Source organism: Haliotis rufescens, unplaced genomic scaffold (genome assembly GCF_023055435.1).
Source record: "Haliotis rufescens isolate VD_foot unplaced genomic scaffold, xgHalRufe1.0.p SCAF_16, whole genome shotgun sequence".
Taxonomy (NCBI): Eukaryota; Metazoa; Mollusca; class Gastropoda; order Lepetellida; family Haliotidae; genus Haliotis; species Haliotis rufescens.
The window spans coordinates 15,831,918-15,955,927 of NW_025963846.1; the positions used below are offsets into that span (position 1 = coordinate 15,831,918).

The 124,010-nt window shown below is 39.6% G+C and overlaps 2 protein-coding genes across 3 annotated transcripts; one reads left to right on the forward strand and one right to left on the reverse strand.

The window, feature by feature from the left end:
- Window positions 1-37,736: 37,736 nt before the first annotated feature.
- Window positions 37,737-82,921, reverse strand: LOC124120869 (serine/threonine-protein kinase PAK 1-like). Of its 2 annotated transcripts, none has more exons than XM_046483771.2 (7): window positions 82,825-82,921; window positions 51,278-51,488; window positions 43,710-43,959; window positions 42,237-42,387; window positions 41,316-41,379; window positions 40,223-40,702; window positions 37,737-39,775 (listed from the first exon to the last, which is right to left on the reverse strand). In XM_046483771.2, exons 2-7 carry the CDS (start codon window positions 51,457-51,459, stop codon window positions 39,457-39,459), a joined length of 1,446 nt encoding a protein of 481 aa, XP_046339727.1. In that variant the 5' UTR covers window positions 51,460-51,488; window positions 82,825-82,921; the 3' UTR covers window positions 37,737-39,456. The 2 variants fall into 2 exon arrangements, with proteins under 2 accessions (XP_046339727.1, XP_046339718.1); XM_046483762.2 differs by lacking the exon at window positions 82,825-82,921 and adding an exon at window positions 59,956-60,055.
- Window positions 82,922-109,607: 26,686 nt separating this feature from the next.
- LOC124122293 (carbohydrate sulfotransferase 14-like) lies at window positions 109,608-121,263 on the forward strand. The gene is made up of 5 exons (XM_046485349.2): window positions 109,608-109,817; window positions 115,020-115,135; window positions 116,668-116,735; window positions 118,716-118,765; window positions 120,426-121,263. The coding sequence occupies exons 2-5, from the start codon at window positions 115,059-115,061 to the stop codon at window positions 121,248-121,250; spliced, it is 1,020 nt and encodes a 339-aa protein (XP_046341305.2). The 5' UTR covers window positions 109,608-109,817; window positions 115,020-115,058; the 3' UTR covers window positions 121,251-121,263.
- Window positions 121,264-124,010: the final 2,747 nt, after the last annotated feature.

Consider the following 124,010-nt stretch of genomic DNA (forward strand, 5'->3'; position numbering starts at 1 on the left):
GGCGAAGAATGTTATCCATGTAACGCTGAGCTGTCAAGTTTCCGTCAACGATTACCAGCGGTGTCCTCTCCTGCCCACAGATCCCTCCCCACACCATGACACTCCCTCCACCATATGGTACGACCTCCTGAACGCAACACGCCGGCGTTCGTTCACCCCTTCGGCGGTAAACACGTTGTCTTCCATCAGCCCTAAACATACAGAATCGATTTTCGTCAGTGAAAACAACCCTCTGCAAGTCACGTCGTTGCCAACGTCGTACAGTCCGGGCCCATCTCAATCGCAGACGACGATGTTGCGCTGTCAATAGCTGCCCTCTGTATGGTCTAAAAGCCCTGACTCCATGAGCCCTGAGTCTCCTGGCCACTGTCTGTCGACTAACCCTGTGACCTAAGGGATTTGTCGCCGATGACGTCACTGTCAGGAAGCGATTTCGGAGGTGCAAGGTACGCAAGTACCGGTCATTATGGGGCGTGGTCACCCTGGGTCTGCCTGTTCTTGGCCTGTCAGCGGTCCGCCCTGTCTGTCTGTAACATTATATCAAGTTGGTAATGGCAACACGGGAGCAACCGATGGTTCGTGCAATATGGGCGTGTGTGGCTCCCATCTGTACCATACCCAAGGCTCGTTCACGTTGTTCGACTGTGAGTCGTGGCATTTCTTTTGTGGTTTTTGTTATCACTGTGGATGTCTGACTTGCCGTTGCAATCGTTTTATACCCTTACCCGCGCGTGCATTTGCAGTTGTCCGTGGTGCACGTATTTTCACTTTTTCGCGTGTTATCTCGCAAACATGTAACAGACGATTAACATTTTCTGCATACACTATTGTTATATTTAGGTTATGTGTTTTAGATAGACTTCATCGAAAAAAATTGTATACTTTGTCTGAAATTTATATTTTCAGTTGGTAAAGTTTCTTTTGGACGTCAGTTTATTAAATACAACTTAAAGGATAGGGCCAATTTGAATGTAGCGTCATCTGAAAGAGATGACTGCTATCATTTGCGTTGTCACTATCTTACCTTTGCTTCAACATGGGTATGTTCTGTACACTGGGGGGTAGAGAAGACAAGGGGAAGAGATTCATACGTTACACTATTCACAATTTCATGTATATTTCTGTGAAATATGTTACCCATTGAATGCAAATTTAGTAAATTTAGACTAATTATATCTTTAATTCAAATTTAGCATATGGAGTTTGGTCGAAGTGGGTCACTCAAAAGAAATATACTTTTTACGTTATACAGGCCAATTTCAGAGGTAAAGAAAAAAATCGTCATGTCTGATTTTGTTTGTTTTAAATCATAAACACCTTACATTTAATGGAATCATTTCAAGGTAACATTTGGTCGTTAGGGGAAATGTCTGGGTTTGTGAGACCCTCTGCTTCACCTTGCAGCTGACTCCTCGCAATCTTTGTCAGATGTAGGTTGTTTGAAAAACAACTCATTTTATATCAGTTCTGAAACCTCGGCCCATTTACTGACATTGTATGATAACCAGCAGTAAATGAAGTCCCAGGAACACCTGCCCTGTCCCATGTCCATGCTTCCCGTGTCCATGTCCGTGTAATGCATACTACGAATGACCATCCCTTTACCCCGAACTTCAATGTGGCTGAACTCGAGTTACTTCCGTTTCCCTTCGCTGACAATGCTGCCAAAATAGCTGCCAGATGGCACAACTATTGATTAACATACTTAAGTATACCGCCGTTTCAGCTGCAGAAAACGATCGAGAGAGACAGCTCATTTTTCGTGAGTGAGTGGATATGGTTTTACGCCGCTTTTAGCAATATTCCAGCAATATCACGACGGGGGACACCAGAAATGGGCTTCACACATTGTACCCATGTCGGGAATCGAACCCGGGTCTTCGGCGTGACGAGCGAACGGTTTAATCACTAGGCTACAGTCAGGCTGGTTAGGCTCATCTTCTGCTCATGGTCCTTGCCCCCTCTACACGCAGCCCAGACAGCGAACGGGACTTCTCATAGAAAGCGCTGCGAACCCACCCATACCTTTTCGGAGAATGTGAAGACTCCCCAACACTGCAGCCTTCTGCATTACCCAGATTGTGAGATGGGCTGTATTCCTGGCAGCAAGCCCGGGTACACTCCCAATGTCAGTCAACAGATTGGGAGGTACCAAACTGAGGCACCAAGAACAATGGGGAGTCGGAAAACTTTGTACTTGGGACGCAAGCGTGACATTTCAAAAGCATATTTGCCATGTTTTTCCTGAATCTTGTAAATTACATTATTGTCAAAAGGGACAGAAAATTCAATAATATAAATAGTAGTCATCTTATAAGCAGTTAAACTACCATTTCATTTCATGAGTAAACTTGTCTACTTGGAGAATGAGAGAGAGAGAGAGGAAAAAAAAGATGGAGTGCGTATGTGTGTGCGTGCCTGCTATAGCTAGCCTGCGTGCCTGCCTGCTTGCGCGTGTGTGTGTGCGGTTACCGATTACCGACAAATTGTGTTATATTTTAACTGGGAACTTCAATCATTTTGTTTATACATACCCCTTAAAAGATTGAGTGGAAGTATTAAACTAGTAGTTATATTCTAAGTACATCCTGTCCATCATCAATGATCTAGACTGTAAGGGTACATATGCCACCGCGTGCACATCAGTATCTAGACAAGGCGGTTGTGTTTTGTACAAGACATTAGGTTAAGCGTATGCAGGGGTCGTATTCTGGAACAGCCCAACACGATGTAATCTTTAACGTATGGTCTTCTGGAAGGGATATTCTGACAATCTCCACACTTGGAAACATAACTAATATGCAAATAGTGCTCAGAAAGTGCGCAAGATTTCCCGTTGTCGTATTTTTAGTTGGTTGGTTTGTTGTTTTACGTCGCACTCAGCAATATTCCAGCTATAGGACGGCGGTCTGTAAATAATCGAGTCATTTTCTCGCGTTCACGCGTTTTAGACGTATGTTAACTGGAGGGCGTTTTAGCTTCAGGTGTTTGCGAGTACAGAAGTATCCCCGTCATCGCCATTTTATCAAAGCTCAAAGTTTTAAATTACCACCATGTATTTCTAGCACAAAAAAAAACATCACTTACAGTCCTTGACAAAAACATTACTTACAGAGCGTGACTAATTCAAGACACCTTCTTAAGAACCATAAATTACCCAGGTATCAGGATTGTACAAGTAAAATTGCAACAGTAACTGGAAATAAATCATGCAATCTTATTTCACAATAACCTCATATATTACCCTTGACCTTTAATAGACATACCACCAACAAATATATGCCTCTTCTCTGCTGTCTTTAAATGATGCGAAACACAAAACGTCTGTATCCCTTACAGTATTCCATAGTAACGCGCTGTCATTTTGACGGCGTTCTGCACTGTCGTGGGTATATAGACATCCTGTGAGAAGTACAGATCAGTTGTGACTAGTTTCAAGCGATAATGCCCAAAGTACTGTTTTTCGTAGGTTTGACTGTGCTGTCGATATCTGTGATGACAGAGGCTCAGTTTGGTGGCAGTAAGTATCTCTCTCTCTCTCTCTCTCTCTCTCTCTCTCTCTCTCTCTCTCATTAAAGCCCTAAACAGTTGACGAGTATGCGCAAAGGCAATATCCTGTAATATTACCGTTATGATAGTTTTTCCTAGAATAAAAATATATAAAGTATAAATATCTAGCTGATCTATCGCCACGTTGTGACATGTCCCTTATTTATCACAGAACCCCATTAATGTTACAATGATTTTGCCGCAGGCTGTCCTCCAAACTGCCGTGAGAGCCAGTGCTCATTCATGGGCTGTGTGGACTGTGACGTGGGTTTCTGTCATTCTTCCGGCGACAGAGGGTGAGAAGAAGACAGAAGCTATCAAGTCCCTACCTGTCGTGAGATATCAGGGCGGGGAACACTAGAAATGGGCTTCACGCATTGTACCATATGGGGAAACGAACTTGGACCTTAGGTGTGACGAGCGAACGCTTTAACCACTAGGCTACCTCCCCGCCCATGCTTGTGAGAAACGACTTGAGTGGTTACAGCGTGTGCCTGGCTGACGGTGTGTCATTAGCCTCGGCAGGCTACAAGGTTGCCCATTCTATCAACCACTGGTTTGCCTGCTCACGCTCGAGTACTTAAGGACATTAATAATTGTAATGGAAGAACGGAGCTAATGTTGTTTTGTTATGCATGTATTCTTAGATTTGATACATAATGTAACATATAAAGCATCATATTAAGCGGTATCAACCTACGATAGCACATCTCTGAATTCACAGCAGCCTACTAAATAGGTTATTTATTTTGTCCAACAGACAAATCATTTGCGTCAAAACGTGCCCGGATGGAATGTACTGTGAACATACCCACCGCATGTGCATCAACGTAAGTCCGCAATGCTTAACATGTACTTTCTTCTCGACACATTGTTTCCAGGACATCTGAGATATCCATCGAACATGTTAGTTGATAGCATCTGAGGCAAACAAAAAAGCAACCCAGCCTTCATCCGGCAAATTAACAATGTACATTTTAAACTGTGGAAAAAATAATGTAACTTGAAAATTCGATTTGACCAAGAAATCACAAACGTTATCAAAACGTTACGAGGCTGACAACAGTCGCCGAAACACTGCAAACTTAAAAGTCCAAAACACAACAATGATATCCGCATCAAATACATCATCATCGAACAACCATTTTTGTTTGTTTTATTTTTAGAAACCATTAAACATGGGTGTTCACTTTCTTTTGCCCGGCAGTTTATATACACAAAGGTTTTCCGAGAGTGAACGTGAAACATGGACATTGTGATGGAAATCAGAGATAGTCGACATCATTCTTTTCTAATTTTTCTTTGAAGAGGGACCTAAAATCATGTTTCCGTATTACAATAAGTCAACCTGTAGTGAAAAGTGAATACTTTTTCACCGCTTCTCTCAATCTGTGACAGTAAAAATGTGTTACCTGGATAAGAATGTGTCGTCGTGCCCTGACGGCGTAGATCGTTGCTCATGCTGTCAGCCACCGGTTTGAATGGAACATAATCCATTAGTTACATGCATTCTGGATACAGTTGGAGTGTTGCTGACCGCCGCATAACACAACATCCACTTGTTTTCGCTCTCAACACCCCTAGGCTTAGGTCTACTGCCACTTCTTTTTCTTTGCAGTGAAGTGAGGCTAACAGGGGAGAGACGGAAGTAAGGAAACCAACGAAATCTCTGAACACTTCATCCGACTTCTGGCATTCGTTATGATTGAGAGGTGATCTGTTTTATCAATGATAAAACCACTGAATAAATTGATGCAATAACTCTTTTCGTTTTGAGAAATGTTTTGACGACAGAGATATAAGGTAAGATGTGTGACTTTGCTGCCCAAACGTGGAGAGCCCGAGATGTTTCCTATTCACCTACCGCCAGTGGAAAGGAAACGGAACTTGAGAGGGGAAATGGGGCCTAGCATCGCCTTCAAAAAAATATTGCACTATTATGTGTGTGGCTGCTTGTAGTAGTTCTAACTCATGTCAGTTGTATCGTGCTAGCCCACTGAGATACCATGTCGCAGTTTAACGTGTTGCCCCACTCGGCATCAGTATAGTATTTGACAAGCCCAAGGGAGGCTACCGAGGCCGCAAAAGAAACCCATTGGTCATCAGTATCCCACCAGGGGGCACTTCGCACCTCATTATGACTAAATCCTGTTGTGTTTTTTTAAGATAATCTTTGTGAAATGGATTTATGTCTTGGCTGCACACCGCATGAACCATTGATCCTTTCCAGGCTGCGATAAGTGGATGCATAATATATGAGAGATCTAAACTACGGTTTCTTGATGTGAGCTTGAAAATAACCATTATACAATGACAGACGGAAATCATGCGTGTGGATTAACGCAAACCGAGTGAATACGTGGGGTTGAAGAAATGCGCTTGACGCAAACCCGAAATGGAGATAACTGTCGCTCCAAGCTGTACATTAACACAGAGAAAACAATTTCCTAAGTACTTTTAGAACATAACCCTTGATGACACTGAAAATGAATCTGATTCTATTTCGATTATATATTTTTATCATTGAGATACATATCAAGGGAATGGTATGGTTGAAGAAATACCTACAGATTAGACTGAATATAAATAGCAAATACATAAGACACAAAATACACACGGGTTATAAACTACTACTGCGCGGAAGTCAGGACTATCTTTACATTCACTGGGGGTTCAAATACGAGGTCACGGTCATTCTTATGTGCTGTGGTTAAATGTTTATGCAGTTTGTTTGTTTGTTGTTTAAAGTCACACTCAGCAATATGCCAGCTATATGACGGCGGTCTGTAAATAATCTAGTCTGGACCAGACAATCCAGTAATTGACATCATGAGCATCGATCCACGCAATTTGGATTGATGACATGCATCAACCAAGAGATCATATTTAAAGGGAGAAAGGGTTAAAAAAAACTTAAAATAGTCGTGCACCATATTAAAGAATATTTTAAACCATTTGACAATGGTCGTCATACAAAGGCAGTCGCATGGTAAGGAATGGAGTCTGTTTAGTATGAAAAGAAGTAGTGGGTGAGTACGTTTCAGCCATTTCAAGACACAGCCAGGTACTACGCAAGATGACATAACAAACAATGTTTTCAAACCGATATTAACTATATTATTTTACCCTACAGAGTTTTCTGGACCAATATTTCCAGTAATCCTCACTTGATGTAAAAGAAAGCTTAAGCTCAGGATCGGGGGTAGCAATGCTTCACCAGACTGATTGCGTGCCATCGTACATCGTTCTTAGGCATGCCTGAACTCTGTGACATTGCCCTTAATGTGGGGATCACTCATTATGTGCTAATTCGTAATGACTCCTGTATTTCCTGCACACATATCAGCTTAAAGATTCATTGATGAAAACGAATGCAGATGCATGGTTTGTCACTGGTTTGCCTGGGCCGTTCCGTGGTTATAATGTTGCCGACTCGTGTTAAGCAATGTTCATTCGCGCACTCGTACATAATCTTTGATGTTGCTCTTTATGAGGGGATCACACACAATATGACTTGAGTCTTTCTTGCACAAATTTCAGCTGAAAGATTCAGTTATTTAAACAGAGTCGGTGTCAATTTTCTAACCTGTATAATTCCACTGAAATATCCAGAGGATTAACTGGATGGAAAACTGACCGTTCTCATAGTGGCAATCCCAGACTCACTTCCGTTCTAATGGCCACCATGCAGGCCATTTCCAGCCAGCGTTTCATATAGTTTTATTGGGGAAAAGGCATATTATGTAAGTGGAATTAAAGGAACCAAACCGAAATTAGATATACTTTTAAAACTCTTTAAAAACATATATTCAATCGAGAAATTTATTGCTATAAAAAAGGATGACAAAAATAACTTAAACAAAAAAATGGTCACCTTTATTCTCAGCATTTGATTCATAGCTCGCTGTTGATACATGATACGTTTGAGTCTGATTGTGTGTTGCAACCGTTTTGGTTTGAAATAGGACAATGTTTGTTTCCAACCCTTTAATTTTTTAAAGAGTGTATTTTGCCATTCTATGCAATCCGAAATATGTCTTCGACGGAATGCTGTATTAATCTACAACTCTGGGAACAATATAAAAAGTTTTAAAAAAACATTTTTTTACAGCCAGCGTCGCAGGTGCAGGTGTTGTCAACAAAAGTACAATTCATTTCAGTTTTGCAAGTTATTGAATTAATATTTCAATGCGTGCGTGCGTGTTTGTATGTATGTCTCTGTGTGTGCATGTGCAAAAAGAGCATCCTCGTGTTTTGGTACATAGTACATTCTCTCTTAAGTCGAGAATGCGACATCTGGACATGATGTCATATCTCGCAATACCGACAAAAGAAAAAGCCACAAGATTTCATTTTCAAAGAAAAGTGCAACAGTACCATGCAATAAATGATGCAATCATATTGCACAATAACCTTAGAGATTACCTTGACCTTTGATAGACATAGCACTAATTTAACAGAGAAAAAAAAATTCCTTAAATGATGCAATGCAGCATAGTATATGTCCCTTACGTCATTCCATAGTAACACGCTGCACAGTAGAGGGGACCCTGCTCTGTCGTTGGTATAAAGATAGCCTGGAAGAAGGACAGGCACATTTGTAACAAGTCTCCAGCGATAATGGCCAAGTTATTGCTTGCTGTAGTTGTGACTGTGCTGTCCATATCTGTCATTACAGAGGCACAGTTAAGTGACAGTAAGTATATATGTGTTTGGTTGTTTGTGTTTCCTCCCTTTTATTAAATCCTTAAACAGTTGACCTATATGCACATGGTATATATACTGTGAAATAAAGTCATCACATTTAAGAAAATGTGATGTGAAGACATCGCAAGTCAAAATACATCGTCATTTGACATCGTATTCTCATCATAATGGCGTAATGTCTCTTTGTACCGAACGACGTAATCCTGTGGCCAGATACTCTTTCAACAGATATACAAAATTAATTAATTACACCTCAAAGATGTTTCAGTTGGACAATCGTACTTTTAAGATGTCACATATTTTAAAACACACTTTGCTTGCCGAGGACATTTTGAGTTACGAACACGATGCTTTGATATAGAACTCTGTATATTAATGTATACTTAAGACAAAACGGTTTGAATCAACCTGAAGTACATGTATTCCCATAACAGTAAAAGAGGAAACATTAATGGTTGAAAGTGTTTCATCCGATACCTAATCATAGAATATTAATATATAAAGTATAACGAATATATAACGACGTTATCCATGACACAATTAGGTAATCTGTCGCCAGACGGCCCGTGGCTTTACGTTATGACAATGTTCGCAGAGAAATGTGGTTATTATGATATCTCAAGTCTCCATCTTGTGACAACATTTGACTAAAATATTACCAGTTCTGAAACAAAAAGGTTTGCGCCACCAATTTATCACCAAGCTTCATTCTGTGGAACGGACAATGTACACTGAAAGGCAACAGCAACGGTTATCGTGTTCTTCTTTTGGTCATACACTTCGTATGATAATTTTTATTGGAAATTAATATTTTTTAGAGAGTTGTATTGAGATGTCTCGTGTCTATTCCCTCTAAGACAAGTTGTGGAGTGACCTCAATTATCACTAAAAAATATTACATCAAGCTTCTCTAATCTGTCTTTAGAAGTCTGTTGTTAGAAGATTGAGCAGTCAGTAATTCCATGTAGTCCTTTCTCTCATAGAGATAACAATATATGCCGCAGGTTGTCCTCCCAACTGCCAACAAACTGTGTGCACGTTCATGGGATGTCAACGCTGTGACCCGGGCTACTGCCATTATTCCGACGATAGAACCAGGTGAGAGGAATACAACAAGTGTCAAGTCGCTGCTTGTTGTCATGTCTCAGGACGATAAAACCAGGTGAGAGGAATACAACAGGTGTCAAGTCGCTGCTTGTCGTCATGTATCAGGACGATAGAACCAGGTGAGAGGAATACAACAGGTGTCAAGTCGCTGCTTGTCGTCATGTATCAGGACGATAGAACCAGGTGAGAGGAATACAACAGGTGTCTAGTCGCTGCTTGTCGTGATGTATCAGGACGATAGAACCAGGTGAGAGGAATACAACAGGTGTCAAGTCGCTGCTTGTCGTGATGTATCAGGACGATAGAACCAGGTGAGAGGAATACAACAGGTGTCAAGTCGCTGCTTGTCGTGATGTATCAGGACGATAGAACCAGGTGAGAGGAATACAACAGGTGTCAAGTCGCTGCTTGTCGTGATGTATCAGGACGATAGAACCAGGTGAGAGGAATACAACAGGTGTCAAGTCGCTGCTTGTCGTCATGTATCAGGACGATAGAACCAGGTGAGAGGAATACAACAGGTATCACGTCGCTGCTTGTCGTGATATATCAGGACGCATTGTACCCATGTGGGGAGTCGAACCCGGGCCGTAGGCTTGTCGAGCAAACGCTTTAACCACTAGGCTTACTCTCCGCCCGACTTGTCCCTGGCCAATAGTGTTCACTACGGCATATAACGTCATTCACTTCGTAACACTCCTGATGAAATGATGGCGGTGATGTGAGTTAAGACAAGGATTAAATCCAAATAGAAAAAACGTAATAATCAAGCAAAGAATGATAAATGTGAAAGTATCAAATAACCACCGTTACAAATGTCATGTTGTTTTTGTTAGTTTGTTGTTTAACGCCGTTCTCAGCAATATTGCAGCTATATGACGGCGGTCTGTATATAAAGATAAATTCGAGAATGGATAAGACAATCCAGTGATTGACATTATGAGCATCGATCCACGCAATTGGGATCGATGACATGCATCAACCAAGTCAGCGAGCCTGACCACCCGATCCCGTTAGTCGCCTCTTACGACAAGCATAGTCGCCCTTCACGGCACAAGCATGGGTACAAATATTATGTGAATTCAATGGTAAATACATTGTATTGACAACACTCGCGAGAGTACATCAACTGAATTATTCACCACTAATAATTGTTATGGTAAAACGGAGATAATGTGACTTTTCATAATATCATTTACATATTAGGTTTCATATTATTGGTATCAAATCTAGCCTGATCTACTGAACGAAATACGTAATCATTTTGTCCCACAGAAAAATCATATGTGTCACAAAGTGCCCGGATGGAATGTACTGTCAAAGTTCTCACCGCATGTGCATCCCTACCATTGGTAAGTTTCCTATCCTCAACCTTGATGAACGTGTACCTTCTTCTCGACACATTATTTGCATCGAACATATGCAGAGATCATTTTTGAAGGCACAACCTGTCAAAATGACTCTTTTCGAGTATTTTCTTCAGGAAAAGAAAGCCCCAGTCTTCACTTGGTATACTTAACACCATAAACTGCAGGGCAAAAAGTATATTAAATTGAAAATTAGATTTGACCCAAAAATCACAAACGTTGTCAAGAGGTTACCAGGCTGAAAACAGTCACAGTAACACTGCAAACTTAAAAGTCCAAAACTTAACTATGATATCCGTATCAAGCCTCGGATTTTTTCCACTTTTATCAACTCGTGTTGATATATTTGATATCAAAAGACACTCGGGTGAGATTCTCTATATCATCCAACATCATTCTTCCCACTTTTTCAATTTGTAGACAGTAATTAGCAGTGACTTCAGTGTAAAAAGTACTGCAAACAGCTTCAGTAGCAGAGCCATTAGTGATGTCATTTGATTGTGACGTCATGGTAACCAGTGACGTCACAATGGTCTGCAAAGCATTGTGATGTAATTTCATTGCAGCGATATCTACAGTGTAGATATCGCTTGATCTAATCCAAACGATATCTCCTGTGGGAGCCAGTTTTGGATGATAAATCCGTATCAAATACATCACCATCGAGAACTCGTTTTTGTTTGTTTTATTTTAGCCTCTATCAAACATGGATGTACACTTTCTTTTGCCCGGTAGTATATTTACAGAGCGTTTTTTCTCAGAGCGAACGTGAAACAATGACATTGTAATGCAAATAAAAAAAGAGTCGACATATTGGTTTTTTTTAAACTTTCTTTTGAGAGGGACCTTAAATCCTGTTTCCGTTTTACAATAAGTCCACCCGTAGTAAAATGTTAATTTTTACAACCGCTTCTCTCAATTTGTGTAACCAATTTTGCATTTTCCTGTTTAGGAGCAAGAAACACATGCCTTTGGGTCTTGCGTGCTTGTCTCTTTGTTTCTGTACCGCTGTGACCGTTGCATTTTCATAGTAGTCGGGATATAATATTTCACACAGGGACACAGCTGGAATATTGCTGACTTCGGCATAAAACAACATTCGTAAATTCACTCTCTGAGCTGCGTTAGACTAAGTTACTTCCACTGCCTTTTCTTTGTAGGCAAGTGAGGCTAGCAGCGGTGTGCTTGAAGTTAGAAACACCAACGGAACCTCTGGAACGCTTCATCGGACTTCTGGCATTCAGTGTGATTGAGGGTTGATTTGTTTAAGTACTGGATAAAATCATTGAATAAATTGATGCAACAAACACTTTTCGTTTTGAGATGTATTATAACGACGGAGATATAAGGTTAGATTTGTTACTTTTTTGCCTAAAAGTGGAGAGGTCTAGATGTTTCCTATTCAACTATCGCCGATGGAAAGGAAACAGAACTTGAGAGACGAGGTGAAATGGGGCTTAGATTTATTGTGCTAGCTCACTGAGATACCATGCTGTAGCTTTGCATGGAAACATCCTCACACACACACACACACACACACACACACACACACACACACACACACACACACACACACACACACACACACACACACAGACCCTTTTGAGTAGCCCAAGGGAGGCTACCGAGGCTGCTCATGAAACCCATTGGTCATCAATATCCCACCAGGGGGCACTCTGCACTTCATTAAGACTAAATCCTTTTGTATTTATTAAATATAACTTTTCAAAATGGATGTATGCCTTGGCTGCACACGGCAAAACCACGAGACCTTATCCAGACAGTTATAATTCGATGCATACTATATATGAGGGATCTTCGGTTCGGTTTCTTGATGTGAGAATAAACGTAACAATTACGCAATGAGAGAGGAAATCATGAAATGTACGGATTGAGAGACGGAAATCATGAAATGTACGGATTGAGAGACGGAAATCATGAAATGTACGGATTGAGAGACGGAAATCATGAAATGTACAGATTGAGACACGGAAATCATGAAATGTACGGATTGAGAGACGGAAATCATGAAATGTACGGATTGAGAGACGGAAATCATGAAATGTACGGATTGAGAGACGGAAATCATGAAATGTACGGATTGAGAGACGGAAATCATGAAATGTACAGATTGAGACACGGAAATCATGAAATGTACAGATTGAGAGACGGAAATCATGAAATGTATGGATTGAGAGACGGAAATCATGAAATGTACGGATTGAGAGACGGAAATCATGAATTGTACGGATTGAGAGACGGAAATCATGAAATGTACGGATTGAGAGACGGAAATCATGAAATGTACGGATTGAGAGACGGAAATCATGAAATGTACGGATTGATGCAAACCAAGTTACTACGTGGGGTTGAAGAAATACTTTCAGATTAGATTAGATATAGATAGAACATACATAGCAGACAAAATACACACGGGTCAAACACGAACACTGTGTGCTGGTTCATATTACCTTGACATTCACTGAGGTTCAAATATGAGGTCAGGGTCATTCCAATGTGTTCTGTCTTTATGTCTCATATTAAAAAATGCTTTAAACCTTTTGACACCGATCGGCATAAAAGGCATTGGTATGTTAAGGAATGAAGCGTGTTAAGCATGAAAGGAAGCAGAGGGTGACGACATTTCAGCCATTTCAAGACACGACAGACACGACTGCGCAAGAGTGTTACGTGTTACGTTTTTAAAAGGATATAAACTACTAGTATATACTTTTGTTTTACCCGACGGTGATTTCTGGGTAGAAAATATTCAAGTAACCCACACCTGATGTTAAAGAAAATCTAAGCTCAGGATCAGATGCAGCACAGTGTGACAGGCTGATTAAGTGACATCGTACCTCTGCGGCGCTAGTTTTTAAGCGTGCTTTGTCTGTCCAGTTGCCCCCTAGTGGTTAAAGCGTTCGCTCGTCACGTCGAAGACCCGGGTTCGATTCCCGACATGGGTACAATGTGCGAAGCCCGTTTTTGTGTCCCCCGCCATGATATTGCTGGAATATTGCTAAAAGCCGCGTAAGGCAAAACTCATTCACTCCCTCATTCATTCCTTTATCCATGGGGCTTTTGTTAGAAAACGTGGTGACGACAGATACAGTTACGTCTCTATATTCAGAGGTTCAGGACAATTTGTCAAAAATGAAAGCAAATGTCATCCGGAGTTAACTGAGAAAACACTATGTGAAATGCTGGACTTCCTCATCGATAACATCTACATAACATTTGGGGGTAAGACAATCAGGCAGAAAGGAGGCATCGCCATGGGCATACATTTGTGCTCCCCTTCTTATTGATCTCTTTCTTTATGCATATGAATCGGAATTTCTGCTCGGATTGGCAAAGTCAAAACAAGGGAATTTGGCCAAGATGTTTTAACTTAAGCTTCAGGTATATCGATGGTCTCATATCGTTCAATAACAATCAAATAACCAATTTCCTTGCACTGATTCACCCATCTGAACTAGAAATAAAGGAGACCAGTGATGTCGCCTCATCCGTTTCAAATTTAGATCTATGCATAACGATTTAGAGTGACAAAACACTCTCCACAAGACTGTATGACAAGAGGGATGACTTCAACTTTCCAATAGACAACTTTCCCTTTGTGTCAAGCAAAATTCCAGCAGCTTCAGCGTTTGGTGTTTACGGTCGAGCAGGCTCTTTCTACCAAGATTTCAAGAGTGTCATACAACTCTTGCTAATAAGTTGTTTGATCATGATTACAACATTCAAGGCCTCAGTAAAGCTATCAATAAAGGTTGACATGTAGAGAAATTTCCAAATCAGTGACAAAAGTGATGTCCGATGCAATCAGGTGAACAACTGACTTGTTTTTGCATGTGTTTGGGACGGATGCCACTGATGGGGCAGGATACGCTCCCATTTTCGGGAACACCTGGTATCATCACTATTTGATAGTGATTCACAAACACAGGCTCATGATACGGTCGGAATCGTACAATCGACTCTGCTTTTGGCAGCGATTTCTGATGAATATGGAACGGTTTTGTCCTTTTGTATATATATACTGAACCGCAAAAGAAACGTCATCACAAGTAACATTGCATGAAAAGTTGTCATTTAAATATCTTGGTAATTTTTGTCAAAGTTTCTAAAATTTAACATTACCTTGTCCGGAAAAATGAAATTGATGATAAAAAAACAAAGCAGATGACATTAAAACCGATCGCCCAAACGCATTTCGGCAACGGCCATGGTAACCCGATGCACGTGAGTTACGTGCACATGCATTCCCCCATTTCTTGCCCTTAAAAAACCCACCCAGATCGGTTTACATTCATTGTTATTGAATTGCTACCACATGCCAGGATTGACAAGAAATCAGCGACACCAAGCCCTCGGACGATTGCAAGCTGGACAAACCGCCCGGCAAGTAGCCAATGCATTTCAAGTCCACGTAAGGACCATATACGGGCGCCAGCAACGGTACCAGACCACCAAATCTACCGATGACCGACAACGTTGTGGAAGACCAAGGGTCACCACCCGACGTCAGGATCTTCAGATTGTGCGACAGCATTTTCGCTTTGTTACTGCTACGGAAACTGCTCGACAGACCATGGGGATACATCAGCGAGACATTAGTGCGGACACCGTGCGTCGACGATTGACGAGCAGACACCTCCACTGTCACAGGCCACACTGAGGACCCCACGTCATCGCCGGGACCGTCTTCAGGGGGCAACACAGCACCAGCATTGGCGCCACCAGCAGTGGAGAAGATTCCTCTTCTCAGACGAGAGGCATAACAGCAGATGGCAGAGAGAGAGGCGACGCTGTGGGGAACGTTATTGTGTTGTTGAGAGAGACTCGTGGGGTGGTCCGAGCATCATGGTGTGGGGTGGAATTGGTCTTGCACAGAGGGTCGGCCCTGTTGTCTCCCAGAACATCGGTCCAGGGAGGGGCAATGGTGTCACAGCAGCTCGGTACATTGATCAAGTCTTGAGACCACACGCCATACCTCATTTGGCACGTCGCCGCAACCATGAGTTTCAGCATGATAACGCCCGTGCCCACACTGCGAGAGCAGCAAGAGACTTCCTCCAGCAGAGTGGTATCAGAACCATGCAGTGGCCTGCCCTCAGTTCCGATTTAAATCCAATTGAGCACCTGTGGGACGAGATTCAACGACGGCTGAATAACGTTCGACCAAAGCCGACAACTGCAGCCGAACTGCGTCAGACTCAACTGAGTGTTGGCTCAAGTGCCTATGGCCTTCATCAACCGCCTCATCCATTCCATGTAACGACGTTGCACGGCAGACACACGAGATATTGACTTGTGATGCCATTTTCTCAGAGACTGATCTTGTGTTACACTTTAAGAACATTTGACACATTAATTTCAACCTTGATGATCAGTTTTGCCAAAATTCATCTTTTTAATACGTCTCAAAGTATGTTTACAGTGTTTGGACGCTGCGGTTTGATGTTCAGTATATATATGTCAGTGTTAGTGTTAGTGTTAGTGTGTGTTAGTGCTAGTGTTAGTGTGTGTTAGTGTTAGTGTGTGTGTGTGTGTGTGTGTGTGTGTGTGTGTGTGTGTGTGTGTGTGTGTGTGTGTGTGTGTGTGTGTGTGTGTGTGTGTGTGTGTGTGTGTGTGTGTGTGTGTTTTGGCTTTACAGGGGACTGGTGTGATGTCATGTTTACATACTCCTTCAGTAAAAGTTTAGAACCCTTATAAGTAGCTGTGCAAATCAGCATCTAGACTTGTTGACAAGGCCGTGGTTGTGTGTACAAAGATTAGGTTTAATGGAACAGCCCAACACGATGTAATCTTTAACGTATGGAATACTGTGAGGATCATTCTAACGATCACGACCTTTGGAAACATAATTTATATGCAAAGGGTGCGTGAACTCACAGTTTCTGATTCTCGTGTTTTTAGACATAATCTAAAATCTCATAATCACAACTTGTCATGTCAAGCAACAAACACACAAAGTCGCGAAAACGCGAGATTTCATTTTTCTGGACATTTATTAGAGGACACAGCTATTTCCACAAAGCTCAAGGTCTCCAATTACCACCATGTATTTCTAGTACAAAAGCATTACTTACAGACCTTGACTTTCATAAATACACCTTCTTAAGAACAATCAATTACCCAAGTCTCAAGATTGCAAAGTAAAAGTACAACAGTAACTGGCAATACATTATGGAATCATATTTGAAAATAACCTCAGACCTTTGATAGACATACCACCAACAGAGAAGCAATATATGTCTCTGTCTGTCTGTCTGTCTGTCTGTATCTCTCTCTCTGTCTCTCTCTCTCTCTCTCTTTCTCTCTCTCTCTCTGTCTCTCTATCTATATAGCTATATATAATCAAAGGTCAAGGTAATATATGAGGTAAGTATCATGTCTATTCTCTACTGTCTTTAAATGATGTAATATACAATACGTATATGCCCCTCAAATCATTCCATAGTTACGTGCTGTCATAGAAGTAGAAGGTGTTCTGTTGTGTCGTGGGTAATTAGATAGCCTGGGAGAAGTACAGACCCATTTGTGACAAGTCTCCAGCGATAATGGCCAAGTTACTGCTTGTCGTAGTTTTGACTGTGCTGTCCATATCTGTGATTACAGAGGCACAGTTAGGTGACAGTAAGTATATGTTTGTTTGCTAGTTTTGTTTGTTTCTCTCTTTTCTAATCTTTAAAACGTTGACGTGTATGCACAAAGTCAATATACTGTGAAACAATGTCATCAAATGTACGAAAATGTGATGTCAAGACGTCGTATTCTCGTCATAATGGCGTAATGTCTATATTCACCAAACGACGTAATCTTTAAAACGTCTTGACGTGTATGCACATGGTCAATATATTGTCATAACAGATTTTCAAGTTTCAGAAAGTGTGATTGCATGATATTTTCACCATAATGGCGAAATGTCTGTATTTATAAAACTACTCCATGAACACTTACACAAATTCAAGCGTACAATTAAACCTCAAAGCTTTATCACTTGGACAATCGTACTGATATGATGTCACATATTTTAAACACACTTTCCATGAAGAGGAGATATTCAGTTTTTTTATTCTCTGATGAGATCTATCGGAAGAACACACTGCTTTACTATTATCAATATATACTTGAAACATGACGGTTAGAAATAACCCTGAAGTACATGTATTCACAGAACAGTAATCTAGGGATGGAAATTAGCATGGAGTACATGCATTCATATAACAGTAATCTAGGGATGGAAATAAACCTGGAGTACATGTTTTCACAGAACAGTAATCTAGGGATGGAAATAAGCCTGGAGTACATGTATTCACAAAACGGTAATCTAGGGATGGAAATAAGCCTGAAGTACATGTATTCATAGAACAGTAATCTAGGGATCTAAACAAGCCTGGAGTACATGCATTAATATAACAGTAATGTAGGGAAAATGAATGGTTGATAGTTAATATTACAATCATTTGCCGCAGATTGTCCTCCCAACTGTCGTGAGAGCGAGTGCACATTCATGGGATGTCTCGACTGTGACGTGGGCTTCTGCCATTATTCCGGTGATATGGGGTGAGAAGAATACAGCAGATATCAAATCGGTGCTTGTCGTGAGATAGAAGGACGGGGAACACCAGAAATGGGCTTCACACGTTGTATCCGTGTGGGGAATCGAACCTGGGCCTTAGGCGTGACGAGCCAACGCTTTAACCACCGAGCTACCTTACCACCCCTGCTTGGGGTGAGAACCGACTTGGGTGGTTACAGTGTGTTCCTGGCCGACTGTGTGTCTAATGCCTCGACTGGCTACCGCGGTGCTCAACCTATCAACCACTGTTATGCCTCCTCATATTCGGGTACTTCAGGCCTCGTTATAGCTGCAGTAATGTTGACTGCGGCGTATTCGGTGATAACACTTTGTAACACTTCTGATGAAATGATGGAGGTGATGCGAGCTAAGACAAGGATTAAATCCAAATAAAAAGTAATAATCACGCAAGAATAATATATGTGAAACTTTCAAATTACCAAGACGGAGATTGAAAGACGATCGTTAGATTCGTTAAACATATATTTATGAATTCAATGCAAATTCCACTGTATTGACAACAGTCGAGAAAGTACAGCTCTCGTAAATTATTCAATATTATTAATTGTTATGGAAATATCGAAATAATGTTTTTGAATTTTGATGCATATATTCGAATATTCGATACGTAATGTAACATATATAGTCTCATATTAAGCGGTATCAAATCTACGGTAACATGTCTCTAAATTCATAGTAGCATGATCGACTGATGGTAATAGATTGTTGCTTTTGTCCGACAGAAAAATCTCATGCGTCAAAAAGTGCCCGAATGGAATGTACTGTGAACATAACTACCGCATGTGTATCAACGTAAGTCCGCAATGCTTAACTTCTCGACACATTGTTTCCAGGACATCTGAGATATCCATCGAACATGTTTGTTGTTAGCATCTGAGGCAAATAAAAAAGCAACCCAGCCTTCATCCGGCATATTAACAATGTACATTTTAAACTGTGGGGCAAAATTATGTAACTTGAAAATTCGATTTGACCAAGAAATCACAAACCTAATCAAAACGTTACGAGACTGACAACAGTCGCCGTAACACTGCAAACTTAAAAGTCCAAAACACATCAATGATATCCGTATCAAATACATCACCATCGAACAACAATGTTTGTTTGTTTTATTTTTAGAAACCATTAAACATGGGTGTTCACTTTCTTTTGCCCAGCAGTTTATATACAAAAAGGTTTTCCGAGAGTTAACGTGAAACATGGACATTGTGATGGAAATCAGAGATAGTCGACATCATTCTTTTCTAATTTTTCGTTAAAGAGAGACCTAAAATTCTGTTCCCGTATTCTGTCCACCTGTTGTGTAAAAGTGAATACTTTATCACCGCTTCTCTCAATCTGTGATAGGAAAAACGTGTAACCTGGATAAGAGTGTGACGTCATGCCCCGACGACGTAGATCGTTGCTCATGCTGTTAGCCACCGGTTCGAATGGAACAGAGTCCATTAGCTGACTGCGGCATAACACAACATCCACTTGTTTTTGCTCTCAACTCCCCTAGGCTAAGGTTAACTGCCAAATCGTTTTCTTTGTAGTGAAGTGAGGCTGACAGCGGGGAGCCGGAAGTAAAGAAATCCAAAGAAATCTCTGAACACTTCATCGGACTTCTGGGGTTCATCATGATTGAGTGTTGATCTTTTTAATTACCATATAAAATCACTGAATAAATTGATGCAATAAACACTTTTCGTTTTGAGACGAGATCTAAGGTAAAATCTGTGACTTTGCTGCCTAAACGTGGAGAGCTCGATATGTTTTCTATTCACCTAACGCCAGTGGAAAGGACACCTGAGAGGTGAGGTGAATTGGGCTTCACACACACCACGTTCAAAGTTATTCCACTTACATAGCAAAGTAAATGCATGTGTGTTGCTGCGTGTACTAGTCCAGACTTATGCCGGATATATGGTGCTTACCCATTGAGATACCATGGCGCAGCTCAACTCGGACACATTATACTATCCTGAGAAGCCCAAGGGAGGCAACCGAGGCTGCTCATGAAACAGTAATGATCAATATTCAACCAGGGCCACTCTGCACCTCATTATGACTAAATCCCTTTGTGTTTAATAATATTAACGTTGTGAAATGGTTTTATGTCTTGGCCGCACACGCCAGCAGCCCAGGACATAATCCAGGCTGTGATAATTTGATAATGTATGATAGATCTTAACTTCGGTTTCTCGGTGTGAGATCACTGACGCCTCGGATTCAAATGACGTGCAGTAAGTGTGTGGGATGACACGTGGACGTCGTGCAGGCAAATGACATATGTGAAGACGATTTCGCCCGTATGCGTACTCTTACATGCCATCGTACTCACTAATCTGACCTGGGCTGGAGTTCTCCTTGGGCGTCTTCGATCATCGACGTTATGTGTTTGTTGGTATCGGGCCCACAGTCTGCTGATCACAGATTGAGAAACATGCAGCGTTTGGGCAACAATATGCTGACGTGTCTACCTGCAACATGCCTATGTCACGTAAACGTTCAGCATGTTTAAACGTCGCATCATAGATGCTGTTGCTTCCTTTATTATTACATGAGTTTAATACAGTGTGATTGAGCCTTTGGTTCCTGGAAAACAATACGCATCTGAGTGACAATAGTCACCTGCGTCTGAGTGACAATAGTCACCTGCGTCTGATTGACAATAGTCACCTGCGTCTGAGTGACAATAGTCACCTGCTGTCCGAAGACACGTTTTTCGTGATTGTCAAAATGTTGTGTTTGGAGGCTTGATTTCTTCGGAAATGTTCAAACCACATAAATCACTTACTGTAATTACCAGACATAGGTGTATTTGTCTGTAGTTTCACCTCACACAAAATATCTCCTGTGATCTTGCATAGTATATGCATAGCAAGGGACTGGGCGTGGTTGAAGAAATACCAACAGATTAGATTAGATGCTCTATCGAATAGACCACAAAGGGGGTCGTATATGATATGGATACTTACAAGTTGAACTCTGCTTCTGTGTGTATGTAGATGTGTAATGGTATATAATTCTACATGCAGTCAGTGATATTCAGTTTCTCATACAATTCCACAATGACAAAATATATTTTATTACCCTGACTTTGAACGAATTCCTGACATAGCAAGGGACAGGGTGGGGTTAAAGAAATACTACAGATTAGATTAGATATAAATAGAAAATACATATCTGACAAAACACACACGGTCAAATACTAACACTGCTGCAGGTGAAGATTAACTTGGCATTCACTGGGGTTCAAATATGAGGTCAGATTCATTCCTGTGTGTTCTGTCTTATTTGTTTATCCAGTCTATAATAAATGATGAATGGGAAATAAAATAAACTTTGAAGTGTATTGTTGTAGTGTCTTATCAAAGTCTATTTAATACCATTTGGCATGGTAAAGAATAAAGTAGTGGGTGACCACACTTCAGCCATGGCAAGATACGATAAAAACGGTGTTCATCCAAACTCTAGCAACCCTTCAGGAAACGTTTGTAGTTGTTCCCACTTCATTAATTATTTGATAAAAAAACTCGGTATAACAAACATATCAAATAATGCCACATATAAGCCTAGTATGTTAACTGAGGAAGAAATCTGTCAAAGCCATGCAATAGTACTATCAACTATTGACTTGACTCTAATACCTGTAGACACGCCCATTCCCCTTTTGTACTACATTCCAAAGTTCCATAAACTGTACCACCAATTCCCCATCTCAACCATTCACCATAATTCTTAATACTATCAAGGAAGGACCTTCTTTATATTCGCAGAAAGTATTTGAGACAAATGGAAATCATACCATGTGGATTTTCAAAAACGCAAAGGATTTTCTTGAGTCTCAGAACAGAGCCAAGTTCAATTTTGTCCAAACATTTGATTTTGTACACAGCTAACCCACATTAACGCAAACTTAAGTAAAAACGTCCATCCTTGATCCATGGGGCTGTTGTTACATTGATACAGTGACATATCTATTGACACATTGTCAAAAATGAAAACCAAAGCCATCCAAGGTTTTCAGAGAAAACAATATGTGACATGCTGGATTTCCTTATAGAACACGTCAATGTATATTTTGGGGGTAAAACGATTAGGCAAGAAGTAGGCATCCTCATGGGCACCAAGTGGGGTCCCCTTCTTGCTGATCTTTTTCTTTATGTCTATGAACTGAAATTTCTGCTCGGGTTGGCAAAGTCAAAACAATGTAGTTTGACCAAGAAGTTTAACCTTAAGCTTTAGGAATATTGATGATCAGGGTGCCCTTGTACAAAACCTTAGCGCTACGACTGTCGTAAGCCTATGTTAAGGTATTGGAGTTACGATCACCTTAGCGCTACGATCGCTTTGTACAACGTCACAGTGATATTCAGTAACAATCAAATACCCAATGCCCTTCCACTGATGTACCCACCTGAACTACAAAAAAAGAAGACCAATGAGACCGCCTCATCTGATTTATAATTAGCTCTATGCATAAAGATCCAGAGTGACAAAACACTCTCTACAAGACTGTATGGCATGGAGGAGGATGTCAACTTTCAAATAGTCAACTTTCCTATATTTCGAGCAATATTAAAGCAGCTCCAGACTTTGGCGTCAACAGTTCACAACTTTTGAGGTACAATCGAGTATGCTCTTTCTTCCAAGATTTCAAGAGCGTATCCTGCTCAGAAGCTGTTTGATAAAGATAATAGTGAGTGAGTCTGGTTTAACACCGTTTTTTGAACAGTATTACAGTTTTATCGCGGCGTGCCATCTTAATATGGGACGAAAGCAAGTGATGCAGGTCTCAGACGTTTACCACTTCGGTGAAACCCACGAGCACGGGTATGGTGCTGACAAAGAAACATAATAGGGGCGAACCGGGATTCGAACTGGCGTGCCCAAGGGACGCAACTCTACACAGCAAATCGCGGCGCCTTAGACGACTGGGCTACCTGTGCCCCCGATCAAGATTACAACCTTCAATGCTTCTGTAAAGCTTTCAAAACGTTTTACCGTAGATATATGGAGGACATTTCCAAATTTGAACGATGTCCGATGCCAATCCCTATTTTGTATCATATGTTCCAATGTTGTTTTCAGGTGAACAATTTACTTTCATTTGCATGTGTTTGTGACGGGTGCCATCGGTTGGGCAGGATACACTCTGCTGTTCGCGAAAACCTGGCATCATCACTATTTGATGGTGATTCATAAACACTTGCTCATGTTATAGTACAATCGTACAATCGAGTCTCCATTCACAGAGATTTCTTATGAATTATATGCAAAGGTTTTGCCTCTTGTATTCTAACGCATTCAGTCGGCAACTGCGCAAGAGTATTACAGCGTACAAAAAACACAATGTTTTTAGATGGATATTAACTACATACTTTTACCCCACGGAGATTTCTGGGCCAAAAGAATTTCCCAGTAACCCTCCCTCCCTCCACCAAACAGAAAACTCACAAAGGCAATTGTCGAGGCAAAACATAGGAATCCGCGCCGTAGGGGTACGATGGCACTCAAACTCAGGACTGGGGGTAGCAAAGTTTGACCTGACTCATTGAGTGTCATCGTACACCTGCGGAGCGGGTTCTTAAGTATACTTTGTCACTGGCTTGCCTGAACTCTGTGATATTGCCTTAATGTGGAGATCACTTATAATGTGTTAATTCGTGATGACTCTTGTTTATTTACCGCACACATATCAGCTTAAAGACTCATTTATAAAAAAAAAAAACGGTGGCGGATCTCCTGGCCCGTTGTTTTTTTATAACCAAGAATATTGCTGACTCCCTCTTAAGCAATCTTCCTTCACAGTGATATTCAGTAACAATCAAATACCCAATGCCCTTCCACTGATGTACCCACCTGAACTACAAAAAAGAAGACCAATGAGACCGCCTCATCTGATTTATAATTAGCTCTATGCATAAAGATCCAGAGTGACAAAACACTCTCTACAAGACTGTATGGCATGGAGGAGGATGTCAACTTTCAAATAGTCAACTTTCCTATATTTCGAGCAATATTAAAGCAGCTCCAGACTTTGGCGTCAACAGTTCACAACTTTTGAGGTACAATCGAGTATGCTCTTTCTTCCAAGATTTCAAGAGCGTATCCTGCTCAGAAGCTGTTTGATAAAGATAATAGTGAGTGAGTCTGGTTTAACACCGTTTTTAACAGTATTACAGTTTTATCGCGGCGTGCCATCTTAATATGGGACGAAAGCAAGTGATGCAGGTCTCAGACGTTTACCACTTCGGTGAAACCCACGAGCACGGGTATGGTGCTGACAAAGAAACATAATAGGGGCGAACCGGGATTCGAACTGGCGTGCCCAAGGGACGCAACTCTACACAGCAAATCGCGGCGCCTTAGACGACTGGGCTACCTGTGCCCCCGATCAAGATTACAACCTTCAATGCTTCTGTAAAGCTTTCAAAACGTTTTACCGTAGATATATGGAGGACATTTCCAAATTTGAACGATGTCCGATGCCAATCCCTATTTTGTATCATATGTTCCAATGTTGTTTTCAGGTGAACAATTTACTTTCATTTGCATGTGTTTGTGACGGGTGCCATCGGTTGGGCAGGATACACTCTGCTGTTCGCGAAAACCTGGCATCATCACTATTTGATGGTGATTCATAAACACTTGCTCATGTTATAGTACAATCGTACAATCGAGTCTCCATTCACAGAGATTTCTTATGAATTATATGCAAAGGTTTTGCCTCTTGTATTCTAACGCATTCAGTCGGCAACTGCGCAAGAGTATTACAGCGTACAAAAAACACAATGTTTTTAGATGGATATTAACTACATACTTTTACCCCACGGAGATTTCTGGGCCAAAAGAATTTCCCAGTAACCCTCCCTCCCTCCACCTAACAGAAAACTCACAAAGGCAATTGTCGAGGCAAAACATAGGAATCCGCGCCGTAGGGGTACGATGGCACTCAAACTCAGGACTGGGGGTAGCAAAGTTTGACCTGACTCATTGAGTGTCATCGTACACCTGCGGAGCGGGTTCTTAAGTATACTTTGTCACTGGCTTGCCTGAACTCTGTGATATTGCCTTAATGTGGAGATCACTTATAATGTGTTAATTCGTGATGACTCTTGTTTATTTACCGCACACATATCAGCTTAAAGACTCATTTATAAAAAAAAAAAACGGTGGCGGATCTCCTGGCCCGTTGTTTTTTTATAACCAAGAATATTGCTGACTCCCTCTTAAGCAATCTTCCTTCACTCACTCATATACAATTTCATTACGAAACTGATATTGTTGTTAATGCGGGGGACGCTTAAAATCATGTGTTTATTCGTAATGGCTCGTGTCTTTCCTGTACAAATATCAGTTTAAAGATTCATTGAAAACAGGGACGGAGTCATTGTTTAAGATGTTCCATTCCAATGAATTGACAGTAACAGGACAACCTGTACAATGAATACTTGGAAGACTTAATTTACATAAACATCAATCCCAGTTATCAATATTGTAACAATGGCTAATACATACTGGCAATATAAACACTGTTGCTCCTTAATGTGAACATATGGGTCACAATAATTGATAATTTTAACAAGGCGTTCTCATCAGTTTGTAGAACCTCACACAATTTATTACCGCCTGTAGGAAATATCCCTTGCAAAATCTGCAAAAGTTTAGTTTTTTGTTTTGTTTTTATTACTTCAGAGTTACAGGTTTATTAGTTCAAATGACGCGACCTCCCGTGAAAGAGGACGGTGGGGTAGCTTAGAGGTTAAAGCGTTCGCTCGTCACGCCGAAAACCTGGGTTCGATTCCAAACATGGGTACTATGTGTAAAGCCCATTTCTGGTTCCCCCCGTCGGAATAGTGCTTGCATATTGCTAAAAGCGGCATAAAACCATACTCACTCACTCCAGTGAGAGGTATCGTAAAGGAGTAAGAGATTTGGTTTGATTGATTACAGATCGAGGGGAAGGAGAGTTGCTTCCCTTTGCCGTGCAAGGATCCATGCCCGTCAGGGATACGGCTAATAGTGATCGGATGGTCACAATTTGTCATCTTGTTTACAGTGAGCAGGGTACACCTATTTATGCAGTCAACCACTGGTGTATCTTGCCCAATATGTTCCTCCTCTCAATCGCTGCTGAACAATGGCTATAGCATGAACATATATACACACGAAGCTTTATCGGTGATATATTCAAGTACTGGACAGTTTTGCTGTTCTTTATTTGTATTTCACTACGTGTCTTGAAGTCTTGTGGCTTTGTTTGGTGTCTTCTTGTGTCCATACGACATGCCACCGAAACCAGACCACTGGTCAAACATTATAATGATCAGCATGATTTTAGATCTATTTGAAGTCCACAGTGCTCTAATATGTGAAAAACATACACTTTTGCTGCCCCGATTTACCACAGAGCACCAGACAGACACACAAAAACACACACACTCACACACACACAGAGACACACACAGACACACACACAGAGACACACACACAGACACACACACACACACACACACTCACACACACACACACACAGACACACACACACAAAAAAAAAAAAACACAGAGACACACACACACAGACAGACACACAGACAGACAGACACACACAAAAAACAACACACACACACACACAAAAACACACACACACAGACAGACAGACAGACAGACACACGCAAAAAACAACACACACACACACACACAAAAAAAAACACAGACACACACACACACACACACACACACACACACACACATACACTTCGATAACATGTCTACAAGTTTACAGAAGCCTGATCTCCTGAAGGTAACACGTTATTTGTCTTGTCCGACAGATTCATATGCATCAAAACGTGCCCGGTTAGAATGTATTGCCAACACAGTGTTCTCGCCATGGGGAGAAGGTGGCAATAAGTGGTGCACTTGTGCCCAATCCCTTTGTCTTTTGGATAACAAAATATGTTTAAAACAATCACGTGGTAAACACGTTCCTTCTTCTCAACACATTGTTTTCAGGACATCCAACATAGCCAGCGAACATTTTTGTTGGTAGAACCTCTTTTCGAGTTTTTTCTTCAACAGAAAAAAACAGCCTTTACCCGACACAGTAACACAACACACACCAAAACATTTTCCCAGAGTGAACGTGAAACAAGGATATTGTTATCGAAATCATGGCTAGTCGACATTATTTATTTCCAAATGTTCCTTTGAGAAGGACATAAACCCATGCTCCCGTATTACAAAAAGTCCACCTAGAGTTATAGCTAATATTTGTGTGCAGTAGATTACTAAATGAACGGCATTGTCAGCGGAAGGCAAGGGAATATTGTATAAGCGCTTCGCTCAATCTATGCAACGGATTCAGTTGTTTTCCTGTTTGCTAGCAGGAAAACGCGTGCGTTTGGATCTCGAGGCAGCAAAGTTGTTTTAGCAACACCGCTCTTTGTCTTTGTGACAAATGCATTTTGCTATGGGTCGGGATATACATACTTCAGTCGGGCGGTTGCTATTGTTTTTTTTCTTAATTCTGACACATATACTAATAGAGTCGGGTGCTGACTAAATTAGACGTTTACTGTCCCTGCCTTTTCAATAGAGACGATCGGAACGAACAACTGTGTGCCGAAGTGAGGAAAGCCAAGGGAACTTCTGAACACTTCATGGGACCCGTGAAGAATAGGTCTTCAGTAACCCATGCTTGCCGTAAAATGCGACTATGCTTGTCGTAAAAGGCGACTAACGGGATCGGTGGTCAGGCTTGCTGACTTGGTTGATGCATGTCATCGTATCCCAACTGCGTGGATCGATGCTCACGATGTCAATCACTGGATTGTCAGGTCCAGACTCGATTATTTACAGACCGCCGCCCTATAGCTGGAATATTGCTGTATGCGGCGTTAAACAACAAACAAACTTCATGGGACTTCTTGCATTCATTATAATTGAGATTTGATCTGTGCAAGTACTGGATAAACTCACTGAATAAATTGATGCAATTAATAGTTTTCGTTTTGATTTATTTTATAACGACATAGATCTTAGGTAAGATTTTTTACATTGCTGCCTAAAAGTTTCCTATTCACCTGTCGCCAAGAGAAAGGAAACGCATCTTGAGCGGTGAGGTGAAATGGGGCGTCAGATGATTGTCATCGCATTTGCATTTTAGTCCAGTGGTCTGTTTCGTTGGATAATCAAGTCTGATTATTATCTGGCTTTGACGTTTTATATTAACATCGCGTTCATTGTTGCACTTACATACCGACATGCATGTGTGTGTGTGTGTGGCTGCTTGTACTAGACGTGCATGTGCGTGTGTGTGTGGCTGCTTGTACTAGACGTGCATGTGTGTGTGTGTGGCTGCTTGTACTAGACGTGCATGTGTGTGTGTGTGTGGCTGCTTGTACTAGACGTGCATGTGTGTGTGTGGCTGCTTGTACTAGACGTGCATGTGTGTGTGTGGCTGATTTACTCACCAATTTCTAGAATGCCAATCAAACAATTACGACTCAGTACTTGTGACCATCTGGTGAAACATACAATGTTCTTGTACAAAGGTTTCAGCGGGTGTCAGTGGTATCCTAGCCATTTATAAAAATGAGGTCAATGTCTCAAGTACATATTTCCAAAAGAGTGAGTGACTTGGGGTTAACGCCGCTTTTAACAGTATTCCAGTTATATCACGGCGTGTCAGCTTAATGTGGGGGGAAAGCCCGAAGTGATGCAGGTCTCAGACGTTTACCACTTCGGTGAAACCCGCAAGCACGGGTATGGTGCTGACGAACCTAGAAACACGATAGGGGCGAACCGGGATTCGAACTGGCGTGCCCAAGGGACGCAACTCTGCACAGTGAATCGCGGCGCCTGAGACGACTGGGCTACCTGTGACCCCGATCAAGATTACAACCTTCAATGCTTCTGTAAAGCTTTCAAAACGTTTAACCGTAGATATATGGAGGACATTTCCAAATTTGGACCTAATCGGGGCAACGGGGATTCGAACCCACAATCATAGGTTTCTGGTGTGACCAAGGGACGCAACTCTGCACAGCGAATTGCAGCGCCTTAGACGACTGGGCCATCCGTGCCCCCTATTTCCAAAAGACACATGGAAGTTAGGTATATGTTTAGGATAAAGCACGTCTGGGGGCTTTTTATGATATTTAAAACCCGCATCCGTAAGGATAAAGGTTTTAGATATCATAAAACCCGAGGGGAAGTGCTTCTTACTTATAAAACGAAAAAGGAAACTTAAAACAACATCATCAACATTTTTTGTTTCAAAATACTTTCCATGAACCTTAGGAAACGGGCATAAAATATCTGTTGCTGGCGTACAGAACTTGAAAAAGACATTCGTAAAAGCTTTGTGATTTATCAGTGCCTGTGTAGCCTTGTGGTACACTCACTGGGCTACAGATACGAAGGTTGCGTGTTTGATCCTCGGGAATATAAAGAAAAACATTTTTTCTCGTTTGATTTTGCATTTTATCACATTGTGTTAAAATGCAAAATAAATTACTACCGAGAAACATTAATATGTTACAATCTAAATGGAAATTGTATAAACAAAATCCCCTGGATAGTATAACATCGATGTTTATGAGATTTAACCCAAATGGAGAACAATAGGATGACGTCATCGGAGGTTTATACGTGAAATTACAGAAGGGGTGTTGCGCAACTTTTCACCAGGTGTTTGATATATAATATATGAAATGGATCTCTACAAATGTACAATATTCACACAAGAACACATCTAACAACGTAACATGTTTTATTGGAAAGCATTATGTGATTAATGGTTGAAGATAGTGTAATATTAATGACAGAACTTATGATGTGCTGCACAGATAAGGCAAGACAATAAAGGGAACATGACGTCTTCATTGTGGTAACACACAATCCGCTGGCCCGCTCACCACAAGATAGTTGATGGAACAAAGATGACGTCTTTCATACACAACCAACTGGCCCGCTCACCAACTCTTGAGGGGAGTGAGGGGAGGACAGTTGATGGAAGAATGATGACGTCTTCCCTGTGGTAATACCCGCCCAACTGGCCCGCTCACCAACTCAATAGAGGAGATAGGGCAAGCCAGTTGATGGAACAAACATGACGTCTTTCATACACAACCAACTGTCCAGCTCACCAAGTCATCAGGGAGTTAGGGCAAAACAGTTGATGGAAGAAAGATTACGTCTTTCATACACAACCAACTGTCCAGCTCACCAAGTCATCAGGGGAGTTAGGGCAAGACAGTTGATGGAAGAAAGATTACGTCTTTCATACACAACCAACTGTCCTGCTCACCAAGTCATCAGGGAGCTAGTGCAAGACAGTTGATGGAAGAAAGATCACGTCTTCCACGTGGTAATACACGACCAACTGTCCTGCTCATAATTCAAGGACATCAGCAGAGTTAGGGCAAGACAAATTATGGAACATACATGACTTCTTCCAAGTGGTAACACACGATAAACTGGCCTGTTCTCCAAACTGATGGTTATAGTTTCAGTTTCATATTGTTTAACGCCGCACTCAGCAATATTCCAGCTATATGACTGTCTGTAAATAATCAAGTCTTGACCAGACAATCCAGTGATTGCAATCATAAGCATCGATCCATGCAATTGAGATACGATGACATGCATCAACCAAGTCAGCAAGTTTGACCACCCGATCCTGTTTGTCGCCTTTTACGGCAAGCAGTCGCCTTTTACGGCAAGCATGTGTTACTGAAGACCTTATGGTTATAGGTGGAGTTAGGACATGACAGTTGATTGAACAAGATCAACATCATCATCATCAGTTAAGATTCTCATCACTGGCAGCTGAGTCAAATATTTCAAGCATAAAAAAGTTTACTATGGTTGTTGTGTCAATTAAACATGATATCCAGGTGATGGCAGGTCTAAACACTAATGCTGTTGTCCACCTTTTGATAACCTTTTATAACAGACAGATATTTGTATAAATATAACTTGATCTTCATGCCTGAATTTCAACAATATGGTAATTTGGAATGGTTTTCCTTAATTAATACAAGAAAATGAATTCAATATTTGTTTGATTTGAACTTTTATTCATCTTTGGAATATCTCTCAAAATAACAAATTCATAACAGCTATAAGCACCAGACCAACTACAAGTTGGTTGGTGATAAATCAAAGATGTTTTCCACATTGTTTTACCAAGCTCAAAATTTCTTTTAAATTGTGAATGATAAAAAAATACAGTTTGGAGGATAACAAAACATTCAAAAATGAAACACTAAACATTTTATTTTTATTCTTGGATGCTTATTTGAGCTGGGGTGCTCAATACAATTTAGAGGGGAAAACTTTAAAGAGAAAGATTACAAATAATTGAGGAATACACATAATTATTATTAAATACACTGCAGCAGTGATATTGCATAGAAGGTAACAGTATATCAGTCAGTGGTGAGTTACTGTGTACATTGTTCCTATCATTAACAGTATTAACAGCAGCAGCTAAACTGTTGACAATTGAAGGCACATTGTGAAAAGGCACATAGTGAAACTGGACAAGTTTAACAAAATATATAACACACTTTATAGAAAAAGTACTGCATTTCAAAGTTCATCAAAATAAGGCACTACACATTTACCTCCATGGTCAAGAAACTGGTGTCAACTAGAATTCTTTTTCCTCTAGGAAACAAGAACAAGCATTTGATCGTTTCATTCTTTTTCCTGATAATACTTCAAATCGGTGTTGCATTCATGAGAACTACTTTCATCAAGAAAACATTTACTGATCCTTGCATATTTTCAAAAGTTAACACAACCATTTCCGTTGCTGAGGAATTGCCTCCCCATGGTGACTATTTCATAATGATTTTGGTTCAGCAAGTTGTTCATATTTCCAAGGTCATCGTCTGTCCGAATGTGACTGTTACAAACTCGCAACATACGCCACATTATTAATTGAGTTTCAATAATTTTGTCCCATCTGGAATGCTGCATGTTATGAAAAGAAATAACATATCAATAAATATCCTCATGAATTTATCATCAGTACTAGGTTTAATACAAATTTAACCAAACTGATCAATACATAGACAATTACGTATGGAATGACTTCAATTATACTATTTGAAAATTATATTTTAAAAATATACAAAGATTTATAAAAAAAAATTATTCAAAAAGTCCTAGTGTGTGTTTTGTGCCTCCTAGTGAGTGAGTGAGTGAATGAGTTGGGATTAACACCCCTTTGTAATCAGTTTTCCATTTATATCTCGGCCTGTCAGCTTCATGTGGGAGGAAAGCCCGAAGTGATGCAGGTCTAGACAAATTAGACTTGACCCATGATCAAAGGTTTCTGGCATGCCCAAAGGACGCAAGTCAGCATTGCAAATAGAGGCCCCTTAGATGACCGGGGGCCACCTGACCCCCCTTACCTTTGGTAATTATATGACCATGGGTATGATGCTGACAGGACAAGGATTGTAAAGAGGGAGGTCTTGGATTTGAACCCACAATCAGGACAACCAGCAATGCTAGATCCTGCACACTGTGGCAACATACACCACTGGACCGTCCACCTTACAAATACCTTCAGCAAAGTTTCAAATAAACTACTTTTTCAAAATGAAATGTCTGCTCAAATTGATATGAGAAATTCATCTAGATTTCTCTGTCATCTGTTAATATAATGTTGATAAGTTCACACAAATACGAAACACAGTTATCTAAAGCTAGACACAAAAGGAGCTGATACCAATGAGCAACCGCAATTGAGGAGGTTGTGCTTGTCGATTGTCATGATTGGATGTTTAAAGCATCGTTTGATTGGAACTTCCTTAAGTCTTATTGACTTATCATATTGATTTGTCATATGTCAATGTGTAAAAACAATATTCATATAAACAAACAATGCTGAAATAAAAAAGACAGGTAATGTTTTTGGGGTAAACTATGCGACACGGCTACAAATAGGGACAAATGTGTTCCACTAAGCCAGCTATGTCACCTCTACATCAATACAGCATGCTTCAGGTGATAAGTCAAGGTAACTGACTTCTCATTTAGCTAAGAAAGGCCGTCACCCAGAACATCTGAGCTATGCATTTCCCACCTTTCACCAACAGCTGACCTGTACTAGATGACATTCAGGCAACACATAAACATGTTACATCAACCTGTACAGGCTGAATCACCATCATTTCATTTACGGCTCTGAATGTTTTTGAAGAATATTTGAAAATTATTTTTAACTTTTAGTCAAGAAATGGCCTCCAAATTTATTCCAAAGACATTTCTACCTTCCTTTATAGTCATATATATAAAGAGAATACTGACACAAACACTATTTATCAACTACAACAATCTGTCGCCTAGATTACAGAATTCTAAACAACAAATAGCTACCAGCCTTGATGTAATTAAACTTTGCAAAAAATACTTTTTAGAAATGCTCAACATTCAATGGACCAAACAATTACAAAGCTCTTACAGCTGTACCGGTAGGAGAAATATCTGTACTCAATACAAAGGAACTGTACACCAGAGCAATATACAAAAAGGTGTACCTACTCGCATCAGGAAATAATATGCATACAATACAGCTGTTAAGGAAGGGTAGATAAGATACACAATGATATATACAGCCAGGAGGATGTACATAACGAAAATCAATCAAATGATTGACACACACAGAGTGATAATAATACTATAATTCACTGGAACACAAGCATTTGTTTACATAATTCGTACAGCATCTTGTGCCTCGCACATATTTAAGACCATGCCAAAATTAATAAAATTATGACATCTGATTTCTGTTCATATTGATAAATTGATCAACAATTCTCTCTGCCAAGAACTCAACCACATATACTCATGGAAACAAATAAGGTAACATATAGCAATGCAACAGTTTGCAAGAAATAAGCTTAATCAGCAATAACAAGAGCTTATTCTCAGGATCAAGTCCATTATTTCAGTGTTAGCAACCTCCATTCATCCTTGGGACAACACACTCAAACCTTCACACATGTTCCCTTATTTCTTTGCATGAGTATATTCCTACATATTCACATTCACAGGGCTTTAATGATACGTTAAAGCATAACGTATCATTTTTAGCGGAATGTCAAATAATTATGTTAGTACTGACACATCAGATGGCCACACCTTGCATCAGGGATGTAACTAGGTCACCCCACTGCTGCCATCTTCCCGAGGCAAGTGAGTTAACTGACTATAAAAGTCCAGTTTCCACCCATGCCGAACTAGGCTGGTATTATGGAGTTACATTTTGGCTGGACTAACGAGTACATGCATAGTCCAATCAAAATCGTGCAACGAAATCGAAATCCGGTTTGTAAACTGTCATGCAGATATCGGTCGACGGCAGCATTGCAATGCATGGTCACCGCTAACTCGTTGTCAACAGATATTTTCTAAAAAAAATTCATGTTTTTAATCAAGGTGCTCACGTGATTTGATGCACTTCACGATGTAAGACTCGTTTTATCACAATATAGATCTTGATTATCGATCAGATCGTCTTGACTGGGCGCCAATGTTTTGTTTGAAGCAAATGCAAGTGATTAGAGAGGTTGAATCTGATTGGTCAGTAGGAGAGGCATAGAAAGGACATACCGGTAACTCGCAATAGCCACTGGTGGCGCTACGATCGAGCCCAGAAATTCCAGCCTAATTCGGCAAGGGTGGAAGCTTGACTTTAAAAGTCAGTTAACTCTCTTGCCTCGGGAAGATGAACTGCTGCAAACTTGTCCACAACATATCAGCTGCACCCGTGTTCGAAATAGACCCAAGGCCGACAGATTTGTTCTTGGGGGTGAGAGTTCAGCAGGCTCTTATGGCCTGCAGTTTATTAAAGTAATTATTTGTCAGGCATAATTTAACTAATGTGACAAACATAACTTTCATATTTATAAACAGTAGGATTCGACCTTCAAATGGTGTATGACATTTAGTCGCAAAGATGTTTTACAAGCTAATAATTTCCTGATAAATGTAGGCTGCATCTATCACCACTGAGTCTGGGATTTCTGTGTGACAGCAGTAAATGTTTCGGGTTGACTGGTTGTGTTATGTAATTAATATTCCAAGAGTATGTCTCTCAGCTTCAGCTAAAATGTTTGGGCCTAAAGTTTTTCCACTGGGCCTACAGTTTTTCCACTGGGCCTACAGTTTTTCCACTGGGCCTACGTTTTTTCCTTGGGGCCTACACTGAGCTGAACCAGTACAGATCTGTCAGTATCAACAGCTGGTGAATTTCCTTCACCAGGACGGCTCTTCATAAAGAAATCAGTTTACCTTCTTATTTCCTTAATGGACTCAAATCTCAAAAGGCATTCAAGCTATTTCTTACCATCAAAATACATATTCATTTCCTGTTTGTTAGACAAGTTAAATGCACAACAGTTGAAGAGGTGAGTGTATAAATAACAGCAACTATCCAGGAAGATGACAAAGTCGTGGGGGAGTAAAATATGATACTGTCGTATGAGAAGACAAATACACTGGAACCTTGACCTTAAACATGTCCACTACTCACACACATTCCATACAATGCCTTCCTCCAAACAGGTGCTTTAAGTAACAAAGTATCTATGTAGATAACTTCTATATGTTGTACCCACAGCTGGTCGTTCTTATTACAAAACTGAGTTTCATGTCTAATCACGATTAGTTATTGATTAGTGATGGGGTGGATGTTGAAATTACAAACTACAATTACCTAAACATGCCAAATGTATGTCACATATTTTTGTATGTCATTTTAGGGGAACCTTTCACTAGTGCTTGTCAATATCCTAATGGCTCTCCCACAGGATTTCACAAACAATGTCTATTTTCCTTCCCCACCTTCTTCCCTCCCCACCCCTTGTAAAGTGTTTATATTTTTCACATCCTTCCCCAATCCCTCACAAATGCACGTGAAAATGAACAAGGTGGAATACAGGGTAAGGATGTACCAGTTAACTCTGAAAAGAACAGGACTTTCATTACAATACAAATATTACACTATGACTGTTACAGCAGGCACACATTGCCCACCTTGGTTATAAGGACGACAGATCTCCTCAGTCAACTTAAACACATTTCCACCACGATCTCTACCTAGGTACATGTACTACTCAAAAGAAATTAAAGAACAAGTGAATATACGGCTGATGGGTATTGCTACACAGCCTTCCAATTGTGGGCGTTCTTTAACCTTTTTTGAGTAGTATATATACTACTCAGCTTATGTAAGGTTGCATAAAAAGAAAAATATTTCTCAGGCACATTTGCTCAGATTCTTTTTAATGAAAACAAAACTGATTAGGAACTAACAGTTCATAATTTCTTTCAACCAAGAATACCAACAAACAAGACTGCACTCATTGAACTGTATTTTATGATAATAGCATCTCATTCATATATGAGGGAAATTTGTAAATAACTTTTAGCAGCAATAAAGATGACAGTTGCACAGGATTTAAACTGATGCACTTATGCCCGAGAAACATTTCCTTTTTTTCGCAGCCTTAGGGGTACCAGGCTATTTCACACTGTAACAATAAAACAGGGAATAACAAAATACAGACATGTGCACTTACGTTTGTTTGTTTGTTTTGAAATGAAGCTTGTCAAGTTATGTTAGTTGCAATACAACATACAATATAATATATTCATATCTTGCATAAATGTCTAATGGAGTCCCCAGGGGAATATCCCTACCACAAGTTGAGCAGTATACACACTGCTACGTTTCTCCCCAGCATCTGTTGTCCTCAATGGCAAGTTAGCAGCAGTCCTGTGTGCGATGTGATCCCAACTTATCAGTGAACAAACATAACAAGCAAATATCAACATGAAATATTTCCTGTCCTGGTTCAATCTCAAAGTTTACTTCCCTTTCACAGTCAAAGGGTTGATACTTTTTATCACATTTCCCACACAACTGCCTGGACTTGAGGAGACCCTTCCCAGAGTAATCTGTACTTCAAATACACAACTTCAGTATATATATATATATATCCGACATAGTCATTTCCTATAACATAACAGTTCCAATCCTTCTGAAGGATGAAACAATACCTCAAGGCAGTTTTGTTCTGACAGAGCTCGTTATGACTGAATACAGTAAAGTAGCACTACTCATACTCTGATACAATGTGTGTGTACATCTACATGGGCTTGGCATACCATTACCAGATGTTCCACAATGCTCAACCACTACAATGACTAAGATCAGCTTTTTGTAAAAAACACTTTGATGAAGCATAATTTTATGCATTATTTCAAGTCAATATTTTGCCTCTATGAATGTATAAACATATGAGCCTCTCCAAAGTTAGTCAATGAAAAAATGTTACATAAAAATGGGATGTGTGGGTTTTTCTTATTTTTTAATATTTTTTTGGGGGGGGGCAGCAAATAAGGACACTTCAAAGATCAATCTAAGCACCCCCTGCACCACACTCCCTATAATAAATGGCTTGACCCTTATTGTGATCCTTACACATTTTTTTCCATTTGTTTACAGAAACATGTTACCCAAACTTTTAACTCTCCAAGTCTCCTGAACGTCACTCAACAATATCAAGACGTTTAACAACAAAAGGGTGTCCGTATTTTTACAAAAAGTTTAAGTTTTTAAGTAATGAAATTAGTTTTCACAGGGTAATTTTGTTGCAACATCTCTTAAAATCTCTTAAGCATAATAAAAAGTGAGTGAAAGATGCCCAACATCTACTTAATTCATGACCTGTTGCCTGTCACTGGCCACTGATGTTATTCTGTCAATCTACTTAATTCTTAACCCTATTGAACTGGAGGTAACATGCCTAGTTCTGTCTATTGATGTTGTTCTGTCTGAATGTTAACAAACGGCACAGAGTTGAAGCATATCCCTAAGCCTTGGGGACATAAGGAGTCCAGGTGTTCACTTCCTCCACACCCCAACTCCAGGACCACGTGTGGCTTGACAGTTTATTAAACTTCCCTCTGCGTCACACCGTGACACAAGCACGGATCAATGATAATAACTGGTGTGAATCTGAGATTCGAACCCATGACCAGCAGATCCCAGCAGACACAACTCAAAGAGCACCCTAAACCACTGAGACATTGATGCCTCCCAGACAACTATAACCTTGGTTATATTTATACACCACAGAGCATATTGAATATTGCAATAAGTCTATAAAAGACTTGTATTCATAACCTATTGTACGAGTCTTGTATTTATAACCTATTGAACAGGTCTTGTATTCATAACCTATTGTACGAGTCTTGTATTTATAACTTATTGAACAGGTCTTGTATTCATTACCTATGGTACGAGTCTCGTATTCATAACCTATTGTACGAGTCTTGTATTCATAACCTATTGTATGAGTCTTGTATCCATAACCTAATGAATAAGTCTTGTATCTATAACCTATTGAACAGGTCTTGTATTCATAACCTATTGTACAAGTTTTGTATTTATAACCTTCTGAACTAGTCTTGGTAATCTGTGATCTCAGTTCTCAAGTATAGTCTACATGAACATTAACTCTCTGGATGACATCACATTGGGGTCCTTAGATAAAGCCATGATTGAAACATCTCAAAATTCTCAGGGATGCTCAGCCTGACTTATTGACAAAGGTAAAAAAACCCGATATGTTTATCCTACAGATATTGTGTTTATTGAAGTATAGGAGTTACCATGGTAATGACAGTCAAAGCACCAAAGAACAAGCCATGGAACAAGGCTGTGAGTGCTCTATCCACAGACACTAATAGGAGGGATGGCCCTTACACCTGTTCGTTTTAGGTTTTTGCTAGAGTGCCACGTAAATTACCATTTCAGTTTAGTGTTAAGACATTTTCCAAGCATGAACTAAAAATGAAGATTAAGGGACACAATTTTGTGAGGATAGTGATGCATATTGAAGAGTGAACGATGTGCAATAGTGTCAGCTGTCTCTAAATAATGGTATGGTCACTTCAAAACGTGATGACAATATGTACATGAGATGTGTCACGTCATCACACCGTTAGTGATGAAGCAAATATCGCAACTTGCGGCTGCAAAATTCATCCTATGCTCAAGCCCATGAAGATATATACACTGACCAATGAGAATCAATCAACTCAATGACCTGTCGACTGCCTGGCTGCAATGATTAGTGGTTTTAGTGTAGTGAGCGGCATGGCTTTCTTCAGGAAAGCGTGTTCGAGCAGGTCTGAGGCATTTGCCCTCTTCTCGACATCCACCTCCAGACAGGCGTGCAGGAAGGAACGCAGCTCCTCGGACAGTTTGCCTTCATTTTTTATCTCTGGTTTGCCGATGGTGGCAATCCTGAAGATGGCTTTCAGCGGAGTTTCATTGAGGTACGGTGGCTCCCCCTCCAGCATCTCAATGATCATGATACCCATACTCCAGATGTCCACCTTGTTGCCATACTGCTTCCTGGAAGACACAGACAGTACAGTGGGAGCGAAGCATACTTTGTTTATTTCTTGTTTTACGTCACACTCATTAAGGCTAGAAAAAATAACAGTCTTGGTTCTCAGGTACTGCCTGCATTATCATAAAGTTCCCTGCACATTTCCTTACATATATCAAGTCCAAATATGATGGCATGCAATCAAACAAGTGACCAAACTTGACCAGTAAGTTGGCTCGAACGACAAGCATAGGACGCTGGGATCAATTTTGATATGGAATCCCCACACTTTGCGAAGCATAATGCTTCCTGGAAGACACAAGGACAGATATCTCACCCATCATTTAATGAAAGATAAGACAATTTCTCCCAAACATTACCTAGAAATTCTTATCATAAATGTTAAATGAATGAAGAATATCAATATGCAGTTTATCAATCACTGAGACATAAATCCTAGAGAAGCTTACCTGGAGACAACTTCTGGCGCCATCCAATACGGCGTTCCCACCATAGTGTCACGCTTACTCTTCTCTCCACTAAGTTGAGCACAGAAACCGAAGTCAGTCAGCTTGACAGCACCAGTCATTCCAAGCAGTACATTATCACTCTTAATATCCCTGTGAATAATATTCCTCTCATGAAGAAACTTAAGCCCAACGAGGCACTCGCGACATACAGCTGCAATCTGGCCCTCTTTCATGATGGTTTCTGTGACAACATCAGTCAAGGCGCCACCGTCCAGGTACTCCATGATCACCCAAAGTTCAGTATCTAGCATGTAACAGTCCAGGAAGTTTACAATGTTGTCATGGCGATATGTTTTCATGACTTCGATCTCAGTAACAATGAGCTCCTTCTTGGGTTGGTTATTCAAGTCCATCATTTTAATCGCCACGACAACATCCTCATTGGCCTTCTCTCGGGCGAGACACACCGTCCCAGATGCACTGAAGACACAACATGTTGAAGTGAGTTAGTTAGTTGGTGAGTTTAACACAAGTCTGAACCATGTTGTTACAGTCTTATCATGGGCAACAGTTTTCAAATGTCCACCTGACTTGACCTGGGTGCCGTTTCACAAAACAACCTTGGCACTATGACTGTCGTAAGTCTATGTTAAGGTATGAAGTTACAATCACCTTAGCGCTAAGACCGCTTTGTATAACGGCATCCAGAAGTCTTACATGAAGAATATCTTGTTTGTGTGTCATACCAGTGAGCACATGTTAACTGTACATAGTTGTGACACAGGTGTTTGTTATACCATTGTGCATCTGTTAAACTACACTTGAGAAGCTATGCATTACATAAGACAGAGGTGATTAAATAGTATGACATAAGAAAGAAAAACTCTGAACAGTATCCTGGATTATCAAGTGCATTATATCTCAAATCTATTTTGCTTCCTTGACTCAATCGCATGTAGAGATCTTAGCTCAAAGACCATCTTAACTCCCATACATAGGCTTACATCAGTCTTAGCACTAAGACAGCTTGGTGCAAGTGGGCCCAGGACCCTTTACGACACAGGAAAGATCAGGAAACTTTTTTGGGTCTTACCCTGATCCTAACTTTTTCTTGATCTCAAACTTCTGCTGTGGGTCCCCTGCACTGGCAATCTTCCCTGAAAGACACACAAACATATTCTCATGTTTCAGAACAGATCTTGTTAACAGGGATGAACAATATCAATAAGGCAAAAAGGTTTTAAGACATGTAAGATCTGGTCATAACTTTCACACCATACTTTAATTTAAACACTTGTTATGTGAGATCACCAGACAAAAAAATCAGCTTCAGATTCACCTTAAAATTTGGCAGACTTCTAGTCAATTTTGATGAAATATTTTTGACAGTATGTACTGAATTTGTACTGAATATAACTTGAAAAAAGTACACATTGCTAGCAAGAGGAATCCAGCTGAGCACGGTGTATTGTTTATATCCTTGATCTGATTTCGATCATGCTTTAGAACAAGCTCTCTGATTGGTTGATCAGACTTCTACGTCACCAGTTCGGCAGTGCATTGTAAGTAGCCATGGCAGATCACACTGGCTGCTCAAAATGTATATTTTTCATATGATGACGGCCTATCAAGGATGAATTCATTATTCATGGTGGGAAAAATCAAGGAGATACAAAAACTTATTCATCAATATCAAAACAAAGACTGCAGACAGGAAAAGTTTCTGATTTTGTAATAAAAACGCCATTTTGGTCACACACCAACAACAAAATCCGTACAAATACACTTTGTCTCCAGAGAATTGACCTTTTCTTATTTCCTTGTCCAGAGACAAGTTCACAATTTTGATATTTCCCCACCCAGATAAAATTAACCAAATTTCTTCTAACAATGTACCAAATATATAACAACCAGACACGACAATCTTATAACAAGCATGACGTACTGGTGGCCTATTCAATATTCCTACAGTTTGACAAAACTACTACTATTTCTACATCATAATTTTTCTTACGCAATTCATCATTTATTTCTTCATCTGTCTTTGCCTCCACTTTCTGTTTTGACTTTGGTCGTCTTGTGAGAACCTCATCATCATCCACGGTTGTGTCAGCAACGCCAACTGCCAACTTTTCCACTGATTGGTCCCCAGCACTGGCATCATGCTGCAACAGATGTAAACAAGATGTAAACAAGGTGTCAACAGAGTGAAACAAGGTGTCAACACAGTGTAACAAGGTGTCAACAGAGTGAAACAAGGTGTCAACACAGTGTAACAAGGTGTCAACAGAGTGTGACAAGGTGTCAACAGAGTGCAACAAGGTGTCAACAGAGAGTAACAAGGTGTCAACAGAGTGAAACAAGGTGTCAACAGAGTGAAACAAGGTGTCAACACAGTGTAACAAGGTGTCAACAGAGTGTGACAAGGTGTCAACAGAGTGCAACAACGTGTCAACAGAGTGAAACAAGGTGGCAGAGTGAAACAAGGTGTCAACAGAGTGTAACAAGGTGTCAACAGAGTGAAACAAGGCGTCAACAGTGTAACAAGGTGTCAACAGAGAGTAACAAGGTGTCAACAGAGGGTAACAAGGTGTCAACAGAGAGTAACAAGGTGTCAACAGAGTGAAACAAGGTGTCAAAGCAGTGTAACAAGGTGTCAACAGAGAGTAACAAGGTGTCAACAGAGTGAAACAAGGCGTCAACAGTGTAACAAGGTGTCAACAGAGAGTAACAAGGTGTCAACAGAGGGTAACAAGGTGTCAACAGAGAGTAACAAGGTGTCAACAGAGTGAAACAAGGTGTCAAAACAGTGTAACAAGGTGTCAACAGAGAGTAACAAGGTGTCAACAGAGAGTAACAAGGTGTCAACAGTGTGAAACAAGGAGTCAACACAGTGTAACAAGGTGTCAACACAGTGTAACAAGATGGCAGAGTGAAACAAGGTGTCAACACAGTGTACCAAGGTGTCAACACAGTGTAACAAGGTGTCAACAGAGTGTAACAAGGTGTCAACACAGTGTAACAAGGTGTCAACAGAGTGTAACAAGGTGTCAACAGAGAGTAACAAGGTGTCAACAGATTGTAACAAGGTGTCAACAGTGTGTACACTGGGAGCTTGCAGCTACAGTTTTTTCACAGTGGAATTACATGTAACATTGTTTCAATTGGTAAGACTTGCAATAATCGAAATACGACAAATCTAGGACTTTTTCTTGTTAAATATTTACAACATTCCCCAAAGCGATCTTTGCGCTACGACCATCGTAAGCCAATGTTAAAGCATGAGCGTAACAACCATCTTAGCACTAAGATCGTTTAGTTGAACGGTGTCCTGGAGTTCTGGAACAACATTGTAATTGTTTATTGCATTAGTATTAACATCTTATTGCATGAGAAGAGCATATTAATCATGGAATAACAGATATAAATTTATCAGAATTAAAATCAGACATTCCATGAAAGTGACCTCTGTTACTGCATGTCTTACTTTTATCTGCTCGTTCTTGGTAGCGTTTTTTTCTTCATGCTTTGGACTGTCAAATATAACGTCCTGGCCATTTGAGTCTTCCTTCTGACTCCTTTCCTCATCTTCAGCCCCTTCTAATGGTTCATCAGACTCTCGTATCGTCGTAGCAACCATCATGAACTTGGCATTTGATGGTTTTCGCTTGACAGAGTTCTGGTATGTCTTTAAGGAGTTGATGACAGCTTCAGGATTGTCCCGCTGTTCCTTAGCACTGTGAGCAATGAAGACATATCACATGAGTGTCGGTTCACTTGATGTGAGTGTAGGTTCATAATAATAGATATCAATTAATGTGAGTGTAGGTTCACTTGATGTGAGTGTAGGTTCATCATAACAGATATCACTAAATGTGAGTGTAGGTTCATCATAACAGATATCACTAAATGTGAGTGTAGGTTAACTTGATGTGAGTGTAGGTTCACTTGATGTGAGTGTAGGTTCATCATAACAGATATCACTAAATGTGAGTGTAGGTTCACTTGATGTGAGTGTAGGTTCATCATAACAGATATCACTTAATGTGAGTGTAGGTTCACTTGATGTCAGTGTAGGTTCATCATAACAGATATCACTAAATGTGAGTGTAGGTTCACTTGATGTGAGTGTAGGTTCATCATAATAGATATCACTTAATGTGAGTGTAGGTTCACTTGATGTCAGTGTAGGTTCATCATAACAGATATCACTAAATGTGAGTGTAGGTTCACTTGATGTGAGTGTAGGTTCATCATAACAGATATCACTAAATGTGAGTGTAGGTTCACTTGATGTGAGTGTAGGTTCATCATACAGGTATATCTAAATGTGAGTGTAGGTTCACTTGATGTGAGTGTAGGTTCATCATAACAGATATAACTAAATGTGAGTGTAGGTTCACTTGATGTGAGTGTAGGTTCATCATAACAGATATCACTAAATGTGAGTGTAGGTTCACTTGATGTGAGTGTAGGTTCATCATAACAGATATCACTAAATGTGAGTGTAGGTTCACTTGATGTGAGTGTAGGTTCATCATAACAGATATCACTAAATGTGAGTGTAGGTTCACTTGATGTGAGTGTAGGTTCATCATAACAGATATCACTAAATGTGAGTGTAGGTTCACTTGATGTGAGTGTAGGTTCATCATAACAGATATCACTAAATGTGAGTGTAGGTTCACTTGATGTGAGTGTAGGTTCACTTGATGTGGGTGTAGGTTTATCATAACAGATATCACTAAATGTGAGTGTAGGTTCACTTGATGTGAGTGTAGGTTCATCATAACAGATATCACTAAATGTGAGTGTAGGTTCACTTGATGTGAGTGTAGGTTCATCATAACAGATATCACTAAATGTGAGTGTAGGTTCACTTGATGTGAGTGTAGGTTCACTTGATGTGAGTGTAGGTTCACTTGATGTGAGTGTAGGTTCACTTGATGTGAGTGTAGGTTCATCATATTATATATCACTTAATGTGAGCGTAGGTTCACTTGATGTGAGTGTAGGTTCATCATATTATATATCACTTAATGTGAGCGTAGGCTCACTTAATGTGTCAGTTGGGTTTTAGGCCGCTTTTAGCAATATTCCAGCAATATCATGGCAGGGGACACCAGAAATTAGCTTCACACTTTGTACCCATCTGAGAAATCAAACACAGGCCTTCGGCATGATGTTCAAACACTTTGACCACTAGGCTACCCTTCCACCCCAATATCACTTAATGTGAGTGTAGGTTCATCATACAGTTACACTTAATGTGAGTGTAGGTTCATCATACAGTTACACTTAATGTGAGTGTGGGTTCATCATACAGTTACACTTAATGTGAGTGCAGGTTCATCATACAGTTACACTTAATGTGAGTGCAGGTTCATCATACAGTTACACTTAATGTGAGTGTAGGTTCATCATACAGTTACAATTAATGTGAGTGTAGGTTCATCAAACAGTTACACTTAATGTGAGTGTAGGTTCATCATACAGTTACAATTAATGTGAGTGTAGGTTCATCATACAGTTACACTTAATGTGAGTGTAGTTTCTTCATACAGTTACACTAAATGTGAGTGTAGGTTCTTCATACAGTTACAATTAATGTGAGTGTAGGTTCATCATACAGTTACACTTAATGTGAGTGTAGTTTCTTCATACAGTTACACTAAATGTGAGTGTAGGTTCTTCATACAGTTACACTTAATGTGAGTGTAGGTTCATCATACAGTTACACTAAATGTGAGTGTAGGTTCTTCATACAGTTACAATTAATGTGAGTGTAGGTTCATCATACAGTTACACTTAATGTGAGTGTAGGTTCATCATACAGTTACACTTAATGTGAGTGTAGGTTCATCATACAGTTACACTTAATGTGAGTGTAGGTTCATCAAACAGTTACACTTAATGTGAGTGTAGGTTCATCAAACAGTTACACTTAATGTGAGTGTAGGTTCATCATACAGTTACACTTAATGTGAGTGTAGGTTCATTATACAGTTACACTTAATGTGAGTGTAGGTTCATCATACAGTTACACTTAATGTGAGTGTAGGTTCATCATACAGTTACACTTAATGTGAGTGTAGGTTCATCATACAGTTACACTTAATGTGAGTGTAGGTTCATCAAACAGTTACACTTAATGTGAGTGTAGGTTCATCATACAGTTACAATTAATGTGCGTGTAGGTTCTTCATACAGTTACACTTAATGTGAGTGTAGTTTCTTCATACAGTTACACTAAATGTGAGTGTAGGTTCTTCATACAGTTACACTTAATGTGAGTGTAGGTTCATCATACAGTTACACTAAATGTGAGTGTAGGTTCTTCATACAGTTACAATTAATGTGAGTGTAGGTTCATCATACAGTTACACTTAATGTGAGTGTAGGTTCATCAAACAGTTACACTTAATGTGAGTGTAGGTTCATCAAACAGTTACACTTAATGTGAGTGTAGGTTCATCATACAGTTACACTTAATGTGAGTGTAGGTTCATTATACAGTTACACTTAATGTGAGTGTAGGTTCATCATACAGTTACAATTAATGTGAGTGTAGGTTCATCATACAGTTACACTTAATGTGAGTGTAGGTTCATCATACAGTTACAATTAATGTGAGTGTAGGTTCATCAAACAGTTACACTTAATGTGAGTGTAGGTTCATCATATAGTTACACTTAATGTGAGTGTAGGTTCATCAAACAGTTACACTTAATGTGAGTGTAGGTTCATCAAACAGTTACAATTAATGTGAGGGTAGGTTCATCATACAGTTACACTTAATGTGAGTTTAGGTTCATCATACAGTTACACTTAATGTGAGTGTAGGTTCTTCATACAGTTACACTTAATGAAAGTCTAGGTTCTTCATACAGTTATACTTTACTTGAGTGTAGGTTCATCATACAGTTACACTTAATGTGAGTGTAGGTTCATCATACAGTTACACTTAATGTGAGTGTAGGTTCATCATACAGTTACACTTAATGTGAGTGCAGGTTCATCATACAGTTACACTTAATGTGAGTGTAGGTTCTTCATACAGTTACACTTAATGTGAGTGTAGGTTCATCATACAGTTACACTAAATGTGAGTGTAGGTTCATCATACAGTTACACTTAATGTTAGTGTAGGTTTATCATACAGTTACACTTAATGTTAGTGTAGGTTCATCATACAGTTACACTTAATGTTAGTGTAGGTTCATCATACAGTTACACTTAATGTGAGTGTAGGTTCATCATACAGTTACACTTAATGTGAGTGTAGGTTCATCAAACAGTTTCATTAAATGTGAGTGTAGGTTCATCATACAGTTACACTAAATGTGAGTGTAGGTTCATCATACAGTTACACTTAATGTGAGTGTAGGTTCTTCATACAGTTACACTTAATGTGAGTGTAGGTTCATCATACAGTTACACTTAATGAAAGTCTAGGTTCTTCATACAGTTATACTTTACTTGAGTGTAGGTTCATCATACAGTTACACTTAATGTGAGTGTAGGTTCATCATACAGTTACACTTAATGTGAGTGTAGGTTCATCATACAGTTACACTTAATGTGAGTGTAGGTTCATCATACAGTTACACTTAATGTTAGTGTAGGTTCATCATACAGTTACACTTAATGTTAGTGTAGGTTCATCATACAGTTACACTTAATGTTAGTGTAGGTTCATCATACAGTTACACTTAATGTGAGTGTAGGTTCATCATACAGTTACACTTAATGTGAGTGTAGGTTCTTGATACAGTTACACTTAATGTGAGTGTAGGTTCATCATACAGTTACACTTAATGTGAGTTTAGGTTCATCATACAGTTACACTTAATGAAAGTCTAGGTTCTTCATACAGTTATACTTTACTTGAGTGTAGGTTCATTATACAGTTACACTTAATGTGAGTGTAGGTTCATCATACAGTTACACTTAATGTGAGTGTAGGTTCATCATACAGTTACACTTAATGTGAGTGTAGGTTCATCATACAGTTACACTTAATGTGAGTGTAGGTTCATCATACAGTTACAATTAATGTGAGTGTAGGTTCATTATACAGTTACAATTAATGTGAGTGTAGGTTCTTCATACAGTTACACTTAATGTGAGTGTAGGTTCATCATACAGTTACACTTAATGTGAGTGTAGGTTCATCAAGCAGTTACACTTAATGTGAGTGTAGGTTCTTCATACAGTTACACTTAATGTGAGTATAGGTTCATCATACAGTTACACTTAATGTGAGTGTAGGTTCATCATACAGTTACACTTAATGTGAGTGTAGGTTCTTCATACAGTTACACTTAATGTGAGTGTAGGTTCTTCATACAGTTACACTTAATGTGAGTGTAGGTTCTTCATACAGTTACACTAAATGTGAGTGTAGGTTCATCATACAGTTACACTTAATGTGAGTGTAGGTTCATCATACAGTTACACTTAATGTGAGTGTAGGTTCTTCATACAGTTACAATTAATGTGAGTGTAGGTTCATTATACAGTTACACTTAATGTGCGTGTAGGTTCTTCATACAGTTACACTTAATGTGAGTGTAGGTTCTTCATACAGTTACACTTAATGTGAGTGTAGGTTCATCATACAGTTACAATTAATGTGAGTGTAGGTTCATCATACAGTTACACTTAATGTGAGTGTAGGTTCATCATACAGTTACACTTAATGTGAGCGTAGGTTCATCATACAGTTACACTTAATGTGAGGGTAGGTTCATCATACAGTTACACTTAATGTGAGGGTAGGTTCATCATACAGTTACACTAAATGTGAGTGTAGGTTCATCATACAGTTACACTTAATGTGAGTGTAGGTTCATCATACAGTTACACTAAATGTGAGGGTAGGTTCATCATACAGTTACACTTAATGTGAGTGTAGGTTCATCATACAGTTACACTTAATGTGAGTGTAGGTTCATCATACAGTTACACTTAATGTGAGTGTAGGTTCATCATACAGTTACACTAAATGTGAGTGTAGGTTCATCATACAGTTACACTTAATGTGAGTGTAGGTTCATCATACAGTTACACTTAATGTGAGTGTAGGTTCATCATACAGTTACACTAAATGTGAGTGTAGGTTCTTCATACAGTTACACTTAATGTGAGTGTAGGTTCTTCATACAGTTACACTTAATGAAAGTCTAGGTTCTTCATACAGTTACACTAAATGTGAGTGTAGGTTCATCATACAGTTACACTTAATGTGAGTGTAGGTTCATCAAACAGTTACACTTAATGTGAGTGTAGGTTCATCATACAGTTACACTTAATGTGAGTGTAGGTTCTTCATACAGTTACACTTAATGTGAGTGTAGGTTCATCATACAGTTACACTTAATCATGTTAATGTGAGTGTAGGTTCATCATACAGTTACACTAAATGTGAGTGTAGGTTCTTCATACAGTTACACTTAATGTGAGTGTAGGTTCTTCATACAGTTACACTAAATGTGAGTGTAGGTTCATCATACAGTTATACTTAATCATGTTAATGTGAGTGTAGGTTCTTCATACAGTTACACTTAATGAAAGTCTAGGTTCTTCATACAGTTACACTTAATGTGAGTGTAGGTTCATCATACAGTTACACTAAATGTGAGTGTAGGTTCATCATACAGTTACACTTAATCATGTTAATGTGAGTGTAGGTTCATCATACAGTTACACTTAATCATGTTAATGTGAGTGTAGGTTCTTCATACAGTTACACTTAATGTGAGTGTAGGTTCTTCATACAGTTACACTAAATGTGAGTGTAGGTTCTTCATACAGTTACACTTAATGTGAGTGTAGGTTCATCATACAGTTACACTAAATGTGAGTGTAGGTTCATCATACAGTTACACTTAATGTGAGTGTAGGTTCATCATACAGTTACACTAAATGTGAGTGTAGGTTCATCAAGCAGTTACACTTAATGTGAGTGTAGGTTCATCATACAGTTACACTAAATGTGAGTGTAGGTTCATCATACAGTTACACTTAATGTTAGTGTAGGTTCATCATACAGTTACACTTAATGTGAGTGTAGGTTCATCATACAGTTACACTTAATGTGAGTGTAGGTTCATCATACAGTTACACTAAATGTGAGTGTAGGTTCTTCATACAGTTACACTTAATGTGAGTGTAGGTTCATCATACAGTTACACTTAATCATGTTAATGTGAGTGTAGGTTCATCATACAGTTACACTTAATGTGAGTGTAGGTTCTTCATACAGTTACACTAAATGTGAGTGTAGGTTCATCATACAGTTACACTAAATGTGAGTGTAGGTTCATCATACAGTTACACTTAATGTTAGTGTAGGTTCATCATACAGTTACACTTAATGTGAGTGTAGGTTCATCATACAGTTACACTTAATGTGAGTGTAGGTTCATCATACAGTTACACTTAATGTGAGTGTAGGTTCATCATACAGTTACACTTAATGTGAGTGTAGGTTCATCATACAGTTACACTAAATGTGAGTGTAGGTTCTTCATACAGTTACACTTAATCATGTTAATGTGAGCGTAGGTTCATCATACAGTTACACTTAATGTGAGTGTAGGTTCATCAAACAGTTACACTAAATGTGAGTGTAGGTTCATTATACAGTTACACTTAATGTGAGTGTAGGTTCTTCATACAGTTACACTTAATGAAAGTCTAGGTTCTTCATACAGTTACACTAAATGTGAGTGTAGGTTCATCAAACAGTTACAATTAATGTGAGGGTAGGTTCATCATACAGTTACACTTAATGTGAGTTTAGGTTCATCATACAGTTACACTTAATGTGAGTGTAGGTTCTTCATACAGTTATACTTTACTTGAGTGTAGGTTCTTCATACAGTTACACTTAATGTGAGTGTAGGTTCATCATACAGTTACACTTAATGAAAGTCTAGGTTCTTCATACAGTTATACTTTACTTGAGTGTAGGTTCACCACAGCGCAACCCAGTAATTCCTTGCAATCTGGTTTCTGAATCAGATGCTTATAAGCATACAGTGCACTTACGTCAGGTTTGAGTCCTTCAGCAACTGTGCCCATGCAGGCGGTAGACCCACAAACTCTCCGTTTGAGCTGTCAAAGTTGACATGGTAGTTGCGGACAACGTTGAAAGGGGTGCCGATGCTCATGGCTCCTTCAGCATCGCTTTCGGAGACTTTCTTATTCTTCTTTTTCGTAAAGAACGGCATTTTATGTGTCTATGGAGATCTTAATTTAGCTGAAAAATAGAAGAAAACAAATCAGGACATTATAACAACACAACAATCTACTTCTTGCACTTGAATTTTGAAAGGGAAACAATCAAAATTAATATGCAGTCAACTTAGTCCAAGCATATGTGCCAGGGAGGATCTAATGCCTTCATCCAAGGAAGCGCTTTCACTCTGTAAACGAGAGATGGCAGATGATTAATGCATGGCAACAGTGTCTTAGAAGTTGCTTTCTATGAACCTGAAGAATCAGTGAATATGGGCTGTTGGATGATACAGTGGCCGGGACCATCATATCCAAACTTGTTCAAGGAGGATTTAAAAGCTCAGATGATTAAACCTGATACCATATTGCTAAAGCTCAGGCTCTTCCATGACGTTGACCATGTTAACACAAAGTGGAGGATTATTGCAGGGTTCGATTTAAACTATATAAAACGTGCACCAGTGCAACTGATAGTTCATTTAAAAGTACAACCTAATATTTATGTCTTTATGTACCATGTGCATGTAAAAACATTTAAAATTGTGTTTGACTTACCCTAACTTTACCAGACAATATCGATCTTTGAACACACCAAATACCTCTAAGCTTTATGTAACATACAACATCACTAAGCCCTGTCATGTATAATTTGTCATGTTATCTTGAGTCATTAAACCAGGCCTCAAAGTTTAAATTTTTACCAAGAAGCCATAGGGCTACAAGTATATTTTTCCAGGTAGCCAGGGTTAAAATTAGGAAGTCGAGCCAATAGTGTAGGTAGCCAAAAGAATTTAAAATTATCTTTTATCAAATAACTATTATAGTATAATAGCGAAAATTGTACTTATGTTTTATTATTTGTGACTTGAACAGTGATGCAATTTGTGTTACTAGATTATATAGGTCTATCCTTGCTTATCCAATAAACTATCAACTAAAATAAAATACTAATTACATTAATATTTATGTATTTCGGTTCATTGTTGACTTTTGGAGGAATTATTTGCAAGTACAATTAGTAGCAGACGTGTTTATTTTTGTGTCTACATATGTGTAACAATATTATTTAGTCGCCACAAGATATTTTTCAAGGTAGTCATTTGGCTACCTCTGAATTTTAGACGGTAGACAAATTGAAATTTTAACATGTTTAAGGTTGCACTGGCGACCATTTTAGTCGCAACTTTGAGGCCTGCAAACTGGGTACTGCAAGATCATGTTCATATGTTCTTCTTATCTGCTTATGTTGTACAGCAATACTTCGTTAATTTATGTAAAATCATGACACAGTCAACCAGGCCTCAAAGGCTACAAGCTACAAGCATTTTTTTTCCAGTAGCCAGTGGTAAAATCAAGAAGTCAAGCCAATATTGTAGGTGGCAAAAAGCATTTGAAATTATCTTTGATCAAATAACTATTATAATATGAACGAGTCATAGCACTAGTCTTGAAATTGTATATTAGTGGATACTGTACTTGATGTTTGTTATTTGAGACTCAAACAATGATGCAATGTTTGTTACTAGATTATTTAGGTATATCCTTGCTTATCCAATGAGCATTGTCAACTGAAATAGAATACTAATGACGTTAATATTTATGCATTTCTGTTCATTGTCAACTTTAGGAGGTATGATATGTAAGTACAATTATTAGCAGACATGTTTTCCACAATCAGCTATTATTTATTTTTGTGTCTTCAAATGCATGAAATGTGAAGCAATAGAATTTAGTTGCCACAAGATATTATTCAAGGTAGTCATTTGGCTACCTCTGAATTTTAGACAGTAGATAAATTGAAATTTATGTCGAATTGGCAACCGTTTTAGTTGCAACAGTGGGGCCTGTCAACTGAATCATCAGAGATTTGAGATTTTAGTTATTTAGAGTAGTTTATGCATCTATATATCAACTTTGATAAATTGATGAGGCCAGGGTGCAACTAGGATTTCACGTCACCATGCACCTGGTGCATGTTAAATTAAGTTCTTTAAATCAAGCCCTGTATTGTCACAAGGTATCAATGGTCAGCAATTCTGACAGCAACTCAAATGTCAAAATTACATTCATATTAACCAATGAAATAATTTCTAGTACCTATTTATGCAGAGTTGTTTGGGCTGCATGTTCAACAACAAACAAACATCTACTGAAGTATTCATGAAAAAAACACAGGCAAAATTTCCTATTTTCAGAAATCTATTTTACTTTAACTTGCATTCATGTTCATGTAGACATTCAGCAAATAGTACACCTGGATATGTAGTAAAAATATCAATAAAGTTTGTTTGTTGTTTAACAGAGCACACCATGCACATAGCACTATTCCAGCTATGTGATGATGGTCCGTAAACAATTGAGTCTGGACCAAACATTATCCTGTGATTGACATCATCAGCATGTATCTACGCAATGGGATACGATGACATGCATCAACCAAGTCAGCAAACCTGATATCCCCAAGACAGTACTTAAAACGGTGCTGTCAGCCTTGACATATGCACATTTGCTGCATAAATATTGAAGATTATAAAGAGTGATAATGTAACATAAAACTCTATAGAAACAAAATATGATGATTTATTGTCACAACAATCAAAATAAGGACAAACTTTACTATAAATCGCTAAAAGTGGTACATATGTGTTCAGCCCCATTACCATGACTACTAGCTTTACTTATACTAGATTTCAGTACATTTTGGCAAAAATAGCTGAGCAAAAGCCCCAAATAATTGTTTTCAATATGGCTGCCATGTTGTGCCATGTGATCTTCAATACAGGCAATCGTCAATTTAGGGCTTGGCCGATACACGTACTGTACAATCATGTGCAATCCAATACGTATCACTATACCTTGCTCATGATCCGAAACGTATCACAATACTTGCATGTCTTGCTAAGCCATGTTTTTCATAGACAGGATGGCCAAATACCTTGCACACTGATGATTTACAGTTGGCAGTGTCAAATATGTGGCAATGGATGAAAATATTTACGTTTTCACTACTTTCTTTCACTACTAATAAGGACCCATGAAGATTCGGGGGTATACTTGCCATAAAAGGCGACTATGTTTGTCGTAAAAGGCGACTAGGATCGGGTGGTCAGACTCGCTGACTTGGTTGATACATGTCATCGATCCCAATTGCGTGGATCAATGCTCATGATGTCAATCTCTGGATTGTCTGGTCCAGACTCGATTATTTTACAGACCAACGTCATATAGCTGGAATATTGCTGAGTGCAGCGTTAAACAACAAACAAACAAACAAAAAACAAAACTACTAATAAGTGTTTGGTTTAACAGTTGTTAAAGCATATATTTAAGGTAAGAATTGCTATTCCTTACATAGTGTTGGACTGTGATTGATACCTGTATCGATCGAGAAGATAAAAATAGATCCGGCAATCCAGTGGCTTAGCCAGTCTGCCCAATGTCACAAATGTCATGATAACTGGCAAATCCTGTGCCTTCAGACCAAAGTCCAGGCCCCAGGTCCACAAAGCAACCTTAGCACTGAGATGATCATAACTCCCATACATTAACATAGGCTTAAGCAAGCTGTAGTGCTAAGATCGCTTCGTGGAATGGAACCCAGATACACAGGGGTTGTGACTACTGAAATTGGTGGATTATCAGTTGTAAATATAAAATGTCAGCGCCAGAAAACAACCAGTCTCTATTCTCCAGCAACACAGATTCAATTGGCCGTAAAAGGCAAAATAGCAGTGAAAATAATATGAATGGATCAATGAAAATCGGTGATGACACCAGGTGTTCGTGATAAACTAAACAGTAAGTTTTGATGTGAGGTGAGGTGAAATTGGGTTTAATGTCGCGTCCAAGATTATTGCACTTATATAGCGACGTGCATGTACGTGTGTGTGTGTGTGTGGCTGCTTGTACTAGTCCGGACCAATGCCGATTTATAGTGCTAACTCACTGAGATACCATGCCGCAGTTTAACATGAATACCCCACTCAGACACAGTATACTGACTCCGAGCCGACCAGTCCTTGTTTTAGCCCCTTAATGTAGAATTAGGACAACCCTTATAAGAGAGGTGTAATGATTCCCAAACTTAACACAGTCAAGATCATTTCATTTTTCAATTCAAAATTCAATCTCCATCAACAGTCCAGTCAAATGGCGTGGCGCATCACAGACATTCCACAACTAATTATCTGAATCCTAAAATCCTACTATCATGATTTTAACAAGGCCATAATAAACTATTAGATTTTCATCCAAAGTTTTACACAATGTTTGCATGGTGGGGCATGAGGCATTATCATGCTCATATTTTCTATGTTTTATCTTCAAACAAAACTTCCAAGGCATTTGCCTTCACCAGTTAGTATCGAAGGATCATTCGTGACCAACTCGTGTTATTCCGGGAAAACCCGAATAGCGACGCGTGCCCTTCTCATGGCCATTTTTGCGACCGGGTTCCGTCTTAGCGCAAACGGGCATACCTAAAACAATTGTCAACTCGTTGTGTAATGCTTTACATATATTTTCCGACATATTATGTATATTTCAGATGCAGTTTAAAGCAAATCTGGACATGCGGAATTATACAGTATGATTGAACACATTTAACTGTGTCTTGGGTATATTTTTAGATGCAAGACATATGTAAAATCAAAAATTATTACCGAGGGATTCTTTGATGAACAACTTGAAATCATACGCGCATTCTGATTGGTTTGGTTTTTTCGCATATAACATTCATCGATAGGGGGGACGAGTCTTCTTGCAGGTTATGGAAAGGGGCGAGTGGTGACAAATGATCGAAGGATGTGAATGTTTTACCATGTGAAAATCAAACAGTAACTTATGACGGCCGAAGTTATCTTGTATGTATATTCAAACAGGACATTTTTTCATCATGAGGTCAGATTGTCACTATCATGACCATACACTGTGTCTTGACATGATACACATCTCAACATGATACATGACATAGTACACGGCACATCAACACCATGCTAAGATACTGTATAGAAAGCGTAATGAAGCAGGAGTGAGAGAGTTGGGGCTCACGCTCAAAGTGATGCAGGTCTCAGGCGTTAACACTTTGATGAAAACCCACAAGTATGGGTAATGGTGCTTACAAAGAAACATAATTGGATGGAACCAGGATTTGAATCGACGATCATAAGTTTCTGGCGTGCCTAGGGACACAACTCTGCTTAGTGAATTGTGGCACCTTAGACGACTGGGCACCATGCCATTTCATCATCAAGATCCAACCAACACATGTAGTGAACTTGCGTCAGTTCCATGGTTTGGTAACACATGCTGTGTGCACCAGTGGTGAGTATGGGCTGACACCACTTTTAGCAATATTCCAGCAGTGTCATGGAGAGGAATACCAGAAATGGACTTCACACATTGTACCCATGTGGGGAATCGAGCTGGGCCTATGGCATAAGGAAATGCTTAACCAATAGGCTATGCCACAGCCCCACTATATGTACTATCATGATCATTAAACTTATTTTCTTGTGGTAATAGTAGATGATGGCGATCAAAAAAGGATCAGGTTGGTTGACTTACTCTTACAAAACCTGTTCACAATGGGCCTCTCTCGTTATTCACTGACTATGTTGGATGAGGAGGAGAGAGGGATATATTTCAGCCATATCACTGCCGCCTGTACATATCTAGGCCACACAAACCAGTGTCTGTTCAGCAGGAACAACAACGATCCATGTCATCGGAAAATGATGACACACAATCAGCCAAGCCACAGAGTCTGACAACCTGACAAGCAGTATAGTCCCCCAACATGCTGATAATACATGACACACAGTCAGGACACAGAGTCTGACCACCTGACAAGCAGTATAGCCCCACGACATGCTGATAATACATGACACACAGTCAGGACACAGAGTCTGACAACCTGACAAGCAGTATAGTCCCCCAACATGCTGATAATACATGACACACAGTCAGGACACAGAGTCTGACAACCTGACAAGCAGTATAGTCCCCCAACATGCTAATAATACATGACACACAGTCAGGACACAGAGTCTGACAACCTGACAAGCAGTATAGTCACCTCACAGACCACTGCAGACAGATGATGAACATACATGACGCACAGTCATATAGGTCTTCAGCAACCCATGCTTGTCATAAAAGGTAAAATGCTTGTCATAAGAGGTGATTAACGGGATCAGGTGGTCAGGCTCGCTGACTTGGTTGATACATGTCATCGTAGCCCAATTGCATGGATCGATGCTCATGATGTCAATCACTGGATTGTCTGGTCCAGACTAGATTATTTTACAGATCGCTGTCATCGCTGAGTGCGGCGTTAAACATGTTAAACAACAAACAAACAAACAAACAGATTCAGACCATGCACTGCATTTCTACCTGTGACCTTGACGCAACTGTTATTTTGTAACATTTATTCACTCACACAGCAGAGAGTCAGCTTACTGTGGGACAAAAGCCAATGTGATCACATAGTCTTTTAACACCTGACCCGTGAAAATCTGGGTTAGAATAGGTCTTTAGTAATGCATGCTTCAAAAGGCGACTATGCTTGTCATCGGGTGGTCAGGCTTGACATGGTTGATGCATGTCATCTATCCCAGCTGCGTGGATCGAAGCTCATGATGTCAATCACTGGATTGTCTGATCCAGACTTGATTATTTACAGACCGCCGTCATATAGCTGGAATATTGCTGTGTGCGGCATTAAATAACAAAGAAACAAACTTTTACCACCTTGACAGGGAACATGTCTAGATTTGCTCAGAGGTCTATAATCAGCCTACATCTGCAGCAAAAAATTCCCAAATTAGAATTACAAACTTTCCAGTTTCTGCAATGAAATTGTAACTTTGTAGAAGTGACTTGGATTTTACAGACTAATTTAAACAATACAACAACAAAAAATTCCAAAATTGCCTGCCAAACTTTGTTTTGAATCCTTAGTAACATAAACCTATGTGGTCCATTCCACAGAGCGATCGTAGCACCTACAGCCTGGAAGGTAATTTAAGGTACCGACGTTTACTACAATATCTGAAAAACTATTGGACCTACTCCAGTCAAAGTTGGTATGAGATTATTAAACAGTCATACATAACTGGATATTACATTTAAAGACAATCGGTGCATGAATAAAAAATCTGTTTATTTAGCTATAACTATATTTCACCACGGGAATCACGCACCCACGAATACGGTGTTATCATTGGGCGTCTCAACGTGCGTGATTCCCGTGCACCCTTTCGAGTTGAGTTGATTGGTTCAACTGTATCATATGGCCCTGTGACACAGGGGTAGTATTATACAGATGGCTGTTACAATGAATGCTCATTCCACCCGTGACGAACAGGTCTGGTTGTTGATGAAATATAGTGATAGCTAAATAGACAGATTTTTTATTCATGCACCGACTTCCAGACTATAGGTGATTATAACTCTCATACTTACTACACAAGTAGGTATATGACTGATGTAGCGCTTATGATGACTTTGTGGTGAGGGACCCAGCTTGATATAACCCATGAGTACAGGTATGGTACTGAGAGACCAAGGATCATAATCTGGATGTTTTAGTCAGTGCATGTGACAAGCAGCATCCGAACAAGGTACACTGATACGGACTCAGTATTTAACGATATAAACTGAATTCAATAAATTGATCTGATGTAGTTGGTACCATGCGTATATGTGAAAAACATGCATATGAGGACACTGGATAAGAACTACTTTCAAGCTCAATACATCAATGCAATATCTGCTTGCTTAAAACACTACTCAATAACATTCTCAACAGACTCAGAGGTTTCGCCATATGTGTGATTTCTGTTGACAAACATGGCAGCACTTTTTGGCACAATACGATAAATGGGCCTTTCACTCAAACACTGTATTCAAACGCTGTTTCTATAGTGAGTGAGTATGGTTTTATGACGCTTTTAACAATATTCCAGCAACATCACGGCGGGGGACAACAGAAATAAACTTCACACATTGTACCCATGTAGGGAATCGAACCCAGGTCTTCGGCATGATCATGATGATGAGCGAACGCGTTTACCACTAGGCTACCCCACCGCTCCTGATTCTTAAGTTACTTCATTGAGTGAAACTGCATCTTAAACATCGATTATTTTAAGAATGACATCTGATAAAGATGTTACGACCTGTGTGTGTTTCCCTATGATAAATTTAACATATAATGTATATTAGGAATAAAAGATATGTACAAGCTTTTCAATGGACGGCCAAATTAATACAATTCTATTTCATTATGTGATACCTACGATAAAGAAACCCTCGAGGCTGATAATATGAATTTCTTAAATTCACCGACATCTTGTGCACGAACCAATCCCACTGCATCCTGCACCCCCACATCAAAAGATGCAACTCCCCAGATACGAATGGATACCCCATCAACAAACAGAACCAATGGCTGAATCTCGGGGTTAAAAAATGGATCGACATACCTGGTTGATATTTAGGGCTCATCATTTGTTAGGTTCACGTGGTGTTAGGGTCCATCAAGTTCAAATGTCGTACAATGTTAGACTAGGTCAGATCAGGAAGTGAAATAATCTCTCTAGCTTTACAATCATGACAACATGGAAGGAAAAAAATGCATTTGTGTAATAAGCGGTGAACATGTGGCGTAGTATTACAAGGATGTAGGGGTAATAAACTTATATCCTAAACTCTTCATCAGCGTGATCTTCATGATAAGCTTTCGAGGATTAAAAAACACTGCAAACAAAACAACCACAACTCCTTGAAACATCTTCATGTAAAAAGGTCTAAGAAATTTAGAATTTTGTTCAATAGAGTGCTATTCAAAAAGTCCCACACCTCTTGCTACCTTAAGGATATAGCCCTTCCAGTTTAATTACATCACTTCGGCTTTGATAAACACATGGACCAAGCAGTACAACTTTGAAACAGAGAGTTAGTTACCTACATCATGTCCATAACAAAATTTTAATTATTTCCGGTTTAATTACATTTAATCACATCACAAGAGCATAATTTGTTGCACTATGAGAAGTTTCCATATCATACTTCCTGAATGAAACTTAATTTACGAAGCATTTCATGCATTAATGACCTTAAAAGGACCTGTACATCATCCATTCAGAAGCATTGTTTGTAAACAAAAGCCAGAGCTAGTCAGCTTATTCTGCAAGAGAAGTTTCTGCTCCACACTGCGGGACTGTAATCTTGTCATGTGACCAAATTTTTGTCTTGTTTGTAAACAAATGCACTTATTCTGGCATAAGGACAGACAGGTATAATGCAAGCTTGAATGGAGAGCTTTATATAATAATTTACATAATAATATAGATATGCTACTACATCTGCAACAGTGAGGTGCATGACAATATAGCTTTACACATTACAGTGACCGTATTGCCAGCTCTTCATAGGGCTTCGACGACACCAGGTGGAGGACAAATACGCAAATGGAAAGTTTTTCATTTCAGGATATTTTCTCAATGAAACTTCATGTTTATATAAATGTGTCCAAAATGAAACAGATGAAAAACACATGAATGGACGGCGTAAGAGGTGATGATGAGACAGAAGTCTCAAGGCCGCAAGGAACTCTGGGAAGGAGAGTGACTGGCTTCACATGACTGAGGCATTTGTATTGTAATCTCGGCTTTATCTTCCATTTGCCTCCAATAAAAAGAAGAGTTTGTTCTGCACAGCACTTTGCTCATCGGTTTTGTTGTGCCGAGTTCTATTGTTTGGTTTGAGAAATGAATCGGGCATGAACGAAAGGTGTGTCGTCATACACAAATATTATTTCATGCATGATTTAAAAACAACAAAGATCCATTGATGTAAGAAATATTTGACACAATCATGACATGATAGGTGTTGAGTTGGTTACTTTGAACTCATCTTAACTGATTGCAAAAGCCTATCTTTTATATCTGAAACATGTTTCATAATTTGACCTTCAGACAAATTGACCTCACATAGATCATGTAGATGTCGCCTGAAAATTGCTGCGATCATAACCCTTCTTAGAGATCATGTATATTAAGTTTCATCAAATTCCAAATATTAATATTCACGTTATCTTGTACCTGGACTATCACCGAGTGACCTTGATCTTCAAGGCCATCCATTCACATGAAAGAGAATCATGAATTGCAAACTACGGTGGTGTTACAAGGAGCTGTTGATTTAGACACAAAGGGCTGCTTACTTACCATATCAGCTTAAGTCACTATTCAATATTTATTTAACATGTCCAATTTGAATAAAACTTCTAAATTATTTGGGTAATGGTGATTTATCTTGTATATTTTATGAAAATTTATACCTATTAGTTATTGGGTGGATTATTAATAGATCTGTGGTTATTATCTGATTTCACAATTAAGTTCTGTACCTTTGACTTCTGGGTCTGTATCAAACATTAATAGCATGAAAATAGCACAGTTTACGATTGTTTACAGTAAAACCATTTCAAGTGATAAAGCAGGTATATAAATATCCATTTGACCAGGATTTAGAAATGTTGGGGTCTGTCAATGTAGACACTTAGTTAACTCAGCATGATAAGAGGGTCTTCACAATATTTCAGTTACCGGTACGTGAGAGAGCTGGGTTTGACACTGCTCAGTACAGTATTTCTGTTTCAGCACGGAGTGTCAGCTCAGTGTGAGGTGCAGGGTGAAACTGACACAGATCACCGACATTTACCACTTTGGCGATACCCATGAGAACAGACATAGTGCTAACAATCTTTTACCAAGGATAAATAGAGTAAAGGGCCAAGTCTGAATTTTGAACCCAGGACCAAGCAAATCCTGGCACGGTTAAGGGATGTAACTGTGCAGTGAACTGCAGGGCTTATCACATCACTTGGCTAACTTGTGCCTTGTAGCAGGAAGTTACATCATCATACATTTCTCCATAATGCTGATGTGATATTTTTTCGTTTGGTGCTTAAAGCCACACTCAGCAATATTCCAACAAATGACGATGACCTGCTAATACTCGACCAGACAATCCAGTGATTGATATTGTGACCTGCTAATAATCGACCAGACAATCCAGTGATTGATATTGTGACCTGCTAATACTCGACCAGACAATCCAGTGATTGATATTGTGACCTGCTAATACTCGACCAGACAATCCAGTGATTGATATTGTGACCTGCTAATACTCGACCAGACAATCCAGTGATTGATATTGTGAGCAACAAACCACAGCGCCAGGGTCAAAAGGACCAGGTGTCACCCATGTAACTGGGCTGGTACCAATGTCAGCCCAACAGGTATACACGTTCAACATGCACCAGTGCAACCTAATTATTGAAAAATGCAACCAAATATTTATACCTACATGCACCAAGTGCATGGCAAAAAATTTCAAACTTGTGTCTTTACTGGCCCTTAATTGTCCCCACAAAATTTATCTTTGAACACACTCAAATTGCCTCTTAGCTTTATTTACCATACTGCATCACTGATTCCTGGGTTGTGAGATATTTGTCATGCTCTCTTGGGGTTGATGTCATCATATTGTGGGTACTTCCAGATAATGTACCGTAGAAAGGTTGCCCTGGTAGACATTGCCACAAAAAGTAACATTAATAGGGGAAATATGGTATTCCCTGAAACTTTCGTATGATACATCATTTACATGTGCACTGATTTGTATTATTCCCTGAAGCATGGTTCATGTGATATCATCATGGTAAAGGCCATATTGAGGTAAGCCATTTGTGAGATAGCGAGTGTCAGGGTACAACAAAATTCATTACCGTATTCGACGTAATAAGCGCCCAGGGGGCTCTCGAAATTATAAATAGGGGGCTCTTATTAGAATATTATTTTTGTGGAAAAAAACAGAATTGAAAGATAAATTTTGTGGTTTATGCTGACAGCCTGAAATGTTTATGTACGACAGATATATTTTTCTAGAATTTAATTGCCCATAATTAAGGGTGCATATAACACACGAGTGCGTATTGTACGCGAATAAATAAGTCTTGTGAACATTGATAAATCGGAAGGGGTGCTAATCATGCTAATTAGGATTGTTCACTAGCCAATATATTAGCCAATATATTAGCAAATACCGCCGTGGGCGCTTATTACGTCGAATACGGTATTCCAAATATTGTAGACTTTTCACAAAACATTCACCAGGTACACATGAACTCTTTCAACTATTGTATTTAACATGTATGAATTAGTGATATGTCTTGAATTATTATTATGATTATGATTATTATTATTATTATTATATCGGTCTATTTTCTTGTTTATACAGAAATACAGTTGTCTTAATTATATATATATATATATATATATATATATATATATATATATATATATATATATATATATATATATATAAAACAAAAAAATAAAAATCCAAATGGAGCCCAGAACAATGCTTAATTTCAGGTCAAGGGCTGAGGCAATCTAGACTTGCCCCATCATTCTAGACTTGAGTTGGACTCCATTTTTAATCTATTCTCTAGGACCTGGGAGCAGACCAGACTAGGATGTCCTGGGAAAGAGATAGAAGAAGACAATAATTGAACTGAGTTTTACAAGGAGAACAGCTACTTCTCAAGTGACTTCCTGTCCATTGTAAGCATCTGTCCTACCGGACTCATTTTCCAGATATTTGACTCACACTATACTTGATGGCCTGCAAATAGATAATACATCCTGCATCGCTAAAGTGTAGTGTGATGCCCAATATAATGATATAAGTGTGAGGCTTGTAAATCCAAGGATGAAGTAGTAGTGTGTGTGAGCATGACCACAAAGTGATATATTGTAAGTGTAGGAGAAACCATGTCTCCGAGGGATTACTAGAGATTGTAAACCCTCACATGAGGGAACGTCCCTAGGGGGCCGTAAGGTTTACAATCTCTAATAATCTAGAGGAGACATGGTTTGTCCAACTTATAAACCGACTCATCGCATAGACAACGTTTTTAATTAAATAACTGTTATAAAAACTCTCAAATGTATAACCTGTATCGGAGATGAAATATCGCCTGCAGTCGTGAACTCGGTTCAATGAAACCGGTGACCTCAGCACATGGGTTTCACAACGGTGCGAAATCTGCACGTGCGTCTCGTAGGCTGAGACTATTACACGTTTGCTTTGACTGACGCTCATTCATTGTACTGCCAGTTGCTGGCATACGGATCTTGAAAAAGACATTCTAAAAAGCAGTGCTTATCAACACCTCTGTAGCCTTGTGGTACACTCACTGGGCTACAGATATGAAGGTTGCGAGTTCGATCCTTGGGAATATAAAGAAAACATTTGTCATTTGATTTCACATTTCATTACATGTTACAATCTGAACGGAAGTTATAATGATTGTAAGCCCTGCGAGGTGTTACAATCGTTGTAATACCTCTTACGAGGTGTTACCACAATTTCAAAAACTCCATATCGAGTAACACAAACAGCCAGAAGGTTTACAAGCCTTTTTAATGTTCCTAGTCCGGACTTATGCCGGTTTCATAGTGCTAGTCCACTGAGATACCATGCCACACTTTAACATGGATACCTAATTCAGACACAGTATACTCAGACTCAGAACGGAATTCAGTACTTGTTTTATCCCCTTAATGCTCTTAAAGATACTATTGAAATGTTCTACTGACACAAAACATGGAAAAAGACAACGAATCTTGTGTTGGGACAGTTGAACTCTCGTATAGAATCTGGTGATCATCAAACCGAATAGCAAGTGGAAAGCAAGCATTAAACATTGTCCTGGACCAACTGTACTTTTCCAAGAGAAGTGTTTGGTTACGTTTTGACAGAAATAATCATTGACTTTTGAATGTGCATTAAAAAAATCAAATTAATTCATGGGATAAACTAAGAAATTCTGAAAGAACACCCTGAACTTAAGATCACTAAGTAGCATGTGGCTCCCCTTCTGAAACTGAATCCTCCCCGTTTGAAAATGAATCCTCCCCCCTGCATGTGTATGTACATGATGTATATGGCTGCCGGACGACTAGTCCGGACTAATGCCGATTTTATAGTGCTAGCCCACTGAGGCAGCAGTTTTGACATGAATACTCAAATCAGACACAGTATATTGACTCAGAGCCGACCAGTCCTTGTTTTAGTCCCTTAACGTGGAGCCCCAGGCAGAGTAACAAGAAGAACCATCTCTTAACGTCTTTAGGTATGACACGGCCAGGGTTCGAATCCCTGACCTTCTGCTCTCCAGGCGGATGCTCTTTCACTAGACCACGGGGGGCGGTATTAACAAAGTGATATGTGTTGAAAATGAGTACACTGTATCAGTCAAGTCCAGGTCATTATGTCAGAAATACCAAAGATCACTTTGGCCTTACCAAATTATGTTTTTGTTTCATTGTTTTTTTGGTAACTATGAACATGATGAAGCCAAGAGGAAGGGAATAAAAAAAAAGAACTTTTACACACACAAAAAAACACAAACGAAAAGATTAACATGATTAACATGATTAAGCAGCAAATCATTTTTGTTCTTGTATTGCTTCAGAAAGTTGAGGACAGAATGTTTTGCAAAACAAGAACATGAATTGGTATGGCCTTTTTCGAAAAGATGAACCATATGAATCTATTAACAACTCCATAACTTTAAACTTGATAAATGAATTTAATTAAGACTCATAGTACTACAAACCTCAGCCTCCTGCTGCCCCTATGGTGTGTGTATACCATAGAAACACAGGCTTGGCACTCTGACCCAACCCAAATAACTGGCGTGACAATGGGGAGGATATCCGTCGTTGGCTTCACATGTACAGATGATACAGCACTCCCCCCCCCCCAACCGGTGACATTCATCACTGTGACCTGACCAACATGTGCACAGCAGGATGCTGGACAGAACTTACCTCATCAACATCTTGCCCAGGCTCAATAAAAGTTCAGGGTTAAACGCATACAGACATGCAATTGTGGAACACCAAAAAATATGTCTGAATCATCCAATTTACAAAATTGCAGAGTGCAGGATGCCAGTGTTCCAGATAATATTTTGAGCCATTGTATTTACTCATATGTTATCGCTCACATTGGTTGTCAATAGTTTTATTTGGGTATTCAATATAGTTTTACTCCTTTCAGCGTTAAAAATTGGCATTAGTCCCATAGTACTAAGTCAATCTGCCCAATAGTTAAGGTTTCATAAAGACAAGTAGAAATTTGCAATTGTTAAAGGTTTTGAAATATGTCATCATTATAAGGACTAGTACATTTTGTATGAACTATAAAAGTTAGTTCCTATCACTGAGGGGGCACGGGTGGCCCAGTCGTCTAAGGCGCCGCGATTCGCTTTGCAGAGTCGCGTCCCTTGGGCACGCCAGAAACCTATGATTTCGGGTTCGAATCCCGGTTCGCCCCGATTATGTTTCTAGGTTTGTCAGCACCATAACCGTGCTACTGGGTTTCACCGGAATGGTCAACGTCTGAGACCTGCATCACTTCGGGCTTTCCTCCCACATTAAGCTGACACGCCATGATATAACTGGAATACTGTTAAAAGCGGCGTTAAACCCAACTCACTCACTCATACACTCCTATCACTGACATTGAGTCTGGTCTTTTTGGTTTTGTAAACCGAGCAGTCTTTTTTTAAATAGTTCTCTTTTAACATGATTGATGCTGTTTAAAGTAAATTCAAATAAGCATTTGTTGAAATACCAAGTGAGTCATTATAATAATGTCGCATAACCTCCTAACAGTGACACCTATTAAAGTTGCCAGTGAGGTGTTGCCCATCTGTGCATTATTCACTGCTGAAGAGTTCATGTCTACGTGATGCCTGCATTCAGTCAGCAATAAAGATCTGTACTGACATACGTGTATGCCAGTTGAACAAGGTACTAGGGCTGGGCATCTTCCCGAGGCAAGGGAGTTAACTGACTTTAAATGTCAAGTTTCCACCCTTGCCGAACTAGGCTGGAATTCCTGGGCTCGATCGTAGCACCACCAGTGGCTATTACGAGCTATGTCCCTTCTATGCCTCTCCTATGGACCAATCAGATTCCACCTCTCGCATCACTTGCATTTGTTTCAAACAAAACGGTGGCACCCTGTCAAGACGATCTGATTGATAATCAAGATCTATATTGTGATTAAACGAGTCTTACATCGCGAAGTGCATCAAATCACATGACCACCTTGATTAAAAACATGAAAAGATTTAGAAAATATCTGTTGACAACAAGGTAGCGGTGCACATGCTTTGCAAATCCTGCAGTCGACTGAAATCTACATGACACTTTACGAACCGGATTTCTATTTCGGTGCGCGATTTTGATTGGACTATGCATAGACTCGTTAGTCCAGCCAAGATCTAACTCCATAATACCAGCCTAGTTCGAAAGGGTGGAAACTGGACTTTTATATTTAGTTAACTCACTTGCCTCGGGTCTTAAAGATGGGGCTGGGATGAGTTGAAATTTACTACCCAGGTACCTGATCCCTTATTACTCGCAATACCCGGGTACCCACTGTAGGTCTCAAGAGTTGGGAACAAAATGTCTGATTTGGAATTGTTTTACCGCAGCCCTGGGAAAAACTATTTAGATACATGTACCAAACGATCAGATCATGCGTACACTGAAATTGACTGAAGCATGATGTTTACTCAAAACCAATACAAGTCAAAAGGAATGCAAACATTAGCAACTTGTAGTGTAACCACTGAGCTATAGTTTTAGTCATTAAACAATATATCACGTGACTAACCACGGGTCCAGGTAGTACTGTGGGTACCCGGATCCTACTGAGGACCCACAACCCGAGTACCCCAGTTACCCGTCCCTGGAGACAAGGTACACTGGGTAATTAACTCACCATGTTGTTATATCATTAGGTTACAGAATTTCTTCATGTGTATTTGTACTCAAGCAGCTCAACATTGACTGGATTGTAATTGCTAAGTCTGCCTAAGTTACACTATCATGCAGCCTTTCTGGAGCATCGGTGAGGAGAGTTGAAATGGGGTTTAACGTCGCGTCCAGGATTATTGCACTTATATAGCGACGTGTGTGTGTTTGTGTGCGTGTGCGCGTGCGTGCGTGCGTGCGCTTGTACTAGTCCGGACTCATGCCCATTTTTAGTGCTAGCTCACTGAGATCAACGATTCTAACTTGAGTTTTGTAAAATCAGCACGATCAGTATGACCACATTCTATGCTTCACATTATTTCTAAGTCCTTTTGAGATCCCCTTTAGAAAAATGCACTGATCATGACCGTCGTCTTATAAAAAAACACTCTCGTTGAATGACGTCAACAATCTTCAGCTGTGACGTCATTTCTAGTGTGAGGTCATATAGTCCTTATGTCACAATATTCGAATGCTGTCAACAATGGCGTCTGAATGACGTAAACAATACACTGGGGCGTTTTAAGTGATATTTACACTAGTGCATTTTTAGTGCTAGCTCTAGTTCTAATAGAGAAATCCTCCTGTTACAATTTCAGTGATGTGTAACTCGATGCTCAAGAAGACCGCCTCCGTGATCTCGAGGTAGAGCATCCGCCCAGAGAGCGGAAGCTCAAGGGTTCGATCCCCGGCTGCGTCATACCAAAAGATGTTAAAAGATGGTACTTGTTGTTACCCTGTCTGGCACTCGGCATTAAGGGGATAAAACAAGGACTGGTCGGCTCGAAGTCAGTATACTGTGTCTGAGTGGGGTATTCATGTTAAACTGCGGCATGGTATCTCAGTGTGCTAGCACTATAAATCGGCATCAGCCCGGACTAGTACAAGCAGCCACACACACACGTGCATGCACGACGCTATATAAGTGCAATAATCTTGGACGCGACGTTAAACCCAATTTCACCTCACCTCACCTCACCTCACCTCACCTCATTTAGAAATGCAAGAATTCTCGTTTCGTGAAATCGTGACACACATGCATATAAAATAATCTACATCAATAATAAAACCATATTTTCTGATTTTTTCAAATTATTTCTCACTTCCTCAATCATGACCAAACCACACGTCAACACAACAGTAGGGACAACAACTAAAACAATAAGCCTGACCAAACCGATAACAAGTGTGATTCATATAACACGTATAATGTGTCGTTCATTTTCGTGATAAGTTCAAACTTTTGTCATGCATGTTTGCCTTTACTGAAGGGAAAAACAAGAACTTCCTGGATAGGACACTTGTGTTACACGGCCAGAGGCCTTATATAGAAGTGAGACAGACCGTTCTCAAATGTTCAGTCATATCACTACCATAGCAGTCAACTCAGCACAGTTTCCTGATAGATGTTATTAGAAAGGTCAGTTTATATGTATTCACTGTAGGCCAAACTACGAAATATATTCACTATCTGCTCTGTACAAGTAAATGCCATTTTTTTTATTTGGTTTACAGATCCCTGACCTAAAACATGTAAAATACCAAGAAAATAGAAAAGAAAATCAAAAACATCATTTTTTTAAAATATTGCCAATTTTCTCTCTCAAAATGTACAAAACAATGACAGTTCTATTTTTATACATAGAAAAATTACAGATTTGAACATTGTTTATGGACTGGTGATTTCATATAAGGGGGTTATGACAAAATGTTACAATTGTATGTGGGGGGCAAGAAAATGTATCACATATAATGGGGTGGTGTAGTCACCAAAATATGATACAAACCAAAGTCCCATCTCACTGCAACCCTCCCCACCCCCAAATAATGAATGACCAGTCCCCTACTTTCATGAAGCACTATTAGTCGCCCTTTACAGCAAGCATGGGTCGTTGAAGAACCCCGGATCTTCACGGATCTGAAAGTCCCAGAAAACCACACTAACTTAAAAAATGTTAATGTGAATAACTACATCATGTACATGAAAATAATATTTATAATACGTTAAGACTCAGCCAACTTATCATTCAGAAAATAATTTACATCTGAAATGCATCCTTTTTTAATAATTTATTACCCAGCAAGTAACCATGGTAACATGTCTATGCTGTAACATAAAGCACAACATGCATAACGATATCACTATGACAACATATTTTCGCATTGTTTCAAAGGATGCTCATGTAACAACCATTTTTATGTGCATAGTCACATAAACTGTTTAGACTAGCTGTATAGATATCATATCCTTAATGATAATCCATATTGATGTTTGAACAGTCCAATATCCTCTGTGAACAAACAGAAAAAGCCTTGGATAAAAGCTACTGCAACAAGACACCATCAACGTGACCGTGTATCTCTGTGCCGTGGATTCAGGATCTATGATACTTCGTGTTCCTTCCTCAAATCATACCCTTTATGCAGAATGACTTGGAAATTGACAGCTTCAGAATCTTTTAAATATACACCAGGGCGTCGCACGGTATCAGATTGCTGTTGTCATTCAGCATGTTGAGGAAAATGTTTCCTTCAGATTATCATCTGCAGCATGTCAGTAAGGCAGGGAGCAACAAGGATGTATTATCAACTGATATCACCATTGCCATCTATGACCACGTTTTCCTGAACAGATATTATATGGTAGCTTATTCTGAATCTACTGCAACATAGCTTCATTCTGATTATCTTAAAACGTCTGGGACATAGGTCATCCTAAAGATCTATACCTCTGGGACACAGCTCGAGATTTGCTGTGTATTTGTGTAAACTAAGCATAAAATATACTGAAATATGCAGACAAATCAAATCCTGGCGTATCAAATACATAACAAAAACTATAAATACACTATTGAAATAGAATTAGTAACTTTTAGATACAATGATTGCGCATATTACAACTGTTTGATAAAATGATAGTGTATCAGCCAAACGCAAAATTCACTTTCCCACAGTTACATTCGGAAAAGCTTCTGCAACAAACATACTGATTGATGCCAATTGAAAAGTAGGGGTTGTATGGTTGCAACAATAGGGAAGGCCACGATATTACACTGCTAAGACATCATGGATCTATAACCAGGTAATAACTGGAAGAAGATATTTTCCTTAAAACTATACTTATTATATCTTGTTAGAAGTGGGATGATCATGATGATACACCAATGAATTGGTTGATCGTCATTTTCTACTTCTCGATGCATGTATCCATCACAATCGCACACAAAGTAAAAAGTATCGATTCTTACCTTAAATGTATTCTTCAATAAATGTTACACCAAACTCTAATTACTCGTGAAAATGAGTAGTTGAAAAGTACATATTTTCATCCATTGCGCCATACTTGACACTGCCAACTGTAAATCGTTAGTGTGCCAGGTATTTGGCCATCCTGTCTATGAAAAACATGGTTCATGCACCACAGAAAAGTGCACATGCAAGTACCGTGATATGTATCGGATCGTGAGCAAGGTATCGTGATACGTATCGGATTGCACAGTAGGTGTATCGTCCCAGCCCGATATGATCAAGATGATGTCAAGTCATACACATTTGTATCAGCAGTACCAGTGAACTAATGATGTTTTAACACAAATGAACATGATGAATAATGAAACCACCTTGGCTTTGGGATGAAAGTAGAAACAAGGGGGGTAACCATGATAACAGTGTTAACTGTCAACATGGATTGCTGCAGGTGACGTGGAATAGGTCAATAACTTATTGCCATGTATAGTCACAACAATTACCTCATGTCCTCATTAACAGTGGTGATTCACATCAAGTGTAGACGACGTATCAACACTTATCACCATGCTTGGTCAGTTTCAATAGGGACGTATGATAATTTATTTAGGAAATGAATCCATCTTACAAAACTGAAACATATTAAACATATTAAACAGGTTGAATGCATAGGATTGTACCTCCATGTCAGAAGGTTGAGATCTGATTGGTTCATGTGATATTGATATAATACTACGAACAGGGAAGTACATTTTTGAGCGGGAGAAAAAATCCCTTATATCCCTGCCCCACCATTAAGAAACAGGCTGTATGTGGACTTCTGAAGACAATAAATCTCCTGCAGTCTGGCACATAAAACCATAAAACCAAATATACCCATCATGATACTGCTACAAAATATTGTGTCCCACTTGCCAACATTTATGCATATGTCCTTAATACATAAATTTGAGTTATGAACACAACAAAGAGCACAGGAAGTTACCATGGACTTAACATTATAATTGACATGATGTTTGTTTGTTTGTTTGTTGTTTAATGCCGCACTCAGCAATCGCAGCTATATGACGGCGGTCTGTAAATAATCCAGTCTGGACCAGACAATCCAGTGATTGACATCATGAGCATCGATCCACGCAATTGGAGTACGATGACATGCATCAACCAAGTCAGCCAGCCTGACCACTGATCCAGTTAGTCGCCTTTTCAGGCAAGTATGGATTGCCAAAGACCTATTCTACCCCGGATCTTCACGGGTCTGGTCATCATGCTGAGAAATTCACTCATCACTTACCAGAAACAAACACATTGTGGGGTTTAGACAGGTTATCAGTTTGATATAAAGGGAAAACATGGTGAACAAAGTGAAGAGGAAATCGGGGTTTTCGGCAGTATTTTTGCTATGTTATGCTTTTGAATGGACCAGCAGTCCAAGAAAGAATAAAAAGAGAAAAAAATTAATGCTGCATCTTAGACAAATGACATGTAAAATGAAAACAAAAATGATTTAGCTTTCATTCTGTCTATGCTTCTAGTGGAGATTAGTAGCCGAGTATGATGAGCGTGAGTAATTAAGAGTTTCCTAGGCCTCCATCAATATCATATATCATATGTGTGCATACAGAAGCACACAAAGGTATTTCTATCTTTATCATATAATGTCACTCTTAATATAATCCATGTTTGTAATTTCACTCACTGAAGTAAGAACAGAAACCTCGCAAGAGTACATTGCAAGAGTGATCCGACCAATTCATAAATAGCGTTAAATGATGTAGCCTGGTTTTAGTCTGATAAGTCCCCTGTCGTGACATTGCTGGAATATTGAGAAAAGTGTTGTAAAACAAGCGCATACAGACCAACCTCTCACAGACACTGGACTTGTGCTCTGTGATGTATGTAGACAAGCATACAGGCCAACCTGGACAAGCATACAGGCCAACCTCTCACAGACACTGGACTTGTGCTCTGTGATGTATGTAGACAAGCATACAGGCCAACCTTGACAAGCATACAGGCCAACCTTGACAAGCATACAGGCCAACCTTGACAAGCAAACAGGCCAACAGGCAAACCTCTCACAGACACTGGACTGGTTCTCTGTGGTGTATGTAGACAAGCATACAGGCCAACCTTGACAAGCATACAGGCCAACAGGCCAACCTCTCACAGACACGGGACTGGTTCTCTGTGGTGTATGGAGACAAGCATCAGGGGTTGAAAAATACCATTGCCCGACGCCCGTGCCAAGTAAGGTTTAGATGTCGGGCGTGTAATATACGTTTTCTAGCATGCCCGTGGACAAGTAGAGCACCCAAATTGAACTGGGTCAAGTTTCACGCGAATGTAATCATGTGATCATGTTACGGTATTTGATTGGCTAATATTTTGTTAGCAGACTGACAATGTAATTTGCATACAGCTACGCCAGTCAACCAATGGGATTAATACATTTCGATGTCAGACAGGTCAACAACGAGAACCAGGCTTGTTTCATTGTTAAATCGTAGAAACACTTCCATATATGGCACATGTTTCTTGGAAATGGAATTTCTTGGAAATTGTAACGCGAGGTTGAAACATTTTCCGACTTTAGATGCTCCGTTAGGCCTAGCTTTGATGAAATATAATTTTGTCGAACTACAACAAACGGGACTTTTAACGAGTGAAAGTATGGCATTTATTTAATAGGTGTTTCTTTTCGTTGTCAACTAAAGTTCATTCGAGTCGTCAATAGCGATAACCTGACCGTGGTTGCTGTAAATAACGGCGAATTGTGCGATCTATCGACCCCTTTTCGCACGATTTCGGCAAAATTGATCTAAACTGTATTGAATAAAATTTAAAATAAAATTAATAAAATATGCTACAAACATATGTCAAGGTACAAACGTGTTTTTTTATAACCAGATAGTAATAATAGGATTTAATTGCGGAATTTGTTGATTGGTATTTCCTGTGTTGCGTGCAGGTGGTAATGTTTTTGCGATGGGGAAATGACATCGTGTCAGTGACTTGAGTTTACTAAAAGTGTATATAAGTTTTGGGAACCATGTGTTACCGCACACAATAACCGAGTTAGCGCTATATTGAAGAGTGCAATAGCGAGGGATCACTGTAAGTAAATCTGTTGTTTCAAATAAGTAAGCTAGTAAAGGACAGAGTAGTCTCCCTTTGCCTCATTAGCACCCAGAGGGGTATCTGCAATAACAATTTATATTGCCAGTACCGCACATGGCCGATCATGTCTCAGCGGTCTATTTTAAGTTTCTTTGGCGGTGGGGACGAAGGCAGAGGGAAATTCCGAAAGTTGTATATCGGCGAAGAATAAGAAGTATGACGAATGTAAACGAAAACGAACATTCATCGCTGGGTGGAAAGACCAGTTTCCTTGGGTTGCGTATGATGACACAGCGAAAGTCATGAAGTGCACCATTTGTTTCAAGGACCCAAACATACACGCTTGCAATCGTAAGAGAACGTTTATTGATGGATGTTCAAATTTATTAGCTTGATTTTGGGCTAGTACATTTTAAAATAGGGCAAGTGAGAATGTTGGTCATACTTGCCCTTGGTCAAGTAACATTTTTAATAATTTTTCAACCCCTGAAGCATACAGGCCAACCTGGACAAGCATACAGGCCAACAGGCCAACCTCTCACAGACACTGGACTGCTTCTCTGTGGTGTATGTAGACAAGCATACAGGCCAACAGGCCAACCTCTCACAGACACTGGACTGGTTCTCTGTGGTGTATGGAGACAAGCATACAGGCCAACCTGGACAAGCATACAGGCCAACAGGCCAACCTCTCACAGACACTGGACTGGTTCACTGTGGTGTATGTAGACAAGCATACAGGCCATCCTGGACAAGCATACAGGCCAACAGGCCAACCTCTCACAGACACTGGACTGGTTCTCTGTGGTGTTTAGAGACAAGCATACAGACCAAACTGGACAAGCATACAGGCCAACAGGCCAACCTCTCACAGACACGGGACTGGTTCACTGTGGTGTATGTAGACAAGCATACAGGCCAACCTGGACAAGCATACAGGCCAACAGGCCAACCTCCCACAGACACAGGACTGGTTCTCTGTGGTGTTTAGAGACAAGCATACAGACCAAACTGGACAAGCATACAGGCCAACCTCTCACAGACACTGGACTGGTTCACTGTGGTGTATGTAGACAAGCATACAGGCCAACCTGGACAAGCATACAGGCCAACAGGCCAACCTCCCACAGACACGGGACTGGTTCTCTGTGGTGTTTAGAGACAAGCATACAGACCAAACTGGACAAGCATACAGGCCAACAGGCCAACCTCTCACAGACACGGGACTGGTTCTCTGTGGTGTTTAGAGACAAGCATACAGGCCAACCTGGACAAGCATACAGGCCAACCTCTCACAGACACTGGACTGGCTCTCTGTGGTGTAAGGATTCAAGCATACAGGCCAACCTGGACAAGCATACAGGCCAACCTGGACAAGCATACAGGCCAATCTCTCACAGACACAGGACTGGTTCTCTGTGGTGTATGTAGACAAGCATACAGGCCAACCTGGACAAGCATACAGGCCAACAGGCCAATCTCTCACAGACACTGGACTGGTTCTCTGTGGTGTATGTAGACAAGCATACAGGCCAACCTGGACAAGCATACAGGCCAACAGGCCAACCTCTCACAGACACAGGACTGGTTCTCTGTGGTGTATGTAGACAAGCATACAGGCCAACAGGCCAACCTCTCACAGACACAGGACTGGTTCTCTGTGGTGTATGGAGACAAGCATACAGGCCAACCTCTCACGGACACTGGACTGGTATATTGGGACAACATTGACAAGCATCCATCACAACCAGTGTTAGCAACACAAACTATCAAATCCTTACCTTGCTCATCCATTCTTGTATTAATGACTCATTATGAACTAAAGCATGCCTAAATATCCTCACATTCTGTTATCTTTTATCTGCGACTCATACAAGAACATGAATGTGATTTGCGATGTTAATGAAAGACAATAACAACATCCAGCTGAACTTTCCTCAGCAGCATTACTCCTACTCTGATCAGGAAGCTGTAGACAGTAGATAAGTCTGCTGAGGAGAGAGTGAGGGGGGAGAAGGGGGAGAGGGGATGGAGAGAGACAGAGGGGGAAAGATGGAGAAGGGGAAAGATGGAGAGGGGGGAGATGGAGAAGGGGGGAGAGGCAGGGGGGGAGAGAGGCAGACGTGGAAAGATGGAGAGGGGGGAGAGAGGCAGAGGGGGAGGAGGCAGAGGGGGAAAGATGGAGAGGGGGAGAGATGGAGAGGGGAGAGAGGCAGAGGGGGAGGAGGCAGAGGGGGAAAGATGGAGAAGGGGAAAGATGGAGAAGGGGAGAGATGGAGAGAGAGGGGGAGAGAGGTATAGGGGGATGAGGCAGAGGGGTAGGTGAGAGATAAAAAAAATAGGAACTTGGAGGGATACAGAGAGATCTGTAGGGAGATGTAGGGATGAGAGGATCAGGTCTTTTGATGATGCATACGGATGTTCAGTTGGCTCAATCTTGAGCTGTCTACATGGTCTATGTGTGTACATCAAGTTTCATCTTCATCCCTTCAGGGTTCAACATGGCCACTTGGACATTAGGGACCGATCATTTCATATTCTGGAGTGGGAAGAGGGGTGTGTGATTCTGTTTAGCAACTGCAAAACCAGATACAATGTATGTTTCAATTAAAACTATGCGCCTAAATATCAAAGGGGCAGTCCCTTAGTTCAAGACTACACTTATTTTTAATTCTTGGTCACTGTTGCTTGAAGGATTTCGAGGAAAAAATTCCTGATTGATAGGTGGGGAACAAGAAAAATGACATATCATTTTCATTTATTTTAAGAATTTGATTGGCTGACCTTTACAGGACTACTTTCACTACTTTCACTACATTCATATTTCATCACAACATGTTTTTTTCACACAAAAGTGTGGAGCTTATAGATTTCTATTGGTGAGTAAGTAAGTAAGTAGATTCTGTCCCTATTTGACGCTTTTGAACTACCTGAAGTAGTTCTGTATCTTTTCACTCAATTGATAACGTAATCACATGACATACTGTTATTCATCAGTAAAGGAACGGCAGTTACTGAGTTAGGTTGTTGTTTATCTAGGTGAGGTCAACCGCTACTGTCAAAATAGTAATATGAAAGAATTGGATGATCCTTAACTATTTTTTGAGAACATGTATAGTTCAGGAGAAAACATGCTAAATATGTATTTGCATCTGTTTAAATATTTTGCTGAACAAACATGTGGCAGGAGGGTTAGAACTAACAGTTTTTGTCCACTAGTCCTTATAATGATAACATATAGCGAAACCCTTAAAATGGGCCAATTTCTACTAGTATTTACTATTGGGCAGTTTGGTAAGGACTATAGGACTAGTGCCAATTTCTAACGCTGGGCAGTTCAGGATGACAAGTATTTGGGCTATACAGTAGGACTTTTTCACTTCAACACACATATATTAATACAAATCGCGATTCATGAAACTGCAACCACACTCTGTCCTAAATCTTTCTAAATTTGGTAGCTTTTGAGGTACTCTACAGGCCTGTACTGGGAAAAGAAGTAGTGACTTGGGCACACTTCTAACCCTGATGATTAGATAACATCCCCAGCTATCAACTGCGAGTCGTAAGAGGCAGCGATTTGGAAAGTGTAGGTATTCAAACAGGTCCCAAGCAACACGAAAATGGCAGTCGTAAGAGGCAACTGAATGAATAGTGTGGTCAGGTGGCGTTGGGGGACCAACACATCACTGGAGATGACCCTTCATACAGTTGATATACACACAACACACCAGCTTGTTCTATATACCCTATAAAAAGGCAATTAGTGTTACCTGGTGGCAACCCATCTCTCAGTCTCATTGAGACCCTGTAGTAAGGAGGGACAGCAATGTTACACACCTGTGAGGATAATGCAAACTCATCTCATCTACACACCTGGTGACAGGTGAATGTTTCTCTTGCAGAGGCCGTTCACTGTTACTGATGTCTGCAACCAATACCAGTTAAAAAATCTTCTAACAATGAATATTCTTTTACTTATGTACCTGTTTTATTCACTAGCAACTATCAAAGCTAAAGCAGGGTTAGACACAGGCACTAGTCTGTCAGTCCAATCTGTCATGTTAAGTAATCCACAAGTCCAAATTGAGATGGGGATGAGTTGAATGCTACGAAAAGTTGATTTTCAAAAGTTATGCTATGAACATAGGCATAAACAGGGCAAGAGAAAAATGATCTCAATTTCAAATAAATTTCAACTTCTACCACCCAATTTTCAAATTTACATAATTAAGATGATGATTAAAGAACATGATGATGTTATTGATGATTCTAACTAACATCTTCCACTAAAAGATCAAAGGTGTGACTGTACATCATCCTGCGATAAAGTACACTTTTTGAGTTACATCATAATGGACTGACGTCATAACGCTTTTCAAATTACATCCCCGGCGATCTAACATATCCTTGGTAACGTCACTCTTTCATTACTGTCAAGCAAGATGGCGCATCTGGCACATTTGGTGAAATGGTTTCTTTTAACTTGTCGACAATTTGAATAAAATTTGTCACAAAATTGCCTGAGGCGGACATTGGTGCCCTAAGAATTTGGTTTGTCTCTGAACACAGGCATGAGCGTTCCTTCAAACGCTGCAACACCATGATATCCACATGTTCACCTGTTGCTCAACGTACAGCATTTAGCAATATACAGCGGTCAAACAAAACCGCTGTTGCTCTTCCTCCGCCATTTACGTCCCTTGGCGCCGCAATATCCCAACCCAGGCCCTCGATTCACGTCGGTTACGGTATCATGTAGTGGGACCATCTCAGGAAGCACACTATTTCATGGTTTGCAGTTGCACCAGTCTACTAACATTAGTGTGGAAACAAAGTTGCAACTTGTACGACAGAGTGAGTGAGTATGGTTTTACGCAGCTTTTAGCAATATTCCAGCAATATCACGGCGGGGGACACCAGAAATGGGCTTCACACATTTTGCCCACGTTGGGAATCAAACCCGGGTCTTCGGCGTGACGAGCGAACGCTTGAACCACTAGGCTACCCGACCACCCCACTTGTACGACAGAAAACACTTCAACTCACAATAACCAGCAACACCAAACTACGGCCATATTTACATGCATTACCTCAGCCCCACAATGCACATGTGGAATGTTTTGAGTCACATGATTAAATTCAAGCAAATTAATAAACAAAAAATGTAATTCTACTTATAGGTGCATGGGATTACGAATAACCACCCACTAAACATGCTAAACGAATAATGAAATGTGACCTATTTAAATATTTAATAATCTACCAAGTTTAGTGGATTGTATTATGCTTAAAATGTCACTATGTCTCTTACAATAAGGGTGCCAGCAATTAGGTGGAAGAGCTCGTCATTACAGGTTTGACTTAAACCCAGCTCCAATATATCCCAAGGCTAGTCTTCGGCATCTTAGAAAAGTAGTAAAGTTTGCTCTACTCCTGTGTGTAGTGTAATAGTGAGTGAGTGAATATGGTTTTAGGCTGCTTTTAGCAACATTCCAGCAATATCACGGACACCAGAAATGGGCTTCACACATTGTACCCATGTCGGGAATCGAACCCGGGTCTTCGGCGTGACGAGCGAACGCTTTAACCACTAGGCTACCCGACCGCCCCTGTAGTGTAATAAAAGCATAGTTCTGACTTAAAATATTATAACGCCAAAGCACTTGGATGCACGCATACTCATGTTTTAACTATAACAGTTCAGGGCAATACTTGTTATATATTCGGCCCAAAGCCTGCAAAAAATGATAATAAAAATTCACAGTTTGAATTAAACATTTCCCAATTCTTTAGAATTTTTCAAAATAAGAACATTAAAATAATCAAATTTTGAACAATATCATGATTTTGTCCCAATTTGCTTGCCAAGTGCACTTAATTTGGAACACTGCCTGCATATGATCTCATAGTGTAGGATGTCTTGTGTTCATGTGACCTTGGGGGGGGCACGGGTGGCCCAGTCGTCTAAGGCGCCGCGATTCGCTATGCAGAGTTGCGTCCCTTTGGCACGCCAGAAACCTATGATAGTGGGTTCGAATCCCGGTTCGCCTTGATTATGTTTCTAGGTTTGTCAGCACCATACCTGTGCTCGTGGGTTTCACGGAAGTGGTAAAAGTCTGAGACCTGCATCACTTCGGCTTTCCTCCCACATTGAGCTGACACACCGTGATATAACTGGAATACTGTTAAAAGCGGCGTTTAACCCAACTCACTCGTGTAACCTTGACCTTGCCCACCGTATGTTCAAGTTGATAGTTTATTGAAAGTAGCATTTGAAACTGCCCCCAACTCAAGCATCATAATAAACAAACCACGAAAAAGGTAAACGGTGTGAACGTGTGAACTGGAGCTAAGTGAATTACGAAAATGTAGGACCCTGTATTGTAATTTATAAAGGCAGTCTGCACTGGGATTAATTGTCACATTGATCATGTAAGTCTCAATTTCAAAAACTGATCTTGCTGTGAATATGGTCAATTACAAAACCCAATATATATTTCAAGAAGCTGACATTTCCAAACTTTTTAATTTTACTAGACCTGCATAAAGCACGGTTAGAACAGATCTTCAGAAAACCCATGATTGTCTGAAATGGTCTTAAGATGCGACTAACGGGATCGGATGGTCAGGCTCAGAGACTCAGTTGATGCATGATGTCAATCAGTGGATTGTCTGGTCAAGACTATTATTTACAGACCCTTGTCATGTACCTGGAATATTGCTGAGTGAGGTGTTAAACAACAAACAAACAAACATACACACACACTTAATGTTTCCAACATCATTATATAACATTTATATATGCATGATAAGCGTCTGCTTTAGTTCATTTTATGTCACTCATCTTCCTGATTCAAGGGAGTTAACTGACTATATAAGTCCAGTTTCCACCCTTGCCGAAATATGCTGGAATCTTGTGGCTTCATTGTACTTCCACCAGTGGCTATTATGAGTTAGGTCCCTTCTATGTCTCTCCTACTGACCAATCAGATTCCACCTATCATATAACTTGCATTTGTTTCAAACAAAATGGCAGCGCCCAGTCAAGAGTCACTCAAGACGATCTGATCAATAATCAAGATCTATAATAATAATAATAATAACAACAACAACAACAGTCAGTATACTCCCTTGCCTCGGGAAGATGACAGTCACTATTTCACACATGGCACAAATCACAACATCTAGAATTAGATCATGTAGATAGGAAATAATTACCAGATTGTGAAAAACTGTCTCTGTCTAAAATTTAAATTATTGTCATTTCTTAAACATGCTAAAATATACATGGTCTTCCTGATGCACCAACATAGGCATACATGAAACAGTCTTTGCCAAAATGCTTTAGTCTACTAGCACGCACATGGCTTGATCTTAACATAATATTCAGTAGAATTTAGTTTTTTTTAATATGTGGATAAGGTTACTAGACCTCATAAATGTTTACCATGTTTACTAGACTCAGGCTTTGGACTAGTGGCTGAAGTAATGTTAACAGACATGAGTTATCAAAATCTATATTTTGCATATGTACACTCAGCTATGAGTAGGACTTCTTGTGGATAAAATAATGGTAATCACTTATAAGAACATTCTAAATTAAATTACATATACAATAGAAATTATGTATATAATATATTTTATTAGAATAATTCAAAATCAGGAAATTTAATAGGCCTATATCCTTCTTCATAAATAATGACTTCATAATTATTCATCAGTATTCCGCTAACTTCCGTGTTAGGAATAAGAACATCATTTAATTATTTCAAGATGTCCAGTTACATTTGATCAAGATCTTAATTTCCATTATACTATAAATTGCATAGAGTGTGACATGGTCATTGGTGAATTAGACAAATCGGACATTTACTGAAGATATGCCTTAAACACGTCTATCTGATGAATTAACCTAGCTGACAACTTTCATATTTGCACTTCCGTCCATCGGACGGGCACCTGTTGGACACTAGTTCTTGCTGCGATCGGAGGGCGTTTCTCAACAGAAGTAAACCACATACAAAGTTGTAAATACGTAAAATGGCAAATGTATCAGGCATGCAGTCGTGAAATACTTACGAAAAGTATTCTGTTAAGACAACATAAGTATTTCGGTATGATCCGTCTTCAACAGGAAATACAACCCCTCGGTATTCAGTTATCCAGAGTATCACACTATAATATGGCTCAATGATGCGAACTCAAGGGAGGTAACGCCATTAAGCAGTAACCATGTACCGATAAAACGTTTGCCCATGCGATAATATATAATCCCCATTGAACTGTATTGGCGGTCACGTCCACACACACCCGCTGCTTGCGGAAGATGCTTTAACAGGAAATTATAGAGTCTCGCAAGGTATCTATTCAAGCCATAACTTTTACAGAAATTCAAAGTCGTCACTTATAATCTGATCTTGTTTCAAAAACTAAATTAACTGTATTAGGCTCTATGTTTGGTGAAGATAAGGCTACGTATAGAAACATTTTCTGACGCGGAAGTTAGTAAACATATACATAGTTAAACAAGTTGGGTTTTTTAATTCACCTCACTGCCTCTATACACTATGCGATGCATCACACTTATGGAGAAACATTCTTCAAGGCGTCACATGACGCCTACGGGCCTTTCTTTCTGCTGGCGCCGTGACAACGAAGTTAACAAGTCTGTTGTGACTTGCCGTCGGAGTAAAAAAAGACACCGGTACTGCTAGCTGAGAGCCGTGTTAGGTTAAATCAATCAAGACGAGACCCTGTCCTACAACGGACACCCACAGATGACACTCCCTCACGTCTACGGTTATCTCTCCAAACCCCTACATCCCATTTCCCCTACATCCCATTTCCCCTACAACCCAGTTCCCCTACAATTAGTTAAAACAACACGCGGCATTTACCCGTCTGGCATTATGAACTCACCTAAAGGAGAGATTAAGGTCTGGAGAAGAGGTAGTAGAAATGAAAGGGGTAGAGCTTTAGGGGATTAGGGGACTTAAAGGAAAGTTTAAAAAGAAGAAGAATTAATGTAAGTGTAATGAAAGATGCCTGTATGATGAGAAGACAATATTTAGAAATTACAAAAATAACAATAGGAAGAAACAATTATTACACTGAGAAACTGAGATGAGACGATTTACAGTTGAGATGGCTAGGTTTAGTATATAGATACTTGAAACTGACTAACATGACATCAACATGGCTGGTCTTCGCAATGTTGGGTTTGTTATGTCACAGAGAGGAAAGCCCCAAGTCCTATTTGATGGTTATCTTCACACTAAGAACTCACGACAGTAGGAACCGTGATGAGGAATGCTACAGAGCATAACCATGCCCCTGAGGATAGCCAGAAGGTCCGGTTAATGAGCACCCCTACTCCCCCAGAACAAGATCCAGGACACGTGGGTTGACGCAATGGACAACACACCAGATGTACCAAGAGCTGTCGCCTTCAACGACTACATCGTCACTACCTGGGTCGACCACGGAGCACGATTCCCTCTACCACTGTGGAACCATCACGGTACAACAGGTCCCATGACGAACAACAACCTGGAAGGCTTTCATAACCAACTCAACCGAGGTCTCCCTCACCGACATCCCAACATCTACCGATTTGTGGCGGTAGTCAGGAAGGTGGAACAGAGGCAGGAAGAGAGTGTACAGAGAGGTGGAGAACCGTCTCTGCCGCCTGAAGGACGAGTTGAATAGAGAGGTGAAATCCCCAATGCAGTTCCTAGATGCGGTTGGCCATCTCCTCAGGCCGGGATAAAGAGTGAATTGAACATTTGAGATGAAACTTATCATAATGTATTATGAATTTTGAAAAATGAACATTTTGTTATAATGTATCATGAATTTTGAAAAATGAACATTTTATTATAATGTATTATGAATTTTGAATAATATCGTAATCGTAATTAAATGTTTATCTCAATCTATTCGTGTTTCTTGGGTTGTTTCATTAATATTGTATGAGATAGGTAGCCATGGACCGTGAACTTTGTTGTCTTAAGCTGTAGGGGAAATGGGATGTAGGGGTTTTGGGAGGTTACCACGTCTACAGACGTACTGTACTGTGTCAGCCCTCATTAGGGAGGTGTTTAATTTTAGCAGTTAACAACGCTGCAAATAGCCAACAACAGAAACATAGGCAAGACTGAATGTGTAGGCCTATGCGGAACCGGTACCATTGATCTCTTACTTCCATACAGGGGCTGATATGACTGCAGCATGGTCCTATGTCTCGTGGCTAGCAGAGATAGGAGAGGCCCAGATGTTGTTTAAACTTAGCGGCTCGGCAACCAGACATTATCCTATATTCACGCCTAATTGTATTTATTATTCATTCATTATTTATTCCATGTTCTGTAATATTCATATCTGAAAAAATGGTCCTGTTAGCCATTCAATTGGCCTTATATTGACAACAAAAGCTGGTCCTGCGAAACCAAAGCAGGCCAACCATTGGCACCCCATCCCTTGGTTGATTACCCATTCCTTTATTACTGACTACCCCATCCCTTGGTAACTGACTACCCCATCCCTTGGTAACTGACTACCCATCCCTTGGTTACTGACTACCCATCTCTTGGTAACTGACTACCCATCCCTTGGGAACTGACTACCCATCCCTCGGTAACTGACTACCCATCCCTTGGTAACTGACTACCCATCCCTTGGTTACTGACTACCCATCCCTTAGGAACTGACTACCTATCCCTTGGTTACTGACTACCCATCCCTCGGTAACTGACTACCCATCCCTTGGTAACTGACAACCCATCCCTTGGTTACTTACTACCCATCCCTTTATTACTGACTACCCATCCCTCGGTAACTGACTACCCATTCCTCGGCTTCTGACTACCCCGCCCCTTGGTTACTGACTTCCCATCCCTTGGTTACTGACTACCCATCCCTCGGTAACTGACTACCCATCCCTTGGTTACTGACTACCCATCCCTTGGTAACTGTCTACCCATCCCTTGGTAACTGACTACCCATCCCTCGGTAACTGACTACCCATACCTTGGTTACTGACTACCTATCCCTTGGTTACTGACTACCCATCCCTCGGTAACTGACTACCCATCCCTTTATTACTGACTCCCCCGCTCCTTGGTAACTGACTACCCTGCTCCTTGGTTACTGACTTCCCATCCCTTGGTTACTGACTACCCATCCTTTGGCTACTGACTTCCCATCGCTTGGTTACTGACTATCCATCCCTTGGCTACTGACTTCCCTTCCCTTGGTTACTGACTACCCATCCCTTGGTTACTGACTTCCCATCCCTTGGCCGCTGACTACCCCGCCCATTGGTTACTGACTTCCCATCCCTTGGCTTCTGACTACCCCGCTCCTTGGTTACTGACTTTCCATCCCTTGGCCTCTGACTACCCCGTTTCTGGTTACTGACTTCCCATCTTTTGGCTACTGACTTTCCATCCCTTGGTTTCTGACTACCCCGCTCCTTGGCCTCTGACTACCGTCAAACACAGCCCAGACACAGTACCAGACATATCCCATACTTAACAATCCCGTCAATAGCGGACCTCCAAATAGCATTCGGCAAATGATTGAATAATGGTTGTGTTGATAATAAATAACATGTGCTGTGGTAATGACAATTACACATATTTCACGTGTGTTTGTGCCTGTATGTACATGTATTAAACTATAAATAGATATTGATTTAACTGAACAAAGGTTCTCGAGGCATGATAAAACGTTATCTTGTATTTCCTTGTCTTATCTTACCAAGCCAATACTTTGTTCTTACTGTAGTGTCTGCGTTAAACAACTGTATGTGTACACGAACTAGGCCACACTGTCACCTTCAAGGTCTTTTCACGAGAATAAACAACTCAGTGTCAAGTTAAAGTCCAAGGTATCTATTTCCGCAGAAAAATTAACCAGGCATATTAGCGAAGGTCACATGGTACTCATTTTATTAACGCTTCAGACAGTTTAACAAACAACGGGGAAGACTATTGAATATCAGTTCTTATTTTAATATACCATACATTTATACATTGAACCGTATCGCCGCACGGTGTAGGTATGTATACACATATCACCTGTTTACAATTTCAATTCGCAAAGAAAATCTAACAGAAATCTAAAATTGTAGGAGGTGTTTTAACCACAGTCAACAGATCAGTATGCATATCATACACTTGTAATACTCAGGTCACTGTGAAATAAACACCCCAAGCTATCTATAAGTCTGGAAGTTAATTTAAGGTACCGACGTTTACTACAATATCTGAAAAACTATTGGACCTACTCCAGTCAAAATTGGTATGCGATTATTAAACAGTCATATATAATTGGATATTACATTTAAAGACAATCGGTGCATGAATATAAAATCTGTCTATTTAGCTATCACTTTATTTCATCAACAACCAGACCTGTTCGTCACGGGTGGAAAGAGCATTCATTGTAACAGCCATCTGCATAATGCTACCCCTGCGTCACAGGGCCAAATGAAACAGTTGAACCAATCAACTCAACTCAAAAGGTTGCACTGGAATCACGCACGCACGAATACGGTGTTAGCATTAGACTTCATGATGTCTGAGCGCAAGCATCTTTCCGCTGATGGGAAAGGTTTCGTTGTTAAAATATTTGAATACTTTAAGGCTGAAAGTGAAAGACGTTCGCCCTTCTTTGACATTTCAAAGTACATGAAAAGAACAATTCATGTGTTACAGCTTCCCAAACAAACCGTAGTTAAGATTTTGAACGCTCATAAAAACACATGCTCCCCTGCACATCCCTTAGAGGGCATCTCAAAACAGGATAGGAAATTAAAGTTAGATTCCTTTGATACGAAAGTTGTCAGGGACGTGATTCGGCGGTTAACACGAGCAAATGAATTTATTTCAACACGAAAACTAAAACAAATTCTCCTTACAGAGCATGACTTAGATATTTCCAAATGGACCATTTGTAAACTCCTTTCCAAATTTGGGTATCATTTTACAAAAAGACGAAAGGGTCGAAACTAGCAATGTGTGAACGACCAGATATCATTCGTTTGCGTATCAATTATTTGCTATTAAGCAGTCTATTAAAAAGAAACGAGAAGAAGGCTATGAGCCTGTCTATTTGGACGAAACCTGGGTTAACGCCTGCCACACAGCGGCTTACCAACGGTTTCACCCAGATACCAGAGAGCCAAAGCGCAAGACCCCCCCCCCCCCCCTGGTAAAGGGGAGCGCCTGATTGTCCTCCATGCAGGCTCCCACAGAGGTTGCCTCCGTAGGGTGTGATCTAGTGTACAGATCCAGATCTACAGATGGCAGAGAATACCATACAGAGATGAATAGTCAGGTTTTCACTGCGTATTTTGAGGAGCAGCTCCTCTTAGCACTGCCTGATAAATCCTTGGTAGTTATGAACAATGCTCCCTATCACAGTTGTCGAGATCCTATTAACCGTTGTCCAACCTCAAATTCCACCAAAGGTGAGATATGTCAGTGGTTGGACAACAACCGCATTGCTCGGCCCACGAAAGTAAAAAAAAACTGACTACTACCAACTGGTTCTTCAGAACAAACCCCCGCCCTCTTATTTGATTGCCAACATGTTGAGAGAACACGGTCACGAAGTGCTTAGACTTCCTCCTTACCATTGTGACTTGAATCCCATCGAACTAATCTGGGGTGATTTGAAAAATATGGTCGCACGGCAAAATAAGACCTTCAAGCTTGCCGACGTCAAGCAGATTGTCTTAAAGGGATGGGAGAAATTACAGATGTACGTTGGGCAAACTGTGTCCAACATGTTATCAAAGTTGAGGAAGAGAATTGGAAACAAGACTGTATCCGACCAGATACTGTCCAGCCTGTTGTTGTTCATTTAGGTGACAGCACAGACTCCGAATCTGACGACGAGGGCATTTCGTGGGACCAAGAATAGTGCAATACATATACCCCTGTTTCACTACGACATGTAATAGCCCGAATTACGAGGTTTCATCACTGGTTACAATCCTAAAATGAAAACTATCTGGGTTGGCGTTGTACCGAGTTAGCAAGGCTCCACTGATGGTGACCCTTGATAGCTTCATGTCATCTGTAAGCATTCTCGGGACCCATCTGGCACACACTTTGGACATGTGGAGTTTGCCATGAATTATATTATGTATGGATCCATATGATAGGCCATATGATGTTTTCAGGGCTGGTACTGGTTGATGGCCGTCCGGACCGGGCATCATCTTCTAAGCTCTCTCTGCCACGCTGAAATTCCTTCACCCACCGTTTGATAGTTGCAGACGATGGGGAAGACTCTCCATAAACTGCAGTCAATCGCTCTTCCACCTGTTTGGCAGGTTGACCCTCTAGGACAAGGAACTTTATCACCGCTCTGTACTCAGATTTGTCCATTTTGCCAATTCACTAGGGGAAGGTCTCTTCCACGAAGTGTTGTGACAAAATATTTGCAGCCAGCAATATGTTTCTACATAGCATCAGTCGCTAAGACATTCATGTACATCAGGTGTAGCGCATTGTACCATTCGACCAGGAATACTGTGTGAGGCTCAAAACCTTTTGTTACCCCCTCGTACCACGGATATGAATTCTTACATAATCGTACATATTCTTAATCATTTCTTAAGAATCTTAGATATATCTTATTTTATTCCCAAACATTCTTGTAGTTCGTGGGATTCGTGAGAAAACATTTTTATCAAAGAATTTCTAGGAATCGTCTACGAATTTCAGGTTCGTATTTGTAGTACATGTCGTAATCGGATCTTGTCAACTTTGTGCAATTCTTGGCTCAGAATTTGATTCTCTTTCACCCGTAACAGCCCCGAAAGTCTCGAATCATCTACGAAAATATTAAAATATTTTCTTCGAAACCATACAGCAATGATTTGTCTAAATGAATAATTACGTATGATATTTTACACCTAATAACATGATGCATGAAATATAATAATGTGGCAATGAATGAGACATTCAAGTCAATAACACTGACCTGAAAAAGTATGCAAAAATAATTGGATAAATATTATTAAATAACTGTTTGAAACGCCCAACGCTAACACCGTATTCGTGCGTGCGTGATTCCCGTGCAACCTTTCGAGTTGAGTTGAATGAATGGTTCAACTGTGTCATATGGCCCTGTGGCGCAGGGGTAGCATTATGCAGATGGCTGTTACAATGAATGCTCGTTCCACCCGTGACGAACAGGTCTGGTTGTTGATGAAATATAGTTATAGCTAAATAGACAGATTTTATATTCATGTACCGATTGTCTTTAAATGTAATATCCAATTATATATGACTGTTTAATAATCTCATACCAACTTTTACTGGAGTAGGTCCAAGAGTTTTTCAGATATTGTAGTAAACGCCGGTACCTTAAATTAACTTCCAGACGATACCTATGTAGAACAAGGTCTTTTCCGTTTGTTGACTTGGATGTACTTTTGCTTGAGAACACACGTTTCTTAAATCTCAAGCGAGATTAGTGCATGGTGGCTCGTTGGAAAGCTCTCCAAATTCTAAGACGTTTGATACCACATCCGATACACCTATAAGGGGTCGTTAGGGAAATACAAGCGTTTGAAAGCGTCCAAATTGACGTCAGAGGCCTCTGTTAGGGTGTTACCGCACGCGCATGCGCGACACCATGGTGGTTATTTTAACATAGTTGCATTGTTTCCAAAAGATTTCAAGACATTTGGTCACTGCAAAGTGCATACAAAGACATTAACGCCAAAAGCGAAAATCGGCGCGTTGTTCGTTTTAAATTAAATTAGAATTTCCATAATCAGAAAAAATCTCTGCTAAAAGTAGAGTCCACTTTTCGCTTCCACATACAGGAAACTACGATTATAACGAACTAAACTGGACCACTAATTTTAGTTTGTTATAACAGTAGTTCGTTATAAGCATATATACAGCCTCTACACAGCAAATGAACAGGCCACAAAAACAGTTGGTTTTTAACGTGTTCGTTATAAACGCAGTTTACTGTATATCATAAACATCTGTTATGAATCCCTGTCAATTAGTGGTGATATCAAGCGTTGTCCTACTTGTGGCAACCGCAACAAACACATGCAAAGGCAAGTCGTGTGTTTACCTGATAAAATACGGGAACATATGATGCAAGCCAAACAATGGAATTGTATCAGACATCAATTTGTCACTTTTGCCGAAAATGTGTAAATGTCCCATAGATCTAACTGTATAAGCAATTGACACAAAAGCACCAGAACGCAAGATCGCGACATTGGTCAAGTGTCGCAATCTCGCGTTCTCGCGTTCTCGCGTTCTCGCGTTTTTGAAAAGAGTTGCATATGACTGAAAAGGCAATTGACACAAAAGCGCGAGATCGCGAGATCGCGAGATCGCGAGATAGCAACATTGGTCAGGTGTTGCGATCTCGCATTCTCGCGTTTATTACGGTTTGAGTCGAAACATGCAGCGCTTGCCAATCAGAATTCGCATATATACACACAATGACATGTTATTATAAACATTCTTCATTTGCACTGGTACGTAGTTACACTGATAAATTAATTGAATTGATTGTCTCTGAATAGTTTTTGTGTACTCCAACCCTGCAATGAAGCCTGCAACAAAGTCGGCGAAGAACACATGAAGAACCAGACTAAATGTTTATATTTCCCTTTAAAATAATACGTGTTTCAACACACAAAAATGTTAAACAAACACACGTTTGTGTTTACCGTTATGCTTGCCCATGTAGCTGTCGTATACATGTAAAATATATAAATGTTGTGTACAGCCATGTGTGGAACTGAATACAATATTGAAATAAGGAACGTGTTCTGAGGTGAGACATTTCAAAACAGTCTACAAATATAAGATGTTGAATGTTACAGGAAACAAGTATAATCAGTGATTAAGTCTAATAACTGGAAATTTCAGTGATTATGTCTAATAACTGATTCACTCGGTGCTTATGTCTAATTACTGAAATCTTCAGTAATTAGACATAATCACTGAAATGAACCAAGGGATTTTATACTTGTTTACTGAAAGCATATTCCTGCCTTTTTATAATAACTTGTGAGAAGGCTTCATAATCCTGTCCTTAGCCAATCTCCTGTAAACAAACAGAATCATGTGTTGTAACAACATCTCGATCGAACACTCTCTTTGCGTCAAGCGGTTCAACTTGACTCAGTCTGTGGTGGTCAAGGCTTTCTAAGGTGTAATTGTGTTGGAACTAAACGGTGTCAGACCAATCGCTGCAAATGTTTTAAGGCCAAGATGCAATGTAATTCTAGATGCCATTCAAGTCTTTCATGTGCAAACAAACATTCCTGAGTGTCCATCTAACTGATATTTGTCATACCATTCATGTCATACCATTCACGTCATACCATTTTATGAAATAAAAGATTGAACTGTTTAAGCTTATTTCTGTGATATAGGTATCTGGTTACAGGAGGTTGTATTTACTTTGATAGCTAATCTAATTTCAAACCTAGCACACATTATAAAAACAAGGCAGGAATATGCTTTCAGTAAACAAGTATAAAATCCCTTGGTTCATTTCAGTGATTATGTCTAAATACTGAAGATTTCATGATCATTAATTAGACATAACCACCGAGTGAATCAGTTATTAGACATAATCACTGAAATTTTCAGTCATTAGACTTAATCACTGATTATACTTGTTTCCTGTGACATATATATATCCTACACCACGAAATCTGACTTGGTTGTGGTTCAGGGAAATTTGACAGCAAATCGCTACATGAATCAAATTTTTCAACCTCACCTTTTCCAATCATTGACCGCCAGAGGGAGCTGTTTCAACAGGACAACGCTCCACTGCACACAGCTTGTGTCACGGTAGACTACCTCCTTATGCCAACATCAACGTCTTGCCCTGGCCGTCGAGATCTCCAGATCTCAACCCAATGGAACAACTCTGGGATGAACTCATCGACGTGTACGTTAACGTCAGAACCGCCGCAGACACTCCACAACTGGCCAACGTGTTACAAGCAAAATGGCGCTGAATTCCGCAGGACAGAATGATATGTGACTGTCTGTCATCCGTATTTATACCTATTCTAGTAACCACAGATAATCTCATTGACTGATTAAACTGACGATAAAGTTGTTATTGCTTACTTTAGTGACGTTCTCGTGCTTTTGAGTCAATTGCCTATACAGTCATATGTAACTATTTTCAAAAACGCGAGAACGCGAGATTGCGACACTTGACAAAATGTATTGACTCAGAGCATTATTGTTTATCACAGCGTATAGACTCGGCATGCAGAAGAACTCATCAGCGCATTTTTACACTTTATCTTTTAATTGGCATGTTAAACTTCTATTTCATAACTCAGTTTTATTTGCACGGATCACTATCGAATCTTGGAAGGGACATTGTCGCATACTCGTATTGTCGCATTGACGCCCTTACAAAAACAAGCAAAACGTGTCAAAATTAACCAAAGCGCGACAATTCGACAACGCGACATTTTGGCCATTTGTCGCATTGTCACATCGTCGCATTTTTGCTCTTTGAATAATCTTTTTCTATATTTCACAAAAGGGCGACAATGCCTTAACGCGACATTTTTCAATGTCAAAATGTGTCTAGTTGTCGCATTGTCGCCCCATCACAAATATGTATAAAAGGCGTAAAGTTCAGTTAATGTTACAGTTAGGGAGCGGTAACCAAGTTATATCTGTCGTAGAAGTTCAACCTGATACATGTGCGTCTTGAATTGAAAACAGTCAGCGAGTCCAAACTGGTCTTGTTGTTGTGTGGTATGAGTTGTGACATAGACCAAAGAAAATAAAGTAAAAAATGAGACCAACGCAAGGCTACAATGATTGGGAAAGTCTAGATTTCCACAGCTCTAGCCTGAAATTAAGAATTGTTCTGTCCTCCTTTTTAATTTTTAATTTTTATTTTGTAGACATGGATAGCCCAACCAGGAAAGAAATTGATTGAATATTAATGTCACATGTCACCAATGATCCAGTTGAATTCATCACACAATAACATATTAGTATTTGATATTGCGAAGGGCATGATCAGGTACATGTTCACTGTTGTAATGTACATACTAGTCAACTTGATGATAATGTTTATTATAGTGTAGCAAGACATCAACGATTACTATATGATATCCTTACTTGTCATCAATGTATTGACATCAAACAATGGACGACAATTCGAAATTCTTATTCGAGCTATAAATAGCTTCTGGTGTCGGTAAAAGTTTCGTAGTTAAAAATATGTATCTACAAAATATAATCTAAAGGAGCTAAGAACAATATTGTTTTATTAATGCTTACTTCCATGGATAGCATTGAGGCAATCTGGGCTTGCCAAATCGTTCTAAACTTGAGCTGGATTCCTTTTAACTTTTTTCTCTATGGTCTGGGAGACGTACAAGGGTGTCAGTATCGCATGGAGAACTGACGTTTGGGAAAATCCGCTGCGACCAGCCTGGGTCAGTGTAATCGGATATATTGTGGAGTTTCAAGTTATGGCTGTTTGCTGAATAGAACAATGGCTCACAAACAAGAGCACAATGTAGAGATTAAAGCATCACCACCACTGTTTATATCAGATATGTTATTGTGATTTGAAATCTCTTTTTGAACAATTGCGAGTAATTGTATACTCTGTATTCTTTCGTTATGGTAGAATATATATTTTCTATGTTGCTTTTTGAATTATCCACAAATAATGAGAACTACAATGTAAACGTCTATCTGGAGATATACAATAATACAACTGAAGGGCATATCTGAAAAATGGGAATAATCCACTAATATTTCTTTCTTAAACACTGTCTTTTACATAAAATCATTATATTATACTTTGTATAGTTTTAAAGTTGAGAAATATTGCATTTCAAATCATGGCAAATTTTGTATCTTTCTACATTTTGAATTCATTTTATTTTCTGCAATAAAACCTTAACATCAGATAGTGATATATACGAATATGACCTATACTGTGATAAATGAATTATTAATTTCGTATTATGAGTTAAATAAATTGTAATATGATAGTACAAACAAATTATTTTAATCTGTTCGTGTGAGTAGGTAACAAAAGATCGAGGCAACTCATTAACGTAACCATTTGTGAAAAATCATATATTAAAAGTTTAGGGGTTTGAACATGTGCATTGAATGACAGACAAGAAAGCAACGCAATGATTAAATTATGAATCAAATTATTTTATGAATAAAACTAACTATATAGAAAATAAAAGTTTAATTTCTCATTGTTGGAAGGTGTTTAATAATAGTTTTTGTTTGATTGTTTGTTGTTAAACGCCGCACTCAACAATATTCCAGCTATATGACGGCGGTCTGTAAATAATCGAGTCTGGCCCAGACAATCCAGTGATGGATATCATGAGCATCGATCCACGCAATTGGGATACGATGACATGCATCACCCAAGTCATCGAGCACGACGGATGAAGGACATTATCTCAATGTCAATGTTGATTTACTGTCAATGTTGACAGTACAAAAATGAATCAAATCGGCCCAGACTCAGTGTTTCAAGGAGAGGCTATTTAAACGACCACTGCATCGAGTTTATGTACAGAGTGTTGAGAAGGTAAGCAACCCTGCAGAGTCCTTCGCTTTGATGAAGTCGGCTGGCCTGAAAAGTGAAACAGAAGGCTTTCTGTTTGCTCCTCAGGACCAGTCACTTCCCACTCAATGTCAATGTGTTGATTTTGCATCAAAATGTAAATTTAAAATGTAGATAATGCAATGAATATAAGGAGACTGTCCAACACATTGTCAGTGGATGCCCAGCTTTGGCACAGACACAGTATCTTAAGCAACATGATGGCGTGGCTCGATCATTTTATTACCGTCTTCATTTTATTACCGTCTTCGCAGTGCTTGTGGTTTTGACACAGAGGTCCATCAGAGGTACGACCCGGAATATGTAGAGGGGGTCATGGAAAATAATAAATACAAACTTCGTTTACAGCCTCAGACCTATCCATGCCAACAAACCTGATCTGGTCCTTTTTGATAAATCCAATGAAATCATGATTTATATCATTGAATTTTCTGTCCCTTTTGACACTTATGTGATTGACAAGATTCAGAAAATACATGGCAAATATGCGAACCTCGCTTTTGAAATGTCACGCTTGCATCCCAAGTACCAAGTTGGTAATATTAGATTCTACTAAAAACAAACATAATAAAGACTGACAGATTTTCATTTAAAAGTAAATGCATTGATTAATATAAGCTGCAAATATATTTATCACATAAACATTACATTCAAATTTCAATGATGTATTAATAGTATCATATATAATGTGTCATGGAGCGGTGATATAAGCGATTCTCTTGTTTACTAATCCATTTTCACATTTTCGTGAACATAAACACAGTCGAAGACCAATATCTCGAATGTACCGATATCTCGAACCTATCTGCAGGTCCCGAACGCCTCACTATTTAAAAACATATAATTTGCCCACTTATCTCGAAATCGAGATAAAAAGACATCGTGCTATCTCGAACATTGGACTCGGTCACAATTGTGACTTTACTATAGCATTTTGTACCTTTATCTCGAAGTGAGTGAGTGAGTTAAACCTTTAAGTCACACAGTATTTCAGCCATATCGTGACTATCACTAGTTAAACATAATATATATGTATATATATACTGATATTAAAACCCAGCAGGATTTACATCATCCCTCCAGCAACTGGCGATTGTATGCAATAAAAATACAAAAATTCTACGTTTAAAAGAGTAGTAGGCAGAAATATTCTTTGAATGACATGGACTTACAATATTCTCTCAGGGGGACAATAATTTTACACTGCGTCAACCAGCCAGTAACAAACTCAAGAATTTAGATTACAAGTGGATGTTTAAATGACATATTTTTAATTGCCTGAAGGCATGAAAGTGTATCTGAAAAACCAATGAACTGTTTATGTTTAAATTGGTTTTTGATATATTTTAGTGCGGTAAAAATGGCGTTTGCTTCTGCTGTAAAGATGGAACTGTTATCTGGTAATCGTGAAGATATTGTTCTGGATCCAATGACAGTGGCACTAGCAACAGCACCACCATCCTTTGATCCATCAGTAAATATAGATTTATATGTGTCATAAGTGTTTCTTAATTGATTGTATTCTTGTTGTTAAATTAGTTGATTAGTATCTGATTTTTTTTAATTTGATTAATGTAAGGTCTACCTCTGATCTTACCATTTGCCAAGGAGGTGATCAAAACACTTGAGAGGGAGCTATATCGTGCACTTTAAGATTAGAAGCAAATATGGCAGACTGGATTATCTCGAAGTTGTTATTTGCCACATTACAATTTTGAGAAGCACATGTATGTTTAACACTGTACGTCAGGGACGCTGTAGCGGCTCAAACATCTGTTACAACATTCAGCGAATGAAGCAGCCGTTGCCCGTTTTAAAGTAAGAGACGTTCAATAGTTTGCACACTCTCATTGGGAAAGCTATCGAAAAGCATCTGAATAGGTAAGGTTTGGTGGATATTACCATGACATGCACCTGGGTGCATTATTGCCTGAAATATGTCTGATGTGAAAACATGCATTATTTTCTTTGTCATATCCTTGTGTATACAACCCGTGAAGTTCCGGGGTAGAATAGGTCTTCAGCAACCCATGCTTGTCGCAAGAGGCGACTATGACTCTTGTAAGAGGCGACTAACGGGATCGGGTGGTCAGGCTCGATGACTTGGTTGATACTTGTCATCTTATCCCAATTGCGTGGATCGATGCTCATGATGTCAATCACTGGATTGTCTGGTCCAGACTAGATCATTACAGACCGCCGTCATATAGCTGGAATATGGCTGAGTGCGGCGTTAAAAAAACAAACCAACAAACCAACTATAAGATAGTGATTCATAAACACATGCTCATGATATGGTCGGAATTGTACTACACTTCTGCTATATGCAGAGATTTCTATTGGACATGGAAAGGGTTTTGTCGCTTAATTTGATACCTTACGAGAGGCCCTCACTGTGTAAGGCTTTGACACTTTATCAGAAGCCCTCTCTCAGGTGAGCCAATAGTATTATTGCAACATCATCTTTATCCTGAACTGTCAATTTTATACTTATGGTAAGCATCTTCCTGGGGCAGGGGCGTTAACTGACTATAAAAAGTCCAGTTTCCATCCTTGCCGAACAAGGCTCGAATTGGGGAGTTATATTTTGGCTGGATAACTAGTTAATGCATAACATCCGGTTCGTCAACTGCCATGCGGGTTTCGGTCGATAGCAGGACTTGCAAAGCACGTGTGCCGACAACTTAGCTTCAACATATATTTTCCAGATCTAGTCATGTTTTTAATGAAGGTGTTCACGTGGCTGATGCACTTTGCGAAGTAAGATCCGTTTTATTACAACATATATCTTGATTATCGATCAGATCGTCTACACTGGGCGACGCCATTTTATCTGAAGCAAATACAAGTGACATGACTTCACTTTATATCTCCAGGGCTCGTATTTCGGTAAACCTATACTGACCCTGAACTCATCTCCGTGGTTCTCGCAATCTTAAATTACCTGCCCTTGATTTCATTAACATTTTACTGACCCATCAAACGCCGAGATCAGGAAAACGAAAATTGGTAAGGGAGGTAACTCGTATTGCCAAGAAACCAAAGGCACCGCCAGTTTTGATGGACACGAAGGCACCCTTTCAATCAAAATGATTTTTGAGGGCTTTTATTTTGCGTGTCAGACAGTTTTTCAACGTTGAATTCTTGCAAACACTGTCATAATCAATGGTTCTGTCGGCATTGCTGTTGATACTGCCAACCCAACATTGAGGCTGGTTTGTAACTCGCGTTCTGATTGGTTTAGATTCTGATTTTGTGTTGTGTAGTTGTGTAGTTGCGTAGCCAATCAAAGTGGCGAAAGGAACTCAAGTGCGGATAATTTGAGATTGAGAGAACAAGGGGTTAGCATAGGTTTGCCGAAATGCGAGCCACCATCACTCATTATTTAAAGTACTGTCGGATATGCTAGAAAAATGCTTTTCTGGCTTCATTTAATAAATACATGTCATAGGGCTATGAAAATAGCATATATCAAAGTAACGTAAATTGACCTAATCTAGCCTATCCCAACTGACACTGTGATTACCCTTAAAATGTATTTTTACAGGTAAAATGATGATATGCATGCATGAAACGGCCTATAACCTGACGTAATTACCCATCATCTGTCCCGAGGTGATGACCTCACACCGGCCCTTGCATTCTCACAGATGCAAATGTCACCCAAGTCTCAAAATATTTTCTGTTATTGTACTTGTTATTGTTATTGTTATTGTTATTGACATGTGCGTTGATGGGGTAGCAATTAAGGATATGCCTTGCATTGTATTAGCTTTGAAAAATGATGGAATAGTTAAACGCTGTGAAACGGGATGAGTATTGGAAGTTTGCGGTTTTGAATCAAGAAGTATTTGTTGTTCTAGAGATGATTTCTTGAGGTAACAGCTATCTTCTCCCCTAATGTCGGAGATGAATCTGTACTATCACCCAAAGGTATAGTAACTGGTTTGAACAAGGCTGATGTCTAGCAAAGACTGCGTTGATCCTCCCTTTGACATGTGTGAGTTTGAATGTTGGGTTGTCTTGTCACAAACCCTTCGTAGTTAGCCATGATAGGCACAATAGGTTTGAGCTCACAATATCTGACTGGCGTACTTAAGACAACGTGACCGTGTTGTGCCGCCAGCACATATGAATGGAATATTTACCCCTGAAAACTGCTCGGTCATCGCCACGCGCAGTTTATAAAAATCGGCAATATTTAGTGCAGTCCGGGAAACATAAACTGTATCAGGGGTTACCTTCTGCTCATAAAGCCTGTACACTATATTTGTGGCTATATGGCTGAAATAATGCCAATGCGACGTTAAAGTTTAACTCACTCACTCACTGTACACTATATCCTTTTACGCCCCGGTTTCGTTTTTGAGACCACCCTTAAACATTTTTGTTTTGTTTATCAATCCTTAGACTTGATGGTATGAATTGAAAACCCCATAGCTTGGGCAGTTCGGTAATTCGCGCTAAATCTGAACTAAGAAATGGTTTTCCCTCTACCTCTCTAAAGTGTAAAGAACTCTCCTAATACAGACTCCATATCGTGTACCATGGATATGGCCATGTAATATGCATCATTGGAGCAGTGTTGACAAAACAAACGCAGCGTCACTTCGTTATTTTAGAAGATGCACATCTAGAATTTACTCAACATGATTTCTTTTGTGTGGATAGATATTTTGTGAAGACTTCGTTTTTATCATTATAACGAAGTCACGTGCTCATATTTGAATTCCATCATTGGACTTAGAACAAATCCGAACTTACTGTTTTCGTTCGAATTTTTCTCCAGTAAAGTTGTCGATAGGAAATTCATCAATACTTCAAACCACAGGTAGGTCGATCGGTCGATCGATATTTCAATAGCAACAGTCTGTGACAAATCCCATCCTTTTTTAACGGTCAAATATCATTTTTCTAGCGCATTTCCTACAGTACTTTAATGACATTGCTCCTTTCCAGAGTAATGTCTTTCTTTCTTTCTTTCAAGCGCTTGTCTACAAGCAAAGAGGTGCTACCGGAAAATTTTAAGATTTAAAAAAAGTTCAATTCATCATTTTATGAATTGTTTGATGGGCATTACTTAGAAGTTGACGGATGACAAAGTAGACACAATTTACGGATAACATCTTCTTTAATACTGTAAAGAAAACGTTTCGGTATAGATCCTTATACCGTTGTCAAGCAAGACTGAATGAGGACCATGGTACAGAATATATTAGTCCATGAGCCAGACCAGATATTGGTACCACCTGGGGTGGCAAAATCTCAGTATGATTTTTTGAAAGTCATATATCCATAGATGAAAAAAAACCTTTGAAAGCAATCCGGGACTCCCAGCTTAGTGGTAGTAATCACCTCATCGTCCCCAGAGTCGAATCCACGGGACTAGATTTCAGGGTAGGGGAAACAAGAAAGTGGAATAACTTTACAAGCAAAAGTCATATGGTGAAGTATGACCACTCAAAATGTTGGTAACCTGATGCTCTACATGTTGGTATGTAATATAGGACTAATACAGTAAAAATGTAGGTCACCAGAGGTCGAAAGGTCACAACATTTGACCTCTGCTTAAAATATTACGACCTACCAGAAAACATATTGCAGATGCCACACCAATGGGACTTTCTTAACCCAAATGGGCTATGATTGAAGCCAAGCAGTACCTAAGTCTGTTTAAAGTCTGTTAAAAGGAACTTTATTATCTTTTATGGTGTGGTACAGAACGGTTTTTGGTACATCTTAAAACGAATGTCATCATGCGCTAAAAAGATGTAAAATTGTATGAGGTTTGGTTGCTTGAAATAGGTTCACATTAATTTATAACTCTCAACTCCAAATTATAAAGGCCATGTGCTAGATGTAGTCAGAAGATGTTTTGAAGATACATTGTTCTGTTTTTTTGGCTCACGAGATTAAACTGAAGGTAAAATAGGGCCTGGGGTAAAATTGGATATGGTAACCCCAATAACATAAAATGCAGTTATCTGTTGCATAATGAATATTAATATTTGATACACAATTAGACACAAAAACTATTTTTATCACATTAGTGTTAGAAACTTAAGTCTTGATTATTGTAGACCGAAACAAGGGTGGTCACATATGAGTCTTCATTGTACACTGATGATTACTCATCATCTGGACCATCATCAACATCACTCGCTTCAAATTCAACCTCGTCCTTAACTTGGTGATTGCTACATGTCTGTAATTTGCAAAGGTATGTTTATTTCATGTTATACTGAAGGCAGGTACAGCTCTCCTCTAAGCCCTTCTTTAAACAGTTACATGCAACCAATTCCATCACTGTCACAGGAGCAGTTGGTTACAGATAGTTTGTTACAGTTGTGTACGGGGGCACGGTTGGCCAAAGTCGCTGTTTACGCTGCAATTCGCCTATGCAGAGTTGTGTCCCTTGGGCACGCCAGAAACCTATGACAGTGTGTTCGAATCCTGGTTCGCCCCGATTATGTTGTCAGCACTATACCCGTGCTTATGGGTTCACCAAAGTGGTGAACGTCTAATACCTTCATCACTTCAGGCTTTCCTTCCACATCAAGCTGACACGCCGTGATATAACTGGAATTATACTATTCAAAGCGGCGTTAAACCCAATTCACTCACTCACTACTCTTGTGTACGGTTCCGTTTGGTTAACTGGGTTTGTGTTGTGATTACTTCCGGCTTAAATTTGAAGGATGTTTAGAAGAAAGTTACTATGTTCAAGCCAAACATCGTGAATATATCATGCAACCGAATTATCTTTCAGGAGAATAATTGCAAACTAAGGGACAACATGTTGATTTCCAATGTATCCAGAAGCAAAGATCTTATACGGGTGTATAATCTCTGCAGGAAGTTAAAACAACTGTCAATACAATAAACCATGCAGAACCATAAACCACCGTATGAGACGGTATGAATCATATTTTACATACAGTCAACTACTTGAAACTGTGCTCAAAATCTGCACCGCAAGCACCATACGTGTGATTGTGAAGACAACCTTGACAAAATATCTGATATCAAACCCGTTGTTTTACATGTGTTGTTTATTGAATAAAGTCATGCAACATAGAAGCCTGGTATTTATTCGTGTTGAACAATAATTTGCAATAGCAGTGTGAAGGGAGAACGACTTAGTGCGCGTTACATGCTTGACCTTAATTCCTCCCTGGAACCATTCTCGCTGGCTGCCTGAATAACATACGATACATTCCAAAGGTAGTGCGTAAAAGAGCTATTCGGGTAGGGGAGATAATCACTTACTCTCAGTCATACAGCTTGAGTGAGTGAGTGAGGTTTTACGCCGCTTTTAGCAATATTCCAGCAATATCACGGCGAGGGACACAACAAATGGGCTTCACACATTGTACCCATGTCGGGAATCGAACCCGGGTCTTCGGCGTGACGAGCGAACGCTTTAACCACTAGGCTACCCGACCGCCAGATACAGCTTGACTAAGATACGATGTACAGCATTGCAAGGTCACGCGTGATAAAGCTCTATACTACGCATACAGCTAAAGGAGATAATCGCTCAATGCGCAAAAGGTAGATTTGTTTGGAAATTTATTGAACCTAATAAGTCGATATATTTAATTTAATATCATAGATACAAATATGAAATTTTGGAGTCCGATAGTCACATGTTGTCGTTGTACAAAGGCATTAAAAACTGTTCACAAGGGTGCGCTGAACTCAGTATCTCGTGTGACCGCCCTTGGCAGCAATCACGGCTCAATCACCAGCTGTCAATATATATACAAAACAGAATAATACATCAAGATGACAGTTTTCATGTAAAGATTAAGTATTTCTAAGCAAATTAAAGATACATATATCTAGATATTGTACATATCTTTAAGTTGCTTAGAAATACTTAATCGTTACATGGAAACTGCCATCTTGATGTATTATAATGTATTGTGTATTGACAGCTTGTGATTAATTGTTTCCAGATGGCTCCAGCTGGGGTAGCAGACGCTGGTTATCATCGTCTAAGATGTATTGAAAAAACACACACTTAATTCTCAACCTTATCTAATGTTAATTCAACAATTTATCATATACTTAGCAGTGGGATATTCTGTTAATAATCTCTCATAATTCTATTGAATGGTTCTGTACATTCTATCAATGTTTATTTGTAGAAAGCTGTTTTATTTATGTACAGAAGCGAGACAAAAATAAATTATTGTCTGTCTGTCTACAATGTATACCGTACAACTAAACCGATTACACACAGGAGATTCACTTTGAGCTCCTTGTTTTCTTTAAATACCCCGATCTGAGACACTATAAAGTGGTATTTAGGTAGACATAATATATACTTGTCTATAGATGTAAACACATTTGATGTTACATCTGTGATGTTTAAGTTGATTTTGACAGCCCGGGCCAAGTCGGACCCAACACAAGCCAAACACTTCTGATAGAGACTATGTTGAGAATGTAGAGGGAAAAGGGCTTCACTTTGAGCACCTTGTTTTCTGTTTTCTGAGACACTATGAAGTGGTCTATAGTTAGATATAATACCAATCTATAGATCTGAATCCATGGCATGATACATATATGAGGTTTAAGTTGATTTTGACAGCCCGGGCCGAGTCGGGGCAAACACATGTGACAGATTTTCTTGAGAAAATACAGTAAAAGTGCTTGACTTTAACGGATCCGTTTTCTTTAAATGCGGTGTTCTGTGACATAATGAAGGTGTATATAGGTAGATATAATACTAGTCTATAGATGTAATCACATTTGATGATACATTTGTGTGTTTAAAGTTGATTTTGACAGCCCCGGCCAAGTCTGACCAAACACAGACAAAACACTTCTGATAGAGACTATGTTGATAATGTAGAGGGAAAAGGGCTTCACTTTGAGCACCTTGTTTTCTTTAAATACGATGTACTGTGACATCATGAAGTGGTATATAGGTAGATAAAATACTAAGCTACAGATGTAAATACATTTGATGATACATTTGTGTGTTTAAAGTTGATTTTGACAGCCCGGGCCAAGTCGTACCCAACACAAGCCAAACACTTCTGATAGAGACTATGTTGAGAATGTAGAGGGAAAAGGGCTTCACTTTGAGCACTGTGTTTTCTTTAACTACCGCAATATGTGACAATAAAGTGGTATATAATTAGATATAATACTAGTCTTTAGATATAAAGAATGTTAGGAACTTAAGAAGTGCTAGGACAGTTCTAAACACGTGTCGTGTCAGCCCTATGACATTCGCGAATATCCACTTCCAGAAAACATCCTGTGTTGGTATAACATGAATTAGTAAAGGTTAATTAGGGATGCCCAACACGTTAATTACTGAAAGAAGAGAAGTCAAAACACTGTCGTTTCCTGCCCTGGACATCACACCCCTACACGCTAAGGTCGGTGAGAAACTTTCTCATCAAAGAAAACACACAGTCAAGACACTGCTTTTTCTACGAGGACTCACGGTATGTAGTCATAATTATCAGTTAATTACATTGTAGAAGATGCATTTTGATTCAAACTCAATTAAATGAGCAAAACTATACGTTTGTGGACATTTGCGACCTGCCTAGATATGCACGTTTCGTTTTAATATTCTGCAATCCATTTTTAGTATTACCCGCTGGCCCGGCCACCCTTCATGTACATTGAGGATGGTAGCTGTGATGGTAATGCCAAGCCAATAATAAGGACATACGTATCGTATCAGACACAATCACAACTGCAGTAAAGCCAGAATCAGTACAGCGCATCGCATGAAGGAGGAGTCTGGTGTCTGCCTCTTCTTGGCTACATCTGAGGGCTTTAACATTGTTGACTGGCTCCACCGTTAGTCTTATGCAAGTCTGCTTCTCTGTTCATCTTCACTCCAGCCAGAAACAAGTACTTAAATTAGGTGTGCCTTGTTCTCTAGGTTCAGGAGGACATTCACTGTATGACCGAATGTTCGGGTACAAGGGTCCTGAATGGTATGCCATGCTGGGATCCTCTGTTGGCTCTCTCTGCATTTTTGATTGATTCTTCTTGATAAACATCAAACACCATGTCAGTATACCCACAGGATATTCCTTCTCGCAAGGCTTTGGGAACTTCAGTATAAGACATATTTAGATCCGCCAATTACTCTGTACTTTGCAGTAAGGTAATGTCTGCTAATGGCTCCAGGCTTCAGACTGAAACCTTTGGTGCCTCGTTGTGCCTTCTAGGTACAAGATATCGACAATATCAAAGTGTGACTTCCAAAATTGGTGATAAAGATCATCCTGATCCTGGTAGAAATACTCTGCCAAATATATAAACTCTGGAGTGCTAAGTGCTTCATAGAAGGTCTCCTGGCATATGTCTTGTGAAAACGCATTGATCATCTCTTTTAACTTTTTGGAGGCTTTCCATCAGTTAAACCCATTCCAAACAAGCCGTTGCAGTGCCTCCTATAGCAATTTGTGGAATCTAACAGCACGGTTGTATCTTCAACCATCAAGTACACCTTCAACAGAACCTTCAGCGATCACTCCTGTTTCCATGCAGAGGTCTCTTAACCCAGTTTTTCTACCACACTTTAACAGTGTGTACACTGTGTGAAATACGCTTACCTAGGAACGATTCAGAGAATAGCTTCTTCTGTTTCAAAATGTTTTCAGTGGCCTTTGCATACAATGCTTGGTCGCAAACCAAAACAATGTTCCCAAGGGCTAGTGACGTTCTGATCTTCTGGGAGTGACAAAAAACCTCATGGACAGGGAGTGGAAAGCCAACCACAACTTTAACATGGACATGAATATTGAACCCTTTCAAGCTGCTCGCAGTCTGGTTTGCTGAACAATGCAACCGAGTTATCAACCATAGTAGGGTTTTCTTGTTCACCCCCTGTTTCAGTTCCATGTCGTCTACTTAAATGTTATCACGAGGTGGCGGACCAGCTCATACACAAGCATTGTAGATAGGAAGCTGCGAATTGACAACCTTGATAGTTCCATGCTTCTGTGTTGGACTATTCAGGACATCCTTCAAATGCTGTGGACCACTCACCTTTTGCTGCACGTTGATTCCATTCACTTAGCGTGATGTCCCTCCTCAAGTTAGTGTCTCTTCAAGTCAGTCGATGTTATCAAACGCCAATGTTACTTGGACATTTGGTTGTATGCATCCTGGTAGTGTAACACTTTCTTCGCTCAGTGACAATTTATGAAGTGCTGTGTCAATCTCTTCAATTTGGGAGTATGAAACGCCATGTCCAATCCGGTTCAGAATGCGAATTAGTTCCACACACCCAGTGACTAATTTCGCAACATATGGCAGCAGGATTTGTTTTTGGAGTTTCACCTAGACACACATTTTGCCATCACAATGTCCTAACCTATAGAGTCTGTGAATATGGTCTGATACAAGAATTGATGTGTTAGTGTCTCACCTTAAACGCATTTTCAAGAAGAGGTTTAATGATGCAGGAATGTAGGCAGATGCATTTTTCATTTCTGTTGATACTGTTGGCCAAGACATTGTAACATCTTATCCCTTGACTTCATTTCTAAGCATAAAAAAAAAGATTCATCATCATTTTATCAAAATGAGAAGTGTCTTGCTTGGCAGCTAGGAGCTGTTCAGTCAATGTTTGTCAGGATAATCCGAAAATTTGCTCTTCTTATCAGGTATCATATGGATACTCTTCAATTTGGGTATTTGTTTGGTCAAGGTCGCACGAAACAGAGTCTGTGGAAGCTGCAGCAGCACTAGATTTGGCTTGTGTCGTCTTTCCAAGCTTAGTGTATAGCCAGAGCGATGGAAATCTCCTTCAGCAGCGACTTCAAAAACATTTACTGCTCCCTTTTGAAAAACGATAGATGAGAGTTATCTCTCTTGAAAAGCAGACAACACTGTTTGGATTCCTTTTTAAGAATGTTTTGTACCGGTAATGTGACTTGGAAAATGTGTATTTGATCATTTAAACTTTCCTATATGTTAAGTAGAGTTAAATATCAGCAACTGTTTTCCAATAGAAAAAAAGATTCTATGCTCACATAATGCTTCTGGCTCACATCCCTTTTCTTGTTCTTATGAGGAGGCCATTGAAGCGAGCAGTCAATGTCTCAAAATTCAACTTTAGTACAAAACATTAAGTTTGTCTTTTCTTTTGCAGAATAAAGGTCCCTGCTTATTCTAACTCAAAGGGTTATATTTTGTAATATATTCAGGTTAAAACCGAGTTCATATATGGTACTAGATGGCATTCATCTTGGATTATTGGTAACCAAATTACATCAAACTGTAACTTAACCATCATCTGATTACATATAGGGCATTACTATGAGCAATAGGAGTAGTTTTTTTATCAAAACATAATGACATATTTCAGGAAGTCCAACTTCATACAAATCTTGTATGCTTTTAGCGCAAAACGACATTTGTCTTAAAATGCATCAAAAACCGTTCTTTACCACACCACAAAAGATCATCAATTTTAACGGACTTGGCTTCAATCATAGCCCATTTGGGTTAAGAAAGTCCCATTGTAGTGGTATGTGCAGTTTATTTTCTGACAGGTGGTAATATTTTAAGCAGAGGTCAAATGTTGTGACCTTTTGACCTCTGGTGACCTACATTTTTACTGTATTAGTCCTATATTACATACCAACATGTAGAGCATCAGGTTTCCAACATTTTGAGTGGTCATACTTCCCCATATGACTTTTGCTTGTAAAGTTATTCCACTTTCTTGTTTCCCCTACCCTGAAATCTAGTCCCGTGGATTCGACACTGGGGTCCCCCTTTATGTGGTGATTACTACCACTAAGCTGTGAGTCCCGGATTGCTTTCAAAGGTTTTTTTTATCTATGGATATATGACTTTCAAAAAATCATACTGAGACCGCTTTATAAAATTTTCGAGTCTGGCTCATGGACTATATAGAATGTTTCTCTGATATACTGAATAACATAGCTGATGAATGTATCCCAAGTCCTCTGCAAATCCGCTCAAACCATGGTTTAATTATACTTGCAAACAAGCCAGAAAGGCACGGAAGAAGGCTGAGCATTATTTCCGTCATTCTATGGTTCTTAATATAAATAAATTCAAAATCGTGAAAGCCAAGGCTCATTTGAGCAAAATAAACGCAACAAAATTAAATTCCCTTAGGCCTATGTCCAAGGTATGGAATATGATTAAAAAAATCAAAGATAAGGGACCTAAACCTGGTATTCACTGGCTGTTCTGGTCAAGACTCGATTATTTACAGACCGCCGTCATATAGCTGGAATATTGCTGAGGGCGGCGTTAAACAACAAACCAATCAAACAATGTGGTTTTCGTAAAAGCAAAGTACTGTTGGCCATTTAGTTCGATTGGAGTAATTTGTTAAAGATGCAATTATAAACAATCAATATGCAGTGTCTATCTTTTTCGATCTAGAAAAGGCTTCCGACACCACATGGAAACATGGTATTTCAAAAGAATTACATGATTCTGGATTGAAAGTCCGTTGGCCTCAATTTATATCCCAATTTTTAACCGACAGACAATTTCAGCGTGGGCTCCACCCTGTCTGATCATTATCATCAGGATCAGGGTGTTCTACAAGGCACTATCTTGTCTGTTGCACGATTTAGTATTAAGCTAAATAACCTCGCAAAGGTTTTTAATGATTCTGTAGATGGATCACTTTTCGTGAATAACTTTAACATATCTTGTCGTGGTAAAAATATGCATGCAATTGAAAAACAATTACAGTTATGTCTTAATAAACAAAATGTTCACTGGAAAATGGCTTTAAATTTTCTTAAGCCAAGACCAATTGAATACATTTTTATCGAAAATAATAGCCATATCCTGAACAATATTTAGATGGTACAACTGTAACAGTGCTAAAATTGCTATATTTTATTCAACTTTTTGTGAAATTCGCCTTCAATTCATAAGTTGTCGGTTAACCATTTAAGACCTGTTGGTACTTACTAGCGATAAGAAATTGCATAACAACATCTGGCACTTCAGATTTACGCCGCCACGATCAGGTCGGCGGGCGAGGCTTTAATTACATGTTGAATAACAACTAGTAGTGGTCAGCGCGTTCGGCACTTACCAGTGTACCGTTATCAGCTATTTAGCGTCAACTGACCAAACTAGAAAATTGAAAACGCGAAACCAAACACGAGCTGAGTGATTCTATCGGCATTTATAATCTTCTATTACGCAACTTTCCAAACTGACCGTGGACTTTGGCTATTAACAGACCAAACCCATCATACAAAATTGTATAACATGTCCAGTCTTTATTAGTCCAAAGTCTCAAATTTCAAACTGGACATGCTCGTGTAGACTTGCCTTCAGATTAACAAAGGAGGTCTCAGGTATAAATATAGGGGGAAATCGACTGTTAGTCATTCCTGCTTTGCCTGAGAACCTCTCTCTGTTTGTCTTTGAAGGTAAGTCACTTTTACTTGTTACTTTGGCATTTAGGTTGAACTTTGCTTAAAATTGTCTTTTAAAATTGTCTTTAATTTTGTATGAATATCTTGCTTGAACAATGAACTTATACTCTATGTATTCGAAATGCCGTGCGAATCTAAGCTGCATATTATTCAAGTTTTACTGACACAAATTAACTACAGTACTTTATATGCGTGCGTCGCATGTAGAAATATTACTATTCCACAATCAGCGTTCGTATCCCACATGTTTATTTATCGGGTTAAAACTACTAGGCAAATACATTTGTAATTAGTAATCACAGGTGTCGTGGATGCTTCATAATTATCATGTTTTAATGTGAATAGCGTGCATTATAATAATGTATGAATTATTTGTCCATGTATCTGTAGGACCACTATTCATATGTGTGTCGTGTTATTTACCTTATTGTATGCTGTATCGTTAGTAGAGTGGTTTTATAATGCAACAACGTTAAATGCGTCAATATGCATTAACATGATCCAGTTACTCGATATAATTTACGTTATGTATATTTGTTTGCGTTCTTATGCCTGATAAATACGGTTCAAGAATATAACTTATATCCGATGTTCATGCATCAAATATATTCTTTATATACAAAACCAGATGAGTGCAAGTACAGCAAAGTATATTATTCTTATCTGTAGCCCAAAATATATTTCTCATTAGGTAACTACTTTGTGAGGGCATATCACTAGACTACAATACTTGAACGTAACTTTTTGTTCTAGATAAATGCACGCAAATTAAGCAATGCCTGATAAATTTATGTTTTCCAATTTATGCATATTATTTCCATTCGGTAAGATGAATGGACGCTGTATAGAATATCTCAGATACTATACATTTAGCATAATTTGGACGCTACAGATAACGTAGTAGTTTTATGTTGTAGAATAGTTATAATGAAACAGGCTTTCCTATAGCAGTATTTATATTCATTTCTAAATTACAGTTCACGAGCAATTTCTCTGTTTTGCCGAAATCTCCAATAAGGTTCATAAACATTCACAATAGAACATACGTTCACTAATAATCAGTTTTTAATTCATATATATTTCAAGTTTCAAATACGGTATTCATTCATGTGTGATTTGTATAAGCTCGGCCCGCATAGCACGGCATGCACAGGCGGCACCGCTCATTGTTATATAACGGCACACTCACCAGCGCTCGGCAGTGACGTCACGTACCGTATTTAACCATGTTGCGCATAGCTGTTATCTGAATTTAGTATAATGTATTCAGTCATTGAATGCAGGTCCCATTATTATTTACCGTATTAAATCTTGTGTTCACTATTTAACTCTGGAGTGTACACCTGAATCAGCTATAGTTCATGACGTCACATGTACCGTATTTAATGTAAAATAAGTCATTAGACATGTCATTGTTCAAGAAAGGTGTTGTTATAATCTTTCATATGAATGCTTTTTGTAAACATTGTTCAGATGTTATTTATGAGTACCTTAAATATATATATCAAACATTATGAGTAATTATCAATAAGTAATTTAATTTGAATTAATTATAATGTCTGCATTATATCAAATGTTCACTGCTATGATATAAATGAATATCCAATGAGTTGAGCTTACATTTTACACTTTGTTATTATTTTACAAATGGTATTTTAATTATAAACGTGTTACGTAATCTTATGCAATGTTATATTAGGCTGTAACTTGAATAGGTACTCAGACGTCTCTGAAGTTAATGCATTGTTCTCAAAGTGAGATCACATAACAAGCAATTGTTTATTAACTCATGCCTATTATATAACAAAGAATATCTTAACAGTTTTGGTATCACTGCTTAATTATTTGTCTGATTATGTCTTTGTGTTTGATGATGATGAAGGAGATTGTCTATCTATGTCTATATGCTTGATGATGATGAAAACATTTAATAAAGAATTCCTGCTTTGCCTGAGAACCTCTCTCTGTTTGTCTTTGAAGGTGTGTTGATCCCGTGGCTAATTCCCCGAAAGCATTCTAGGTTTTGATCAGTTTTAGTGTAAAAACTAACTCTGTTTCACAACTATTAGAATTGTAAAGGAAGCCAAGTTCTTGGGACTTATTTCTGATAACCATTTGACCTCTTAACCCATATCAAATACCTCAAAGCTTAATGAACCGGTGAAGATTCCGGGATAGAATAGGTCTTCAGCAACCCATACTTGCCGTAAAAGGCGACTATGCTTGTCGTAAAAGGCGACTAAAGGGATCGGGTGGTCAGGCTCGCTGACTTGGTTGATACATGTCATCAATCCCAATGGCGTGGAACGATGCTCATTATGATAATTGTCTAGTCCAGACTCGATTATTTTACAGACCGCCGTCATATAGCTGGAATATTGCTGCGTGCAGCGTTAAACAACAAACAAACAAACAAATCAAAGCTAAATGCCTGAAGGCGCTCGAATTATTAAAAAGTCGTTTCAAATTCAAAGTGGGGAGGTGATCAGAAGACCCTACTCCAACTATATAGAGCACTCATCCGTTCAAAACTGGATTATGGAGGAGAATGCAAAAGCAATCTAAAAATACTGGATTCTATTCAACATCAAGGACTACGGCTCTGCCTTGGGTCCTTTAGAACTTCTCCCTTTCACAGTTTATAGGCTGACGAACCATCACTTAAACCCCGACGTATGAAATTATCTTTACAGTATATTACCAAGTACTCTTCAAATCACCCTAATCCTGCATATTAACACTTCTTCTCTTATTCCCCCCTCTTGGAATAAGGATACAAACTTTAATATCTGATGCGAATATACATCTTGGAAATATTTATCCTTTACGTCAGAGGTACATGTAGACCCGACATTAATAAAATCACAAACTTGTGTCGTAGGCAGTTTGGCAGGGTATAGGTTTTAACATGGAGTTTATATATGTCTTGTATATTCCCTATGTTAAATAAGTATAAAGATAAATATTCACAATGCTGCCCAATTCAAATTATAACAACAGCTAGACTGTTATAACTATGGTCAAGAGCACGGAGTCATGTGCAGGTCAGTGGCTCCTAGTTAACATAAGCGAATGGCCGGGTGGCCACTGAAGCTTAACATGGTGGATGAGGTGTGGGATACTGCAGGCTGACCAGAGAGGTATCGTATTCGATACGTTGCAGCTGGTCAGTGATTTGACTGGTTAAAATGAGAATACTTTTTGTTGGTCGGGACTTGACCCTCGGGACTTGACCCTAGGCAGGTTGGCCCTCTTGCGCCCCCGAGATGCTGCCTGGCCATTGCTGGACTTCTATGGAGTCATATATTTATATTAAGATCACGAATAGAGTGTTGTGGACCCACGGATTGACTCCAGGGTGACACAGTAGCTAGCGCTACTATCATTGGATCCAGAACCATATCGTTCAGGTAACCACATGACAGTTCAGTTTTAACAGCTGAATCACAAGCCATCTTAACAGCTCTTAAATATTTGAATAATCAATATAAGCATAAGCAGTTCATAATATTTTCAGACTCTTTCGTGTCTTCAGGCTATTCAAAGTATGTCCAGTACACATCCACTATTGATCGAAATTGTTGAATGATCTAGCTACTGGCCAAAACGACATCACTTTCCGTTGGTTACCCAGCCATGTGGGAATCGTTGGTAACACAATGGCTGATGCTGCAGCTAAAGGAGAACTCAATAAAGCTGTGACACCACTTCTAATCCCATACAGTGATATTAAACCTGTAATTAGATGTTACATCAAAGATCTTATGCAAGAGAAGTGGGACACCCATGTAGGTATAAACAAATTCCATGAAATTAAACCAAATATCGGTTACACCTTCTTGGGTTGTCAGTCCAGGTTTGAAGGTCAGTTCACGACGATGTCGTATTGGCCACAGTAGATATACCCATGAATATTTATTGAAAGGTGAGGATCCTCCATTTTGTATCCCTTATGATGAAAGAATCACGGTCAAGCATGTCCTGCTTGACTGTATTGATTTTTCCATCACACGAGATAACTATTCCAAGGTTTCACCCATAAAGGATCTTTTTAAATAGATAAGTACTCCTTTAGTTATTTTTTTGGAATGAAATTGAATAAAGTGATAACTTTTGATGTAGAATGTTATGTATTCTATAAATGGGTAGTTAATGATTATTAACTGAGATTGTTAGTGGCTGTGCCTTGATAGGGGTTGAAGTAGGTAAAACTATTGTGCCCCTGAGAGGGTATGTAAGCCCATGTCATTCAAAGTATTTTTATGTTTACCAGTGTTTTATTGACGAATATTTGTTCGTATTAATCTGTGGCTAAACCTTGTCCAGAATCACCAATGAATAATATAAAGGGATGGTGTAAATCCTGCTGGGGTACTAGCAGGTAGCAGAGGCACAAAGTCCCCATGGTCCCAAGTGTGGTGGCCTAAGTTTGGTTGCTGGTGATCTCTAGCTCGTATTTATTTTGTATTGTTATGTTTGTTTGTTGTTTTACGCCGTACTCCGCAATATTCCAGCTATATGACGGCGGTCGTTATGTAAAGTGACATCTTTTTATGGTTATATTCTAGTTTTAATATAAATCTGTTTTAATGTCTTTGTTGTCATTTTTTTTATGATCTGAATGGGTTTTGATGTTAGTTTAATTGTTGTTTAACGCCGCACTCAGCAATATTCCAGCTATATGACAACATTCTGTAAAAAATCGAGTCTGGACTAGACAATCCAGTGATTGACATCATGACCATCGATCCACGCAATTGGGATACGATGACCTGCATCAACCAAGTCAGCGAATTTGACCACCAGATCCCGTTAGTCGCCTTTTACGACAAGCATAGTCACCTTTTACGGCAAGCATGGGTTGCTGAAGACCTATTCTACCCCGGATCTGAATGTATTTATTATTCATGTGTAAATTGTTCTCGTCACTATATGGCCGAAATATTGCCGATGTGACGTTAAATTTATACTCACTCTGACTCATGGTTTCAGCTGTTTCACCGCACATCACCCAGATTGGTCGATTTATGATAACACACCACTTCTGTGAACTTTGTCAGCTATGTTTGAATACCAAATGTTAAAAAAGTTATTTGAACATTATTTATAGTGAGAGTAACGATCACTGTTTTACCATATACCAGATTTAAGAATTTAGAACATCTATTTGACAATTTATGCCGTTATGTTATCCAGCTTACGCGGACGTGATCTATATTTGGTTGGAGTTAGTGCATGTGTTGCAACACACACGGAGTGTTTGCAGTCCAATATCTAAAACAACACAACAAAACAGTCATGACAGTGAAACAGTAAGTATCCAGTTTGTTTGTTGTTGTTTTACGCCACACTCAGCAATATTCCAGCTATGTCACGGCGGTCTGTAAATAATCGAGTCTGGAACAGACAATCCAGTGATTGACATCATGAACATCGATCAACGGAATTGGGATACGATAACATGCATCAACCAAATCAGCGAGCCTGACCACCCGATCTCGTTAGTCGCCTTTTACGACAAGCATGGCTCCCTTTTACAGCAAGCATGGGTTGCTGAAGACCTATTCTACCCCGGATCTTTACGGGTATACAATGCTTCCTCGTATCAATAAACGCGCGTTTACAGTATGGTTTTAGCAATATAACTAGATAGGAGACACTGAAAATCGGCTTCACAAAATGTACCAACGTGTGGACTCGGAACTCAGCCTTCGTCTAATCAACCGCCCTTGTCTAATACGGAAGGGAACTTCAAGTCAAACGTGACAATGGTCGCTGGCGTTTACTACTTGTGTGTTTGTTTTGTTTAGTTTGTTGTTTAACGCCGCATTCAGCATGATTCCAGGTATATGACGGCGTCCGGTAAATAATCGAGTCTGGACCCGACAATCCAGTGATTGACATCATGAGCGTTGGTTGGTTTGTTTGTTGTTTACGCCGCACTCAGCAATATTCCAGCTATATGACGGCGGTCTGTAAATAATCGCCGAAGACCCGGGTTCGATTCCCGGCATGGGTACAATGTGTGAAGCCCATTTCTGGTGTTCCCCGCCGTGATATTGCTGGAATATTGCTAAAAGCGGCGTAAAACCATACTCACTCACTCACTCCCCCTGTAAATAATCGAGTCTGGAACAGACAATCCAGTGATTGACATCATGAGCATCGATAAACGCAATTAGGATCGATGACATGCATGAACCAAGTCAGCGAGCCTGACCACCCGATCCCGTTAGTCGCCTCTTACGGCATGAGTTGCTGAAGACCTATTCTACCCCGGATCTTCACGGGTTCTCTGAGCAAAGTCACAAAACTCCGTAGACATAGACGATTTGCCATCAGTTCTCTGTAATTGGTACGACAACAAAGCAGTCTTTTGTTCCCATAACCCTGCGCCTCCTCATCCAGAGGCACTGGCATCCGTTGTGTTCTGCAAATCAATAGAACAATGTCGTAGTTCTCAGTTGTCAGTCCGGTGACATCAACCATACTTGTCGTAAGAGGCGACTAAGGGTATCGGATAGTTAGGTTCGCTGATTTGGTTAATGCATGTCATCGTATCCCAATTGCGTGGATTGCGTGCTCATGATGTCAATCACTCAATCACTCTGGTCCAGACTCGATTATTTACAGACCGCCGTCATATAGCTGGAATATTGCTGAGTGCGGCGTAAAACAACAAATATACAAACCATCTCACACGGTTCGCTGCTCAAGTTGTTGATCATTGGTTTGCCTTATCCAGATCAAGACAACTTTGCATATTGATGCTTTATATAGCTTTGCTGTAATGGTTAGGGTGTACAACTCGTTAGCTTATAGATTCTAATGTCGTTATTTTCAGTTTCAGGTTACTTTTTCAGTTGTCTGTCGTATCAACCATCGTCGCGATAACATTGGTTATTTTTCATGGTGAGAAATACACTTTAAGTAAATATTTGTTTATGGACCCGTGAAGATTCCGGGGTAGAATTGGTCTTCAGCAACCAATGCTTGTCGTAAGAGGCGACTAACGGGATCGGGTGGTCAGGCTCGCTGACTTGGTCGATGCATGTCATCGTATCCCAATGTATGTGGATCGTTGCTCATGATATCAAATACTGGAGTGTCTGGTCCAGACACGATTATTTACAGACCGCCGTCATATAGCTGGAATACTGCTGAGTGCGGCGTTAAACAACAAAAAACAAACAGACAAAACACTCTCCACAAGACTATATGATAAGAGGGATGACTTCAACTTTCCAATAGTCAACCTCCTCTTCATGTCGAGCAATATTCCAGCAGCTCCAGCCTTTGGTGTTTACATTTCGCAACTTTTGAGATACAATCGCACATGCTGTTTCTACCAAGATTTCAAAGAGCGTCATACGACTCTTGCTCAGAAGTTGTTTGATCAAGCTTTCAACATTCAAGGCCTCAGTAAAGCTTTCAAAACGTTTTATGGTAGACATGGGATGGACATTTCCAAATTTGACGCATCAGTGACAAATATGATGTCCGATGCAATTCCCTATTTTGACTTGTACCATATGTTTCCATATTTTTTTCGGGTGAACGATTGACTTGCCTTTGCATGTGTTTGTGACGAGTGCCACCGGTGGGGGAGGATACGGCCACCTTTTCGCGAACACCTGGTATCATTACTATTTGATATTGATTCATAAACACATGTTCATGATATTGTCGGAATTGTACAATCGACTCTGCTTTATGCAAAGATTTCTGTTGGATATTGTATTTTCGCTTTTTTTTATACGAACAATTTGAACAATGTTCATAGAATTATGTTTTTTTGGCATTTTGAACCCCCTGAAAATTAACGCACACACTTGCAACTTTATTGCAGATATGACATTGTGCTGGCCCCACTACATTTTATATATATACATATACTACTCAAAAGAAATCCGAAAACACGACTTTTTCTGTTCACTTGACTTATATGAAGGCTACAGTGTTTGGTTGGTTTGTCGTTTAACGCCGCATTCAGCAATATTCAAGCTTATATGACGGCGGTCTGTAAATAATCGAGTCTGGACCAGACCATCCAGTGACGGATATCATGAGCATCGATACACGCAATTGGGATCGGTGACATGCATCAACCAAATCATCGAGCCTGACCACCCGATCTACAGTAGTTTGTAGGTTGCTGGTATCTTGATGTGGATGATAAAACGTTGTGGAAAATTGATATTCAATTTGTTTTGTTTATTTGTTTGTTGTTTAACGCCGCTCTCAGCAATATATTTTAGCTATATGACAGTGGTCTGTAAATAATCGAGTCTGGACCAGTCAATCCAGTGATTGACCTTGGGGAGTTTTAGGATGGTTGGACGGATGGTTTGTTGTTTTACGCCGCAATCAGCAATATTCCAGTTATATGACGGCGGTCTGTAAATAATCGAGTCTGGACCAGACAATCCAGTGATTAATATCATGAGCATCAATCCACGCAATTGGGATCGATGACATGCATCAACCAAGTCAGCGAGCCTGACCACCCGATCCCGTTAGTCGCCTTTTACGACAAGCATAGTCACCTTTTACGGCAGGCATGGGTTGCTGAAGACCCATTCTACCCCGGATCTCCACGGGGGGAGACAAGCATGGGTTGCTGAAGACCTATTCTACCCCGGATCTTCACGGGTCGACTGCGACATGAAACAACACTCACTCAATCCCATAGAAATTCTATTTTTAGCTGACATGGTTCAGCCTGAAAGGCAAGATGAGTATATGTCGTTGCAAATGTTGTCGTCTTCACCGAAAGTGTTTGAGTGATTCAGCTGAACTCTGTGTGTACAATGTTTGTTGAAGGCATCATAATTTCACTTTCAATAAATATTTACTCAATTACTGACTGTATGCTTCACCATTCGTTTTCAGATCAACTGAGATCCACTCGAACAACGTTTTCATCTGGAGGACATTTAAAAGTAATCCACAGGCTTATCTTTTAATAGCGATCCATGACGATCCGGGGTAGAATAGGTCTTCAGAAACCCAGGCTTGCCGTAAAAGGCGACTAACGGGATCGGGTGGTCAGGCTCGCTGACTAGGTTGATGCATTTTGTCGTTGTTGATCGGATCAAGGTTTATGATGTCAATCACTGGATTGTCTGGTCCAGACTCGATTATTTACAGACCGCCGTCATATAGCTGGAATATTTCTGCGTGCGGCGTTAAACAACAAACGAACGAACAAGTTAAATTGTTAAAATCGATACACTTCGATAATATCGAATAATATTAATGCAAACATATATTGATAACATTGTATAAAGTGACGTGCGAATCCATTTTGACTTCATATAAAGACATTATAAGAGTTAATACAAAAACTACAATCAAGTGATCTTGGAAATTGCGGTCATGTTAGGCATGTGATGATGTTGAATAAATCCCATATATTTTGCAATGTGGGAAGGTATGAACTAAAGCAAAAGTACTGTCGGAAATGCTAGAAAACTGCTATTTGCCCGTTAAAACAAGATAGCATGTTTCACAGGCTGCTGCTATTGAAACATCGCAAAACTATCGATCGACCTACCTGTGCCTTAAAGTATTTCAGTCCATAGAAGTCCAAAGAAATGGTGCTTCTCGTAAAAGGTGACTATGCTCGTCGTAAGAGGCGACTATGCTTGTCGTAAGAGGTGACTATGCTTGTCGTAAGAGGCGACTAACGGGATCGGCTGGTCAGGCTCGCTGACTTGGTTGATGCATGTCATCGATCCTAATTGCGTGGATCGATGCTCATGATATTAATCACTGGATTGTCTGGTCCAGACTCGATTATTTACAGACCGCCGTCATTTCGCTGGAATATTGCTGAGTGCGGCGTAAAACAACAAACAAACCAACCAACGCTTGAAGAAACCAGTAAAAATCGGTATGGCAAAAGGCTGAAGGTCACGTCATTGAAAAAGAACGTCAGTGCCGCCAACGTGATGGGGTAGATACCAGCCTTGTTGCACCAGTTATCATACCTTTGGGTGATAGTACATCATTTTCCCAAGCAAATATTATGCAGTACACATCTTGATTTTTACCCCCGTCAACGCATATCTCAATAAAATACTATTACAACAATATCTTGAGACTCGAACACAGGTGACAAGTGCACCTGTGAGGATGCACGGGCCTGGGTGTGAGGTCATCACTTCGGGACTGGTGTCAGGTAATTACCTTATACACACTTGAAAACACACGACTATTTTCTAAGTTTATCATCATTTAACACACACACACACACACACACACACACACACACACACACACACACACACACACACACACACACACACACGCACACACCGCACACAACTACCCCCACCTTTTTAGACCACTCATAGTGTCAGTTAGGATAGGCGCTAGATTAGGTAGATTTACGTTATTTTGATATATGATAGTTACATAGCCCTATGATTGGTATTTATTTCATGAAGCCAGAAAAGCATTTCCGACAGTATTTATTTCAATAGTATATTGATATTATGATATTATTACCATAGATTAAACAATACAAAATATGAATTAATTTAAACGGCTTCAAACACATACATACACTCTCTCGCATGTTCAAATTATTTGTCTTAGGGTGGAAGCAGGCAAGACTCGATTGAGAAAATGTGTAAGGAAATGGGGTTGACATCGGATCGAGCCACAAATGCGTACAAGAGGATCATTGTGAATCATCGGTACAACGTTCTCTACTGCGAATCCCCGAAGGTCGCTACTACGAGTTTGAAACGTGTTTTCCTCATTCTCTCTGGCAAACTGAATGCATCCACAGCACTGAAGTTGAGTCAATATGACGTTCAGCACGGGTATAAAAAATATCTCACCTATTTATCAGATCTTCAACCCGAGGAAATAGATACAGTAATGAAGACCTATTACAAGTTCGTCTTTGTGCGTGAACCATTTGAGAGACTCATATCAGCTTATAGGGATAAGCTCAGTGTCGCGGCAAGTGACGAGATCTTTTCAGCCTTTGGAAGAAGCATAGTCAGGAAGTACAGGAAAATAGCCCATGACGAAGGTCGTGAGAAAGATCCTCATCCGTCATTCTTCGAATTTCTACAATATATAGTGGAAACTAAGGAAGATGACTTAAATGAGCATTGGCATCTGCAGGAGGATCTGTGTCAGGTGTGTCATATTAAATACGACTTGATAGGAAAATATGAGGAGTTAGAGACAGCCGCTAAAATGATACTGGAACACATTGGTGCACCTTCCGATGTCCACCTCCCAGCGTCCTATCCCCACGAGAAATCATCCAGCCTCCTCAGACACCATTACCAAGACATCCCGCCATTCTTTCTAGAGGGTGTATGGCGGAAATACTACCCCGACCTTCAGCTGTTCAACTACACAGTGCCTAGTGCCATCAGAAATCTTATCACCGTGTTGAATTAAAAGTTGAGTTAAATCACGTGTGTATTTATGCTTTATTCTTTTCTCTACCTACTATTACATGTCTTTTTCTCCAGCTGGATGGGTTTTTTGATGTGATAATCGGATCTATTTTCTTTGTAAGCGACAGACAATATTACATTTCGGTCCTTGCTTCAAGATGTATAAACGTGTCTGTCGGCATTATACTTGTGCTCTTTGGTCTACAAATGGTAACGTTCACAAGATGTGCAATTAGCTAAGTTTATAAGTTAATGATAATTATTGATTTAGCGCAAGGTCATAATCTGTATAGCACTATGTGTTATAAGATCAGTTTACCCTGCGGTGCTGGTGCTTGAAATTGCCAGGAAATTACGGTCTCAGATCAGAAGGTTCTTCTAAACAGGGACGTTGAACACTTGCATGGATCACTATCCTGTATGTCTGTTGGTAAACCGTCCCAAAGAACGTATCCGGCATTTGTAAATGATCGTCCCCCATAAGATTCCATGCCCGAATTTCAATCCCAAAAATTACCCGTGAAGATCCGGAGTAGAATACTTGCCGTAAAAGGCGACTTTGCTTGTCGTAAGAGGTGACTAACAGAATCGGGTGGTCAGGCTCGCTGACTTGGTTTATACATGTCATCGTATCCTAATTGTGTGGGTCGATGCTCATGACATCAGTCACTTGATTGTCTGGTTAAGACTTGAATATTTACAGACCGGGGTTATATAGCTGGATTTATTGCTGAGTGCGCGTTAAACAAACAAACAAACAAAACTCGCATACGGCCATTATGAAAGGACGGTTTAAATCTGATTCCATCCGTTAACTGCACTGATGACCACTGACCTTGATTCAAACACTGGCCCCGTGAAGATTCCGGGGTAGAATAGGTCTTCAGCAACCCAAGCTTGCCCTAAAAGGAGACTGCTTGTCGTAAGAGGCGACTAACGGGAACGGGTGATCAGGCTCGCTGACTTGGTTGATGCATGTCATCGATCCCAATTGCGTGGATCGATGCTCATCATATTAATCACTGGTCCAGACTCGATTATTTACAGACCGCCGTCATATAGCTTGAATACTGCTGAGTGCGGCGTAAAACAACAAACAATCAATCAATTATATCAAACGTCTGAAAATAAGATGCGTCTATACAACCGTGTTTACCAATATAAAATATGTATAAGTAAATTTCTCCTGGTCCTTCTTTTTGAGAATATATTATTTTACTTAGAATACTAGAAATCAGAGGATATTGTTGTCGAACACAGTCCGCTCTTCCCATAACATAAATGTAAATAAAAGCGACAAACCCTTTCCATATTCATCAGAAATTCCTGCTAAAAGCAGAGTCGATTGTACGATTCCGATTATATCACGAGCATGTGTTTATGAATCAGATAGTGATGACACCAGGTGTTCGCGAAAAGGTGAGCGTGTCCTGCTCCACCGATGTCATCATTACCCATTCCCTGGTATCGCCTGTAGTTTCAATCTTCTGCTGATTCCCGTGTCGCTTATTTTCAACACAGTCTAACAGTTACATATGTCGTCTATCAAAAGTCTTCATGTTTCAAATAAAATAATACAAATACAAAGTTCCTCATGAAGTGTTTAAATAACCATATCGAAAATAAATTAAAGACACATTAATATATATATATATTAATAATTAAAAAAGTGGCGTAAGATTGAACACAGTCTTAATAGGCTAGCGCTTTCAACTCGTACCACGTACGAGTCCCATCAGGCCATAACTGGCAAATAGATTTTATCAGATATCTAATATTTCAGTTTTAAATTAACGATTCGTTTTTTCGTAAGTCTGAAAAGAGTGGACAAATAAATACTGTAAATCTTGAAATTAAATGCGAAAAATGCGAGAGGTTTTTGCTCGCATTATCTAAACTTCCCATTAGTGTCTCAGGTGAGTTATCGCTGCTGGGGTCAAGAGTTCTACTCACTCGTGTCAAACTAGGCATCATTGAGTATCTAGTGATACGGATCCTCGAAGTTGTGACCACATTTACAAAGCGGTTTAGGCTGCATCTGTCTGAGAAAGCGAAGCAACAACATGGGGCCTAGGCCACTCAAGCGACATGCCCCCAACCAATTTATAAATTTACATACAAACATACCAGAACATACAATCAAACATGGACATTTGGAATAGACAGGGGAGTGATTTGAGCCCGGGGGTCACTGGGCCTACCAGAGTGGAGTACTCTGAACCAAGGGGGAGTGATCTAAGCCTGGGCTAAAACACACTGGAGTTATCTCAGCCTAGGCTAAATGACTCTGAAGTGATCTCAGCCTAGGCTAAAACACACTGGGGTGATCAGAGCCTCGGCTTAAACACACTGGAGTGATCTCAGCCTAGTCTAAAACACACTGGAGTGATCTCAGCCTAGTCTAAAACACATTGGAGTGATCTCAGCCTAGGCCCATGTCACACAGAGGGACTGTTCAACACAGAGGGACTTTTCAACACAAAGGGACATTTCAACACAGACGGGGATAGTCAACACAGAGGGACTGTTCAACACGGACGGGGATATTCAACACAGAGGGACTGTTCATCACAGAGGGACTGTTCAACACAAAGGGACTTTTCAACACGGACGGGACTGTTCAACACAGAGGGACTGTTTAACACAGAGGGACTGTTCAACACGGACGGGACTGTTCATCATCGGGTGGTCACCTGGTAACCTCGGTAACTTGGTTGATTGCTTTTCACACTATCAGTCACCGGTTTGTCTGCTACCGATT

Excerpts from the sequence above, each read along its gene's own strand:
- LOC124120869 (XM_046483771.2), bottom strand. The coding sequence starts at position 51,459 with ATGCCGTTCTTTACGAAAAAGAAGAATAAGAAAGTCTCCGAAAGCGAT. Across the intron at positions 40,703-41,315 it reads AAGAAAAAGTTAGGATCAGG|TGCATCTGGGACGGTGTGTC; the intron begins GTAAGACCCAAA and ends TTGTGTCTTCAG. Across the intron at positions 39,776-40,222 it reads GCGCCAGAAGTTGTCTCCAG|GAAGCAGTATGGCAACAAGG; the intron begins GTAAGCTTCTCT and ends TGTGTCTTCCAG.
- LOC124122293 (XM_046485349.2), top strand. The coding sequence starts at position 115,059 with ATGTGTTGCAACACACACGGAGTGTTTGCAGTCCAATATCTAAAACAA. Across the intron at positions 116,736-118,715 it reads AACATTGGTTATTTTTCATG|ATCAACTGAGATCCACTCGA; the intron begins GTGAGAAATACA and ends ATTCGTTTTCAG. Across the intron at positions 118,766-120,425 it reads CATCTGGAGGACATTTAAAA|GGTGGAAGCAGGCAAGACTC; the intron begins GTAATCCACAGG and ends TATTTGTCTTAG.